The 133,890-nt window shown below is 42.4% G+C and overlaps 1 protein-coding gene across 1 annotated transcript; it reads left to right on the forward strand.

The window, feature by feature from the left end:
- Positions 1-41,863: 41,863 nt before the first annotated feature.
- Positions 41,864-106,410, forward strand: LOC145337415 (NACHT, LRR and PYD domains-containing protein 3-like). Its single transcript, XM_080182189.1, has 10 exons — positions 41,864-42,132; positions 49,655-49,750; positions 62,738-62,904; positions 71,334-71,505; positions 71,609-71,674; positions 76,859-78,596; positions 88,524-88,694; positions 98,137-98,307; positions 103,886-104,053; positions 105,341-106,410. The coding sequence occupies exons 2-10, from the start codon at positions 49,687-49,689 to the stop codon at positions 105,426-105,428; spliced, it is 2,805 nt and encodes a 934-aa protein (XP_080038315.1). The 5' UTR covers positions 41,864-42,132; positions 49,655-49,686; the 3' UTR covers positions 105,429-106,410.
- The last annotated feature ends 27,480 nt before the right edge of the window (positions 106,411-133,890 follow it).

Genomic DNA, 133,890 nt, shown 5'->3' on the forward strand with positions numbered 1-133,890 from the left:
CTGGATGATTCTAGTCTGAATAGATACAGCATTATAACACTGGGTATATCTGGGTGATTCTACACAGAATACACAAAGCATTATAACACTGGGTATATCTGGGTGATTCCAGTCTGAATACACACAGCATTATAACACTGGGTATATCTGGGTGATTCTACACTGAATACACACAGCATTATAACACTGAGTATATCTGGGTGATTCTTGTCTGAATACACACAGCATTATAACACTGAGTATATCTGGGTGATTCTGGTCTGAATACACACAGTATTATAACACTGAGTATATCTGGGTGATTCTGGTCTGAATACACACAGTATTATAACACTGAGTATATCTGGGTGATTCTAGTCTGAATAGACAGAGCATTATAACACTGAGTATATCTGGGTGATTCTAGTCTGAATAGACAGAGCATTATGACACTGAGTATATCTGGGTGATTCTACACACAGCATTATAACACTGATTATATCTGGGTGATTCTAGTCTGAATAGACACAGCATTATAACACTGAGGATATCTGGGTGATTCTAGTCTGAATAGACACAGCATTATAACACTGAGTATTTCTGGATGATTCTAGTCTGAATAGACACAGCATTATAACACTGAGTATATCTGCGTGATTCTAGTCTGAATAGACACAGCATTATAACACTGGGTATATCTGGGTGATTCTAGTCTGAATAGACACAGCATTATAACACTGAGTATATCTGGGTGATTCTTGTCTGAATAGACACAGCATTATAACACTGAGTATATCTGGGTGATTCTAGTCTGAATAGACACAGCATTATAACACTAAGTATATCTGGGTGATTCTAGTCTGAATACACACAGCATTATAACACTGAGTATATCTGGGTGATTCTAGTCTGAATAGACACAGCATTATAACACTGAGTATATCTGGGTGATTCTACACACAGCATTATAACACTGAGTATATCTGTGTGATTCTACACTGAATAGACACAGCATTATAACACTGAGTATATCTGGGTGATTCTACACTGAATAGACACAGCATTATAACACTGAGTATATCTGGGTGAATCCAGTCTGAATACACACAGCATTATAACACTGAGCATATCTGGGTGATTCTAGTCTGAATAGACACAGCATTGTAACACTGAGTATATCTGGGTGATTCTAGTCTGAATAGACACAGCATTATAACACTGAGTATATCTGGGTGATTCTAGTCTGAATACACACAGCATTATAACACTGAGTATATCTGGGTGATTCTACACTGAATAGACACAGCATTATAACACTGAGTATATCTGGGTGATTCTAGTCTGAATAGACACAGCATTATAACACTGAGTATATCTGGGTGATTCTAGTCTGAATAGACACAGCATTATAACACTGAGTATATCTGGGTGATTCTACACACAGCATTATAACACTGAGTATATCTGGGTGATTCTAGTCTGAATAGACACAGCATTATAACACTGAGGATATCTGGGTGATTCTAGTCTGAATAGACACAGCATTATAACACTGGGTATATCTGGGTGGTTCTACACACAGCATTATAACACTGAGTATATCTGGGCGATTCTAGTCTGAATACACACTGCATTATAACACTGAGTATTTCTGGATGATTCTAGTCTGAATAGACACAGCATTATAACACTGGGTATATCTGGGTGATTCTACACAAAGCGTTATAACACTGAGTATATCAGGGTGATTCTAGTCTGAATACACACAGCATTATAACACTGAGTATATCTGGGTGATTCTAGTCTGAATTGACACAGCATTATAACACTGAGTATATCTTGGTGATTCTACACACAGCATTATAACGCTGAGTATATCTGGGTGATTCTGGTCTGAATAGACACAGCATTATAACACTGAGTATATCTGGGTGATTCTAGTCTGAATAGACACAGCATTATAACACTGAGTATATCTGGGTGATTCTAGTCAGAATAGACACAGCATTAGAAACACTGGGGATATCTGGGTGATTCTACACACAGCATTATAACACTGAGTACATCTGGGCGATTCTACACTGAATAGACACTGCATTATAACACTGGGTATATCTGGGTGAATCCAGTCTGAATACACACAGCATTATAACACTGGGTACATCTGGGTGATTCTAGTCTGAATACACACAGCATTATAACACTGAGTATATCTGGGTGATTCAAGTCTGAATACACACAGCATTTATAACACTGAGTATATCTGGGTGATTCTACACTGAATAGACACAGCATTACAACACTGAGTGTATCTGGGTGATTCTAGTCTGAATAGACACAGCATTATAACACTGAGTAAATCTGGGTGATTCTAGTCTGAATAGACACAGCATTATAACACTGGGTATATCTGGGTGATTCTACACTGAATAGACACAGCATTATAACACTGAGTATATCTGGGTGATTCTTGTCTGAATATACACAGCATTATAACACTGAGTATATCTGGGTGATTCTGGTCTGAATACACACAGTATTATAACACTGAGTATATCTGGGTGATTCTAGTCTGAATAGACAGAGCATTATGACACTGAGTATATCTGGGTGATTCTAGTCTGAATAGACACAGCATTATAACACTGAGTATATCTGGGTGATTCTACACACAGCATTATAACACTGATTATATCTGGGTGATTCTCGTCTGAATAGACACAGCATTATAACACTGAGGATATCTGGGTGATTCTAGTCTGAATAGACACAGCATTATAACACTGGGTATATCTGGGTGGTTCTACACACAGCATTATAACACTGAGTATATCTGGGTGATTCTAGTCTGAATACACACTGCATTATAACACTGAGTATTTCTGGATGATTCTAGTCTGAATAGACACAGCATTATAACACTGAGTATATCTGGGTGATTCTAGTCTGAATAGACACAGCATTATAACACTGGGTATATCTGGGTGATTCTAGTCTGAATAGACACAGCATTATAACACTGAGTATATCTGGGTGATTCTTGTCTGAATAGACACAGCATTATAACACTGAGTATATCTGGGTGATTCTAGTCTGAATAGACACAGCATTATAACACTAAGTATATCTGGGTGATTCTAGTCTGAATACACACAGCATTATAACACTGAGTATATCTGGGTGATTCTAGTCTGAATAGACACAGCATTATAACACTGAGTATATCTGGGTGATTCTACACACAGCATTATAACACTGAGTATATCTGTGTGATTCTACACTGAATAGACACAGCATTATAACAATGAGTATATCTGGGTGATTCTACACTGAATAGACACAGCATTATAACACTGAGTATATCTGGGTGAATCCAGTCTGAATACACACAGCATTATAACACTGAGTATATCTGGGTGATTCTAGTCTGAATAGACACAGCATTGTAACACTGAGTATATCTGGGTGATTCTAGTCTGAATAGACACAGCATTATAACACTGAGTATATCTGGGTGATTCTAGTCTGAATACACACAGCATTATAACACTGAGTATATCTGGGTGATTCTAGTCTGAATAAACACAGCATTATAACACTGAGTATATCTGGGTGATTCCAGTCTGAATAGACACAGCATTATAACACTGAGTACATCTGGGTGATTCTAGTCTGAATACACACAGCATTATAACACTGGGTATATCTGGGTGATTCTAGTCTGAATACACACAGCATTATAACACTGAGTATTTCTGGATGATTCTAGTCAGAATAGACACAGCATTATAACACTGAGTATATCTGGGTGATTCTAGTCTGAATAGACACAGCATTATAACACTGGGTATATCTGGGTGATTCTACACACAGCATTATAACACTGAGTATATCTGGGTGATTCTCGTCTGAATACACACTGCATTATAACACTGAGTATTTCTGGATGATTCTAGTCTGAATAGACACAGCATTATAACACTGAGTATATCTGGGTGATTCTAGTCTGAATAGACACAGCATTATAACACTGGGTATATCTGGGTGATTCTAGTCTGAATAGACACAGCATTATAACACTGGGTTTATCTGGGTGATTCTAGTCTGAATAGACACAGCATTATAACACTGAGTATATCTGGGTGATTCTTGTCTGAATAGACACAGCATTATAACACTGAGTATTTCTGGATGATTCTAGTCTGAATAGACACAGCATTATATCACTGAGTATATCTGGGTGATTCTAGTCTGAATAGACACAGCATTATAACACTGAGTATATCTGCGTGATTCTAGTCTGAATAGACACAGCATTATAACACTGGGTATATCTGGGTGATTCTAGTCTGAATAGACACAGCATTGTAACACTGAGTATATCTGGATGATTCTAGTCTGAATAGATACAGCATTATAACACTGGGTATATCTGGGTGATTCTACACAGAATACACAAAGCATTATAACACTGGGTATATCTGGGTGATTCCAGTCTGAATGCACACAGCATTATAACACTGGGTATATCTGGGTGATTCTACACTGAATACAAACAGCATTATAACACTGAGTATATCTGGGTGATCCTTGTCTGAATACACACAGCATTATAACACTGAGTATATCTGGGTGATTCTGGTCTGAATACACACAGTATTATAACACTGAGTATATCTGGGTGATTCTAGTCTGAATAGACACAGCATTATAACAGTGAGTATATCTGGGTGATTCTACACACAGCATTATAACACTGAGTATATCTGGGTGATTCTAGTCTGAATAGACACAGCATTATAACACTGTGGATATCTGGGTGATTCTAGTCTGAATAGACACAGCATTATAACACTGGGTATATCTGGGTGTTTCTACACACAGCATTATAACACTGAGTATATCTGGGTGATTCTAGTCTGAATACATAGTGCATTATAACACTGAGTATTTCTGGATGATTCTAGTCTGAATAGACACAGCATTATAACACAGTATATCTGGGTGATTCTAGTCTGAATAGACACAGCATTATATCACTGGGTATATCTGGGTGATTCTAGTCTGAATAGACACAGCATTATAACACTGAGTATATCTGGGTGATTCTTGTCTGAATAGACACAGCATTATAACACTGAGTATTTCTGGATGATTCTAGTCTGAATAGACACAGCATTATAACACTGAGTATATCTGGGTGATTCTAGTCTGAATAGACACAGCATTATAACACTGAGTATATCTGCGTGATTCTAGTCTGAATCGACACAGCATTATAACACTGGGTATATCTGGGTGATTCTCGTCTGAATAGACACAGCATTGTAACACTGAGTATATCTGGATGATTCTAGTCTGAATAGATACAGCATTATAACACTGGGTATATCTGGGTGATTCTACACTGAATACACAAAGCATTATAACACTGGGTATATCTGGGTGATTCCAGTCTGAATACACACAGCATTATAACACTGGGTATATCTGGGTGATTCTACACTGAATACACACAGCATTATAACACTGAGTATATCTGGGTGATTCTTGTCTGAATACACACAGCATTATAACACTGAGTATATCTGGGTGATTCTGGTCTGAATACACACAGTATTATAACACTGAGTATATCTGGGTGATTCTAGTCTGAATAGACACAGCATTATAACACTGAGTATATCTGGGTGATTCTAGTCTGAATAGACACAGCATTATAACACTGAGTATATCTGGGTGATTCTACACACAGCATTATAACACTGAGTATATCTGGGTGATTCTAGTCTGAATAGACACAGCATTATAACACTGAGTATATCTGGGTGATTCTAGTCTGAATAGACACAGCATTATAACACTGGGTATATCTGGGTGATTCTACACACAGCATTATAACACTGAGTATATCTGGGTGATTCTACACTGAATAGACACAGCATTATAACATTGAGTATATCTGGGTGATTCTAGTCTGAATACACACAGCATTATAACACTGGGTATATCTGGGTGATTCTACACACAGCATTATAACACTGAGTATATCTGGGTGATTCTACACTGAATAGACACAGCATTATAACACTGGGTATATCTGGGTGAATCCAGTCTGAATACACACAGCATTATAACACTGGGTATATCTGGGTGATTCTAGTCTGAATAGACACAGCATTATAACACTGAGTATATCTGGGTGATTCTAGTCTGAATAGACACAGCATTATAACACTGAGTATATCTGGGTGATTCTAGTCTGAATACACACAGCATTTATAACACTGAGTATATCTGGGTGATTCTACACTGAATAGACACAGCATTACAACACTGAGTGTATCTGGGTGATTCTAGTCTGAATAGACACAGCATTATAACACTGAGTAAATCTGGGTGATTCTAGTCTGAATAGACACAGCATTATAACACCGGGTGTATCTGGGTGATTCTAGTCTGAATAGACACAGCATTATAACACTGAGTATATCTGGGTGATTCTAGTCTGAATACACACAGCATTTATAACACTGAGTATATCTGGGTGATTCTACACTGAATAGACACAGCATTACAACACTGAGTGCATCTGGGTGATTCTAGTCTGAATAGACACAGCATTATATCACTGAGTAAATCTTGGTGATTCTAGTCTGAATAGACACAGCATTATAACACTGGGTATATCTGGGTGATTCTACACTGAATAGACACAGCATTATAACACTGAGTATATCTGGGTGATTCTAGTCTGAATAGACACAGCATTATAACACTGAGTATATCTGGGTGATTCTACACTGAATAGACACAGCATTATCACACTGAGTATATCTGGGTGATTCTAGTCTGAATACACACAGCATTTATAACACTGAGTATATCTGGGTGATTCTTGTCTGAATAGACACAGCATTATAACACTAAGTATATCTGGGTGATTCTAGTCTGAATACACACAGCATTATAACACTAAGTATATCTGGGTGATTCTAGTCCGAATAGACACAGCATTATAACACTGGGTATATCTGGGTGATTCTACGCACAGCTTTATAACAATGAGTATATCAGGGTGATTCTAGTCTGAATACACACAGCATTATAACACTGAGTATATCTGGGTGATTCTAGTCTGAATAGACACAGCATTATTACACTGAGTATATCTGGGTGATTCTACACACAGCATTATAACACTGAGTATATCTGGGTGATTCTAGTCTGAATAGACACAGCATTATAACACTGAGTATATCTGGGTGATTCTAGTCTGAATAGACACAGCATTATAACACTGGGTATATCTGGGTGATTCTAAACAAAGCATTATAACACTGAGTATATCAGGGTGATTCTAGTCTGAATACACACAGCATTATAACACTGAGTATATCTGGGTGATTCTAGTCTGAATAGACACAGCATTATAACACTGAGTATATCTGGGTGATTCTACACACAGCATTATAACGCTGAGTATATCTGGGTGATTCTTGTCTGAATAGACACAGCATTATAACACTGGGTATATCTGGGTGATTCTACACACAGCATTATAACACTGAGTATATCTGGGTGATTCTACACTGAATAGACACAGCATTATAACACTGAGTATATCTGGGTGATTCTAGTCTGAATAGACACAGCATTAGAAACACTGGGGATATCTGGGTGATTCTACACACAGCATTATAACACTGAGTACATCTGGGCGATTCTACACTGAATAGACACTGCATTATAACACTGGGTATATCTGGGTGAATCCAGTCTGAATACACACAGCATTATAACACTGGGTATATCTGGGTGATTCTATTCTGAATACACACAGCATTATAACACTGAGTATATTTGGGTGATTCTAGTCTGAATACACACAGCATTTATAACACTGAGTATATCTGGGTGATTCTACACTGAATAGACACAGCATTACAACACTGAGTGTATCTGGGTGATTCTAGTCTGAATAGACACAGCATTATAACACTGAGTAAATCTGGGTGATTCTAGTCTGAATAGACACAGCATTATAACACTGGGTATATCTGGGTGATTATACACTGAATAGACACAGCATTATAACACTGAGTATATCTGGGTGACTCTAGTCTGAATACACACAGCATTATAACACTGAGTATATCTGGGTGATTCTTGTCTGAATATACACAGCATTATAACACTAAGTATATCTGGGTGACTCTAGTCTGAATACACACAGCATTATAACACTAAGTATATCTGGGTGATTCTAGTCTGAATACACACAGCATTATAACACTGAGTATATCTGAGTGATTCTAGTCTGAATAGACACAGCATTATAACACTGAGTATATCTGGGTGATTCTACACACAGCATTATAACACTGAGTATATCTGTGTGATTCTACACTGAATAGACACAGCATTATAACACTGATTATATCTGGGTGATTCTACACTGAACAGACACAGCATTATAACACTGAGTATATCTGGGTGAATCCAGTCTGAATACACACAGCATTATAACACTGAGTATATCTGGGTGATTCTAGTCTGAATAGACACAGCATTGTAACACTGAGTATATCTGGGTGATTCTAGTCTGAATAGACACAGCATTATAACACTGAGTATATCTGGGTGATTCTAGTCTGAATACACACAGCATTATAACACTGAGTATATCTGGGTGATTCTAGTCTGAATAGACACAGCATTATAACACTGGGTATATCTGGGTGATTCTAGTCTGAATAGACACAGCATTATAACACTGCGTATATCTGGGTGATTCTTGTCTGAATAGACACAGCATTATAACACTGAGTATTTCTGGATGATTCTAGTCTGAATAGACACAGCATTATAACACTGAGTATATCTGGGTGATTCTAGTCTGAATAGACACAGCATTATAACACTGAGTATATCTGCGTGATTCTAGTCTGAATAGACACAGCATTATAACACTCGGTATATCTGGGTGATTCTAGTCTGAATAGACACAGCATTGTAACACTGAGTATATCTGGATGATTCTAGTCTGAATAGATACAGCATTATAACACTGGGTATATCTGGGTGATTCTACACTGAATACACAAAGCATTATAACACTGGGTATATCTGGGTGATTCCAGTCTGAATACACACAGCATTATAACACTGGGTATATCTGGGTGATTCTACACTGAATACACACAGCATTATAACACTGAGTATATCTGGGTGATTCTGGTCTGAATACACACAGTATTATAACACTGAGTATATCTGGGTGATTCTAGTCTGAATAGACAAAGCATTATAACACTGAGTATATCTGGGTGATTCTCGTCTGAATAGACACAGCATTATAACACTGAGTATATCTGAGTGATTCTAGTCTGAATAGACACAGCATTATAACACTGAGTATATCTGGGTGATTCTACACACAGCATTATAACACTGAGTATATCTGTGTGATTCTACACTGAATAGACACAGCATTATAACACTGATTATATCTGGGTGATTCTACACTGAACAGACACAGCATTATAACACTGAGTATATCTGGGTGAATCCAGTCTGAATACACACAGCATTATAACACTGAGTATATCTGGGTGATTCTAGTCTGAATAGACACAGCATTATAACACTGAGTATATCTGGGTGATTCTAGTCTGAATAGACACAGCATTATAACACTGAGTATATCTGGGTGATTCTAGTCTGAATAGACACAGCATTATAACACTGAGTATTTCTGGATGATTCTAGTCTGAATAGACACAGCATTATAACACTGAGTATATCTGCGTGATTCTAGTCTGAATAGACACAGCATTATAACACTGGGTATATCTGGGTGATTCTAGTCTGAATAGACACAGCATTGTAACACTGAGTATATCTGGATGATTCTAGTCTGAATAGATACAGCATTATAACACTGGGTATATCTGGGTGATTCTACACTGAATACACAAAGCATTATAACACTGGGTATATCTGGGTGATTCCAGTCTGAATACACACAGCATTATAACACTGGGTATATCTGGGTGATTCTACACTGAATACACACAGCATTATAACACTGAGTATATCTGGGTGATTCTGGTCTGAATACACACAGTATTATAACACTGAGTATATCTGGGTGATTCTAGTCTGAATAGACAGAGCATTATAACACTGAGTATATCTGGGTGATTCTCGTCTGAATAGACACAGCATTATAACACTGAGTATATCTGGGTGATTCTACACACAGCATTATAACACTGAGTATATCTGGGTGATTCTAGTCTGAATAGACACAACATTATAACACTGAGTATATCTGGGTGATTCTAGTCTGAATACACACAGCATTATAACACTGGGTAAATCTGGGTGATTCTACACAAAGCATTATAACACTGAGTATATCTGGGTGATTCCAAACTGAATAGACACAGCATTGTAACACTGAATATATCTGGATGATTCTAGTCTGAATAGATACAGCATTATAACACTGGGTATATCTGGGTGATTCTACACTGAATACACAAAGCATTATAACACTGGGTATATCTGGGTGATTTTAGTCTGAATAGACACAGCATTATAACACTGGGTATATCTGGGTGATTCTACACTGAATACACACAGCATTATATCACTGAGTATATCTGGGTGATTCTTGTCTGAATACACACAGCATTATAACACTGAGTATGTCTGGGTGATTCTGGTCTGAATACACACAGTATTATAACACTGAGTATATCTGGGTGATTCTAGTCTGAATAGATAGAGCATTATAACACTGAGTATATCTGGGTGATTCTAGTCTGAATAGACACAGCATTATAACACTGAGTATATCTGTGTGATTCTACACACAGCATTATAACACTGAGTATATCTGGGTGATTCTAGTCTGAATAGACACAGCATTATAACACTGAGTATATCTGGGTGATTCTAGTCTGAATAGACACAGCATTATAACACTGGGTATATCTGGGTGATTCTACACACAGCATTATAACACTGAGTATATCTGGGTGATTCTAGTCTGAATACACACTGCATTATAACACTGAGTATTTCTGGATGATTCTAGTCTGAATAGACACAGCATTATAACACTGAGTATATCTGGGTGATTCTAGTCTGAATAGACACAGCATTATAAAACTGGGTATATCTGGGTGATTCTAGTCTGAATAGACACAGCATTATAACACTGAGTATATCTGGGTGATTCTTGTCTGAATAGACACAGCATTACAACACTGAGTATTTCTGGATGATTGTAGTCTGAATAGACACAGCATTATAACACTGAGTATATCTGGGTGATTCTAGTCTGAATAGACACAGCATTATAACACTGGGTATATCTGGGTGATTCTAGTCTGAATAGACAGAGCATTGTAACACTGAGTATATCTGGATGATTCTAGTCTGTATAGATGCAGCATTATAACACTGGGTATATCTGGGTGATTCTACACTGAATACACAAAGCATTATAACACTGGGTATATCTGGGTGATTCCAGTCTGAATACACACAGCATTATAACACTGGGTATATCTGGGTGATTCTACACTGAATACACACAGCATTATAACACTGAGTATATCTGGGTGATTCTTGTCTGAATACACACAGCATTATAACACTGAGTATATCTGGGTGATTCTGGTCTGAATACACACAGTATTATAACACTGAGTATATCTGGGTGAGTCTAGTCTGAATAGACAGAGCATTATATCACTGAGTATATCTGGGTGATTCTAGTCTGAATAGACACAGCATTATAACACTGAGTATATCTGGGTGATTCTACACACAGCATTATAACACTGAGTATATCTGGGTGGTTCTAGTCTGAATAGACACAGCATTATAACACTGAGTATATCTGGGTGATTCTAGTCTGAATACCCACAGCATTATAACACTGGGTATATCTGGGTGATTCTACACACAGCATTATAGCACTGAGTATATCTGGGTGATTCTACACTGAATAGACACAGCATTATAACATTGAGTATATCTGGGTGATTCTAGTCTGAATACACACAGCATCATAACACTGGGTATATCTGGGTGATTCTACACACAGCATTATAACACTGAGTTTATCTGGGTGATTCTAGTCTGAATAGACACAGCATTATAACACTGGGTATATCTGGGTGATTCTACACTGAATAGACACAGCATTATAACATTGAGTATATCTGGGTGATTCTAGTCTGAATACACACAGCATCATAACACTGGGTATATCTGGGTGATTCTACACACAGCATTATAACACTGAGTATATCTGGGTGATTCTACACTGAATAGACACAGCATTATAACACTGGGTATATCTGGGTGATTCTAGTCTGAATAGACACAGCATTATAACACTGAGTATATCTGGGTGATTCTAGTCTGAATAGACACAGCATTATAACACTGAGTATATCTGGGTGATTCTAGTCTGAATACACACAGCATTTATAACACTGAGTATATCTGGGTGATTCTACACTGAATAGACACAGCATTACAACACTGAGTGTATCTGGGTGATTCTAGTCTGAATAGACGCAGCATTATAACACTGAGGAAATCTGGGTGATTCTAGTCTGAATAGACACAGCATTATAACACTGGGTATATCTGGGTGATTCTAGTCTGAATAGACACAGCATTATAACACTGAGTATATCTGGGTGATTCTAGTCTGAATACACACAGCATTTATAACACTGAGTATATCTGGGTGATTCTACACTGAATAGACACAGCATTACAACACTGAGTGTATCTGGGTGATTCTAGTCTGAATAGACACAGCATTATAACACTGAGTAAATCTGGGTGATTCTAGTCTGAATAGACACAGCATTATAACACTGGGTATATCTGGGTGATTCTAGTCTGAATAGACGCAGCATTATAACACTGAGTATATCTGGGTGATTCTAGTCTGAATACACACAGCATTTACAACACTGAGTATATCTGGTTGATTCTACACTGAATAGACACAGCATTACAACACTGAGTGTATCTGGGTGATTCTAGTCTGAATAGACACAGCATTATAACACTGAGTAAATCTGGGTGATTCTAGTCTGAATAGACACAGCATTATAACACTGGGTTTATCTGGGTGATTCTACACTGAATAGACACAGCATTATAACACTGAGTATATCTGGGTGATTCTCGTCTGAATAGACACAGCATTATAACACTGAGTATATCTGGGTGATTCTACACTGAATAGACACAGCATTATAACACTGAGTATATCTGGGTGATTCTAGTCTGAATACACACAGCATTTATAACACTGAGTATATCTGGGTGATTCTTGTCTGAATAGACACAGCATTATAACACTAAGTATATCTGGGTGATTCTAGTCTGAATACACACAGCATTATAACACTAAGTATATCTGGGTGATTCTAGTCTGAATAGACACAGCATTATAACACTGGGTATATCTGGGTGATTCTACACACAGCATTATAACACTGAGTATATCAGGGTGATTCTAGTCTGAATACACACAGCATTATAACACTGAGTATATCTGGGTGATTCTAGTCTGAATAGACACAGCATTATATCACTGAGTATATCTGGGTGATTCTACACACAGCATTATAACACTGAGTATATCTGGGTGATTCTAGTCTGAATAGACACAGCATTATAACACTGAGTATATCTGGGTGATTCTAGTCTGAATACACACAGCATTATAACACTGGGTATATCTGGGTGATTTTACACACAGCATTATAACACTGAGTATATCTGGGTGATTCTACACTGAATAGACACAGCATTATAACACTGAGTATATCTGGGTGATTCTAGTCTGAATAGACACAGCATTATAACACTGGGGATATCAGGGTGATTCTACACACAGCATTATAACACTGAGTACATCTGGGCGATTCTACACTGAATAGACACAGCATTATAACACTGGGTATATCTGGGTGAATACAGTCTGAATTCACACAGCATTATAACACTGGGTATATCTGGGTGATTCTAGTCTGAATACACACAGCATTATAACACTGAGTATATCTGGGTGATTCTAGTCTGAATACACACAGCATTTATAACACTGAGTATATCTTGGTGATTCTACACTGAATAGACACAGCATTACAACACTGAGTGTATCTGGGTGATTCTAGTCTCAATAGACACAGCATTATAACACTGAGTAAATCTGGGTGATTCTAGTCTGAATAGACACAGCATTATAACACTGGGTATATCTGGGTGATTCTACACTGAATAGACACAGCATTATAACACTGAGTATATCTGGGTGATTCTACACACAGCATTATAACACTGAGTATATCTGGGTGATTCTTGTCTGAATAGACACAGCATTATAACACTAAGTATATCTGGGTGATTCTAGTCTGAATACACACAGCATTATAACACTAAGTATATCTGGGTGATTCTAGTCTGAATACACACAGCATTATAACACTGGGTATATCTGGGTGATTCTAGTCTGAATAGACACAGCATTATAACACTGAGTATATCTGGGTGATTCTACACACAGCATTATAACACTGAGTATATCTGTGTGATTCTACACTGAATAGACACAGCATTATAACACTGAGTATATCTGGGTGATTCTACACTGAATAGACACAGCATTATAACACTGAGTATATCTGGGTGAATCCAGTCTGAATACACACAGCATTATAACACTGAGTATATCTGGGTGATTCTCGTCTGAATAGACACAGCCTTGTAACACTGAGTATATCTGGGTGATTCTAGTCTGAATAGACACAGCATTATAATACTGAGTATATCTGGGTGATTCTAGTCTGAATACACACAGCATTATAACACTGAGTATGTCTGGGTGATTCTAGTCTGAATAAACACAGCATTATAACACTGAGTATATCTGGGTGATTCCAGTCTGAATAGACACAGCATTATAACACTGGGTATATCTGGGTGATTCTAGTCTGAATACACACAGCATTATAACACTGAGTATTTCTGGATGATTCTAGTCTGAATAGACACAGCATTATAACACTGAGTTTATCTGGGTGATTCTAGTCTGAATAGACACAGCATTATAACACTGGGGAAATCTGGGTGATTCTACACACAGCATTATAACACTGAGTATATCTGGGTGTTTCTAGTCTGAATACACATTGCATTATAACACTGAGTATTTCTGGATGATTCTAGTCTGAATAGACACAGCATTATAACACTGAGTATATTTGGGTGATTCTCGTCCGAATAGACACAGCATTATAACATTGGGTATATCTGGGTGATTCGAGTCTGAATAGACACAGCATTATAACACTGAGTATATCTGGGTGATTCTTGTCTGAATAGACACAGCATTATAACACTGAGTATTTCTGGATGATTCTAGTCTGAATAGACACAGCATTATATAACTGAGTATGTCTGGGTGATTCTAGTCTGAATAGACACAGCATTATAACACTGAGTATATCTGCGTGATTCTAGTCTGAATAGACACAGCATTATAACACTGGGTATATCTGGGTGATTCTAGTCTGAATAGACACAGCATTGTAACACTGAGTATATCTGGATGATTGTAGTCTGAATAGATACAGCATTATAACACTGGGTATATCTGGGTGATTCTAGTCTGAATACACACAGCATTATAACACTGAGTATATCTGGGTGATTCGAGGCTGAATAGACACAGCATTATAACACTGAGTATATCTGGGTGATTCTTGTCTGAATCGACACAGCATTATAACACTGAGTATTTCTGGATGATTCTAGTCTGAATAGACACAGCATTATATAACTGAGTATGTCTGGGTGATTCTAGTCTGAATAGACACAGCATTATAACACTGAGTATATCTGCGTGATTCTAGTCTGAATAGACACAGCATTATAACACTGGGTATATCTGGGTGATTCTAGTCTGAATAGACACAGCATTGTAACACTGAGTATATCTGGATGATTGTAGTCTGAATAGATACAGCATTATAACACTGAGTATATCTGGGTGATTCTAGTCTGAATACACACAGCATTATAACACTGAGTATATCTGGGTGATTCTAGTCTGAATACACACAGCATTTATAACACTGAGTATATCTGGGTGATTCTACACTGAATAGACACAGCATTACAACACTGAGTGTATCTGGGTGATTCTAGTCTCAATAGACACAGCATTATAACACTGAGTAAATCTGGGTGATTCTCGTCTGAATAGACACAGCATTATAACACTGGGTATATCTGGGTGATTCTACACTGAATAGACACAGCATTATAACACTGAGTATATCTGGGTGATTCTACACACAGCATTATAACACTAAGTATATCTGGGTGATTCTTGTCTGAATAGACACAGCATTATAACACTAAGTATATCTGGGTGATTCTACACTGAATAGACACAGCATTACAACACTGAGTGTATCTGGGTGATTCTAGTCTCAATAGACACAGCATTATAACACTGAGTAAATCTGGGTGATTCTAGTCTGAATAGACACAGCATTATAACACTGGGTATATCTGGGTGATTCTACACTGAATAGACACAGCATTATAACACTGAGTATATCTGGGTGATTCTACACACAGCATTATAACACTAAGTATATCTGGGTGATTCTTGTCTGAATAGACACAGCATTATAACACTAAGTATATCTGGGTGATTCTAGTCTGAATACACACAGCATTATAACACTAAGTATATCTGGGTGATTCTAGTCTGAATACACACAGCATTATAACACTGAGTATATCTGGGTGATTCTAGTCTGAATAGACACAGCATTATAACACTGAGTATATCTGGGTGATTCTACACACAGCATTATAACACTGAGTATATCTGTGTGATTCTACACTGAATAGACACAGCATTATAACACTGAGTATATCTGGGTGATTCTACACTGAATAGACACAGCATTATAACACTGAGTATATCTGGGTGAATCCAGTCTGAATACACACAGCATTATAACACTGAGTATATCTGGGTGATTCTAGTCTGAATAGACACAGCATTGTAACACTGTGTATATCTGGGTGATTCTCGTCTGAATAGACACAGCATTATAATACTGAGTATATCTGGGTGATTCTAGTCTGAATACAAACAGCATTATAACACTGAGTATATCTGGGTGATTCTAGTCTGAATAAACACAGCATTATAACACTGAGTATATCTGGGTGATTCCAGTCTGAATAGACACAGCATTATAACACTGGGTATATCTGGGTGATTCTAGTCTGAATACACACAGCATTATAACACTGAGTATTTCTGGATGATTCTAGTCTGAATAGACACAGCATTATAACACTGAGTTTATCTGGGTGATTCTAGTCTGAATAGACACAGCATTATAACACTGGGTATATCTGGGTGATTCTACACACAGCATTATAACACTGAGTATATCTGGGTGTTTCTAGTCTGAATACACATTGCATTATAACACTGAGTATTTCTGGATGATTCTAGTCTGAATAGACACAGCATTATAACACTGAGTATATCTGGGTGATTCTCGTCTGAATAGACACAGCATTATAACATTGGGTATATCTGGGTGATTCGAGTCTGAATAGACACAGCATTATAACACTGAGTATATCTGGGTGATTCTTGTCTGAATAGACACAGCATTATAACACTGAGTATTTCTGGATGATTCTAGTCTGAATAGACACAGCATTATAACACTGTGTATGTCTGGGTGATTCTAGTCTGAATAGACACAGCATTATAACACTGAGTATATCTGCGTGATTCTAGTCTGAATAGACACAGCATTATAACACTGGGTATATCTGGGTGATTCTAGTCTGAATAGACACAGCATTGTAACACTGAGTATATCTGGATGATTGTAGTCTGAATAGATACAGCATTATAACACTGGGTATATCTGGGTGATTCTACACTGATTACACAAAGCATTATAACACTGGGTATATCTGGGTGATTCTACACTGATTACACAAAGCATTGTAACACTGGGTATATCTGGGTTATTCCAGTCTGAATACACACAGCATTATAACACTGGGTATATCTGGGCGAATCCAGTCTGAATACACACAGCATTATAACACTGAGTATATCTGGGTGATTCTTGTCTGAATACACACAGCATTATAACACTGAGTATATCTGGGTGATTCTGGTCTGAATACACACAGTATTATAACACTGAGTATAACTGGGTGATTCTAGTCTGAATAGACAGAGCATTATAACACTGAGTATATCTGGGTGATTCTAGTCTGAATAGACACAGCATTATAACACTGAGTATATCTGGGTGATTCTACACACAGCATTATAACACTGAGTATATCTGGGTGATTCTAGTCTGAATAGACACAGCATGATAACACTGAGTATATCTGGGTGATTCTAGTCTGAATAGACACAGCATTATAACTCTGGGTACATCTGGGTGATTCTACACACAGCATTATAACACTGAGTATATCTGGGTGATTCTACACTGAATAGACACAGCATTATAACACTGAGTATATCTGGGTGATTCTACACTGAATAGACACAGCATTATAACACTGGGTATATCTGGGTGAATCCAGTCTGAATACACACAGCATTATAACACTGGGTATATCTGGGTGATTCTAGTCTGAATAGACACAGCATTATAACACTGAGTATATCTGGGTGATTCTAGTCTGAATAGACACAGCATTATAACACTGAGTATATCTGGGTGATTCTAGTCTGAATACACACAGCATTTATAACACTGAGTATATCTGGGTGATTCTACACTGAATAGACACAGCATTACAACACTGAGTGTATCTGGGTGATTCTAGTCTGAATAGACACAGCATTATAACACTGAGTAAATCTGGGTGATTATAGTCTGAATAGACACAGCATTATAACACTGGGTATATCTGGGTGATTCTAGTCTGAATAGACACAGCATTATAACACTGAGTATATCTGGGTGATTCTAGTCTGAATACACACAGCATTTATAACACTGAGTATATCTGGTTGATTCTACACTGAATAGACACAGCATTACAACACTGAGTGTATCTGGGTGATTCTAGTCTGAATAGACACAGCATTATAACACTGAGTAAATCTGGGTGATTCTAGTCTGAATAGACACAGCATTATAACACTGGGTATATCTGGGTGATTCTACACTGAATAGACACAGCCTTATAACACTGAGTATATCTGTGTGATTCTAGTCTGAATAGACACAGCATTATAACACTGAGTATATCTGGGTGATTCTACACTGAATAGACACAGCATTATAACACTGAGTATATCTGGGTGATTCTAGTCTGAATAGACACAGTAGTATAACACTGAGTATATCTGGGTGATTCTAGTCTGAATACACACAGCATTTATAACACTGAGTATATCTGGGTGATTCTTGTCTGAATAGACACAGCATTATAACACTAAGTATATCTGGGTGATTCTAGTCTGAATACACACAGCATTATAACACTAAGTATATCTGGGTGATTCTAGTCTGAATAGACACAGCATTATAACACTGGGTATATCTGGGCGATTCTACACACAGCATTATAACACTGAGTATATCAGGGTGATTCTAGTCTGAATACACACAGCATTATAACACTGAGTATATCTCGGTGATTCTAGTCTGAATAGACACAGCATAATAACACTGGGTATATCTGGGTGATTCTACACACAGCATTATAACACTGAGTACATCTGGGCGATTCTACACTGAATAGACACAGCATTATAACACTGGGTATATCTGGGTGAATCCAGTCTGAATACACACAGCATTATAACACTGGGTATATCTGCGTGATTCTAGTCTGAATACACACAGCGTTATAACACTGAGTATATCTGGGTGATTCTAGTCTGAATAGACACAGCATTATAACACTGAGTAAATCTGGGTGATTCTAGTCTGAATAGACACAGCATTATAACACTGGGTATATCTGGGTGATTCTACACTGAATAGACACAGCATTATAACACTGAGTATATCTGGGTGATTCTAGTCTGAATAGTCACAGCATTATAACACTGAGTATATCTGGGTGATTCTTGTCTGAATAGACACAGCATTATAACACTGAGTATATCTGGGTGATTCTAGTCTGAATACACACAGCATTATAACACTGAGTATATCTGGGTGATTCTAGTCTGAATAGACACAGCATTATAACACTGAGTATATCTGGGTGATTCTACACACAGCATTATAACACTGAGTATATCTGTGTGATTCTACACTGAATAGACACAGCATTCTAACACTGAGTATATCTGGGTGATTCTACACTGAATAGACACAGAATTATAACACTGAGTATATCTGGGTGAATCCAGTCTGAATACACACAGCATTGTAACACTGAGTATATCTGGGTGATTCTAGTCTGAATAGACACAGCATTATAACACTGAGTATATCTGGGTGATTCTAGTCTGAATACACACAGCATTATAACACTGAGTATATCTGGGTGATTCCAGTCTGAATAGACACAGCATTATAACACTGAGTACATCTGGGTGATTCTAGTCTGAATACACACAGCATTATAACACTGGGTATATCTGGGTGATTCTAGTCTGAATAGACACAGCATTATAACACTGAGTATATCTGGGTGATTCTAGTCTGAATAGATACAGCATTATAACACTGAGTATATCTGGGTGATTCTAGTCTGAATAGACACAGCATCATAACACTGAGTGTATCTGGGTGATTCTAGTCTGAATAGACACAGCGTTAATACACTGAGTATATCTGGGTGATTCTTGTCTGAATAGGCACAGCATTATAACAGTGAGTATTTCTGGATGATTCTAGTCTGAATAGACACAGCATTATAACACTGAGTGTATCTGGGTGATTCTAGTCTGAATAGACACAGCATTATAACACTGGGTATATCTGGGTGATTCTAGTCTGAATAGACACAGCATTATAACACTGAGTATATCTGGGTGATTCTTGTCTGAATAGACACAGCATTATAACACTGAGTACTTCTGGATGATTCTAGCCTGAATAGACACAGCATCATAACACTGAGTATATCTGGGTGATTCTAGTCTGAATAGACACAGCATTATAACACTGAGTATATCTGCGTGATTCTAGTCTGAATAGACACAGCATTATAACACTGGGTATATCTGGGTGATTCTAGTCTGAATAGACACAGCATTGTAACACTGAGTATATCTGGATGATTCTCGTCTGAATAGATACAGCATTATAACACTGGGTATATCTGGGTGATTCTACACTGAATACACAAAGCATTATAACACTGGGTATACCTGGGTGATTCCAGTCTGAATACACACAGCATTATAACACTGGGTATATCTGGGTGATTCTACACTGAATACACACAGCATTATAACACTGAGTATATCTGGGTGATTCTTGTCTGAATACACACAGCATTATAACACTGAGTATATCTGGGTGATTCTGGTCTGAATACACACAGTATTATAACACTGAGTATATCTGGGTGATTCTAGTCTGAATAGACACAGCATTATAACACTGAGTATATCTGGGTGATTCTAGTCTGAATAGACACAGCATTATAACACTGAGTATATCTGGGTGATTCTACACACAGCATTTTAAACTGAGTATATCTGGGTGATTCTAGTCTGAATAGACACAGCATTATAACACTGAGTATATCTGGGTGATTCTAGTCTGAATAGACACAGCATTATAACACTGGGTATATCTGGGTGATTCTACACTGAATAGACACAGCCTTATAACACTGAGTATATCTGTGTGATTCTAGTCTGAATAGACACAGCATTATAACACTGAGTATATCTGGGTGATTCTACACTGAATAGACACAGCATTATAACACTGAGTATATCTGGGTGATTCTAGTCTGAATAGACACAGTAGTATAACACTGAGTATATCTGGGTGATTCTAGTCTGAATACACACAGCATTTATAACACTGAGTATATCTGGGTGATTCTTGTCTGAATAGACACAGCATTATAACACTAAGTATATCTGGGTGATTCTAGTCTGAATACACACAGCATTATAACACTAAGTATATCTGGGTGATTCTAGTCTGAATAGACACAGCATTATAACGCTGGGTATATCTGGGCGATTCTACACACAGCATTATAACACTGAGTATATCAGGGTGATTCTAGTCTGAATACACACAGCATTATAACACTGAGTATATCTGGGTGATTCTAGTCTGAATAGACGCAGCATTATAACACTGGGTATATCTGGGTGATTCTACACACAGCATTATAACACTGAGTATGTCTGGGTGATTCTACACTGAATAGACACAGCATTATAACACTGAGTATATCTGGGTGATTCTAGTCTGAATAGACACAGCATAATAACACTGGGTATATCTGGGTGATTCTACACACAGCATTATAACACTGAGTACATCTGGGCGATTCTACACTGAATAGACACAGCATTATAACACTGGGTATATCTGGGTGAATCCAGTCTGAATACACACAGCATTATAACACTGGGTATATCTGGGTGATTCTAGTCTGAATACACACAGCGTTATAACACTGAGTATATCTGGGTGATTCTAGTCTGAATAGACACAGCATTATAACACTGAGTAAATCTGGGTGATTCTAGTCTGAATAGACACAGCATTATAACACTGGGTATATCTGGGTGTTTCTACACTGAATAGACACAGCATTATAACACTGAGTATATCTGGGTGATTCTAGTCTGAATAGACACAGCATTATAACACTGAGTATATCTGGGTGATTCTTGTCTGAATAGACACAGCATTATAACACTGAGTATATCTGGGTGATTCTAGTCTGAATACACACAGCATTATAACACTGAGTATATCTGGGTGATTCTAGTCTGAATAGACACAGCATTATAACACTGAGTATATCTGGGTGATTCTACACACAGCATTATAACACTGAGTATATCTGTGTGATTCTACACTGAATAGACACAGCATTCTAACACTGAGTATATCTGGGTGATTCTACACTGAATAGACACAGAATTATAACACTGAGTATATCTGGGTGAATCCAGTCTGAATACACACAGCATTGTAACACTGAGTATATCTGGGTGATTCTAGTCTGAATAGACACAGCATTATAACACTGAGTATATCTGGGTGATTCTAGTCTGAATACACACAGCATTATAACACTGAGTATATCTGGGTGATTCCAGTCTGAATAGACACAGCATTATAACACTGAGTACATCTGGGTGATTCTAGTCTGAATACACACAGCATTATAACACTGGGTATATCTGGGTGATTCTAGTCTGAATAGACACAGCATTATAACACTGAGTATATCTGGGTGATTCTAGTCTGAATAGATACAGCATTATAACACTGAGTATATCTGGGTGATTCTAGTCTGAATAGACACAGCATTATAACACTGAGTGTATCTGGGTGATTCTAGTCTGAATAGACACAGCGTTAATACACTGAGTATATCTGGGTGATTCTTGTCTGAATAGGCACAGCATTATAACAGTGAGTATTTCTGGATGATTCTAGTCTGAATAGACACAGCATTATAACACTGAGTGTATCTGGGTGATTCTAGTCTGAATAGACACAGCATTATAACACTGGGTATATCTGGGTGATTCTAGTCTGAATAGACACAGCATTATAACACTGAGTATATCTGGGTGATTCTTGTCTGAATAGACACAGCATTATAACACTGAGTACTTCTGGATGATTCTAGCCTGAATAGACACAGCATTATAACACTGAGTATATCTGGGTGATTCTAGTCTGAATAGACACAGCATTATAACACTGAGTATATCTGCGTGATTCTAGTCTGAATAGACACAGCATTATAACACTGGGTATATCTGGGTGATTCTAGTCTGAATAGACACAGCATTGTAACACTGAGTATATCTGGATGATTCTCGTCTGAATAGATACAGCATTATAACACTGGGTATATCTGGGTGATTCTACACTGAATACACAAAGCATTATAACACTGGGTATATCTGGGTGATTCCAGTCTGAATACACACAGCATTATAACACTGGGTATATCTGGGTGATTCTACACTGAATACACACAGCATTATAACACTGAGTATATCTGGGTGATTCTTGTCTGAATACACACAGCATTATAACACTGAGTATATCTGGGTGATTCTGGTCTGAATACACACAGTATTATAACACTGAGTATATCTGGGTGATTCTAGTCTGAATAGACACAGCATTATAACACTGAGTATATCTGGGTGATTCTAGTCTGAATAGACACAGCATTATAACACTGAGTATATCTGGGTGATTCTACACACAGCATTTTAAACTGAGTATATCTGGGTGATTCTAGTCTGAATAGACACAGCATTATAACACTGAGTATATCTGGGTGATTCTAGTCTGAATAGACACAGCATTATAACACTGGGTATATCTGGGTGATTCTAGTCTGAATAGACACAGCATTGTAACACTGAGTATATCTGGATGATTCTCGTCTGAATAGATACAGCATTATAACACTGGGTATATCTGGGTGATTCTACACTGAATACACAAAGCATTATAACACTGGGTATATCTGGGTGATTCGAGTCTGAATAGACACAGCATTGTAACACTGAGTATATCTGGATGATTGTAGTCTGAATAGATACAGCATTATAACACTGGGTATATCTGGGTGATTCTAGTCTGAATACACAGAGCATTATAACACTGAGTATATCTGGGTGATTCTAGTCTGAATACACACAGCATTTATAACACTGAGTATATCTGGGTGATTCTACACTGAATAGACACAGCATTACAACACTGAGTGTATCTGGGTGATTCTAGTCTCAATAGACACAGCATTATAACACTGAGTAAATCTGGGTGATTCTAGTCTGAATAGACACAGCATTATAACACTGGGTATATCTGGGTGATTCTACACTGAATAGACACAGCATTATAACACTGAGTATATCTGGGTGATTCTACACACAGCATTATAACACTGAGTATATCTGGGTGATTCTTGTCTGAATAGACACAGCATTATAACACTAAGTATATCTGGGTGATTCTAGTCTGAATACACACAGCATTATAACACTAAGTATATCTGGGTGATTCTAGTCTGAATACACACAGCATTATAACACTGAGTATATCTGGGTGATTCTAGTCTGAATAAACACAGCATTATAACACTGAGTATATCTGGGTGATTCTACACACAGCATTATAACACTGAGTATATCTGTGTGATTCTACACTGAATAGACACAGCATTATAACACTGAGTATATCTGGGTGATTCTACACTGAATAGACACAGCATTATAACACTGAGTATATCTGGGTGAATCCAGTCTGAATACACACAGCATTATAACACTGAGTATATCTGGGTGATTCTAGTCTGAATAGACACAGCATTGTAACACTGAGTATATCTGGGTGATTCTCGTCTGAATAGACACAGCATTATAATACTGAGTATATCTGGGTGATTCTAGTCTGAATACAAACAGCATTATAACACTGAGTATATCTGGGTGATTCTAGTCTGAATAAACACAGCATTATAACACTGAGTATATCTGGGTGATTCCAGTCTGAATAGACACAGCATTATAACACTGGGTATATCTGGGTGATTCTAGTCTGAATACACACAGCATTATAACACTGAGTATTTCTGGATGATTCTAGTCTGAATAGACACAGCATTATAACACTGAGTTTATCTGGGTGATTCTAGTCTGAATAGACACAGCATTATAACACTGGGTATATCTGGGTGATTCTACACACAGCATTATAACACTGAGTATATCTGGGTGTTTCTAGTCTGAATACACATTGCATTATAACACTGAGTATTTCTGGATGATTCTAGTCTGAATAGACACAGCATTATAACACTGAGTATATCTGGGTGATTCTCGTCTGAATAGACACAGCATTATAACATTGGGTATATCTGGGTGATTCGAGTCTGAATAGACACAGCATTATAACACTGAGTATATCTGGGTGATTCTTGTCTGAATAGACACAGCATTATAACACTGAGTATTTCTGGATGATTCTAGTCTGAATAGACACAGCATTATAACACTGAGTATGTCTGGGTGATTCTAGTCTGAATAGACACAGCATTATAACACTGAGTATATCTGCGTGATTCTAGTCTGAATAGACACAGCATTATAACACTGGGTATATCTGGGTGATTCTAGTCTGAATAGACACAGCATTGTAACACTGAGTATATCTGGATGATTGTAGTCTGAATAGATACAGCATTATAACACTGGGTATATCTGGGTGATTCTACACTGATTACACAAAGCATTATAACACTGGGTATATCTGGGTGATTCTACACTGATTACACAAAGCATTGTAACACTGGGTATATCTGGGTGATTCCAGTCTGAATACACACAGCATTATAACACTGGGTATATCTGGGCGAATCCAGTCTGAATACACACAGCATTATAACACTGAGTATATCTGGGTGATTCTTGTCTGAATACACACAGCATTATAACACTGAGTATATCTGGGTGATTCTGGTCTGAATACACACAGTATTATAACACTGAGTATAACTGGGTGATTCTAGTCTGAATAGACAGAGCATTATAACACTGAGTATATCTGGGTGATTCTAGTCTGAATAGACAGAGCATTATAACACTGAGTATATCTGGGTGATTCTACACACAGCATTATAACACTGAGTATATCTGGGTGATTCTAGTCTGAATAGACACAGCATGATAACACTGAGTATATCTGGGTGATTCTAGTCTGAATAGACACAGCATTATAACTCTGGGTACATCTGGGTGATTCTACACACAGCATTATAACACTGAGTATATCTGGGTGATTCTACACTGAATAGACACAGCATTATAACATTGAGTATATCTGGGTGATTCTAGTCTGAATACACACAGCATTATAACACTGGGTATATCTGGGTGATTCTACACACAGCATTATAACACTGAGTATATCTGGGTGATTCTACACTGAATAGACACAGCATTATAACACTGGGTATATCTGGGTGAATCCAGTCTGAATACACACAGCATTATAACAGTGGGTATATCTGGGTGATTCTAGTCTGAATAGACACAGCATTATAACACTGAGTATATCTGGGTGATTCTAGTCTGAATAGACACAGCATTATAACACTGAGTATATCTGGGTGATTCTAGTCTGAATACACACAGCATTTATAACACTGAGTATATCTGGGTGATTCTACACTGAATAGACACAGCATTACAACACTGAGTGTATCTGGGTGATTCTAGTCTGAATAGACACAGCATTATAACACTGAGTAAATCTGGGTGATTCTAGTCTGAATAGACACAGCATTATAACACTGGGTATATCTGGGTGATTCTAGTCTGAATAGACACAGCATTATAACACTAAGTATATCTGGGTGATTCTAGTCTGAATACACACAGCATTATAACACTAAGTATATCTGGGTGATTCTAGTCTGAATAGACACAGCATTATAACACTGGGTATATCTGGGCGATTCTACACACAGCATTATAACACTGAGTATATCAGGGTGATTCTAGTCTGAATACACACAGCATTATAACACTGAGTATATCTGGGTGATTCTAGTCTGAATAGACGCAGCATTATAACACTGGGTATATCTGGGTGATTCTACACACAGCATTATAACAGTGAGTATATCTGGGTGATTCTACACTGAATAGACACAGCATTATAACACTGAGTATATCTGGGTGATTCTAGTCTGAATAGACACAGCATAATAACACTGGGTATATCTGGGTGATTCTACACACAGCATTATAACACTGAGTACATCTGGGCGATTCTACACTGAATAGACACAGCATTATAACACTGGGTATATCTGGGTGAATCCAGTCTGAATACACACAGCATTATAACACTGGGTATATCTGCGTGATTCTAGTCTGAATACACACAGCGTTATAACACTGAGTATATCTGGGTGATTCTAGTCTGAATAGACACAGCATTATAACACTGAGTAAATCTGGGTGATTCTAGTCTGAATAGACACAGCATTATAACACTGGGTATATCTGGGTGATTCTACACTGAATAGACACAGCATTATAACACTGAGTATATCTGGGTGATTCTAGTCTGAATAGTCACAGCATTATAACACTGAGTATATCTGGGTGATTCTTGTCTGAATAGACACAGCATTATAACACTGAGTATATCTGGGTGATTCTAGTCTGAATACACACAGCATTATAACACTGAGTATATCTGGGTGATTCTAGTCTGAATAGACACAGCATTATAACACTGAGTATATCTGGGTGATTCTACACACAGCATTATAACACTGAGTATATCTGTGTGATTCTACACTGAATAGACACAGCATTCTAACACTGAGTATATCTGGGTGATTCTACACTGAATAGACACAGAATTATAACACTGAGTATATCTGGGTGAATCCAGTCTGAATACACACAGCATTGTAACACTGAGTATATCTGGGTGATTCTAGTCTGAATAGACACAGCATTATAACACTGAGTATATCTGGGTGATTCTAGTCTGAATACACACAGCATTATAACACTGAGTATATCTGGGTGATTCCAGTCTGAATAGACACAGCATTATAACACTGAGTACATCTGGGTGATTCTAGTCTGAATACACACAGCATTATAACACTGGGTATATCTGGGTGATTCTAGTCTGAATAGACACAGCATTATAACACTGAGTATATCTGGGTGATTCTAGTCTGAATAGATACAGCATTATAACACTGAGTATATCTGGGTGATTCTAGTCTGAATAGACACAGCATTATAACACTGAGTGTATCTGGGTGATTCTAGTCTGAATAGACACAGCGTTAATACACTGAGTATATCTGGGTGATTCTTGTCTGAATAGGCACAGCATTATAACAGTGAGTATTTCTGGATGATTCTAGTCTGAATAGACACAGCATTATAACACTGAGTGTATCTGGGTGATTCTAGTCTGAATAGACACAGCATTATAACACTGGGTATATCTGGGTGATTCTAGTCTGAATAGACACAGCATTATAACACTGAGTATATCTGGGTGATTCTTGTCTGAATAGACACTGCATTATAACACTGAGTACTTCTGGATGATTCTAGCCTGAATAGACACAGCATCATAACACTGAGTATATCTGGGTGATTCTAGTCTGAATAGACACAGCATTATAACACTGAGTATATCTGCGTGATTCTAGTCTGAATAGACACAGCATTATAACACTGGGTATATCTGGGTGATTCTAGTCTGAATAGACACAGCATTGTAACACTGAGTATATCTGGATGATTCTCGTCTGAATAGATACAGCATTATAACACTGGGTATATCTGGGTGATTCTACACTGAATACACAAAGCATTATAACACTGGGTATACCTGGGTGATTCCAGTCTGAATACACACAGCATTATAACACTGGGTATATCTGGGTGATTCTACACTGAATACACACAGCATTATAACACTGAGTATATCTGGGTGATTCTTGTCTGAATACACACAGCATTATAACACTGAGTATATCTGGGTGATTCTGGTCTGAATACACACAGTATTATAACACTGAGTATATCTGGGTGATTCTAGTCTGAATAGACACAGCATTATAACACTGAGTATATCTGGGTGATTCTAGTCTGAATAGACACAGCATTATAACACTGAGTATATCTGGGTGATTCTACACACAGCATTTTAAACTGAGTATATCTGGGTGATTCTAGTCTGAATAGACACAGCATTATAACACTGAGTATATCTGGGTGATTCTAGTCTGAATAGACACAGCATTATAACACTGGGTATATCTGGGTGATTCTACACTGAATAGACACAGCCTTATAACACTGAGTATATCTGTGTGATTCTAGTCTGAATAGACACAGCATTATAACACTGAGTATATCTGGGTGATTCTACACTGAATAGACACAGCATTATAACACTGAGTATATCTGGGTGATTCTAGTCTGAATAGACACAGTAGTATAACACTGAGTATATCTGGGTGATTCTAGTCTGAATACACACAGCATTTATAACACTGAGTATATCTGGGTGATTCTTGTCTGAATAGACACAGCATTATAACAATAAGTATATCTGGGTGATTCTAGTCTGAATACACACAGCATTATAACACTAAGTATATCTGGGTGATTCTAGTCTGAATAGACACAGCATTATAACACTGGGTATATCTGGGCGATTCTACACACAGCATTATAACACTGAGTATATCAGGGTGATTCTAGTCTGAATACACACAGCATTATAACACTGAGTATATCTGGGTGATTCTAGTCTGAATAGACGCAGCATTATAACACTGGGTATATCTGGGTGATTCTACACACAGCATTATAACACTGAGTATGTCTGGGTGATTCTACACTGAATAGACACAGCATTATAACACTGAGTATATCTGGGTGATTCTAGTCTGAATAGACACAGCATAATAACACTGGGTATATCTGGGTGATTCTACACACAGCATTATAACACTGAGTACATCTGGGCGATTCTACACTGAATAGACACAGCATTATAACACTGGGTATATCTGGGTGAATCCAGTCTGAATACACACAGCATTATAACACTGGGTATATCTGGGTGATTCTAGTCTGAATACACACAGCGTTATAACACTGAGTATATCTGGGTGATTCTAGTCTGAATAGACACAGCATTATAACACTGAGTAAATCTGGGTGATTCTAGTCTGAATAGACACAGCATTATAACACTGGGTATATCTGGGTGATTCTACACTGAATAGACACAGCATTATAACACTGAGTATATCTGGGTGATTCTAGTCTGAATAGACACAGCATTATAACACTGAGTATATCTGGGTGATTCTTGTCTGAATAGACACAGCATTATAACACTGAGTATATCTGGGTGATTCTAGTCTGAATACACACAGCATTATAACACTGAGTATATCTGGGTGATTCTAGTCTGAATAGACACAGCATTATAACACTGAGTATATCTGGGTGATTCTACACACAGCATTATAACACTGAGTATATCTGTGTGATTCTACACTGAATAGACACAGCATTCTAACACTGAGTATATCTGGGTGATTCTACACTGAATAGACACAGAATTATAACACTGAGTATATCTGGGTGAATCCAGTCTGAATACACACAGCATTGTAACACTGAGTATATCTGGGTGATTCTAGTCTGAATAGACACAGCATTATAACACTGAGTATATCTGGGTGATTCTAGTCTGAATACACACAGCATTATAACACTGAGTATATCTGGGTGATTCCAGTCTGAATAGACACAGCATTATAACACTGAGTACATCTGGGTGATTCTAGTCTGAATACACACAGCATTATAACACTGGGTATATCTGGGTGATTCTAGTCTGAATAGACACAGCATTATAACACTGAGTATATCTGGGTGATTCTAGTCTGAATAGATACAGCATTATAACACTGAGTATATCTGGGTGATTCTAGTCTGAATAGACACAGCATTATAACACTGAGTGTATCTGGGTGATTCTAGTCTGAATAGACACAGCGTTAATACACTGAGTATATCTGGGTGATTCTTGTCTGAATAGGCACAGCATTATAACAGTGAGTATTTCTGGATGATTCTAGTCTGAATAGACACAGCATTATAACACTGAGTGTATCTGGGTGATTCTAGTCTGAATAGACACAGCATTATAACACTGGGTATATCTGGGTGATTCTAGTCTGAATAGACACAGCATTATAACACTGAGTATATCTGGGTGATTCTTGTCTGAATAGACACAGCATTATAACACTGAGTACTTCTGGATGATTCTAGCCTGAATAGAAACAGCATTATAACACTGAGTATATCTGGGTGATTCTAGTCTGAATAGACACAGCATTATAACACTGAGTATATCTGCGTGATTCTAGTCTGAATAGACACAGCATTATAACACTGGGTATATCTGGGTGATTCTAGTCTGAATAGACACAGCATTGTAACACTGAGTATATCTGGATGATTCTCGTCTGAATAGATACAGCATTATAACACTGGGTATATCTGGGTGATTCTACACTGAATACACAAAGCATTATAACACTGGGTATATCTGGGTGATTCCAGTCTGAATACACACAGCATTATAACACTGGGTATATCTGGGTGATTCTACACTGAATACACACAGCATTATAACACTGAGTATATCTGGGTGATTCTTGTCTGAATACACACAGCATTATAACACTGAGTATATCTGGGTGATTCTGGTCTGAATACACACAGTATTATAACACTGAGTATATCTGGGTGATTCTAGTCTGAATAGACACAGCATTATAACACTGAGTATATCTGGGTGATTCTAGTCTGAATAGACACAGCATTATAACACTGAGTATATCTGGGTGATTCTACACACAGCATTTTAAACTGAGTATATCTGGGTGATTCTAGTCTGAATAGACACAGCATTATAACACTGAGTATATCTGGGTGATTCTAGTCTGAATAGACACAGCATTATAACACTGGGTATATCTGGGTGATTCTAGTCTGAATAGACACAGCATTGTAACACTGAGTATATCTGGATGATTCTCGTCTGAATAGATACAGCATTATAACACTGGGTATATCTGGGTGATTCTACACTGAATACACAAAGCATTATAACACTGGGTATATCTGGGTGATTCTAGTCTGAATAGACACAGCATTGTAACACTGAGTATATCTGGATGATTGTAGTCTGAATAGATACAGCATTATAACACTGGGTATATCTGGGTGATTCTAGTCTGAATACACACAGCATTATAACACTGAGTATATCTGGGTGATTCTAGTCTGAATACACACAGCATTTATAACACTGAGTATATCTGGGTGATTCTACACTGAATAGACACAGCATTACAACACTGAGTGTATCTGGGTGATTCTAGTCTCAATAGACACAGCATTATAACACTGAGTAAATCTGGGTGATTCTAGTCTGAATAGACACAGCATTATAACACTGGGTATATCTGGGTGATTCTACACTGAATAGACACAGCATTATAACACTGAGTATATCTGGGTGATTCTACACACAGCATTATAACACTGAGTATATCTGGGTGATTCTTGTCTGAATAGACACAGCATTATAACACTAAGTATATCTGGGTGATTCTAGTCTGAATACACACAGCATTATAACACTAAGTATATCTGGGTGATTCTAGTCTGAATACACACAGCATTATAACACTGAGTATATCTGGGTGATTCTAGTCTGAATAGACACAGCATTATAACACTGAGTATATCTGGGTGATTCTACACACAGCATTATAACACTGAGTATATCTGTGTGATTCTACACTGAATAGACACAGCATTATAACACTGAGTATATCTGGGTGATTCTACACTGAATAGACACAGCATTATAACACTGAGTATATCTGGGTGAATCCAGTCTGAATACACACAGCATTATAACACTGAGTATATCTGGGTGATTCTAGTCTGAATAGACACAGCATTGTAACACTGAGTATATCTGGGTAATTCTCGTCTGAATAGACACAGCATTATAATACTGAGTATATCTGGGTGATTCTAGTCTGAATACAAACAGCATTATAACACTGAGTATATCTGGGTGATTCTAGTCTGAATAAACACAGCATTATAACACTGAGTATATCTGGGTGATTCCAGTCTGAATAGACACAGCATTATAACACTGGGTATATCTGGGTGATTCTAGTCTGAATACACACAGCATTATAACACTGAGTATTTCTGGATGATTCTAGTCTGAATAGACACAGCATTATAACACTGAGTTTATCTGGGTGATTCTAGTCTGAATAGACACAGCATTATAACACTGGGTATATCTGGGTGATTCTACACACAGCATTATAACACTGAGTATATCTGGGTGTTTCTAGTCTGAATACACATTGCATTATAACACTGAGTATTTCTGGATGATTCTAGTCTGAATAGACACAGCATTATAACACTGAGTATATCTGGGTGATTCTCGTCTGAATAGACACAGCATTATAACATTGGGTATATCTGGGTGATTCGAGTCTGAATAGACACAGCATTATAACACTGAGTATATCTGGGTGATTCTTGTCTGAATAGACACAGCATTATAACACTGAGTATTTCTGGATGATTCTAGTCTGAATAGACACAGCATTATAACACTGAGTATGTCTGGGTGATTCTAGTCTGAATAGACACAGCATTATAACACTGAGTATATCTGCGTGATTCTAGTCTGAATAGACACAGCATTATAACACTGGGTATATCTGGGTGATTCTAGTCTGAATAGACACAGCATTGTAACACTGAGTATATCTGGATGATTGTAGTCTGAATAGATACAGCATTATAACACTGGGTATATCTGGGTGATTCTACACTGATTACACAAAGCATTATAACACTGGGTATATCTGGGTGATTCTACACTGATTACACAAAGCATTGTAACACTGGGTATATCTGGGTGATTCCAGTCTGAATACACACAGCATTATAACACTGGGTATATCTGGGCGAATCCAGTCTGAATACACACAGCATTATAACACTGAGTATATCTGGGTGATTCTTGTCTGAATACACACAGCATTATAACACTGAGTATATCTGGGTGATTCTGGTCTGAATACACACAGTATTATAACACTGAGTATAACTGGGTGATTCTAGTCTGAATAGACAGAGCATTATAACACTGAGTATATCTGGGTGATTCTAGTCTGAATAGACACAGCATTATAACACTGAGTATATCTGGGTGATTCTACACACAGCATTATAACACTGAGTATATCTGGGTGATTCTAGTCTGAATAGACACAGCATGATAACACTGAGTATATCTGGGTGATTCTAGTCTGAATAGACACAGCATTATAACTCTGGGTACATCTGGGTGATTCTACACACAGCATTATAACACTGAGTATATCTGGGTGATTCTACACTGAATAGACACAGCATTATAACATTGAGTATATCTGGGTGATTCTAGTCTGAATACACACAGCATTATAACACTGGGTATATCTGGGTGATTCTACACACAGCATTATAACACTGAGTATATCTGGGTGATTCTACACTGAATAGACACAGCATTATAACACTGGGTATATCTGGGTGAATCCAGTCTGAATACACACAGCATTATAACAGTGGGTATATCTGGGTGATTCTACACTGAATAGACACAGCATTACAACACTGAGTGTATCTGGGTGATTCTAGTCTGAATAGACACAGCATTATAACACTGAGTAAATCTGGGTGATTCTAGTCTGAATAGACACAGCATTATAACACTGGGTATATCTGGGTGATTCTAGTCTGAATAGACACAGCATTATAACACTAAGTATATCTGGGTGATTCTAGTCTGAATACACACAGCATTATAACACTAAGTATATCTGGGTGATTCTAGTCTGAATAGACACAGCATTATAACACTGGGTATATCTGGGCGATTCTACACACAGCATTATAACACTGAGTATATCAGGGTGATTCTAGTCTGAATACACACAGCATTATAACACTGAGTATATCTGGGTGATTCTAGTCTGAATAGACGCAGCATTATAACACTGGGTATATCTGGGTGATTCTACACACAGCATTATAACACTGAGTATATCTGGGTGATTCTACACTGAATAGACACAGCATTATAACACTGAGTATATCTGGGTGATTCTAGTCTGAATAGACACAGCATAATAACACTGGGTATATCTGGGTGATTCTACACACAGCATTATAACACTGAGTACATCTGGGCGATTCTACACTGAATAGACACAGCATTATAACACTGGGTATATCTGGGTGAATCCAGTCTGAATACACACAGCATTATAACACTGGGTATATCTGGGTGATTCTAGTCTGAATACACACAGCGTTATAACACTGAGTATATCTGGGTGATTCTAGTCTGAATAGACACAGCATTATAACACTGAGTAAATCTGGGTGATTCTAGTCTGAATAGACACAGCATTATAACACTGGGTATATCTGGGTGATTCTACACTGAATAGACACAGCATTATAACACTGAGTATATCTGGGTGATTCTAGTCTGAATAGACACAGCATTATAACACTGAGTATATCTGGGTGATTCTTGTCTGAATAGACACAGCATTATAACACTGAGTATATCTGGGTGATTCTAGTCTGAATACACACAGCATTATAACACTGAGTATATCTGGGTGATTCTAGTCTGAATAGACACAGCATTATAACACTGAGTATATCTGGGTGATTCTACACACAGCATTATAACACTGAGTATATCTGTGTGATTCTACACTGAATAGACACAGCATTCTAACACTGAGTATATCTGGGTGATTCTACACTGAATAGACACAGAATTATAACACTGAGTATATCTGGGTGAATCCAGTCTGAATACACACAGCATTGTAACACTGAGTATATCTGGGTGATTCTAGTCTGAATAGACACAGCATTATAACACTGAGTATATCTGGGTGATTCTAGTCTGAATACACACAGCATTATAACACTGAGTATATCTGGGTGATTCCAGTCTGAATAGACACAGCATTATAACACTGAGTACATCTGGGTGATTCTAGTCTGAATACACACAGCATTATAACACTGGGTATATCTGGGTGATTCTAGTCTGAATAGACACAGCATTATAACACTGAGTATATCTGGGTGATTCTAGTCTGAATAGATACAGCATTATAACACTGAGTATATCTGGGTGATTCTAGTCTGAATAGACACAGCATTATAACACTGAGTGTATCTGGGTGATTCTAGTCTGAATAGACACAGCGTTAATACACTGAGTATATCTGGGTGATTCTTGTCTGAATAGGCACAGCATTATAACAGTGAGTATTTCTGGATGATTCTAGTCTGAATAGACACAGCATTATAACACTGAGTGTATCTGGGTGATTCTAGTCTGAATAGACACAGCATTATAACACTGGGTATGTCTGGGTGATTCTAGTCTGAATAGACACAGCATTATAACACTGAGTATATCTGGGTGATTCTTGTCTGAATAGACACAGCATTATAACACTGAGTACTTCTGGATGATTCTAGCCTGAATAGACACAGCATTATAACACTGAGTATATCTGGGTGATTCTAGTCTGAATAGACACAGCATTATAACACTGAGTATATCTGCGTGATTCTAGTCTGAATAGACACAGCATTATAACACTGGGTATATCTGGGTGATTCTAGTCTGAATAGACACAGCATTGTAACACTGAGTATATCTGGATGATTCTCGTCTGAATAGATACAGCATTATAACACTGGGTATATCTGGGTGATTCTACACTGAATACACAAAGCATTATAACACTGGGTATATCTGGGTGATTCCAGTCTGAATACACACAGCATTATAACACTGGGTATATCTGGGTGATTCTACACTGAATACACACAGCATTATAACACTGAGTATATCTGGGTGATTCTTGTCTGAATACACACAGCATTATAACACTGAGTATATCTGGGTGATTCTGGTCTGAATACACACAGTATTATAACACTGAGTATATCTGGGTGATTCTAGTCTGAATAGACACAGCATTATAACACTGAGTATATCTGGGTGATTCTAGTCTGAATAGACACAGCATTATAACACTGAGTATATCTGGGTGATTCTACACACAGCATTTTAAACTGAGTATATCTGGGTGATTCTAGTCTGAATAGACACAGCATTATAACACTGAGTATATCTGGGTGATTCTAGTCTGAATAGACACAGCATTATAACACTGGGTATATCTGGGTGATTCTAGTCTGAATAGACACAGCATTGTAACACTGAGTATATCTGGATGATTCTCGTCTGAATAGATACAGCATTATAACACTGGGTATATCTGGGTGATTCTACACTGAATACACAAAGCATTATAACACTGGGTATATCTGGGTGATTCCAGTCTGAATACACACAGCATTATAACACTGGGTATATCTGGGTGACTGCACTGAATACACACAGCATTATAACACTAAGTATATCTGGGTGATTCTTGTCTGAATACACCCAGCATTATAACACTGAGTATATCTGGGTGATTCTGGTCTGAATACACACAGTATTATAACACTGAATATATCTGGGTGATTCTAGTCTGAATAGACACAGCATTATAACACTGAGTATATCTGGGTGATTCTACACTGAATAGACACAGCATTATAACACTGAGTATATCTGGGTGATTCTTGTCTGAATAGACACAGCATTATAACACTGGGTATATCTGGGTGATTCTACACACAGCATTATAACACTGAGTATATCTGGGTGATTCTACACTGAATAGACACAGCATTATAACACTAGGTATATCTGGGTGAATCCAGTCTGAATACACACAGCATTATAACACTGGGTATATCTGGGTGATTCTAGTCTGAATAGACACAGCATTATAACACTGAGTATATCTGGGTGATTTTAGTCTGAATAGACACAGCATTATAACACTGGGTATATCTGGGTGATTCTAGTCTGAATAGACACAGCATTATAACACTGAGTATATCTGGGTGATTTTAGTCTGAATAGACACAGCATTATAACACTGAGTATATCTGGGTGATTCTAGTCTGAATACACACAGCATTTATAACACTGAGTATATCTGGATGATTCTACACTGAATAGACACAGCATTACAACACTGAGTGTATCTGGGTGATTCTAGTCTGAATAGACACAGCATTATAACACTGAGTAAATCTGGGTGATTCTAGTCTGAATAGACACAGCATTATAACACTGGATATATCTGGATGATTCTACACTGAATAGACACAGCATTATAACACTGAGTATATCTGGGTGATTCTTGTCTGAATAGACACAGCATTATAACACTAAGTATATCTGGGTGATTCTAGTCTGAATACACACAGCATTATAACACTAAGTATATCTGGGTGATTCTAGTCTGAATACACACAGCATTATAACACTGAGTATATCTGGGTGATTCTAGTCTGAATAGACACAGCATTATAACACTGAGTATATCTGGGTGAATCCAGTCTGAATAGACACAGCATTATAACACTGAGTGTATCTGGGTGATTCTACACCGAATACACACAGCATTATAACACTGAGTGTATCTTCGTGATTCTACACTGAATAGACACAGCATTATAACACTGAGTATATCTGGGTGAATCCAGTCTGAATACACACAGCATTATAACACTGGGTATATCTGGGTGATTCTAGTCTGAATACACACAGCATTATAACACTGAGTATATCTGGGTGATTCTTGTCTTAATAGACACAGCATTATAACACTAAGTATATCTGGGTGATTCTAGTCTGAATAGACACAGCATTGTAACACTGAGTATATCTGGGTGAATCTAGTCTGAATAGACACAGCATTATAACACTGAGTATACCTGGGTGATTCTACACTGAATAGACACAGCATTTCAACACTGAGTATATCTGGGTGATTATAGTCTGAATAGACACAGCATTATTACACTGAGTATATCTGGGTGATTCTACACTGAATACACACAGCATTATAACACTGAGTATTTCTGGGTGATTCTAGTCTGAATAGACACAGCATTATAACACTGGGTATACCTGGGTGATTCTAGTCTGAATACACACAGCATTATAACACTGAGTATATCTGGGTGATTCTACACACAGCATTATAACACTGAGTATATCTGGGTGATTATAGTCTGAATAGATACAGCATTATAACACTGAGTACATCTGGGTGATTCTAGTCTGAATAGACACAGCTTTATAACACTGGGTATACCTGGGTGATTCTAGTCTGAATACACACAGCATTATAACACGGAGTATATCTGGGTGATTCTACACACAGCATTATAACACTGAGTATATCAGGGTGATTCTAATCTGAATACACATAGCATTATTACACTGAGTATATCTGGGTGATTCTACACACAGCATTATAACCCAGATATACTCAGTGTGATTCGACACACAGCATTATAACACTGAGTATATCTGGGTGGTTCTAATCAGAATACACACAGCATTATAACACTGAGTATATCTGGGTGATTCTAGTCCGAATACACACAGCATTATAACACTGAGTATACCTGGGTGATTCTAGTCTGAATACACACAGCATTATAACACGAAGTATATCTGAGTGATTCTATATTGAATAGACACAGTATTATAATACTGAGTACATCTGAGTGATTCTAGGCTGAATACAGACCATTAGTACGGAACATATCGTTGAATCATAGAATTCCTACATTGCAGAAGGAGACCATTCGGCCCATTGAGTCTGCACAAAGCACAATTCCATCCAGGCCCTATTACCCGTAACCTCACATATTAACCTTGCTAATCTCCCTAACACTTGGGTCAATTTAGCATGATCAATCAATCTAACCCACACATCTTTGGACTGTGTAAGAATATCGGAGCCTGAAAGAAACCCACGAAGACACGGGAAGAATATACAAACTCGAAACAGTCAGTGACCCCAGCTGGTCATTGAACCTGGGTCCCTGGCACTGTGAGGTAGCAGTGCTATCCGTTGTGCCACTGTGCCGCCCATAGATCTGGGTGATGAAGCCTGAATGCAGAGACAGCATTATAACATTGAGTGTTTCTGGGTGATTCTAGGCTGAATAGAGAGAATTAACCACTTCATAACACTGAGTACATCTCTAGGTATTGTGACACTTTTCAAACACAAACACTTTCTGCACATTCATCTTTATCTTGTGGAGAAAATGACGATTTTTCTACTTTTCACTTAAAAACCCATATGGGTGGCACAGTGGTTAGCACTGGTGTTTCACAGTGCCAGGGACCCAGGTTCAGTTCCAGCTTGGGGTCACTGTCTACGTGGGATTTGCACATTCTCCCCTCGTCTGTAAACGAATTAAGCAGGCAGGTCAGTGGAGCTGAGTCCATGAAAAGATCAGCCATGATCTTATTGAAGGCAGAGCAGCCTCGAGGGTCCGGATGGCCTACTCCTGCTCCCAGTTCTTATGTCTGCCTGGATTTCCCTTGGCTGCTCCGGTCTCCTCCCACAGTCCAAAGATGTGTGGGTTAAGTTGATTGGCCATGCTAAATTGACCCAAGTGTCAGGGGATTAGCAGAGGAAATATGTGGGGTTACCGGAAAAGGTTCTGGGTGGGATTGTCATCGGCTCAGACTCGATGGGCCAAATGAGCCCCTTCTTCACTCTCGGGATTCTATGAAACCCCAGACTGAAAATTGGGATAGTCTGCTGAGACATTTTGTAATCTTCGTTAATGTGTCCAATGAAAATGCAGTAATTCAAACATTTCCAACACTCCTATTGAAATTCCCTGTTAGTTTCACTAGATGGACTGTCCCAGGATTGAGGAAATTGTCATTCTAATTGAAACATTTCCAACAGTCTTATTGAATCCTTCTGTCGGGTCTGGTTTATGGGCTGCACTGGGAGAGAGAGAATTTTGTTCTCGTTCACCTCGCACTATTTGTTAGTTTTTTTCACTCCTGCTTTAATCAGATCTCCGGTGAATGCTGGAATAGTTGAGAAAATCCGCAGCTGGAAGTAAGCAAGGAGTGTGGACTGCGGGACTGTAAGAGGTGAACCAGCACAGGATTGTGAGAGTGCCAACCAGAGAGAGACCTTGAGATTGAAAGAACTTCCATATATTTTCTGGAGAGGAAGGTGAGAGAAAATTGCATTTACTCTGGTCTTGTAGACAGTGCGCAAAGTTTACAAGATGAGATCAGAAATGCTGAGTGAGAGATATGGAGGGTCTGAGCACTGAGTCCAATTATCTAGGATAAAGTGTTATTTACTGTCAAGTGGATTAGTTTTTATCTCCTTAAACTTCAATTTAATAAAACTGTAGTGTTTGTTCTTGTTATATCAGTTGTGCAATATTAGAATCGCAGCTTCAGTATTAATTTAAAACAAACTGTTTGACTGTTTTGGGTTAGTCTTTGTCTTAACTGCACTGAGGGCGTGTGAAGCTGGTTTTGTTATTTCCGTTTTCAGTTATTTTTGCTGATGGATTTCCTCTGTTGCCAGGGTAACAATCTGACTGATCTCAGTATGAGAGGCAGAGGTACGGATACCAATTAGTGGAGAGGAAACGGATGGGTGGGGGCCAGGCGAGGGGATCAGCATGTGAGAGGCGGGATTCTGGAGATAGACAAAAGCAATCAGATATGCAAGGCAGAGGGAGAGGGAGACATAAGAACATAAGAAATAGGAGCAGGAGTAGGCCATCTAGCCCTTCGAGCCTGCCCCGCCATTCAATAAGATCATGGCTGATCTGAAGTGGATCAGTTCCACTTTCCCACTTTCTCCCTATAACCCTTAATTCCCTTGTCTGTCAGAAACCTATCTACCCATGACTTAAATATATTCAGCGAGGTAGCCTCCACCACTTCAACGGACAGAGAATTCTAGAGATTCGCCACCCTGAAGTTCATCCTCAACTCCGGTCTAAACGGCACCCCCCTTATTTTGAGGCTGTGCCCTCTAGTCCTGCTATCCTTTCTAAGCGGGAAGAATCTCTCTACCTCTCCCCTATCCACCCCCTTCATTATCTTATACGTCTCTATAAGATCCCTCCTCATACTTCTAAATTCCAATGAGTACAGACCCTGTCTATTCAGTCTCTCCTCATAGGCTAACCCCCTCTTCTCCAGTATCAGCCTAGTGAACCTTCTCTGCACTCCCTCCAAGGCCAATATATCCTTCCTCATGTGCAGCGACCAAAACTGCAAGGCCAGGGCAAACAGACACAGAGACAGACAGGAGTGAAGGAGAAAAGGAAAAGCAGAGAAGTGGAGAGACACTAATGCAGACAGGCAGGGAAGTTCAAAACTGAGATGGCAAGTGACAAATCAGCAAGGCTAAACATGGAAGCAGGTGGTGGGGCAATAATGTTAATTAAAGAGGGCATTAGTCGTGTAGTCAGAGATGACCTCCTTTAGTTCTTGAAGATCGAAGTATAAAATTGGTTGGGTGACGCTAAGAAATAGCCAGGAGCAAAAACCATTGGTTTGAAGTGTTTGTAGGGCCAAGCAGCAGATGGAATGTGAATCTCAGATCCATCAGGAAGTTTGAGGTATGTTTAAGAAGGGTAATGCAGTTAATCAAACCACATGGAGACTCAGTGAAACCTAATTAGTACTAATGTTGTGGGGAATGAATTCTTTGAAAGCATACTGAGCCATTTTGTAGAATAGTATATTGAAGAACCAACTAGGGAATTGAAAAACAGTAGATTGAATGTGTTAATGAATAATCTTGTAAATGAGTCTTTTGGAGAGTGTTATCACAACAATGAACAATGAAAAGTAAGTACAGAATGGTACAGGGCCCTTTGGCTCTCTGAGCCTGTGCCCCGATGCCCGAACAAAACAAAAAAACCCTTCAGCCTTTCCTCGATCTGCCGGCTTCCACCAGTGCATTCCAGGTACCCTCCACTCTCTGTGTGAAAAGCTTTGCCTGCACATCTCACTTAAACTTTCCCCCTCTCACCTTGGACCTGTGCCCTCTTGTAATTGACACTTCCACCTTTGGAAAAGGCCTCTGTCTATCCATCTGTCTATGCCCCTCATAACTTTGTAAGCCTCTACCTGGACTCTGCTCAGCCTCCACCTTTCCAGTGTAAACAATCCTAGTTCATTCAATCTCTCCTCATAATCAACACCCTTGTGCTGGTGAACCTTCTTTGCACTCTCTCAGAATTCCAGGTCCAGATGGGAGTGTGGTGACCAGAACTGCATAAAATACTCCAAATGCAGCCTAGCCAATGTTTTATATAGCTGCAGTATGATTTCCCAGCTCTTGTACTCAGTGCCCGGGCTGATGAAGGCAAGCATGTCATATGCTTTCTTAATCACCGTGTATCACCACTTCTAAGGAACTGCAGACCGGCACGCCTAGATCCTTAATGTTCCCAAGGTTTCCGCCATTCACAGGATAATTCATGAAAGAATTTTACATTTAAGTTTGAAAGTGATTTAAGTTGCATTAGAAACTAGGGCATTAAATTAAACAAAAACTCTGAAGGTGTGAGGATCAAATTGGCTTTGGTGGACTGGAAAACTACGTTTAAAGATGTGACAGCTGTCAGACAATGGCTAACATTTATAGAATTAATACATAGTTTACTTTAGCAATACAATCTGAAACCCAGAAAGGAATGTGTTCCAATAATAGCGAATGGAAACAAAGCAAGGATTGTGTCGGAGCTAAGGAAGCAGCATATAAAGATGATCTGGATTTCTGGGTGTAGGAGTAGGTTGAGTATCCAAACAGAAATGTCTATCATCCACTCCACTGGCATTCCTTGCCACAGCAGCATTTTCTTCCTGTGGTCGGCACATTGGTAAAGGAAGAATCCATGTGTCTGTGTCTGCATTGCCCTTCCCTGCAAGCCTTATGCACAATGTTATACTGGTTAGGTGACAGTGTGAGAGCCCAGGGCTGTATTCTCACTGAGGCCACGGGGGGGAATGCACTTGGATTCACTGAAAAGACTCATCAATGGCTTATGGTCTGTGCATATGGTGAATGAATGACCATAAAGATACTGAAAATGTTTCACAGCGAAATCAACGGTTACACCTTCCTTTTCCAACTGAGAATATCCCTTCTCAGTTTCTGTCAGCATATAAGATGTAAAACCAATGGATTGCTCTGACCTGTCCACCAGATGAGGGAGTACTGCCCCAACACCGCAGGATGAGGTATTGCAATGATAGAACGAGTTCCTGTCTTGTTCAGCGATTGAGCAGATTAGCTAATTGCAGCAGAGCCTTCACACCCTTAAAACTTTATTTTATGTTGACCCCCCATGTTCATGTGGTTTCTTTGTGAAGTAGTATATACAGTGATCCCAACACGGCTGTAAGGCCTGGCAAAAACTTCCCGTAATAGTGAACCAAACCCAAAAACGACCTGAGCTCGGACACATTTTTGGAGCTTTTTTCCTCCGTGAGTAATGAACGCTGCACTATGATTTTGTGACTGAGATATTCCACACTTTGTTCCTGGAAAATTCCCATGCTGTGCTGTAGATGCAGTGCTGCCTCTGAAGACTCTAACACTTGATTCAGGGTTGCTGAGGTGCTCCTCCTCAGTTTTCCCTGTAATTAGATGTAATAAAAATGAACAGCTACAGGAGGAAAACCTTGTCACAGATTATCCATTGTTCCCAGCACGGTTTGAAAACAGAAACTCCAGGTAATCACGTACACACAGTACCATCATTTTTAATAACAGGGATATTTGATGCTCCCCAACTGAATGGACTCATCGAGTGGCTGCAAAGAATCAAACTCCTCCTCCTCCACTTTACCTTTCATGGTGAAGGACACTGTCCAGTACTTGAAAAAAGTGAGGAGGATAATCTGTGGATCAACAAACAACTTCACTATGGTGCCACGCAATGTGCCCAGTTCATCTGAATGTTTCTGAATGGTATCCTCTGTCACCTTTGTGTGCTTTATTTCATCCCAGTTCTACAGAACTTCACTGAGCCAGCCATGCCCTATGGATAAGGCTCCTTCCCTTTTACCACAAGGACATGTGTTCTTCCTTTCTGTTGTGTGTAATGTCCATTTCTAACTCTGGAAGCAATGATATGGGCTTTCCGGTGTACATCTGAAGTTTGATCGCTGACTGAATAAGGGCTGGCGCCATGTCAGAATCCCAAGTTGTCTTGCTGGTCCTTTCACTGATTACAGACGCAGAGGCTCCCGTGTTCACCACCACCTTGGTTTGTTTTCCACCGACCTCCACTATTTCATAGATAGGTTTCGCACACCCTGACTCACATTAAACATGTTGTAAGAGTGCTCCTAGAGCAAAGGAAAGTACAACACAAGAACCACCGCCCCCCCAAGCCTGTGGTGATCTGCACTTACTCAGTCTGTATCCCTCTATTCTATCCCTATTCATGTACCCATCCAGATGCCCTTAAATGTTGCGAATGTGCCTGTGTCAACCACCACCTCTGGCAGCATGTTCCAGGCTCCAACCATTCTTTGCGTGAAAAACTTCCCCTGCACATTTGTCTCAAACTTGCCCCCTCTCACCTTGAACCCTTTTACTGACACTTACACCCTGGGGAAAAAGCTTCTGAATCTGCACCGTGTCTGTGCATCTCATAAGTTTCTAAACCTCTATCAGGTCTCCACTCAGCCTCTGGCTGTCCAGTGAAAACAATCCTTGTTTATTCAACCTCTCACCATAGCTAACACCCTTCAGACCAGGCAACATCCTGGTGAACCTTATTTGTGTTCTGCAAAGCTTCCACATCCTTCTGGTAGTGTGGTGACCAGAACTGCATGCAATACTCCAAATGTGGCCGAACCAACGTTATATATAGGTGCAACATGATTTGCCAAAGCTTGTGCTCAATGCCCTGGCCATATGTCTTCTTAATAACTATGGCCACCTATGTTGCCATGTTTAGGGAACTGTGGACCTGCACACCCAGATCCCTCTGTGTCTTAATGTTCCAAAGGCTTCTGCCGTTTACTGTACAATTCACACACAAACTTGATCCTCCAAAATGCACCACCTCACATTTATCCAGATTACATTTCATTTGCCATTTCTGTGCCCAAGTTTCCAATCTATCTACATCCTGTTGTAAACTGAACACTATTGCCCTCTCCACCAATCTTCGTGTCACCCGCAAACTTACTAATCAGCCCATCCAGTTTTCTCCAAATGAAATAGGTCCCAGCACTAATTCCTGCAGAACACTACTATCTATAGATCACCATTCTGAAAAAAAATCCCTTGCCCTGCTCCTTTCTGGGGCGAATTTTCCTCTTCTGCCCACCATGGGAATCGGAAAGCCGAGGTAAGGTTTGTTGACCTCGGGTTGGCTTTTACGGTTTTGGGACGAGCACAGCCGTAACATCCTGCCCTCTGTCTGCTATCACCAAGCCAGTTCTGCTTCCGTCTAGCCAGCCCACCCGATTCCTTGTGATTTCAGTTGTTGTACAAGTCTGCCATGTGGCATCCTGTCAAACGCCTTACTACAGTCCATATAAACTACATCCACAGACCTTCCCTCATCAGATATCTTTATCACCTCTTCGAAAACCTCAATCAAGTTGGTGAGACATGACTTTCCCTTATAAAAACCACGCTGCCTGACACAAGCTTGTCAATTTCTTCCAAATGTGCACATATCCTCACCAGAAGCTTCTCCACCACAGACGTTAGGCTCACTAACCCTTGATTTCCTGGATTATGCCTGCTTTCTTTCTGAAACAAGGGATCAACAATGGCTATTCTCCAGTCACCTGGAACCTCACCTGTGGTTAAAGAGGATGTGACGATATCTTTTTTACTCCCCTATTTCTTTCCTCCCGCAGTAAACTGGGGTCAATCCCATCTGGCCCCAAGGACTTGCCTACCTTAATTTAATTTAGACACCTATCACTTTCTCCTTCGATGTATTGACATTCTCTCGAGTGTTCACACACCTATCCTTTGCCTCAACATCCTTCACACCCATCTCCTTGGCCTCAACATCCTTCACACCCATCTCCTTGATGAATACAGATACAAACTACTCATTAAGGATCTCACCAACTTCCTGTGACTCCACACGTAACTTCCCTCCATTGGCCATGAGTGGGCCTATTCTTTCTTGGGCTACCCTCTTGCTCCGAATACAGGCATAAAAGACCTGGGATTCTCCTTCGCCCTGTTTGCTGAAAACATTTCAGCCTTCATAATTTGACAATTAAATTCCTTCCTATTTTCTCTATACTCCTCAGGGGCTTTGTCAGTTTTTTAGTTGCCGAGACCTATTTTATGTTTTCTTTATGACTAAGCTTACAATTTTCCTTGTCATCCATGGTTCCTGAATTCTGCCATTTCTATCCTTCATTTTTCCGGGTCAGGCATTTCCTGCATTTCAGTCACTTGGCCTTTAAAAGCTTCCCACATGCCAGGCGTGGATCTGTCCTCAAAGAGCTGCTCCCAATCCACATTCCCCTGTTCCTGTCTAATTTGGATGTATTTGGCCCTTGTCCAATTGAACCGAGAGTCACTCTTGTCCTTATCCATTACTATCCAAAGTCTTTTGGAATGATATGGATTCCTTTGCTCCTGTATCTGCTCTGAGCTTTCCAGATGATGTGTAGCTGACTGATACTTTTTCAGATTTGAATTCCCTTGCTCCGCCATAGAATCGTGGAACTATAGAACGCTACAGCACAGAAACAGGCCTTTTGGCCCTTCTTGGCTTTGCTGATCCATTGTTCTGCCTAGTCCCACTCACCTGCACTTGGACCATATCACTCCACTCCCATCTCATCTATGTACCTGAAGAAGGTTTTCTTAAATGTTGAAAGTGAGCCCCCTCTCACCACTTCATCTGGCAGCTCATTCCACACTCCCACCACTCAATATTTTCCTGAACTTCTTCACTCAAAGGGTGTGAATCTCTGGAATTCTCTGCCCGTTGAAGTGGTGGAGGCTGCCTCGCTAAATATATTTAAGACGCGGGTAGATAGATTTTTGATAGGCAAGGGGATTAAGGGTTGTGGGGAGAGGGCGGGAAAGTGGAACTGAGACACGACAGATCAGCCATGATCTTATTGAATGGCGGGGCAGGCTCGAGGGGCTAGATGGCCTACTCCTGCTCCTATTTCTTATGTTCTTATGGTAACCTCCTCGAAAAACTTTAACAGGTTGCTTAAACATGATGTACCATGCACATAGCCATGTTGACTCTCTCTAATAAGCCCCTGTCCATCCAAATATTTGTAGATCCTATCGCTTAGTACTCCTTCCAGTAACTTACCTACTACTCCATTCCCTTTAAACTTTTCCCCTTTCAGAGTTGGATAGGATAGTATTTGTGATTTTAAAAGCAGTGACAGGGTACAAACTTGACTGTATGGAGCTTCTGCAAAAATGGTCCCGGATTTGGGAGGTAACAACATGTTCAGTGACTTTGGAGAGGGAAATGGAAACTGGGAATGGGGCAGAGGATTGCAAGGGTGAAGGGTGGATTTTTCAAGGGACCTGATGAGGGTGACTGGTATTTTGTGAAACAGCTGCCACTAATATTGCGGTAACATGTGTAATTGTAATATTCTGAAATATATCTTACATCACAGTGAAGATCTTAACGCTCTGCTTCTGATTTTCATATTTACATCTGACCCTGACACTGATATTATCCTTATTACAGAGTCTCAGAATCAGGGAACGTCTGTCAATATCATGGCTGAAGGTTCAAACAGGGGAGAATGTTCAACATCTCCAACAAGAATGAGATTGGACACAGGTAGGATCACAAAAAAATACAGATATAATTTCTGTCTTGTCTGCTGCTCACACAGGAAGAGGGAACAGGACAGGGACTGAGTAGAAAGTGGGAGTGAGGCACCATCTAGAGCGGGTTTATCCAAAGTTCAGCCCAGGGGCCGGGTGTGATTTGTGAATCTCCTCTATGTGTCCCCGGAGGCAGTTTTCAAATTGTTGTCAAACAGCTGAGTTCAAATTTAAGATTGTACTTGGAGCTGTTCCTCTAATCAGAGGTTGTTTGTCTCTGCCGTTGGTGCTGATTGACTGACTAGTGAGTGTGAATGGGAGAAACTATCCATGATTGGTGACACAGTGAACAGCATGCTGAAGGCTGGTGTGAAAAAGAAGCAAAGGTATCTCTGGGTGGGGAAACTGCAGTGAGGCTGGAGCCTGGTGGGAGGGAACAGGCCTGGCAGGGCCAGGGTGGGTGAAGTCTTGGCAGGTCAGTAGGGTAAAATCAAATCGGGGTCAAAGACAGAATGTTTGTCATTCTCATGAAACCAGTGACTGAAGGGATGTGTGAATGAATGAGGGTGTGTGGGAGGGGATGTTAGGAGAAAGAGTGACTGTAGATCTGTGTGGGGTGGTGAGAGTGAGAGAGAAAATTTAGACTGAGTGTATGTATCTCACTCGTTCCCACCCACTCCACATCACTGTTGAGGGCACTGTCTCAGAGGGGAGGAGAGTGTGTGCCATGACACTTCCATGTCTATAAGTGAGTTCCATGTATGTAAAAGGGAGAAAATCTGTGTGAGGGGTGGCATCCATGTCTCAGTTGCATTAGTGGGGGATGGTAGTTTGCTCTGTGTCACTGGGGTGGGGGTAGCTCTGCCTCTCAGTGAAGGGGTGGTTCGCTGTCTTAATGGGGGGAATGGGGTCTCAGTGTGGGGAGGGCTCTCTGTGTCTCAGTGGGGTGGGGGTCTGTGGGGTCTTTTTCTTCTGTTTTTTACATTGGGATGCCAGTATTTTGAGAGCTGGTTCTCTGGGAGCCGTCTCCTGTTTTGCTTTGTTAATTGTTCAAAAAAATCTGACATGAAAATCTGCCAATGCTGCTGGCATCTACATCCCACTTTTCCAACTGAGTTAACAGACCAAAAAATCAGGACATTTCACCCATTATCTCTCCAAGATTCGGCCTCTTGAGTGATTAAAAATGCATATCTGATCCTCAAGTTGTAATGGCGAACAAGCCTGATCCAGAATGAGATCACATTTACAGGTAGAGGGAGTCCCGACACCCTCAAACTGTCCACTCGACAGCTGGGCATTGTAAGGTTGACAAAGGGTGACTCAAGCAGAGTGTTCCTGAGTAACAGTGTGAGACGTGGGCCACAGAAATAGGAGGGATAGTGGTTAGAGATTCTGTTGTCAGGGGAATAGACAGATTCTTCTACAGCCCTGGCACATCACAAATGGTAAGTTACCCCCTCGTACCAGAGGAAAGAATATCCTGGAACTGGTGGGATCGTCTTTGAGAAGGAGGAAAGACCAAAAAGATCCATGTTTTGAAGTAGTGACACAGATGGAAAGATGTTCATAGAGGAGCTGTTAAAACTGAAGCACTGGAATGAAAAACAAAGCATGAGTTAGTGATATCGGGATTATTCTGTGCTGGGTCAGGTCAGGAGGGAAATAAGAGGCTGGGTCAATGTGAAACTGCAAGGCTGGAACAGGAGTGGGGTTTCTCATTCTCGGCTTCAGAAGGAAGGGCCCCAGCGTCTGTACCATGAACCCATCAAGGACAATGGAAAGATAAGTGGAAAAGGGAGAACAAACAGTTCATACGAACATCTGAAATAGGAGCAGAAGGAGGCCATTCGGCCCCTTCATCACTTCTGCTGTTCAATAGGATCATCACTGATCTATTTGTGTTTCAAAATCAACAGCCCTCTGAAAGGAACAACAATCTCACCATCTCTGACCTAAAAAGACAACTTTGTTTTAAATAGTGTCCTGGACGTACCCACAAGGGGAAACATCCTTTCCATGTCCTCAGTGTCAATACCAGATTTTAGAGGCTTCAATCAAGTCACTGCTCACTTTTCTGGAATCTGAAGGAAACAAGCCCAGTCTTTCTCGTGTTTCCTCATAAGATAACCCACTTCTTCTGGGTATCAATCCAGTTAACTTCCTTTCAATAGCATCTAATGCATGAATTGTTAAATAATGAGTTTATTAACTGGGCACAATATTCATAAAGTCATTTAGTCAGAGGTTTACAGCATGGAAACAGGCCCTTCGGCCCAGCTTGTCCATGCCAGCCTTTTTTTAACCAGTAAGCTGGTCCCAATTACCTGCATTTGGTCCATATCCCTCTGTACCCATCTTACCCATGTAACTTCTAAATGCTTTTTAAAAGACAACATTGTATCTGACTCTATTAACACCTCTGGCAGCTTGTTCCAGACACTCACCCTGTGGAAAAAAGTTGTCCCCCTGGTCTGTTTTGTGTAAACACAGTAAAAAGTCTGACAACACCAGGTTTTAGTCCAACCTATTTATTTGATAATAAACTCACAAGCTTTCGGGTTAGTCCCTTTGTCAGGTGAATGGAGAGTTCTGGCCTCAGACAGAGCATATAAAGCACAGACAGTTCAGAGATTACTGATTAGAATGCGAATCCTTACACCTAACCTGCTGTTCAAGACCTGAAGTGGCTGACAATGTGAGTGGAAGGAGCACTGATCACAGTTTAAAGAGATGTGTATTGTCTCCAGACAGTACAGTAAGTGAGGTTTTGCAAACCCAGGCAAGTCACGGGGGTTACAGATAGTGCGACATGAACCCAAGATCCCTGTTGAGACCGTCCTCGTGTGTGCGAAACTTGGCTATCAGTCTCTGTTCAGCGACTCTGCGCTGTCGTGTGTCGTGAAGGCCGCCTTGGAGAATGCTTACCCGAAGGTCAGAGGCTGAATGCCCATGACCACTGAAGTGTTCGCCAACAGGAAGGGAACAGTCTTGCCTGGTGACTGTCGAGCGATGTTCATTCATCTGTTGTCGTAGCGTTTGCATGGTCTCCCCAATGTACCATGCTTCGGGACATCCTTTCTTGCAACGTATCAGGTAGACAATGTTGGCCGAGTTGCAAGAGTATTTACCATGTACCTGGTGGATGGTATTCTCACATGTGATGATGGTATCCATGTCGATGATCTGGCATGTCTTGCAGAGGTTGCTGTGGCAGGGTTGTGTGGTATTGTGGTCACTGTTCTCCTGAAGGCTCGGTAGTTTGCTGCGAACAATGGTCTGTTTGAGGTTGTGTGGTTGTCTGAAAGCAAGAAGTGGGGCTGTGGGGATAGCCCTGGCGAGATGTTTGTCTTCATCAATGATATGTTGAAGATTCCGGAGAAGATGTCGTAGCTTCTCCGCTCCGGGGAAGTACTGGACGACGAAGTGTACCCCCCCCTCTCTCATGAAGCCTATGACCTGTAATTTTCCCCCTTACATTTGGGAAAAGTTGTTGACTGTCTACCTTTATCTATACCCCTCATTAATTTACAGACCTCTGAAATAAACCCTAAGCGTCCTACACCCCAGGGAAGAAAAGTCCCAGTCTATCCAGCCTCACCTTTTCATTCAAACCATCAAGTCCCAGTAACATCCTAGTAAATCTTTTCTGCACTCTTTCTAGTTCAGTAATATCTTTCCAATAATAGGGTGACCAGAACTGTACCCAGTATTCCAAGTGCGGCCTCACAAATGTCTTATACAACTTCAACAAGACATCCCAACTTCTGTATTCAATGTTCTGACTAATGAAACCAAACATGTGGTAAAAGAGGTGGAGTAGCATTGTTAATCAAGGATAGTTTAACGGCTGAAGAAAGGCAGTTTGAAGGGGATCTGCCTACTGAGGTAATATGGGCTGAAGTTAGAAATAGGAAAGGAGCGGTCACGTTGTTAGGAGTTTTCTATAGGCTCCCAAATAGTCATAGAAATGTGGAGGTAGAAATTGCAAAGCAGATTATGGATAGTTGTCATGGGTCACTTTTAACTTTCAGAATATTGATCGGAGCCTTTAGTAGTTTGGATGGGACACTTTTTGTACAGTGTGTGCCGGAGAGTTTCCTGACACAATATGTGGATAGGCTGACAAGAGGTGGTGCTACATTGGATTTGGTACTGGGTAATGAACTGGGCCAAGTGTTAGATTTGTTTGTGAGAGAGCACTTCAGAGATACTGACCACAATTCAGTGTCTTTCACTATTGCAATGGAGAGGGATAGGGCCACACAGCAGGTCAAGGTTTATAATTGGGGGAGAGGTAATTATGATGCACTTAGGTAAGAATTAGGGAGCGTAAGATGGGAACAGAAACTGTCAGGGAAAGGCACAAATGAAAAGTGGAGCTTGCTCAAGGAACAAATACTGTGTGTCCTTGATAGGTATGTCCCTGTCCGAGTGAGGGAACCATGGTTCACTAAATAGGTTGAATGTCTTGTCAAGAGGAAAAAAGAAGTGTAAGGATGAGGCAACAAGGTTCAGTTGGGTCGCTTGAGGGTTACAAGGTAGCAAGGAATGAGTTTAAAAAGGGGTTTAGGAGAGCTAGGAGGGGGCATGAGAAGTCCTTGTGGGTCGGATCAAGGAAAACCCCAAGGCTTCTTACTCTAATGTGGGAATAAAAGAATGACCAGGATGAGGTTAGGGCCTTTCAAGGACAGTAGTGGGAACTTGTGCATGGAGTAGAGAGGCGATGAATGAAGGAGAGGAGCAATGTTTTTGAGGATGAGTGTGTGATACAGGCTGATAGGCTGGAGGGGGTCAATGTTCTGAGGGAAGATGTATTAGCAATTTTGAAAAACCTGAGGGTGGATAAGTCCCCTGGGCCAGATGGGATATACCCTCGGATTCTTTGGGAGGGAAGGGAGGCGATTGCAGAGCCTTTGGCTTTGATCTTTGAGTCCTCACTGTCCACAGGGATTGTGCCAAAAGACTGGAGAGTGGTGAATGCTGTTCCTCTGTTCAAGAAAGGAAATAGGAATGACCCTGGTAATTATAGGCCGGTCAGTCTTACTTCAGTGGTCGGTAAGGTAATGGAAAAGGTCCTGAGGGATAGGATTTACGACTATTTGGAAAGATGCATATTAATTTGGGAGCGTCAACATGGTAATTCGTGAAGGGTAAGTCTTGCGCCTCAAATTTGATTGAATTCTTTGAGGAGGTAATTAAGTGTGTAGATGAAGATAGAGCAGTTGATGTTGCATACATGGATTTTAGTAAAGTGTTTGATAAGGTTCCCCATGGTTGGTTCTTGGCTGATTGGATAAGTAACTGGCTATTTCATAGAAGACAAAGGGTGGTGGTGGAAGGGAAATTTTCAGATTGGAGACTCGTTACCAGCGGTGTCCCACAGGGATCAGTGCTGGGTCCTCTGCTATTTGTGATTTTTATCAATGACTTGGAGGAGGGGACTGAACGGTGGATCAGTAAATTTGCTGATGACACCAAGGTTGGAGGAGTAGTGGATGAGGTGGATGGCTGCAAAGAGACATTGATAGGATGCAGAGCTGGGCCGGAAAAATGGCAGGTGGAGTTCAATCCTGATAAGTGTGAGGGGATTCATTTTGGTAGGATAAATTTGAATGTGTTTTACAGGGTCAACAGCACGGTTCAGAGGAATGTGGAGGAACAGAGAGATCTTGGGGTTCATATCCACAGATCTCTGAAGGTTGTCACTCAAGTGGATAGAGCTGTGAAGAAGGCCTGTAGTGTGTTAGCGTTTATTAACAGGGGGTTTGATTTTAAGAGCCGTGGGATTATGCTGCAACTGCACAGAACCTTAGTCAGATCACTTTTGGAATATTGTGTGCAGTCCTGGTCACCTCACTGTAAAAAGACGTGGAAGCATTGGAAAGAGTGCAAAGAAGATTTACCAGGATGGTTTGGAGGGTAGGTATTATGAGGAAAGGTTGAGGGAACAGAGGCTTTTCTCTTTAGAGCGGAGGAGGATGAGAGGCGACGTAATAGAGGTTCATACGATGATGAGGGGGATGGATACAATGGACGTTCAGAGATTATTTTCTCAGGTGGGTGTAGCTGTTACTTGGGGGCATAACTGTAAGGTTCATGGTGGGAGATACAGGAGGGATGTCCGAGGTAGGTTCTTTACTCAGAGAATGGTTGGGGTGTGGAATGGACTGCCTGCTGTGATAGTGGAGTCGGACACTTAAGGAACTTTCAAGTGGTCATTGGATAGGCACATGGAGCACACCAGAATGATAGGGAGTGGGATAGCTTGATCTTGGTTTCGGACAAAGCTCGGCACAACATTGAGGGCCGAAGGGCCTGTACTGTGCTCTACTGTTCTATGTCTATGTTGAATGCTTTCTTCAACCACTCTGTCCATCTGTGACTCCACTTCCAAGGAGCTATGAGCCTGTTCCCCAAGATCTCTTTGTTCTGTAACTCTCACTAACACCCTATCATTAACTGAGTAAGTCCTGCCCTGGTTCAATCTACCAAAATGCACCACTTCGCATTTATCTAAATTAAACTCCATCTGCTGTTCAGCAGTTTGAGATGTGTTCTTCCCAATTCCCCGTAAAACTGAAGCATAATATCCTTTTATCTTCAAGTCCCCTCAAAATAAAGGACGATATTCCATTAACCTTCTTAATTACTTGCTGTACCTGCAAATTATTTTTTTCTGACTCATGCACGAGAACATCCAAATCCAAATGCATCAGAATTCTGCAGCCATTCTCCTGTTTTGTAATTCTGCTTATTTTATTCTCCCTGCCGAAGCAAACAGATTCACATTCTCCCACATAGTCCATCTGTCAGTTTTACTCACCCATGCACAACCTCCTTGTATCGTCTTCACAAGAACTTTTACTGATGTTTGTATCAGCTGTAAATTTAACCTCGATGCTTTCGCTTCTCTCATCTATTTCATTCATAAAAGTTGTAACAAGTTGATGCCGCAGCATAGATGCTCGCAGCATTCCGCTCGTCCCAATCCCACAATTGGATAAAGCATCCATTTGTAAATACTCTGTTTTCTACCAGTCAGCCAATCTTCTATCAGTACTATTATGTTAATCCCTATATCTGTTCTAGGACCCTTGCTGTTTGTCATTTTCATAAATGACCTGGATGAGGAAGTGGAGGGATGGGTTAGTAAGTTTGCTGACGATACGAAGGTTGGTTGTGTTGTGGATAGTCTGGAGGGATGTCAGAAGTTGCAGCGTGACATAGATAGGATGCAAGACTGGGTGGAGAAGTGGCAGATGGACTTCAATGCGGATAAATGTGTAGTGGTCCATTTTGGCAGGACTAACGGGATGCAGGAGTACAATATCAAGGGTAGGAGTCTTAGCTGTGTTGAAGAGCAGAAGGATCTTGGGGTCTGGGTCCATAGGACTCTTAAATCAGCCTCGCAAGTGGAGGATGTGATCACAATGATAGGCCTTCATTAATTGAGGGATTGAGTTTAGGAGTCGGGAGGTAATGCTGCAACTTTATAGGACACTTGTCAGACCCTACTTGGAGTATTGTGCGCAGTTCTGGTCGCCTGACTACAAGAAGGATGTGGAAGCTATTGAAAGGGTGCAGAGGAGATTTACAAGGATGTTGCCTGGATTGGGAGGCATGCCTTATGAAGATAGGTTGAGGGAGCTAGGTCACTTCTCCCTGGAGAGACGGAGGTTGAGAGGCAACCTGATAGAGGTTTATAAAATGTTGAGAGGAATAGATAGGGTGGATTCTCAGAGGCTATTTCCCAGGGCTAAAATGGTGGCTACGAGAGGACACAGATTTAAGGTGCAGGGAAGCAAGTACAGAGGAGATGTCAGGGGAAAGTTTTTCACTCAGAGGGTGGTGAGCGAGTGGAATTGGCTGCTGTCGGTGGTGGTGGAGGCGAACTCGCTGGGGTCTTTTAAAAGACTTCTGGATGAGTAGATGGGATCTAATGGGATTGGAAGTTACAGATAGTTCTATGGCTTGGAAGGTATAGATGTGATCGGCACAACTTGTAGGCCGAAGGGCCTGTTTGTGCTGTAGTGTTCTATGTTCTATATCGTGATCTTTCATTTTCCACAAAGTTTAATGTAACACCCCATCAAATGGCCTCTGGAATCCAATTGCAGCATGTCTACAGGCTCCTCTTTATCCACAGTGTCACTGATCCTTCAAAGAACAGTAAGAAGTCTCACAACACCAGGTTAAAGTCCAACAGATTTATTTGGTAGCAAAAGCCACTAAGTTTCGGAGCACCGCTCCTTCATCAGGCAAGTGGGATTTCAGTTCACAAACAGGGCATATAAAGACACAAACTCAATTTACAAAATAATGGCTGGAATGTGAGTCTCCACAGGCAATCAAGTCTCAAAGCTACGGACAGTGTGAGTGGAGAGAGGGTTAAGCACGGATTAAAGAGATATGTATTGTCTCCAGCCAGGACAGTTAGTGAGATTTTGCAAGCACAGGCAAGTCGTGGGGATTACAGATAGTGTGACATGAACCCAAGATCCCGGCTGAGGCCATCCTTGTGTGCGGAACTTGGCTATCAGTCTCTGCTTAATGGCTCTGCGCTGTCGTGTGTCGTGAAGGCTGCCATGGAGAACGCTTACCCAAAGATCAGAGGCCGAATGCCCGTGACCGCTGAAATGTTCCCCAACAGGAAGAGAACAGTCATACCTGGTGATTGTCCAGTGGTGTTCATTCATCCGTTGTCTGCATGGTCTCCCCAGTGTACCATGCCTCGGGACATCCTTTCCTGCAGAGTATCAGGTAGACAACGTTGGCCGAGTTGCACGTGTATGTACCTTGTACCGGGTGGATGGTGTTCTCACGTGAGATGATCCGGCACGTCTTGCAGAGGTTGCTGTGGCAGGGTTGTGTGATGTTGTAGCCACTGTTCTCCTGAAGGCTGGGTAGTTTGCTGAGGACAATAGTATGTTTGAGGTTCTGCGGTTGTTTGAAGGCAAGAAGTGAGGGTGTGGGGATATGGCTACCTTCAAAGAACACCAGTAAATTAGTTAGGCACGATTTCCCTTTCCATGCTGACTCTCCCAGATTTCCTTGAGTTTCTCTGTGTCCAGGTATAACCTTCTTAATGATTGATTTGAATGTTTTATCTGTGACTGAAGTCAAAGTAACTAGCCTAGAGTATCTTTTTTTAACCTCCATCCCTTATTGAATACACGGGTTAAATTTATCAGGTTTTCAGCCTGATGGAACCGTTTCACAAACTAGGGAATTCTAGAAAATTAACACCAATGCATCCAGTACCTCATTACCCATCTCTTTGTGATCCAAGGATGAATGCCATCTCGATCTGGAGATCTGTCAGCCTCAGCTCTAGCAGTTTGCTCAGTACCAATCCTCCTTCATCAAGTTCCCCTCCTAATCGCTGTCCTACAACTATTACTGAATGCTTCTGTATCCTCTAGAATGTAGACAGCAGCAAATTGTGTTCACTTCATCCGCTAGTTCATTATTATCTACTAGTCTGTCCCCATTGTCACTCTCCACAGGGCCAGCACCAACTGTACTGACTCCCTCTTCCTGTTTGAATACTTGTAAAAACTCCTACTATCAACTTTTACCATTTTTACCTGCTACCTGTTTATTTAAGTGGAGAACACAAGTCTTAGACCCATTCTTCAGCCTCAACCTGGTTCTTGTCAGGCAACATTTTTTGCACTCTTGCTCTTTACTGCAGTGAACAGTGTCATTCCTCCTCACTATATTCTTTTGGAACAAAGTGCCCGACTATTTCTCTCTCTGCCTGATGTTGCAGTGTCTTCAGTTCAGCTTCCAGATCAGTAATCCTGATATGGATTTCCTCCAGCTGCTTGTACTTTCTGCAGATGTATTTGTCAGGAATCACCTTGGTGTCCAAAAGCTCCCACATTTCCACAGCTGCAACATAGCACCAATGTTGATTTGGTATTTATGTTATTTACTTAAATTGATTGCTCATTTAATTAACTTAGAATAATTCCTATATATACCACACCTCTCTCCCATACACTGAAGTCCCACTTGAAGCTAATTTGCTGATCTCGGTCACCGTCTTACTCCGGTGTAGTTATGTATCCCTTACACCCCTTTTACACAATACAAAATGAATATAGATACTGTTACCTGGAAAGAACAGCAACGAGTGAAAAAAACATATTTCAAGAGTGTGAAATGAAACTTGCAAGTGATATTAAATCAACGCAGTCATTTTTTTGTTTGGTTACATTTGGGAACAGACGGTCAGTAATAACGTAGATCCTGTGAAAACTGATAATAGTGATATTGTCAGTGAAAATATGGAAATGAGGATGTATTAAATTTGCATCAGAATTTACAGTAAATTAGAGGACAACATGCCAGACATCGCCAGGAATCTAATGTTGAATCAGAGATAAGGTTCATTCCAGTGTTTTAAACAAAGTCGGTGAGGCATTTTTCTCCAATTCATTATAGAGGTTTGAGCCTTGTTGGTGAAGCCAGTATTTATTACCCATCTTATCTTTCCTTGAAAGGTGGTGATGAGCTGCTGCTGACTTGAACCTCTGCAGTCCATGAGGTGCAGGTAGACCCACAGTATATTAGGAAGGGAGTCCTGGGATTTTGACGGAAGAAGTGGGATATAATTCCAAGACAGGGTAGGGAGGAGGGGAACTTTCATGTGATCATGTTCCCATACCTATGCCACCCTGCTGGGGGTAAAGGTCATGGGCTTGGAAGGTGCTTTAGTGGTTGCCAATCAAACATGTTGTTTTGTCATTAATAATGTTGAGCTTATTGCATGTGAATGGAGCTGGTTTCTTCTGGGCAGGAGATGAATATTCCATCACTTTACTGATTGTGCATTTTAAACAGTGAACAGGCTTTGGGGAATTGGGAAATGAGAAATATCTGCTGCAGAATTCCCAGCCTCTTACCTGCCCTTATAGCCACAGAATTTATATTGTTTGTCAAGTTCAGTTTTGTCTCAATGGTAACCCAGGGAATATGGTCAGTGGAAGATTCAGTGATGGTAATTTTGTTGAATGCCATGGGGAGATGATTAGATTCTCTGTTGGCAGTGCTCGTTGTGTGGCAGTTGTCTGGTGTTAATGCTACCTGCCACATAACTGTCCATGCCTGGATACAGTCTTGTTCCTGTTGTATAGGAACAGATAGTCCAATTGTACAGCACCTCACTCCCCTAGCCACCAATGCATAAGAACATAAGAAATAGGAGCAGGAGTAGGCCATCTAGCCGTTCGAGCCTGCCCCGCCATTCAATAAGATCATGGCTGATCTGAAGTGAATCAGTTCCACTTTCCTGCTTTCTCCCCATAACCCTTAAGACCCTTGTCTATCAAAAACCTATCTACTCGTGACTTAAACATATTCAATGAGGTAGCCTCCACCACTTCAATGGGCAGAGAATTCCAGAGATTCACCATCCTCTGAGAGAAGTTGTTCCTCCTCAACTCTGTTCTAAACTGAACACCCCACCCCCCTCCTTATTTTGAGGCTGTGCCCTCTTGTTCTGGTTTCCTTTTTAAGTGGAAAGTATCTCTCTACCTCTATCCTATCTAGCCCCTTCATATTCTTATATGTCTATATAGATCACCCCTCAGCCTTCTAAACTCCAACGAGTACAGGCCCAATCTACTCAATCTCTCTTCATAAGCGAACCCCCTCATTTCCGATATCAACCTGGTGAACCTTCTCAGTACTCCCACCAAGGCCAAAATATCCTTTTGCAAATACGGGGACGAAAACTACACACAGTACTCCAGTTGCGGCCCCACCAGTGCCCTGTACAGTCGCAGCAAGACATCCCTGCTTTTATATTCTATCCCCCTCGCTATAAAGGCAAACATCCCATTCGCTTTCTTGATCACCTGCAGACTGAGTTTTTGCGATTCGTACACAAGGACCCCCAGGTCCCTCTGCACAGTAGCATGTTGTAATTTTTCACCATTTAAATAATAATCCATTTTAATACTATTTCTTCCAAAGTGGATAACCTCACACTTGCCAACGTTATACTCCATCTGCCAGGCCCTCGCCCACTCACTTAGCCTATCCAAACCTCTCTGCAGACTCTGTGTCCGCCACACAATTTGCTTTTCCACTCATCTTTGTGTCTTCAGCAAACTTTGTTACCCTACACTCAGCCCCCTCCTCCAGATCGTCTGTGTATATGATAAATAGTTGAGGTCCCAGCACCGATCCCTGCGGCACTCCACGAGTCACCAACCACCAACCAGAAAAAACACCCATTTATTCCAACTCTCTGCTTCCTATTAGACAACCAATCCTCTATCCACGCTAACACCTTACCCCCAACTCCATGCACCATAATCTTCTGCAGCAGCGTTTTGTGAGGCACCTTATCAAACGTCTTCTGGAAATCTAAAAACACCACATCCACCTGTTCCCCTCTGTCTACAGCACTAGTCACATACTCATAAAAAATCCAGTGAATTCGTCAAACACGACTTCCCCTTCATGAATCCGTGCTGTGTCTGCTTGATCGAACTATTCCCTTCCAGTGCAATATATCCAATATATGCACAGTGATAGTAATATGCATCATTTACAGGAGGAACTACGGCAACCCACCAAAGCTCCTTCAACATTTCCCAATCCATGATCTCTGTGACCCTTGAGGGTGAAGGGCAGCAGATGTATGGGAACGCCACTATCTGCAAGTTTCCCTCCAATGGCAGTTCAGGAAACAAAACAAATTCAGGCCTTACCAGCAACCCCCACATCCAGTGAACAATTAAACAAAAATGTTGGTTTTATATTTGGAATTGATAGCCTCTTTTAACAACGGATCTTCATGGATTTGGGGCAAAGTTTGTTACGGGGTATGGTCAGATATACTTTCACTGAATGTTTCTGTGTTCCCAGAAGGTGTTTGATAAAACGGTTCACAGGGGGCTTCAGTTGCTTCTTGTAAAGTGAAGTGTAACAACATGGATAGAAACTCATTGACAAGTTTATTTTTCTCCATTTGTGTTCACAGATCCAAACTCCACAATCCCTGAGTTCCTGACAAACTGTGATGAATATCAACTGTTCAAATTGACAAAATTCTACCGGGACAGACTACAGCAGGCGATGGAAGGAGGAGTGGATGGAGTCAGCTTATCGTTAACATACGAGAGGATTTTCACTGGACAAGAACATCGGGTAAGTGGGAGGGACACAGAATGCATTATTTCAATCAGTGCAGAACTTTCAGGATATATTGACAAATGATGGTAAAAGAGCAGGTTCTATCCAGATAATCTTCGAGTATACAAGGAATCATATGCTGCACTGATAATGGAGTTATTGACAAATAATATTCCTGTCTTTAAGTCTACACCAGACCCAGGTATGAGGAGAGGGAAACCTCAGAGGCTGGGAATTTGGGGATCTGGAGACCCTTTTGGATACTCAGCAGCTCGGCTGCGCTCGCCCCGCCCGGGGGCAGCGGCTCGGCCGCGCTCGCCCTGCAGCTTATTGGGAGATTACTGGATATACAAACTGGAAATCTGGTCTCAAAATCCAGAAATTCACTCCCCTGTAAGCATTTTAACTCTTACAACCCCAAATAACTAAGTAGTAGGAAAAATCCTGCCATCTGTTGTAAAGTCATTGACACTCTCCAGAGCCCTTAGCTTTCCAGAAAAAAATTAGCTCCCAACATATTAGCATTTACATACATTGAACTAAACAAACTTTACATGTGAACACTAGGATTACCACAGATAACATTTACTCAGTAAAAGTCACAAAACAAACATATTACTTGTAAAATCTCACATTCAAATGCTTATATCATAAATTGTGAATATGTTTCAATGCATCCCTCTTTGAAACACAAGATCCATACAGACTTTTTCCATTATCTTTATTTGTCAAAATTAAACTTATTTACCTCTTTAGAATTTAAGCAACTTCCCATTTACAAGTTGGTTATTTTGTGCACTCAATTTATTCTATCAATTAAATGTCAGAAACTGTAACACTTAAGCGTAACTAATGGCTTTAACTTGAAAGTTAATCGTGAGAAAATCTGAATGAGCCGAACGCTTCAAGTCTCAGTTATCACCTAGGTTGTGATAAATAACCTTGCTGGTCTTGAAGCTGCTGAGTTTGTTATTCAAGAGCCATCTATTTAAAACAAAAGATAGATTTGGCTTGGAGCCAAATGAATTAATTTGGTCTCAAAAACTCTCACATTAAAAACAAAAAGTAAATTTTACAACTTCCAATGTATATAATTTTGAATTGCCAAATTAGGAACAGAAGATGGTGAAATCTCTGCCAATTAAAAATACATAAGAAATAAAACACATTCCGATGTGGTGATGTCACAATTTCTTCAAGACAAAGGAAAGAGCACATGGTTCCCTCCAAGGTTTAAATCCTTTCTTAACAAAATTCAAACTCAGGATTATTCAAAATTCAAATTGGTTATTTCAAACTTAAATTTATGTTCTTTGATTTTGAAATTTCAATTTACTTTCTAAAAACTGTGTTCAAAGTAACATCCCACATATATACATATCGTTATGTATTTATATTCTATACCCTTTAAGCACAATCGTGGCCATTGATTATACTCAAAAGGCCACGAATATTCCAGAAATTTATTTCAATTTAATCCAACCCAATTTCCAATTTGTATTTAAACTCTATCAAACCCACTGTTGTAAAATCACAATTAGGGAGAACATTAAAACATTAAACAAACAACAAAACAAAAGCATCAAAACAACCACTTTACCAAACACAGACACACGCACGGAAGCTTCCAACATGCATTCCACATTATCTTTCATTCAAATTCAACATTTTAAATTAGGATGAAAATAAAACATTGAAAGAAAATAAAGAAAATAGATTAAGACAGTCATCTTCATTCTTCTTTCTTCCAAACTGTAATTAAACTCAAAAAACAGAAGTAAATTCAAGAAATCTCGCACTTAAATTTTAACGGTTGTAACACTTACTCAGCCCCTTTGAAGTTAAATCAAAGTGTAAAGCATTGCATTTATTGCCAAACTAAATACTCCACAAAACAACAGACTTTTCACAAAACCTGCTCTTAGCAACAACAATCACTTACATTTGACAAGCAACCAGACCACATAAACACACTGAACTACCAAACTACTCAAATTATTAGCTTAACCTTAGATTTTCCCCAATCAATTTCCCATCTTGCCAATCAATTTATAACATTTCCCTCGTCAGCTTCGCGAACATAATTCCTTTCTCTCAAAATTCTGTTACCCACACTGCACACTCCCTGCTCAAAATAAAGGACCACTTGGGATTCTTTGTGATGTTAGTGAGGTGTAAGCTCCTTACCCCACATGGTCTGTTTTAATGGGGTTCATAGGCATAACATTTTCTAATAACGCAAGACTATCCATTGATGGGGATGGTTAAGTCTGCATTCAGAACTATATACAGTGCTGAGATTCTTTAAAACATTCATTCCCTCCCAGTCAACAACATCTCCTGGTAATTTCATGCCTTCCTTGCAACTAATAGTCACAGAATTCATCAGACCAGGGGCAAATTCTAAACTTGCTGTGGGATCAAGTGCCTCTGGAAAAAGTGGGGGGTCCCCAGTCAATGCCACAACCCAATCCATAAACACCATCTCCCTCACACAACTGTCCCAAACACAGACTACATCCTTATCTGCATTGACAACTGAGACTTTAATTCATTAATCTCCTGCTGGATCTTGGAGTAATCAGAACTTGGATTCTTTCCACTAACTTGATATACTTTAAACTGACTCAGACAATATATTTACCTCTGTTTTGTTCCTGCTTGTCTAATTTTAATGATGTGGAGATGCCAGCATTGGACTGGGGTAAACACAGTAAAAAGTCTGACAACACCAGGTTTAAGTCCAATCGATTTATTTGATAGTAAACTCACTAGCTTTCGAGGTTTCCCTCTTCTTCAGGTAAATGGAGAGTTCTGGCCTCAGACAGAGATTCGCATTCTAATCAGTAATCTGTAAACTGTCTGTCCTTTATATGCTCTGTCTGAGGCCAGAACTCTCCATTCACCTGAAGAAGAGGGAAACCTCAAAAGCTAGTGAGTTTACTATCAAATAAATCGACTGGACTTAAACCTGGTGTTGTCAGACTTTTTACTGTATCTAATTCTCCGCAAAAGTACTTATTTTCTTCTCTTAACTTCTCAATTAACTCAATTTCTGACTCCTCTTTCAACTTAATTTTCTGACTTCTCACTCTGTAACGCTCCTAAACTCATAATCACAAAAACTTTACTCAGTTTCAACAAACATTTTCCTTTATCTCTGTTTTTCTCATTAAAACATCTGACTCATGGATCCCAGATCCAAAAACTCACTGTGGTATTCCACCCATTTCTCTAGGCATAGTCCCAGGAGAACAAGAAGTGACTAAAGGGTGTAGTGCCTGCTAATTTACCAATCGGTCCCTCTAAGTCAGTTGGTGTCATGGGTATGAACACTCCTCTCTACTCCAGAGTTAGGTTTGAACCCTGCCTCATGGTTGACAATAGAGTACACTCTTCCCCTTGACTGGCCTTACTTCAAAATCCACCCTAGGGATCTCAGTCCCATCTCAGTATTGGCACAAGATTCTGCCCATAGGGGCCACTTTTTCTTCTTAATATATTCCCTAATTCATTTTTCCCCATATGGGACACTTCTCAGTCTCTGTACTATTTCCTGCCATTCTATATTTAACATAAGAACATAAGAAATAGGAGCAGGAGTAGGCCATCTAGCCCCTCGAGCCTGCCCCGCCATTCAATAAGATCATGGCTGATCTGTCGTGGCTCAGTTCCACAGTCCCGCCCTCTCCCCATAACCCTGAATCCCCTCACCTATCAAAAACCTATCAACCCGCGTCTTAAAAATATTTAGCGAGGCAGCCTCCACCACCTCAACGGGCAGAGAATTCCAGAGATTCACCACCCTTTGAGTGAAGAAGTTCCTCCTCAACTCCGTTCTAAACCACCCCCCCTTTATCTTGAGGCTGTGCCCCCTAGTCCTACTGTCCTTTCTGAGCGGGAAGAGTCTCTCCACCTCTATCCTATCCATCCCATTCATTATCTTATATGTCTCAATGAGATCTCCCCTCATTCTTCTAAACTCTAACGAGTACAAGCCTAGTTTATTCAGCCTCTCCTCATAGCTCAACCCCCTCAACTCCGGTATCAGCCTAGTAAACCTCCTCTGCACTCCCTCCAAGGCCAAAATATCCTTGCGTCAGTGCGGCGTCTAAAACTGCACACAGTACTCCAGCTGCGGCCTCACCAAAGCCCTATACAGCTGCAGCAAGACCTCCCTACTTTTATATTCAATCCCCCTTGCTATGAAGGCCAGCATCCCATTCGCCTTCCTGACCACCTGCTGCACCTGCAAGCTGGGTTTTTGCGACTCATGCACAAGGACCCCGAGGTCCCTCTGCACTGTCGCCTGCTGCAGTTTTTTGCCACGTAAGTAATAGTCCTTCCTACCATTATTGAGACGTATAAGATGATGAATGGGATGGATAGGATAGAGGTGGAAAGACTCTTCCCGCTCAAAAAAGACAGCAGGACTAGGTGGCACAGCCTCAAGATAAAAGGGGGGCGGTTTAGAACGGAGTTGAGGAGGAACTTCTTCACTCAAAGGGTGGTGAATCTCTGGAATTCTCTGCCCGTTGAAGTGGTGGAGGCTGCCTCGCTAAATATTTTTAAGACGCGGGTTGATGGGTTTTTGATAAGAGAGGGGATTAAGGGTTATGGGGAGAGGGCAGGAAAGTGGAACTGAGCAGCGACAGATCAGCCATGATCTTATTGAATGGCGGGGCAGGCTGAAAGGGCTAGATGGCCTACTCCTGCTCCTATTTCTTATGTTCTTATGTTCTTATATTATTCCTACCAAAGTGGACCACCTCGCACTTGCCAACATTAAATTCCATTTGCCAGTTCCTGGCCCATTCGCCCAGCCTATCTAGATCCTTCTGCAGACTCTCCACACCCTCCGCGCGATTTGCCGTTCCACCAATCTTGGTGTCATCAGCAAATTTCGACACCATACACTCGGTTCCCTCCTTCAGATCATTTGTATAAATGGTAAATAGCTGAGGCCCCAGCACCGACCCCTGGGGCACTCCACTAGACACCAACCGCCAATCCGAATAGCACCCATTAACCCCCACTCTTTGCCTCCTATTTGACAACCAATCCTCTATCCACACTAACACCCTACCCCCAACTCCATGCCCCCTTACCTTCTGCAATAACCTCTTGTGAGGTACCTTGTCAAACGCCTTCTGAAAATCCAGAAAGACCACATCCACCAGCTCTCCTCTATCCACCGCCCTAGACACATCCTCATAGAACTCCAATAAATTTGTCAGACACGACTTCCCCTTAACAAAACCGTGCTGCGTCTGCTCTATCAAGCAATTCCTCTCAAGATGCCTCGCTATTTCCTCCTTGATGATGGATTCTAACATTTTACCTACAACAGACGTTAAACTAACCGGCCTCTCATTCCCTGCCTTTTGCCTGCCACCCTTCTTAAACAACGGTGTAATATTAGCCGTTTTCCAATCTTCCGGCACTTCCCCGGAATCCAGCGACATTTGGAAAATAACCACCAAGGCATCCACTATCACCTCCGCCATTTCTTTCAGAACCCTCGGATGCATTCCATCCGGTCCTGGGGACTTGTCTGCAATCAGTCCCTCCAGTCTGTCGAGCACCGCCTCTCTAGTAACAATAATGTCATTGAGACCCTCCAGTCCTACCACCTTTCCATCACTAATACCCGGCAAATTATTCACGTCCCCCTCCGTGAAGACCGAAACAAAAAAGTTATTCAAGGCCTCAGCCATTTCCCCATCCCCTACCACTAGGTCCCCTTTCTCATCCTCTAAAGGACCAACGTTCACCCTAGCCAGCCTCTTCCTTTTTATATATTTATAAAAACTCTTGCTATCCTTTTTTATATTAAGCGCTAGCCCAGCTTCATAGTCCACATTAGCCTCTCCAGATAAAGAAGGCACGGACTCGCAGATGAAAGCTGAGGAAGTGGGTGTCCAGGCTACAACAAAACCAAAGGAGGAAACCACATGAGTGAACCTACATTGCTCCCTGGAAACAGAGGACCCTATTCACTTCACTGCCTGACCCAGGCCCACCTTCAATACACCACAGACCAAACACTAAGTGATAGGAAGTATCTCCTCACGGTGGGAGTGTTGGGGGAGAAACAGACTCAAGGTGGGGGGAGGGGTGGGCTGAGTGTTATGGAGGACACGGGGGATTTTTGCTAAATTTGTCCATGGGCTTTGTGGAGTACAAAGTCACTTATTAAGCAAAAGGAGACTTGCCCAATGGGAAGATAGCAATGGGAGTTTAAAACCTTTTGCTTTAAGCCTCACTGTTGTTGTAGGTCCCAAGTTTACAGACGTGTTTACTGTAACGGATGCAACTCATCTTGTTAGTTCCACTAAAGGGTTTCAGGAGAGAGGAATTTGTCTCTTTCTGAATTACTACAGAGAGCATTGCAGGAACAGCAGCAAGGATAGATAAAAACAATGTGCCAATCTGATGAATCTACAACCCCTCACCCTACTATAGATAGGCAAGTTGAGCCACAACTGACACAGCATAAAGCTTTTCTACCCTGCCATACCAAGGCATATGATGTTGGACAATTAAACAGCAAACGTGTGGAGGGGATTTCTCAAAGTTTCACATCCAGCTCATGAGTGCAAAAGACCAGGCTGAAGCATTCACAATAATATTCAGTCAGACATGTTACTGAGTTATTCATTTCAGCCTCTTCATGGGATCCCCGTCATCACAGAAAAACATATTCAATTCCCTCCACATGATCTAAAGCGGCTGACAGAGACCTGGACAGATTATCTGTGACTTCAGTGTTTAGAATCAAGCTGAACTCCCATTTCCTGTATAATTATCAGTGCAGAAATATCCTTATTCCCTGAATGTAACACTACACATTTCTACTCCCACCTCAGCACAGCTCCTGCTGAATCTGAATCTATATTTGTGTTACCCCCTGATTCATCTGTTCCAATGTTCTCCTGTTGGGCCTCCCACATTGTCCTTTATCTTCAGCTCCTCAGATTCTGCTGCCTTTACTGTGTTCCCCGTCAGACTGCAGATATCACTTTGTGCTCACGATGGCACCCAGTCCTCAGGTGTCTTCGATTTAAAATTCCCATTCTTCTAGTTTACGAGCCAATGAGTTTGAACCATTCCTGTAAACTTCAGTCTGAAATTCTCTATTAAATGACCCTGACATCTTGCCCAGCCCCCCCTTCACACCCCACTTGTAATTGTGTTACTATCTCTCAAATCCTATCTAACTCCCCTCTCCTCTTTACCGAGATTTCATACCAGTAATTTGTAAATGAAAAGTGTTTTGTTCCTGGAATTTGAGTTACTGAGTGGTAAAGATTACATTAGATTTTTCACCATTGTCAATGGCTCATTATCCTGACCTAAATTAGCAGTCGGTATTTGAATTAGTCAGTCAAATTTCATTTTAACATTGCTTCCATTTCAATAACTGAAGGATAACTCATTATTTCCCTCCGTCTGAGTTCTGATTTGCTGCTGTTTAGTTTACTTACACATGGGGAACAGGAATCCCTACAGTCCATAAGGAGGCCCATCATTCTGCACCAACTCTTTGAAAGAGCAGCTTACCCAGGCCCATCTTTAGACAATGGAAACAGGAGCACCTGCAGGAAACCCAGACTTACCAAGACACCATCCACCTCTCCGTTCCTACCACCGTTTCAGGAAGAGCGTTTCAAAGACGCACCACCCTTTCAGAGAGAAAAAAAAACATAGCCACATCTCATCAGGGTTTCCTGGAAAATCAGAGCGTGATTTAAGTGTGTGAAAAACGTGGATCATGTTGTCAATCAGTAATCGAATGTCATAGAAACCCGACAGGCCAGATGGCCTCTTTCTGCACTATCAATTCCGCACTGACCACAATCCCACCCAGGCCCTATCCCCTTATCACTATGTATGTACCCGCTAATCCCTCTAACCTGCACATCTCAGCACACTAAGGGGCAATTTTAGCATGGCCAATCAACCTATCCTGACATCTTTGTGGGAGGAAACTGGAGCACCCGGAGGAAACCCACGCAGACAGAGGAGAATGTGCAAACTCCACACTGACAGTGACCCGAGCCGGGAATCAAACCCAGGTCCCTGGAGCTGTGAAGCAGCAGTGCTAACAACTGTGCTACCGTGCCACCCCATCGCGTTGGACACTGAGGGACGGACAACTATCACATGAACATATTACAGATTCTCAGTGATTCCACACGAGCTGAAATGTGTTTTTGATTTCTAGTTCAGTTGATTCACATTTGTTTATTGTTAATGATTGGAATGAGATTTTAAGAGAATTTTCAGCCCGTGTTTATTATGGATCAGGACCTGGCCCAGTGACTGATTTCTGAGCTGAAAACAACTGGGAAATCCCATCACTGAGCAGATCCTTTCCTTCTAATTCTCAGTGTTTATCTTTCATTCTGTGTCTCATTATTCTTCATTATTATTCTTCATAGAAAGTCACTGATCTCGTGGAGAAGGGAAACCGGGCAGACAGTTCCAAACTTCTCCTCAGTCTGGTGATGGAAAAAGGATCTCGGGCTCGAAGGGTGATGTGGGAATCCTTTGTGAGAATGCGTCACGGAGTCCCAAAGCTGGATAAAATACTGAAAGAAATACAGGAGCTTGGTACGGTAAAATCACAGTGAATTCAATTTCCCATTTAAACACTGTCGATATCACTGTAATATTACACAGAGCTGTTTTCATGGAAGTTCATTTATTTAAACAGGTGCTGATTCGTTTGATTATATGGACATCGCACATGGTTTATCTGAATTACCCAGTAACCTGAAAGGTAAGAGAGGAAATGGAGATTATAAACTATTTCACTTCTGAGAATCTGAATGATTGGAGCTTTTTTTAAAGAAATTGTGAAAATCTGGGATAGTGAAAATTAAAGACTGGAAATTGGGTAGAGCATGATTCGGTTTTGTCATTAATACTCAACCATACACTGCTTCAAATTACAATTTGTTTGACCTGTTGTGTTTTTTTTCAAACATGTGTGACCATTGCATCTTTTCATTTAACCCAGCTGTTAATTGCTACTAATTCTGAAGTCTTGTACACACCTGGCTGAAACCCAGTACTGTGTGAATCTCAGTACAGAGCTCCTGTGTGCCTGGGTTTTCTGACTAACAGAAAGCAAAGGAGGGTGGGGGGGGTAAATGGGTGTTTTTCTTAATGGCGATCAGTGACTAGTGGTGTGCCTCAGGGATCAGTGTTGGAACTGTAATTGCTTACAATTTACATGGATGATTTGGAGTTGGGGACCAAGTGCAGTGTGCCAAAATTCGCAGATGACACTAAGATGAGTGGCAAAGTGTGCAGAGGACACTGAAAGTCTACAAAGAGATACAGATAATGTAAGTGACTGGGCGAGGGTCTGGCAGATGGAGTACAATGTCAGTAAATGTGAGGTTATCCATTTTGGTAGGATTAACAGCAAAGTGGGCTATTATTTAAATGGTAAACAATTGCAGCTTGCTGCTGGGCAGAGGGACCTGAGTGTCCTTGTGCAAGAATTACAAGTTTGTTTGTTTGCAGGTGCAGCAGGGAATTAAGAAGGCAAATGAAAGATAGACGGATGGAGTTGAAAAACAGCGAGGTTATGTTGCAGCTGTATGGGATGCTGGTGAGGCCACACCTGGAGTACTGTGTACAGTTTTGGTCTCCTTACTTGAGAAAGGATATACTGGCACTAGAGGGGGTGCAGAGGAGATTCACTAGGTTGATTCCGGAGTTGAGAGGGTTGGCTTTAGAGGAGAGACTGAGTAGACCGTGAAGATACTCCTTGGAATTCAGAAGAATGAGGGGAGACCTTTTAGAAACATATAAGATTATGAAGGGAATTGATAAGATAGAAGCAGGGAAGTTGTTTTCACTGGCAGGTGAAACTAGAACTAGGGGGCATGGCCTCAAAATAAGAGGGAGCAGATTTAGGACTGAGTTGAGGAGGAACCTCTTCACACAAAGGATTGTGAATCTGTGGAATATCGCTAGTCCCAGACTCCCATTCAGAAAAGCACCCCTCTACTGCTATCCCGTCTTCTATGGCCAAGCCAGTTCTCTATCCATCTAGCCAGCTCTCCTCTGACCTTAAACCCATCATTGTCTCTGGATCAAAATCCTGGAACTCTCTCTGTATCAGTATTGTGGGTGTAACTACACCATGTGGACTGCAGCGGGTCCAGAAGGCAGCTGACGAGCACCTTTTCACGGGAATTAGGGATGGACAATAAATGCTGGCTGAATGGAATGACTCAGGAAACCAGATCGGAAAGGAACATACTTCATTACAGAATGCAAAGCAGAACAACTGCCCGATGTGTATATACACATTAGTCCATGGCAATCAACCTAACCTGCATATCTTTGGACTGTGGGAGGAAACCAAAGTATCCGGAGGAAACCCACGTAGATACGGGGAGAACGTGCAGTCTCCACAAAGAGTCACCCGAACACTGGAATTGAACCCGGGTCCCCGGCACTTTGCTGCCCCCTGTAACTCCAAGCTCACCCCCCCCTCCTCTCACTCTGTCTCTATTATTCCTGATAAATGATGCCCCTATTCAACACTGCATCAACAACTACATTTGAGGCACATTTATCTTAATCTTTATCTTAAACCTGTTTGTCCATGTGTTTTCTCACTGCACTCAGTCAGATGCATATTTTTTCATACAATTGTTTTCTACAATGTTAATCACCCTATTAATATTTCCATTGGCAAATTTACTGTAAACCTCATAGTGCTGCTTCGAGCTTGTTCAATCTTGTTCACCTCATGAACGGGACTGGTAAGAGTAATGTGTGTCGGACTAATTCTCAGGGAAGGCCATTCCAAATCCAGACTTTCTCATTTCCACTGAAACAATAACACTGTCTCACAGTGACCTTGTGTGAGGAATCTTATCAGTCCAGAATGACAATGGCCACCGGATTCCCAAATCCACTGGTAGACTCAATTTCACAGTAAACTCCAGCACAATCTATTTATTGTAGAATGTGTATTGTGAATATCTCCCTTTTCCCAGTGATCAAAAATAATATCTTATATTTTCCCTTGCATCATCCACCAGACAATATACATCAGACTGATAAGTGTGTGAGTTGCTGGCTCTGATTTACCCCACATTGGGCTAAACGCTTGGGTGGGCCAGGAAGGAATACTGAACTTTACCATTTCATGCAACAGAATTTAACGTCAGAAAAATATTTGATAAATAACAAATAAAGAACAATACAGCACAGGAACAGGCCCTTCGGCCCTCCAAGTCTGCACAGATCATGTGTTCCTAACTAGACCATTTCTTTGCATCCCCCTATTCCCAGTCTGCTCATGTGGCTATCTAGATAAGTCTTAAATGATCCAAACAAGTCTGCCTCACCCACCTTGCTTGGTGGTGCATTCCAGACCCCCACCATCCTCTGTGTAAAATACATCCCACCCATATCTGTATTGAACCTCACCCCCCACCCCCCCTTACCTTGAACTTGTGACCTCTTGTGTTTGTCATTTCCAACCTGGGTAAAAGCTTCCAACTGTTCACCCTATGTTTGCCCTTCATAATTTTATAAACTTCTATTAGATCACCCCTTAACCTCTGTCTTTCCAACCATAGTTTACTCAATATCACCTCATAGCTGTGACCCTCCATAGCAGGCAACATCCTGGTAAACCTTTTCTGCACTCTCTCCACAGACTCCACGTCCTTCTGCTGGTGTGGGGACCAGAATTGTCAATATTCTAAATGTGGCCTAACCTATATAGCTGCAACATCATATTTTTTTTACTCTATGCCCTGTCCAATAAAGGCAAGCATGCTTTATGCCTTCTTTGCCATTTTTCCACCTGTGTTGCCACCTTTAAGGATCTGTGAACTTGCACACCCAGATCCCTCTGTGTGTCTATACTCCTGATGGTTCTGCCATTTATTGTGTAGCTCCCTCCTGCACTCGATCTACCAAAATGCATCACTTGACATTTATCTGGATTAAATCCCATCTCTGCCCAATTTTCCAGCCTATCTATATCCTGCTGTATTCTCTGACCAGAATGGTAGGGAGTGGGATAGCTTGATGTTGGGTTCGGACATAGCTTGGCACAACATGAAGGGCCTGTACTGTGCTGTACTGTTCTATGTTTGAATGTTCATCACTATCCACAACTCCAGCAATCTTTGTGTCGTCGCAAACTTACTAATCAGACCAGCTACATCATCTTCCACATCATTTATATGGTCTCAGTACAGAGCCCTGCGGAACACCACTAGTCTCCAACCTCCAATCAGAAAAAGACCCCTCCACTGTTACCCTCTGTCTTCTATGGCCAAGTCAGTTCTGTATCCATCTAGCTAGTTCACCTTTGATCCCGTGAGATTTAATCTTTTGCACCAGCCTGCCATGAGGGACCTTATCAAATGCTTTACTAAAATGCATTTAAACGACATCCACGGCCCTTCCTTCCTCAATCACTTTTGTCACCTCCTTTTCTAAGACTAACTGCTGATGTTCACACAACTGAACATTGATCTGAAGCAGTAATCTGAGGGAAAAAAGAATATCTGAGCTTGATGCAAAACTAGCGATTGTTTATAAATGGCAGTGAAAGTTGAAGTTTACACACAGTAACAGTGAGACTCCTGAACAGTTACAGTCTCTCCCGCTCCCACACAGTCTCTAATATCCCACTTACCATTCCTGCAGCAGATTGGGAGCTCTGACTAGTTCACAAACTATGTTGACTGCTATATAATCAAGATCTACCAATGAGATGTCTATAATAAGGGCAGGGAGGAAAGTATTAACCATCAGAGTTAAAACATCACCTTTGTAAAATCAATGCGGGTGATTCTCCCAGCTCGCTGTGCTGTTTTTATAGTGCAGGAGACCGGTGCAGAGCCGTTTCACAGGCTCCCCGCTGGGGGCCATCGCCTGCATGTGTCTCCCGCAGCTGGATTTCAGGCACCGTCAGCTCTGTGCCAGAGAGATCGGCGTGGAGCTGTATAAATTATTACAATGAGCATTTGAATCTGCTTAAAAGTCATTAGAGGGCCCAGCACTGAAATTTCCAGGCCCTCTAGCCTCTCGCCCTGCCACCCCCTCACATCAAAAGGGGTTTTGTAGAACTTCCCATTTGCAGGGAGCTGGAGACCAGACCCCACTGGAGTGAAGGGGATGACATTGAGGTCTCCAGGAGGTTGGAGGTGGATGGGGTACCCTGGGCATTGCCAGCCTGGGCCCCCGGCACTGCCAAAGGGGCAAAATGCTAATGTCCAGGACACCTTGGCACTGCCTAGTGGGTATTGAAGAGTGCCAAGGGTTCGGGGCCTAATGAGGATCGGGCCTGTGGGAGTGAGGGTGGGGAGTCCCGCTTTAACTCTGCATTCAGGCTGAGTGATGGAGGGAGGGAGGACAGCGACTGGGGCTGGCCATCAGGGTGGGGAGGGGGGATCAGCCTTCTGGGGGGTGTCAAGTTTACAGCGGGGTAAGTCTGCTGGGGTGGCGGGGGGTGGGGAGGGTGTCAGGACGTGTCGGAGGAGGAGAAATGTTGGCCGCCGCCATGGTGGGGCCACTACCCATGCGCCGATCTCTGCGCTGACAGATCATCGCACGCACAGTGGCCACTCAGCGCGATGCTGCCGGTCTCTCCAACCGGAATAAGCTCCGTCCACTCTGCTGTGCACAGATTGTGGGAGATTCATTCTGAAACTCCCGCTGAAAAGTCCAGCATGATTTACTCCAGTTTTTATACACATTCGACATTTAGATGTTCGCCCCCAACATGTTATAGAAATATTGGAATTAAGTGATGATCTGAAACTTTAAATGGAAATTAATCATTGTCAAATGAGGTTTCCAATAACTCAATTTTATATCCTACTCAAACCTTGACTGACAGTGTAAAATGAATCCCTCAAATCAGCAAAGACAGTGTCTTAATGTAACTAACATTTTATCTCTGTTCTGATTGAAGATCTCCAACAGAAACACAAGGAGACACTCCGGGTACAAACTGAAACACTGAGAGTGAACACTATCCTCATAAAGGAGAAGGTTAAGATTTTCCAGCTGGTTGATCGATATATTGAGCTAACGGTTATTTCCGCTGTTCGAGATCGGAGACTTGTCGAACATGAACTGCTGGCAAGAGGCCGAGACCATGAAGAATGGAGAGAGAAACATCTCCGGAGAGAACTGGAAAAAATCCGAACTGATCAATTGTTTCAGAGCAGCTTTTCCCTGAGAAAATCCAAATGTGGGAATTCAGCAGCAGTGAGCGGAGTCCCGGGAATTGGAAAAACAACAATGGTACAAAAGATTGTTTATGACTGGGCCACTGGGGAAATATACCCGCACTTTCAATTTGTCTTCAGTTTTAAATTCCGGGATTTGAACACTATTAACTATAGAATAAACCTGAGGAATCTGATATTGGATCAGTATCCTTACTTTGGGAATATCCTGGGAGAGCTCTGGAAGAACCCAGAGGGATTGCTGTTTATATTCGATGGTTTGGATGAATTCAAGGACACGATTGATTTTGCTGACAATCGGAGAAATACAGAACCTCAGTTCATGTGCACAGATCCTGAATGCTGGTGTGAAGTGTCTGACATTGTGTACAGTTTAATACAGCACAAGCTGCTCCCAGGATGTTCAGTGCTAGTGACCAGCCGCCCCACTGCATTACAGTTATTAGAAAAGGCTGAGATCAGTGTCTGGGCTGAAATCCTGGGATTTGTTGGTGATGAACGGAAGGAATATTTCAACAAGTTTTTTGAAGACCAGACGGTGGCAGCAGCTGTTTTCAAACACGTGAAAGAGAACGAGATCCTGTACACCATGTGTTACAACCCTTCCTACTGCTGGATCCTCGCTCTGTCACTGGGTCCCTTCTTTACACAAAGAGACAGGAAACAGCAGCAAGTTCCCAAGACCATCACCCAACTATATTCCTACTATATTTACAACACTCTGAAAAACCATGGCCGAGAGATTGAAAACCCCCGTGATGTGTTACTGAAGCTTGGTGAGATGGCCTACACAGGAGTCTCCAAGAAGAAGATTGTGTTTGGAAATGGAGATTTGATTGAGTACGATCTACAACCTTCCCAGTTCCTGTCTGGGTTCCTGATGGAACTTTTGGAGAGAGATGATTCTGCTCAGAGTGTGGTTTATACATTCCCACATCTCACCATCCAAGAGTTTGTATCTGCACTCACACAATTCCTGACTCCAGATCCCGGGGAGATCGGGAAACTCCTCAGTGAAGCCCACAGAGAGAAAGATGGGCGATTTGAGATATTTCTCCGTTTTGTTGCTGGTCTGTCCTCCCCACAGTCAGCTCGACCCCTGGAGGAGTTTCTGGGTCCATTTCTTCATCAAGCAACCTGCCGAGTGATTGACTGGGTGAAGGAGAAGGTTGAAGGGCAGATTGGAGACACAGAGACTGAAACTGGGAAAAGGAAGCTCCTGAACACATTCCACTACCTGTTTGAGTCTCAGAATAAAGCACTGGCTGAGAACACAGTGGGATCTGTGAAAACACTTTCATTTAGTGGATTGCGACTGACCCCGATTGACTGTACAGTCCTGTCTCATGTCATTGGACTCTGTGGTACAATAAAACACCTCGATCTGGAGGAATGCTACATTCAGTGTGAAGGGCTCCAGCGGCTGGGACCCGTTCTGCACAAGTGTCAGGAGTTGAGGTAACTGTTTGATTCATCTCGTCCCTGATATTTTCATTGAGAAACCATTTCCTTTGTTCTAATAAAACAGAGACATGTTCAGTTGAGGAAGTCGAGAGGGAAACAATGTCCAATGGTCACAGAGAAAGTGTGGGAGAATGGTGCAGAGTAATAATGCTCATTTCAGAGCAGCTGCAGACATGATGGGCCGATTGGCCTCATTCTGAACCTGTAATAAATCTATGATTCTCTGATAAAACTACATCATTTCAAGAAGGCAGATTCTCGTGGGTAAATGGGCATGGGCAGTAAATGTTGGCAACACCAGCGATGATCACATTCCTTGAGTGAATGAAAGCATTATTGGGATACATTTTAAATAATTAGAGGTGTAAAGGCCTCCCTACAAAATTTAAAAATAAATATTTCACTCTCCCAACAAAAACCATCTGATTATGTACGATGCTAGAAAAAAAATTGTTTCTGTGTTCAGTACAGATTACAGTTTGTAGCTAATTATTATCAGGATTATTTTCCTATACGCTGCCTCTCTTATGTATTATAGTTGGTGTGTGTTATATCGGACAGTGTCCCTTTATAATTCATGTGATCACCGGTGACATCAGTCAGGGCTGAAGTGGAAGTTCAGTCTTGTATTAAACTTTACAGTGGGCAGTTATGTAAAATAAACCTCCCTGTTAGGTTACAGCAGCCCACCAGTTTTCTCTCTCACTGCAGCCTCATAAAACCTGAACCACTGTGTTTAAAAAAAAAGTTTTTTTCACACTGTATTTGTATCTTTTGCAAATCAATTTAAATCATGTTGATCCTTGTCCAAACAGCAAATTTTGATTTGCTACCTGCTCTGTCCAGCACCATCACTATTTTGAATATTTCAAATCTCCTCTTAGCATTCTTCCAAGGAGAACAACCTCTCCAATCGATCCTCGTGACTTAAGTTTCACATCCTTGTAGCCAATCTTGTAAACATCTTCAGCACTCTCTCCAATGTGTTCTAAGCCTTCCTAAAGTATGACACGGTGCAGTGAGATCTTTTTTCAGATTTGGCACAGCCTCCTTGCTCTTGTATTCTATGCCCCTATTGACAATGTTATGATCCCAGCTGATGCCTGGACAGTCAGGTCTAAGAGCAGAACACCGGCTTAGTAAATCGTGACTTTTATTTATTATTTAGAAATGTAGATGAACAGAATAACAAGGCAGTCGATTAACTTTTAACAAAAGACTAAAACCTTTGTTAAGAAAAAACTACAATGCCCCACTACTTCACCCATCTAACTTCACAGGTGTCTGCAGATCTGTAGGGATGACACGAGTTACAGAATAGATCTTATGCTTTAATGTTCTCAGCAAGTACACAGTCAGTGTAAACCAACAAGCCACCCATGGTCAGCTACCCCATCTCTGAAACCAAGTGACAGATGCCGCCCAAAGTAACTGCAGTGGATTCCTCATCAAATCCCCCCAAATGTTTGTAACAATGTGAGAAAACTCGTCTCACTGGGACTCTTCCTTCTGCTCCAGAAACTCCACTCCAGGGGAAAAACAGCCTTTGGAATCCTTTCCCAAACAACACTTTCTCTCAGATGCCTTCACCAAGGATCCCCCTCCAATATTTCAATGTTTCCTTTCAGTATTCCTCCATACTCAGCCAGGCCAACAGTATACAGCTCCTCTTGACTGTATGAAGGTGTCACCAACTTTAGGATGATATCAGATGTCTGGATTCTCGTGAGCAAACTTTACCATGTCCGCATTTAGCAGCTCTGTAACTGGGAGCCTCTCTCTGCTCCTCTCTTTAACTTCAGGAGCAGTAGCTTGTTCAGGTTCAGGTTTTATTGTCACTTTGATTTCTATCTTCCTGACACTCCTCTTTCCCTTCTTGGTTTCTGACGGTGATTTATCTTTTGGGTTCTGCTTTCTGAATCCCTGCATTGCCCTGCCTCTACTGGCAGCCTCTGTGAACACCGTCTTGCTTCTTGGGTTAACTGGTTACAACTGAAACTCAGTGTTTCTATCATTCATTGTGGGCCTCTGAATATAAGCAACCTTTTTTTTAACCTCTATAACTCTTACAGTATTGTAACCCTTCAATTAAAATGCAGGGACAGTTTAAAGTGAAACCAGACAGGCAGCTTTGTTTAACATGAAGGGAAATTAAAGTTTTGGCCCTTTCTGAGCTCACAAGCACAGAAACACAAACTAAACTTAAACTCAGGTATTATTGTCCAATGCCCACAAACATAAAACTATTTCATAACAGTGAAGCCCAAGATTCTGTATTCTTTATTAGCTGCTACCTACACTTACCCTTCTAAACTCTAACAAGTACAAGCCTAGTTTATTCAGCCTCTCCTCATAGCTCAACCCCCTCAACTCCGGCATCAGCCTAGTAAACCTCCTCTGCACTCCCTCCAAGGCCAAAATATCCTTGCGTAAGTACGGCGCCCAAAACTGCACACAGTACTCCAGCTGCGGCCTCACCAGTGCCCTATACAGCTGCAGCAAGACCTCCCTACTTTTATATTCAATCCCCCTTGCTATGAAGGCCAGCATCCCATGTGCCTTCCTGACCACCTGCTGCACCTGCAAGCTGGGTTTTTGCGACTCATGCACAAGGACCCCCAGGTCCCTCTGCACTGTCGCCTGCTGCAGTTTTTCTCCACGTAAGTAATAATCCATAGTCTGAATCATGTCCCTATTAATATTGGACATTGTTTTTCATAACATAAATAGTGATACTAAATATACCATTGCTATCAGTATTTGTGTTATTAAAAACACTATCCACTATTGGTAGACATATAATCAGCTTAGGAGCAAAGTTGGAGACCATGAAATAAAAGAGACAAAGGCAGGCTGGACATGAAGTTATCTGAGTGTCACTGAGCAGAGACTGATAGCCAAGTTCTGCACACATGAGGACGATCTCAACAGGGATCTTGGGTTCATGTCGCACTATCTGTAACCCCTGTGACTTGCCTCGGTTTGCAAAACCTCACTTACTGTACTGTCTGGAGACAATACACATCTCTTTAACCTGCGCTCAATGCTCCTTCCACTCACATTGTCAGCCACTTTAGGATTTGAACAGCAGGTTAGGTGTAAAGATTCGCATTCTAATCAGTAATCTGTAAACTGTCTGTGCTTTATACACTCTGTCTGAGGCCAGAACTCTCCATTCACCTGACGAAGGGGCTAACCCGAAAGCTTGTGAGTTTACTATCAAATAAATCGGTTGGACTGAAACCTGGTGTTGTCAGACTTTTTACTGTGTTTACCCCAGGCCAACGCCGGCATCTCCACATCCTGACAGGAAACAGGCAGGAGAGGTGAACTGTACCTTTTCATTTACAGGAAGCTGACAGTGGGCTTTCCCCAGCAACCAGTACTCTGTTACTATGATTCATTCTCTTTACATATATCACCAAATGAGAATTGGCTTTATCTAAAAATGAGATGTGAAGCTCCAGCACACGGCCACCAGACCACGGAGCGGATGTAGCATATGATAGACCGAGCTCCATCATACCAAAACCAATGGATCAAATTAGAGGTTTACTGTCTTACCATATCCAGTCAGAAATAGCGTTAGACATGCCACAAATGTTGGACATGTCGTTTACATTAGGCAACCTGGTGGCACAGTGGTTAACGCTGCTGCCTCACAACGCCAGGGACCAGGGTTCAATTCCAGCCTTGGGTGACATCATGTGTAGAGTTTGCACGTTCTCCCAGTGTCTGTGCGGGTTCCCTCTGGGTGCTCCAATTTTCTCCCACAGTCCAGAGATCTGCAAGTTCGGTTGATTGGCTATGCTAAATTGTCCCTAAGTGTCTCAGGGTGTGTAGTTTCGGGGGATTAATGAGTCCGATATGTGGAGCTCCAGAGATAGGGCCTGGATATGATATTCTTTCAAAGAATTGGTGAAGACTCGATGGGCCAAAGGGCCTCCTTCTACACTGTGGGAATTGTATGATTCTGTAAACATACCACAAGAATTCCATCATTATTGATGAGGGAACCCAGAGCATCAGTGCCATCTTCAGCCAGAAGTGCTGAGTAGAATGATTAATCTCAGCCTCCTCCTGAGGTTCCCAGCATTACAGATATCAGTTTGATTCACTATGTGAGGTAAAGAAATGACTGAAGGCACTGCGTACTGCAAAATCTGTCAGCCTGGCAGTACCCCAGCAATGGTACTGAAGAATTGTGCTCCATAACTAACCATTCTCCGAGCCAAGCTGTTCCAGTACAGTTACAACACTGGATCTACCGGACAATGGGGAAAAAAGCAGGACAAATCCAATCTGGTGAATTACTACTCCATCAGTCTGCTCTTGATCATCAGAAAATGTGGAATCCTTCCAATGCCTCATGATCATCACTGCAGGAGTTCCTCAGGGTGATGTCCGAAGCCCAACCACCTTCAATTGCTTTATCAATGTCCTTCCTTCCATTATAAGGTCAGAGTGAGGATGCTCACTAATGATTGTACAATGCTCAGTACTGATCACAATTCCTCAGATACTGAAGCAGTCCATGTCCATAAACAGCAAGACCTGAACAAAACAGAAAATGCTGGAAAATCCCAGCATCCTGACAGCTTCTGTGGAGAGGGAACAGCGAACCCTTCGAATCTGGGTGACTCTTCGACAGAGCTAGAGTCTTAAGGTCTGAAGAACGTTCAGACTTAACCTGAGAAATGGCAAATAATGTTTCACCACACAAATGCCAGGGAAGGACCATCTCCAACAGAAGGGAATCAAAACCATATTCCCTTTACACTGAATGGCAGCACCATCACTGAATCCTCGACCGTCAACATCCTGAGTGGTGGGGGGTGCACTGGGACCATTGAACAGACGCTGAACTGTAAACACTGTGACTCCAAGGGTAGATCACAGTCTGGGAATTCGGAGATGAGGAACTTGCCTCCTGTCTCCCAAATTGTTGCCAAAGGCACAAGTCAGCAGTGTGATGGAATCCACTCATCTTGTTGGACTGATACAGGTTCAGAAACACTGAAGAAGCTCATCCAGGGAAAAGGAGCCACTGGATCAGCTGGCCATTCACCAAATTAAACATTGACTGTCTCTACCACTGACACACAGTGGCAGGATTTTACCACATACAAGGTGGAATGGAGCAGCTCACCAAGGTTCCTGAGACAGCATCATCCAAACAGGCACTATCCATAACTGAGATGGGCAAGGATATCAGAAGGATGGAACACCAACCAGCTACAGATTTCTTTCCAAACCACACACCATTCTGACTTGGAATATATTGCTTTTCCATCACTAATGTGGGATCAGAATCCAGGATATCCCTTCCTAACGGTTTTACAAAGAACAACACAGCACGGGAAACAGGCCCTTCGGCCCAACGAGCCCGCGCCGCCATCTTAACAATGTATTTTTCCTACACCTCCCTTGACCCGTGTCTATGCTTATGGTACCCCCATTGGAAACCAGATTCAGGGGAGAATAATTTAGGGACAATTTGTTACACCAATCAGCCTAAGAGCACATCTTTGGGATGTGGGAGGAAACCGGAGCACCCGGAGGAAACCCATGCAACCACAGGGAGAATGCGCAAACTCCCACAGACACAGGCCCAAATCCATGTGTCTGCACAACAAACGGTGATAGTCACTGAGCTGTTGTGGTGCCCATCTGCTGGTCCAGTTTTAAGCATACACAAATGACGTGAAGTACTAGGCCACTCTCGAAACATCCAAGAGCAGCCCACGCACGACCCACCGTGTGCATGCCCCTCGGTAGACAACAAGGTGGACCGACACACCTGCGGAGTAAAAGAGACAAAACATCAACTCATGTAGCATTAGATTTCCAGGAACATCCCGAGGCTCTGATCCTTATTTAAAACCATTTCCTACAACCCTCCATCCCTGTTTCGCTCATGTGCCTATTTAAGTAAACCTTAAACAACTCCAGCGTGCCTGCCTCCACCACCTTACTTGGCAGTGCATTCCATACCCCCACGACCCTCTGTGTGAAAAACCTCCCTCTAGCATCCAAATTATACTTCTCCCCCCTCACCCTAAGCTCATGGCCCCTCGTGATATTTGTCTCCAATCTAGGAAAAAGCCTGCCAGATTTTGTACCAGATGCTGTGCAGAATTTAAGATGGCGGCTCACCACCTCCTTCTCAAGGGCAATTGGGGATGGGCTGCAAGTGTTTACATTGCCCGTGATACCATCATCCCCTGAAATAATTAATAAAGACCAGCGCTACCCACTGAAGGGATGGGTAATTGTGCCTGTGTGTAACCCAAACACCGTCACAGAGGAGAGAGAAAACAGCTGCTACAGAACAAATTGTGTGACCATTGCACAGGCCAGAGGAATTCTAAAGATAGATCTGGTGGAACTATTCAATATACCCAGCGAGGGTCTCAATGTCCTGGTGTTATGCTGTGTTCTCTACAACCTGGAGTTAGAGTGGAGAAGCTTTGAACAAAGTGTGATGCAATACAGTGTTGACCAGATGCTTCATGATGAGGAACCCCATGGACCACAGGCCAGGGACATGGGATATGTGTCAGGGAGGATGGAGATTCAGTAATACAGACATGTTCTCCATGGACCTTAACTCACACAGCCATTCAGTGTAATAAATCTTCCACCATCTCCAGCACTGTTACTGTTTCTGTGAATGTTTTATAATTTCCCTGGAGCCGTCACTACATGAAACAAAGACATTGGAATTGTATTGAGCTCATTCAGTGCTGTATTTCCCATCTCACATTCCCAGTGAACTGTTAAAGACCCAGTAATATGGTGAAGGATTTATTTAGTGGTGTTCCATCTCTGAATTTACTGAAAATACAAAATAACAAAGTGACCGGTAACAACAAAGTATAACACTGTGAAACCCAAGGAAGCAACCCCACCATGACATCCATCCTCATCCCCACACTTTCTACTGAGCTACAGGCAGGATCTTTATCTCTCTCCTCGGGGAATTTCGATGACAGTGGCCTTTGTCCTCGGATTTCCTGAGTCCTGGAAGGATCCAGCCGACTGTGAATCCTCTGCACAGATGCTGGAGTTGTCTCCATCATCATAGCTTCATGAGGTGTTTCTGTTACAGTCGGAACAGAAGAGGACCCACTGCCCACACCAGGGCCATCCTGAGAGGAGCTCCCAAATGCTGCAGGCAGCCGCTCTTCTATCCATTCAGGCCAAACTGGACACTCCTTGTTCAGCTGGGAAGTCCTGACAGTGACTCCAGGCACATTTTCCCACCCCTCCCACAGCCCGTGTTCCACAGAGCTCCTGGAGGTGGTGAGAACATGCAGCTCATGTGTATTTGCTGTGGGTGATAGGCTGGATGTGACTCTCCATGAAGGTCACCAATCTCTCTGTGGAGGATGTTATTTGTGCTCATACCTGAGACATGGTAACACTGCTGGTCTGGATTGACTCCTCCATCCTTTGTGTATGGATACATACAGCCTTTGGAAACTCCACCGGGTGTTAAAATACCTTACACTGCAGCTCCAGTATCTGCTGCATTGTTAAAGATTCCAGTCACATTTCACCTTCCACAAGCTGGCTCTGCCCTCTCCCCTCAAGAGTGTGAGTGAACTCAGCTATTGCTGCCTCCATCAGCTGCTCGGGTTTGTGTGTGCTGTCCTGTGCTGCCAGATTGTAACCCCTTTGCTACTCGTGTGAGACAGTATCTGCTCTGGCGGATGTTCTGGGGAATAATATGACAATCCATCCTCTGACAACCCCTCCTCATCTTCAGAGCTGCACACCCGTCTCCCGCTCACCACAACTGTTGATTTGAGAGACTGAAGAATGTTAGAGGGTAATGCACATTCCAACATGTCCTGGAGACTGTTCCTAACCCAGAGCTCCATCTGACCAATGGTGAACACACAAGCACCAGGTTTTGGACTCAGCAGCAGAGCCTCTCCTGTGCCCATCACTCACTCCCTCACTCTCTCTGGATCCACAACCCATCTCACCATCAGCGATTCCCCACCTAGCCTCCAGGTCTCCCAGTTCCAGCACTTCATCCTCCATTGGCATAAGGATAACACAATCCAGACACACTCACTCTTGGCTCCTTCTCTGACGCTCTGTGCCCTCTTCTACAAGCACATAAATTTCCATTGTTACTCACCCATCAAAGACACACACAAGCCTATGGTGCTGCCAGACTGCCCATCATGGGCCCACCAGGATGGTCACTCAGTGTGGGCAGTACAGCAGTCATCTCTGACTGACCGGAACCCTTCACAGAGAGGCTGACATGTTCCTGAAGATTGATGCTGCTGTTTGGACATTGCCAGTGTCTGTGGAAAGAACATCTCCAACCAATTTCTCTTCCATCCTTATTCACAGATCAGCCTGTAAGTTTAACGCTCACCTTGTCAGAACATATCAGGTTATTGATCCTTTTGCCTCACTGCAGCCACGTGCTGGCTCAGCAGTTTCTATCCAGACTTGCTTGGGTTGATGTGACAGGTCTCCTCCTCCAGTCCTGAGGGAACAGAACCTCCCTCCAAACCGATATAGCCTTGAGAATTTCCAGGGAAGTGTCAGTGAATTGGGTTTAATCTGCCTTCTGCCATTTCAGCCCTTTGTTCATTAACCAGGGCTCCCTCACTGCTCCCTTCAGAGTCTTTAAAAGTGCTGCTGGCTGCCTTTAAATCTGGTGCCAGCTTTGCCTGAATGGGATCTTCCCCTGCAGCCAGTGGTGAAGCTCTGGAATACACAGGGTTTTGGGGGAATGACACTTAGTTGCTCATTCGGAGAGTCAGTGCAGACACAATGGGCCGAGTGGCCTCCTTCTGCTCTATAACAATTCTGTGATTCTGCCTGTGCTGCCTGAGTGGACGGATTCCCCTAACCTGTCAGATATTAATGCGCCCGTTCTGGTTATGTGTGGGGTTGGTTAGTTCAGTTGGTTTGGTGTCTGGAGTGTGATGTGGAATGATGCTAATGTTGAGGGTTTGGTCCTCGTACCGGCTGTGGGGTTCATGGAGTCCCACCTCCTCCCAGTGCCCCACGTTTACTAAGTTGTGTCCCTGAAGCTACATGGAACAAATTGTCTCTCTCTCTATTGGGGAGAAATATTAATATTTCATTGAGGACTATGGATACGAACACTGTCCACACGGCAACATCACCAACTTCCAGCTGAAATATCGATACATTTCCAACCATTATCTTCACAGAATTGTTACGGTTCACAATGAGGCCATTTGGCCCATCGTGTCTATACCAGCTCACCAAATTAGCATTAGGAATGTGTGTCATTCTCCAGCCTTTTTCTCGTATCCTTGCTCAATGTTTCTATTCAAATAATCATCTAATTCCTTTCTGACAGCTTCGATACAGCCGACCTCCACCACAGTTCCCGGCTGTAATTCCAGAACCGAACCACTGGCAGTGTGAAAAAGGTTTCTCTCTCATCATCTTCAACCCCACCACACACTCCATTCCTGAGCCACTGACCATCCCATGTCCCTCCCTGTGACTCAGGGTACGGACATGGGAATCCTGTGCTCTTCCCTTTCACCATCATCCTTTTTGTCATTTAATCACTCCGGCACTTCCATTTTGTTCTTTCCTTGTCACCCGCCCATCCCCAGCTCCCTGTCACTTAAAACAATTTAATTCACTGCTACTTCCAATTTCTAATTTTAGCTAATTGAACTGAAACTAAATCTGTTTGTCTTCACAGATATTGCCTGATCTGATGAGAGTTTCCAACATATTTATTCATATTTCAGATTTACAGCATTAATATAATTTTGCCTTTTGTGTGAACTGATGTTGTGTTTCTTGAATGTCCTGCACTGTACATTATTATTGTTAATGATCTTATTCTTAAAAACACTGGGGATTTACCCTGATTCCTGTTATTTTTCTCTCTCCGATCTCCAGTCTGAATCGTAATGATCTCACCGATTCTTGTGCCAAGGACCTGGCCTCTGCTCTCAGTACAAACCGCTCACTGATAGATCTGAATCTGGGTGACAATAAACTGGGAGATTCAGGAGTGAAATGGCTGTCTGTGGCTCTGTGGAATCCAGACTGTAAAATACAGAAACTGAAGTAAGTAGTAGCCTGTATGAGATTGTGTTTATAATAACTGAATATTCAACAATATAATTTCACCACTGGTATTTGTATAAAAACACTGCCCATTACTATTGGCGTCAGTTATGAATAAGGAAAACTGCTTTTCCTCTGAATAAAGAACAAAAGAACAAAAACAGCCCGGGAAACAGGCCCTTCGGCCCAACGAGCCCGCACTGCCATCCCAACACCACCAGTCCCCCTCTCCACCCACGACCCCTGTCAATGTTTTATGGCCATCCACATTGAGGGAATCTGATTTAGGGACAATTTATTCCTGCCAATCAGCCTAACAGCACATCTTTGGGGTGTGGGAGGAAACCGGAGCACCCGGAGAAAACCCACGCAAGCATGGGGAGAATGCGCAAACTCCCACAGACACCGGCCCAAATCCATGTGTCTGCACAGCAATCAGCGATAGTCACTGAGCTGTCGTCTTGCCCAGTATCTTGTCCAGTTTAGGCACACACTAACGACATGAAGCACTAGACCAATCTCGAACAACCAAGAGCAGTCCCAGTATGACCCATCGCGTGTATGCCCCTCGTTGGACACGAGGTGGACCGACTAAAACCAGTGAATGAAAAGAGAAAAAACATCATTATCATACCAGATCCATTTATATTACCAGGGACGCCCCAATGCTAATGACCCTTATTTAAAACAATCTCCGATATCCACCCATCTCCAACCCACTCATGTGCCTGTCTATGTTACTCTTAAAGGACTCTAGCGTGTTTGCCTACACCACCTTACTTGGAAGAGCATTCCATACCCCCACTACCCTCTGTGTGAAAAACCTCCCTCTAATATCTGCGTTGTACCGCTCCCCCCTCACCTTAAGTCCATGGCCCCTTGTCCTACGTGTCTCTATTATAGGAAATAGCTTACCTCTGTTTACTCTATCTATACCCTTCACAATCTTATATACCTCTATTAGATCCCCCCTCAGTTGGCGTCTTTCAAGGGAAAAGAGCCCCAATTTCTTCAATCTTTCCTTATACCCCAGTCCTTCCATACCAGGCAACATCCTGGTAAACCTCCTCTGCACTCTCTCCAGAGTCTCCATGTCCTTCCGGTAGTAAGGCAACCAGAACTGGACGCAGTACTCCAAATACGGCCTAACCAACGTTCTATGCAACTGCAACATTAGACTCCAGCTCTTATATTCTATACCCCTTCCTATAAAGGCTAACATACCATAGGCTTTCTTCACCACACTCTCCACTTGCACTGCCACCTTCAAAGACTTGTGCACTTGCACCCCCAGGTCTCGCTGCGTTTCTATACTCCTTACGGGCTTACCCTTTATCATATAACTCCCCCCTACATTATTCCGGCCAAAGTGCATCACCTCACATTTATCCGGATTAAACTCCATTTGCCACGTATCTGCCCAATCAACCAGCCTATCAATATCCCGTTGTATTGCCAGACACTGCTCCTCACTGCCTGCCAATCCAGCCATCTTGGTGTCATCAGCAAATCTGCTGATCACACCACCTACTCCCTCTTCCAAATCATTTATATACACTACAAAGAGAAGAGGTCCCAGTACCGAGCCCTGTGGCACACCACTAGTGACAGACCTCCAGCTAGAAAAAGACCCCTCCACTACTACTCTCTGACTCCTCTTTGCAAGCCAGTTCTCTACCCATCTAGATACGTGACCCTGTTGCTTCTCTGTCTGACTCCTGTTGCTTCTCTCTCTGATCCCTGAGCAATGGGATGTCAGTCCCACAGATCCTTATGTTGAGGGTGTGGGGGAATAATGTTATGGTGCACCCTCTGAGGTTCTCTCCTCCTCCTCGGATGTGCACAGCTCTCCCCGGACACAGCATCCATTGATTTGTGAAAGGGGGGAGAGTGAATAGATGACAGTAAATGGAGGACAGGACATGGTGGTGGAGTCTCGCTGTTAGTAACAGATGACAGTACAGCAGCGAGAGGTGAACTTAGTTCCAATGATCAAGATGCAGAATCAGTTTGGGTCGAGATAAAAATTAACAAAGTTAAAAGGTCACTTGTGGGAATCATTTAATCACCCCTAACCATATTCAGAATCTCTGACACAGGAAAAATAATGGGGTCTTGTAAAAACATCCTGCAATAATCACGGGTGATTTTAACATGCATATACAAAGATGAACAAAGAGCCATACAGCACAGTAACAGGCCCTTCGGCCCATCAAGCTTGTGGCAGTGACTCATTCTTATTCAGACCCAGTACTTGTTGCTCATTTGCAGTTTCTATTCCTCTGTTCATCTCCCGTTCATGTTTCTATCGAGATAAACCTTGAACATTGGTTTCATAGAACACAACAGCACAAACAGGCCCTTCGGCCCACAAGTTGCGCTGATCATATCCCTACCTACCAGCCCTATCTGTAACTCTCAATCCCATGAAATCCCATGTACTAGTCCAGAAGTCTTTTAGAAGAACCCAGTGAGTTCGCCTCTGCCACCACTGACGGCAGCCCATTCCGCTCACCCTCCACCCTCTGAGTGAAAAACTTACCCTTAACATCACCTCTGTACTTGCTCCCCAGCAACTTAAATCTGTGTCCTCTCGTAGCGACCATTTCAGCCCTGGGAAATAGCCTCTGAGAGTCCACCCTATCTATTCCTCTCAACATTTTATAAACCTCTATCAGGTCGCTTCTCAACCTTCGTCTCTCCAGGGAGAAGAGTCCCAGCTCCCTCAACCTATCTTCATAAGGCATGCCTCCCAATCCAGGCAACATCCTTGTAAATCTCCTCTGTACCCTTTCAATAGCTTCCACGTCCTTCCTATAGTGAGGCAACCAGAACTGCGCACAGTACTCCAAGTGGGGCCTGACAAGGGTCTTATAAAGTTGCAGCATTACCTCCCGACTCCTAAACTCAATCCCTCGATTAATGAAGGCTAGTACACCATACGCCTTCTTGACCACATCCTCCACCTGCAAGGCCGATTTAAGAGTACTGTGGACCTGGACCCCAAGATCCTTCTGCTCTTCAACACAGCTAAGACTCCTACCCTTGATATTGTACTCCTGCATCCCATTGGACCTGCCAAAATGGACCACCACAAATTTATCCATGTTGAAGTCCATCTGCCACTTCTCCGCCCAGTCTTGCATCCTATCTATGTCACGCTGCAACTTCTGACATCCTTCCAGACCATCCACAACACCACTGACCTTCGTGTCATCGGCGAACTTACTAACCCATCCCTCCACTTCCTCATCCAGGTCACTTATGAAAATGACAAACAGCAAGGGTCTAGAACAGATCCCTGGGGCACTCCACTGGTGACTGACCTCCATGCAGAAAAAGACCCATCCACAACCACTCTCTGCCTTCTGCAGGCAAGCCAGTTCTGGATCCACAAGGCCAAAGCCCCATGGATCCCATGCCCTCTCATCTTCTCAAGAAGTCTTGCATGGGGGACCTTATCAAACGCCTTGCTGAAGTCCATGTAAACCACGTCTACCGCCCTTCCTTCGTCAATGTGTTCAGTCACATTTTCAAAGAACTCAACCAGGCTCGTAAGGCACGACCTGCCCTTGACAAAGCCGGGCTGACTATTCCTGATCATTCTAAACCTCTCCAAATGCTCATAAATCTTGTCCCTCAGAATCCTCTCCATCAACTTACCAACCACTGAGGTCAGACTCACCAGTCGGTAATTTCCCGGGCTATCCCTGTTCCCTTTCTTGAAAATAGGAACCACACCCACAATCCTCCGGAACCTCTCCCGTCTCCATCGACAATGCAAAGATCATCACCAGGGGCTCTGCAATCACTTCCCTCACCTCCCACAGTAACCTGGGGTACATCCCATCCGGTCCCAGCGACTTGTCTATCTTGATAGAATTTAAAAGTTCCAATACATCCTCTTTCTCAATATCCACATACTCAATCTTTTCAGTCTGCCGCAAACCTGTAATACAACGACCCAGATTATTTTCCACAGTGAATACCGAGGTAAAGTATTTATTAAGCACCTCTGCCATTTCTACTGGTTCCGCACAAAATTTTCCCCCTTCACCTTTTATAGGTCCTATTCCTTCACATCTCATCCTTTTACTCTTTCGTGCCTGCTTCCGTCAACTTCACTGGCTGTGCATTCGAGGCACCCACCACCCTCTGTGAAAACTTTCCCTACACATCTCCTCGAAACTTCCCCTCTCTTGCCTTCAAACTATCCCGTCTTCTGGTTGACCTTTCCACCCTGGGGAAAAGACTCCAACTATCAACCATGTATTTGCCTCTATCAGGTCACCCCTCAGTCTCTGTCTTTCCAGTGAAAACAATCCGAGTTTATTCAACTTCTCTTCATACCTTAACCAGACCAGGCAACATCCTTGTAAACCTTCTTTGCACCTTCTCCGAAGCATCCACATCCTTCTGGTTATCTGGCGATCAGCACTGCACTCAATATTCCATATTGGGCCTAACTAAAGTTTAATACAGCTGTCACATAACTTGCCAACTTTTATACTCGATGCCCTGGCCAATGAAGCAAGCATGCTGCATGCCTTGTTGACCAAGTTATCCACCTGTGTTACCACTTTCAGGGATCAGTGGACAAGTACGCACAGATCCCTCTGTATGTCAATGCTCCTGGTGTTTTACTCAGACAGGGAAGGCTGGGGGACAACCATGTGGAGTTCTATCAAATTATAGAAAGAAATCTTTCTCTTTCGTTTTAGGGGGCAATAATCAGTTGTATTGATTTAATGCATTGAGCAGAAGTTCCAGAGGAGAATTGAAGATGGCTCAGTGGTTAGCATTGCTGCCTCACAACATCAGGGACCTTTGTTTAATTCCGGCCTCTGGTGACTGCCTGTGGAGTTTGCACGATCTCCCCGTGTGTGTGGGTTTCTGTCAGGTACTCTGGTTTCTCCCACAGTCCAAACTAGTGTAGGTTAGGTGGATCGACCATGCTAAATTATCCCTTAGTGTCCTAAGATGTGTAGTTTCAGTGGATTTGCCATGGTAAATGTCCAGTGATAAGCAGTTGTGTGGGCCTGGTTAAGATGCATCTTCGGAGAGTCAGTGTAGAGTGGATGGGGCGATTGGGAGCCTTCTGCACAGTGGGGATTCTCTGGTTCTGTGGAAATGTTTTTTCACCCAGAGGGTAGCGGGAATCTGGATCTCACTGTCTGAAAGGATGGTGGAGTCAGGAACACTCACAACATTTAAGAAGCATTCAGACAAGCACTTGAAATGCCGCAGCGTACAAGGCTATGGAGCAAGTGCTGGTAATGGATTAGAATAGATTGGTGCTTGATGGCTGACACAGACACGGTGGGCCGAAGGGCCTCTTTCTGTGCTGAAAACCTCTATAAAGGCCCAGGGATTGGAAGTTATGAACCAGAACCTGAATTTTCACTGATTCCTATTATTTCTCTCTCTGATCCCAATGCAATGAAGTGTCAATCACATTGATTTCTGTGCCCTGGGTATAGGGCACATGTGACGGTGATTCTGAGGACCCATTCACATGCTTTCAGGGGGACAGATGTCACCCCAGTCACACAACCCTTGATTTGTGAGGAAGAGGAAAGAGTGAATGGAGGCAATTGTGAAGACGCAGGCCAGAAACTCCAAGGTGTTTTGTGAAGTTAGCCTGGACCTTTGGTTTTATATTTGATTTTGGTATTGATGAGCATGAGGTGTTTCACTCCAGGTATGAATCAAGTGACCCACTAGGATGCTTTTATCAAACACAGTTTATTTAAGAATGCAGTTAGAATATAACAACAAGAATTAGCATAACCTTTACCAATTGCAAGGCTTAAACATGACACAGTATAACTCATAACAGCTAGCTATCTCTGTTGTTCCAATATAAAGCAATACCCACAGACATACACCCTTCTCCAACATTAGTTAGCACAAAAACAAGTATGCTCACGTGTTGCCAATTTCCAGCTTTTTAACACTTCCAGACAGCCAATCGACAGTTGTTTTCAGAGAAGGATTTAGCCTCCGAGCAGCCCAATTGCAGAGAGGTAACCCCAGTCTCTGACAGCTTCCAACACAGCAACACTTCAACAGCAAAAACTCCAACTTCAGAGAGGGAAACAGCACTGCTGTTTGTCTTAACTTCAAGCAGCTTCTGAAAGCAGAATAAAAACTAGAATGTTCTGTGAAAAATAGCTGTCCCTCAGTCACATGACATAACCTGTCAGTCACCCCCAATCAAGCTCTACTCTGCTATCCCAGGGGAACACTGAAACAACAGAACACTGCATTAGTTCAGATTAAAATCAACATGATGTCAATTATACTGCTTCAGTAACAATAAAGGAAACCGGTTACAGATAGCACGGTGCGGACAGCATAACCTGCATAGAAACATGATTAAAATAGAAACTAGAAGCAGGAGTCGGCCATTCAGCCCTTTGAGCCTGCTCCACCATTCATTTTGTTCATGGCTGGTCATCAAATTCAATATCCTTCAGTCCTCAATATATATCTTCAAGGAATAGTTATAATTCAGTGTACATTCCAACAAGTCCTTCAGCTGGTTCCATGTGACTGGTGATAGAACATAGAACATTCCAGCGCAGTACAGACCCTTCGGCCCTCGATGTTGCGCCGACCAGTGGAACCGATCTAATGACCCTCAAACCTAAACTATTCCAATGTTATCCATATGCCTATCCACTGACCATTTGAACACCCTTAAAGTTGGTGAGTCCACAACTGCTGCAGGCAGGGCATTCCACGCCCTTACTACCCTCTGAGTAAAAAGAACCTACCTCTGACATCCGTCCTATAATTACCACCCCTCGATTTAAAGCTATGTTCCCCTGTGTTAGCCATCACCATCCGAGGTAAAAGGTTCTCACTGTCCACCCTATCCAATCCTTTGATCATCTTGTGTGCCTCAATTAGGTCACCTTGTAACCTTCTTCTTTCCAACAAAACCAACCTTAAGTCCCTCAGCCTTTCCTCATAAGACCTTCCCACCATACCAGGCAACATCCCGGTAAACCTCCTCTGCACCCTTTCCAATGCCTCCACATCTTTCTTATAATGTGGCGACCAGAACTGTACGCAATACTCCCATGTGCTGCCGCACCAGAGTTTTGTACAGTTGTTACATGACCTCACGGCTCCGAAATTCAATCCCTCTACCAATAAAAGCTAACACACCGTACGCCTTCTTAACAACCTTATCAACCTAGGTGCCAACTTTCAGGGTGCTATGCACATGTACCCCGAGATCTTTCTGCTCGTCCACACTACTGAGAGTCCTTCCATTAGCCCTATATTCTGTACTCCTGTTATTCTTACCAAAGTGAATCGCCTCACACTTTTCCGTATTAAACTCCATCTGCCACCTCTCAGCCCAGCTCTGCAGCTTATCTATGTCCCTCTGCAAACTGTAACATCCATCCTCACTGTCTATAACTCCTCCAACTTTGGTGTCGTCCGCAAATTTACTAATCCATCTTTCTACACCCTCATCTAGGTCATTTATAAAAATGACAAACAGCAGTGGCCCCAAAACAGATGGGCACACACGCTCTGTGTTGTGGGTACAAGAGAATCTCCTGCACCCAACATTCAACCACTTCCGTCAGCTCCACAACAAATATCCTAAACAGTGACTTTCCACCCTGTCAGCTGTTCCCCCAGCTCCAGCACTTTGAATTCTAGGTGTAAGGATTACAAGATCTGGACGCTGTCACCATTTTCAGTTCATTTTTCTGGCGTTTTGTGCTCTCTTCTACAGACACATAAAGTTCCATTGTTACTCTTCCATCAAAGACACAAGCCTCTGCTGGCGACAACCTGACTGACCATCGTGTCTACACAGGGAAATGTCTCCTGCATGTGACCATCTCATTCTCACGGTGCAAGAGTTATCTGACTAACCAGACCGCTGCAGAGAGAGACTGACATGTCTCTGACAGTCGATGCTGCTGTCTGGGCATTTCCTGTGTCTGTGTGGGGATGGCCTTTCTACCATTTCACTTTCATCCTCATTTGACCTCATATCCCTCTGCTTACATGTTATAGGATGCTTCACCACCTTGTCAGAACATAGCAGGTTCTTCATCCTTTTGCCTCACTGCAACCATATAACCCACGCCTGCTCAGGTCTCCGGCAATCTCCATCCCGTTATACTTGGATTGATGTGGCAGATATTCTCCAATCCTGAGAGAACAGAAATTTGCTCCAAACTCACGTAGCCTTGGGGAACACGACCAAGTGTTGCCAAGTACATCATTGAATTGAGTTTAACCTTCCTCCTCCTATCTCAGCCCTGTGTTCAGTAACCAGGCCTTCCTCTCTGCTCTCTCCAGAGCTGCTGCCTATGAAATTACTGCTGGTGCCAGCATTGCCTGAACCGGGACATCCCCTGCAGCGAGTGGTTAATGGCTGGAATTCACTGTCTGAGAGTGTGGTGGAGACATGTTCAGTTGAAAATTTCCAAAGGGAATTGGATTATTATCTGAAAAGGAAGAATGTGCAGGGTTACGGGGAGAATTTGGGGGAATGACACTTGGTAAATTGCTGATTCAGAGAGTCAGTGTAGACAGTGTGGGCCGAATGGCCTCCTTCTGCTCTGTAACAATTCTGTGATTCTACCTGAGAGAGATACCAATGGCCCTTAGTGGACACTGGCTAAATTAGCTAACCCTGTTAACACTGCAACATCACCAGCTTCCAGTTAAAATATCGATACATTTCCAACCATTATCTTCACAGAATTATTGCCGAGCACCACGAGGTGAAATGTGTCTGCACCGGCTCACCAAACTAGTATTAGGAATTTGTCTCATTCTCCTGCCTTCTCCTCGTATCTTTACACATTGTTTCATTCGAATGTTCATCGACTGCCCTCTGTTATGCCTCGAATCAGCCTGCCTCCACCACACTTCCAGGTTGTACATTCCAGACTCGTACCACTGGCAGTGTGAAAAAGGTTTCTCTCTCATCATCTTCAACCCCACCACACACTCCATTCCTGAGCCACTGACCATCCCATGTCCCTCCCTGTGACTCAGGGTAAGGACATGGGAATCCTGAGCTCTTCCCTTTCACCATCATCCTTTTTGTCATTTAATCACTCCGACACTTCCATTTTGTTCTTTCCTTGTCACCCGCCCATCCCCAGCTCCCTGTCACTGAGAACAATTTAATTCACTGCTATTTCCAAGTTCTAATTTTAGCTAATTAAACTGAAACTAAATCTGTTTCTCTCTTCACAGATATTTCCTGACCCGATGAGAGTTTCCAACATATTCATATTTCAGATTTACAGCATTAATATAATTTTGCCTTCTGTATGAACTGAAGTTGTGTTTCTTGAATGTCCCGTGCTGTACATTATTATTGTTAATGATCTTATTCTTAAAAACACTGTGGATTTACCCTAATTCCTGTTATTTTTCTCTCTCTGATCTCCAGTCTCTGGGGTAATGATCTCACTGATTCTTGTGCCGAGGACCTGGCCTCTGCTCTCAGTACAAACCGCTCACTGATAGATCTGAATCTGGATAACAATAAACTGGGAGATTCAGGAGTGAAACGGCTGTCTGTGGCTCTGAGGAATCCGGACTGTAAAATACAGAAACTGGGGTAAGTAGCAGACTGTGTGAGATTGTGTTTATAATAACTGAATATTCAACAATATAATTTCACCACTGGTATTTGTATAAAAAACACTGCCCATTACTATTGGTGTCAGTTATGAATAAGGAAAATTGCTTTCCCTCTGACTCCTGTTGCTTCTCTCTCTGATCCCTGAGCAATGGGATGTCAGTCCCACAGATCCTTATGTTGAGGGTGTGGGGGAATAATGTTATGGTGCACCCTCTTGAGGTTCTCTCCTCCTCCTCAGATGTACACAGCTCTCCCCGGACACAGCATCCATTGATTTGTGAAAGTGGGGAGAATGAATAGATGACAGTAAATGGAGGACAGGACATGGTGGTGGAGTCTCGCTGTTAGTAACAGATGTCAGTACAGCAGCGAGAGGTGAACTTAGTTCCAATGGTCAAGATGCAGAATCAGTTTGGGTAGAGATAAGAATTAACAAAGTTAAAAGATCACTTGTGGGAATCATTTATAGGCCCCTAACAATATTCAGAATCTCTGACACAGTTTACAGGAAAAATAATGGGGTCTTGTAAAAACATACTGCAATAGTCACGGGTGATTTTAATCTTCATATACAAAGAAGAACAAAGAACCACACAACACTGTAACAGGCCCTTCGGCCCACCAAGCCTGCGGTGACTCTTAATCCTTATGCAAACTCAGTACTTACTGCCCAGTTTATATTCCTCTGTTTATCTCCTGTTCGTGTATCTATAAAGATACATGTTGGACATTGGTAACATGCCTGCTTCCATCACCTCCATTGGCAGTGCATTCAAGGCACCCACCACCCTCTGTTTGAAAAGTTTTCCATAATTGTGTATACCTCCATCAGGTCATCCCTCAGCCTCCCTTTTTGTAATGAAAACAATCCGTGTTTATCCAACCTCTCCTCAAAACTTAACCCCCCCCTTGACCAAGCAACATTCTGGTGAACCTTCTTTACATCTTCTCCAAAGCATCCCCATCCTTCTGGTATTGTGGCAAACAGAACTGCAACCAATATTCAAATGTGGCCAACCAAAGGTTCATACAACCATAACATAACTTGCCAACTTTTATACTCGATGCCCCAGTCGATGCTGTCTGCCTTCTTGACCACCTCATCCACCTGTGTTACCATTTTAGGGATCTGTAGACTTGTACACACAGATCTCTCTGTAGGTCAATGTTCCTATGGGTTCTTCGATTTACTGTATAAATCACTCAGATTGTCAAAAGTTGAATAGAATATTAGTTCACAGAATGTATTCAAGTAATTTCCTGGAGAAACACGTTCCAGTGTCAATCACAAAACAAGCTGTTTTAGACATGGTGATGTGTAAATGTGTGGCCTTTCCAACAAAAATAGATTCCTTTCATCTGAAAAACAGCAGCAGAAGTGTTCCAACTGCTACTAATTCAAGGATTGTATTAGATTAAGTGAAGATGTGGCACTGGGATTGGCACTGCTGCCTCACAGCGTCAGGGACCCAGATTCATTCCAGTCTGTGGACTTTTCACATTCTCCCCGTGTCTGTGTGGGTTCCACCGGCTGCTCCCACAGTCCAAAAAATGTGTCGGTTTGGTGGATTGGCCATGATAAATTGCCTGTTAGTGTCCAAGATGTGTAGGTGGGGGGATTAGCAATGTAAATATGTGGGGTTACAGGAAACCGGGCAACTGTAGATCTATTAGTCTGACAGTGAGAGTATGGAAGATCCTATAATAATCGATAATAAAGGAAGTGATAACAGAACACTTCAAAATTAATGGTCGGATTAGACAGGGCCAACATGGATTTATGAAAGGCTGGAACGGTGACACAGTGGTTAACGTTATTGTATCACAGCCAGGGGCCTGGGTTCAATTCCAGCCTTGGGTGTCTGTGTGGAGTTTCTCCATTCTCCCAGTGTCTGTGTGTGTTTCCTTTGGGTGCTCCGGTTTCCTCCCACACTCCAAAGATATGCATGGTAGATGGATTCAGCATGATAAAATTGCCCTTACTGTCCCAAGATGTGTAGGTTAGGTGGATTAGCCCCAGTAAATTGTGATGTTGTGGGGAGCGGATCTTGGTAAAATACTCCATCCGAGTGTATCCTACACTCGGGATTCTACAGTTGGATGATTCACACATAAGAGGTTATTAAAGAAAATTGGAGCACATGGGATTGGGTGAAATATACCAGCATGGATTGAGAACTGGTTAGTGAACAGAAACAAGGAGTTGGAATAAATGGGTTATTTTTGGATTGACAGCCTCTAACTAGTGGAGTACGGCAGGGATCAGTGTTTGGGTCTCAGCTATTCAGAATCTATATCAATGATGTTGATGTGGGGATCAAATATAATATTTCCAAATTTGCGATGAATAGAAAACCATGTGGAAATCTGAATTGTGAGGAGGATGCAGTGATGTTTGAAGGGGATGTGGAGAGGCTCAGGGAGTGGACAAATGTTTGCCAGCTGGATGACAAGGTGGAAAAATATGAGGTTATCTAATTTTGTTGAGGAAAAAAAAACAGACATTAAGACAACTCCAAAGATATCTTGATGTTCTTGTTCATGAGATACTGAAAGCTAAGGTGTGAGCTATTAAGATAACAAATGGTATGTTAGACATTATTGTAAGAGGATTTGAGTTGAGGAAAAAGATGTCTTTCTGTAATTATATGCAGCCTTGATGAGACCAACCTGGAGAATTGTGGACAGTTTTGGTCTCCTGACTGAAGCAAAGATGTACTTGGCATGTAAAGAATGTTCACTAAAATAGGTCCAGGGACAGATGGGTTGTCCTCTGAGGAAATAAAAACACTTTGTTCTCAGGCCTTTAGAAGAATGATAGCTGAACTTATTCAAACCTATACTATTTGACAGGGTTCAATAGACCAGATGCAGAAAGGATGTTTCTCCTTGCTGGAGGGTCTGAAACCTGGGACACAGTCTGAGAATAAGGGGCAGTTATTTAGGCTGAGATGAGGGGTATTTGTTTCCCATTAGAATGCTGGTGAATCAAGGAATGCAGGGATAATGTTGGAAATGGTGTTGAAGCAGAGGATCAGCCATGGTCACATTGAATGATGGAGTGGATTTGAAGGACAGAATGGATGATTCCTGCTCCTGTTTCTTAACGTTCTTATTGCAATAGGAATGGAAGGTAAGAGTAAGAAGGTTTTGCTGCAGCTTTACACGTCCTTCATTAGAACACAACTGGAGTAATGTATATAGTGTTGAGCTCTTTACTTAAAAATGATAGAATTGTATTAGAACCAGTTCAGAGAAAGTTCACACGGCTGATTCCTGGGATGGAGAGGTTTATTTTATGAGGAAAGTTTGAGCAGATTGGAGCAATATCTGTGAAAGTTCAGAAGATTAAAAGGTGATTGTATTGAGGGGATGAGAGAGGGTGGTTCCTGAGAGGCTGTTTCCTCTTGTAAGAGAGACCAGAACAAGGGGACAGATTTTCAAATGTAATTGTCAGTCCCTTAAGACTGAGAGGAGGAGAAATTTATTTTTTAAATGGTTCCTGGTCAGTGGAATTCTCTTCCCTGGAGACCAGTGGAGGCAGAGTCATTGAATATATTCAAGGCTGAGTTAAGAATGATTTTGGATTGAGAAGTGAATCAAGGGTTACAGAGGAGCGAGCGGGAAAATAATTGTGACTACAATGAGATCAGCCATGATGGAGTCTGCTCGAGGGGCTGAATGGCCTTCTGCTGTTCCCAGTTATTTTGCTCTTATCCCAATACCTCCTTCAGACTGCTCTCTGTGATCAGTGATGGATACACAAGCTCTATGTTTTGTCCTCACCAGACACTCTCCTGTGCCCATTCATTAGGCCACCCACTCAACCCATCTCACCAGCAGTAATGACCCACTCTGCCCCCAGGCCTTCCTGTTCCAGCACTTCATCTTCCATTGGTGTAAGGATGGCAAGATCTGGAAGTCTCCACTCTTCTTCACTCATTCCCTGATGATGTTTGCTCTCTTTCCAAACACACAAATTGTTCCTCACTCATCAAACACATGCTCTAACCCAGGGTTGTCCAATGTGTGGACCAAGGGGTGAATGTGACACTCAAAGCCCCTCAATGCGGCCCCGGAGCGAGTTTCCAGAATCTCAGTCACACAGTTCAGTTTGAATGGAAGAATCTGTATGGAGCTGCTCCTCCAATCACATGCCGTTTCTTTCCCATGTTTGCTGCTGATGGGTTTTTGAGCCAATCTGCAGCAAATGTGGGAGAGAAACAATTTGTGATTGATGAGGATTAAACTCTAATCATCATCTTTATTTATTCCTCATTATTGTGCTCAGCAAGTTGTTTCTTTTCATATCCCAGTTTAGTTTTCAATTGAAATTTCTGCTGTGCCAAACTTGATCATTCTGAAATTTACTCATCGGCCCCTTGAGTGAGAAAAACATTGCCATGTGTTTGCCCAGTGAATATGCTGGTGAACCCTGCTCCAGCCTATGCTGGTGCCAGCCTAACGGACATGTCTCTGACAGTCAATGCTGCTGCCTTTGCATTGCCAGTGTCTGGGTGGAGATGTTCTTTCTACAATTTCCCTCTCATCCTTATTCACATATCAGGCTGTGCTGCACTCACCGTGTCAGAACACATCAGGACATTGATCCTTTTCCACACTGTAACCACGTGTCTGAAACCTGCTCACCTCCCAGCAACCTCCATCCAGACTGGCTTGTAATGATGGGATAACCACCTCCCATCCTGAGGGAACAGGACCTCCCTCTGAGCCTGAGCAGCCAGGAGGAGCCCCTCCAGGGAGGAATTAGTGATTGGGGGACAACCCTTGCTCTGCTTTCTGACATTTCAGCCCCTCATTCAGTAAGCAGAGCTCCCTCGCTGCTCCCTCCAGAGCTGCTGTGTTTGAAAGTCCTGCTGGCTGCCTTTGGAGATGGTGCCAGCATTGCCTGAACCAGGACTGTCCCCTGCCCAGGCTGCCTCAGTGGGCAGCTCCCCCTGCCTGCCAGCCGTTAATTGTCCGCCTCTGACAATATCACCTTCATAACTCTGCCTATCCTGCCCACAGACACACCACCCATTTCCAATCCCCATGTTGGGAATTCACAGCTTCTGGTAAAATCACAGCCATTATCTTCACCCTCACCACAAACTGCATTCCCAAACCACTGACCATCCCATGTCCCTCCCGAGCCACTCCGAGTAAGGACATGGGGATCCTGTGATTATGGTCCTGTCCCATCATCACTTTTACCATTTAATCACTCCTGTAATTCCAGTTTGTCCTTTCTTTGTTTCATCCCCAGCCACCCACCGCTGTCCCTTCAAACCTGTCAATTCACTGCCAGTTCCCAGTTCCAATGGAAGCTCAAACTTTACCCCTGTTTCTCTCTCCACAAATATTTCCCTAACCTGCTGAACATTTCCAGTTTATTTATATTTCATTTTCAGCATTGAGTATTTCCTCATTCTACAGAAATGCAAGTTGTGTTTTTGGAATGTCTCCCACAATACATTATTATTGTTATTAACAGTATTATATAAAACCCTGGGGATTGAGCCTGATTCCTGTTATTTCTCTCTCTGTTCTCCAGCCTGTATAATAACGATCTCACAGATTCTTGTGCTGAGGATCTCGTCTCCCTTCTCTGTACAAACCAGACACTGAGGGTTCTGAACCTGGGATTAAACTCCTTCACAGATCAATCTGTCCCTGCTCTCCGCCGCCTCATACTGACCTGCAGGAGTCTGGAGGAGATAAAGTGAGTGTTTCTGTTAATCTTTATTGTAATAATTAAAATATAAATGGATTTAAAATATAAATGGGCCTGAATCTTCCAAGCAGCAGCAATGGTAAGCAGATTGCCGGAATGTGTGAAAATTCCCCCAACCTGAAACTGCTGCATATTTCTCCCAGAATCTTCAGCACTGCGACACCGGGAGCTCCATCAGAGCAGAGACGGGGAAGAGAGAGCACACACCTTATTTACAGCACAGTGACCCCGCGGAGCTCCGTCAGAGCAGAGTCGGGGAAGAGAGAGCACACACCCTATTTACAGCACAGTGACCCCAGGGAACTCCGTGTTAGTTGATGGGGGAGTGAATGGGTTGGTGTGTCGCTGGATGAATGGTTAGTCAGGGAGCTGGGGAGAGGTTGGAGGATTAGTTCTGGGTGTCGGGGGAGTGGATGAGTTGTATTGTGTTCGGTTGGAGGGTTAATCGGGAGTTTGGATGGTGGCTGGGAGTTGGTCATGTTGTTGGGGTCTAAACAGATGTGGTTGTGTGGTGGGGGGTTGGGGTTGGTTAATAGCTTTGAAGAGGGTAGTGGGGTGGGGTTGGTTCTGGGGAATGAGTTTAAGTCAGAGGTTTAGTCAAGAATGTATTCAGAAGGCAGCTGGATAGAGCACTTGGGGGTGAACGGGATCAAAGGTTATGGGGAGAAAGCAGGATGAGGCTATTGAGTTGGACGATCAGACATGATGGTGATGGATGGTGGAGCAGGTTCGAAGGGCCAAATGGCCTCCTCCTGCTCCGATCTTCTATGTTTCTAGGTCAGGTGAGGAGAGGTTGGCTCAGGATGAGGCCAAGTTGGGAGGGTTAGTCCGATGAGTTTAAGGGCTCATGGGAGGTCACCAGGCTGGAGGGGAGGTAGGGATGAGTGGGTCTAGTCAGATTGTGGGAGGTGTAGTATGGGGAATCAGTGGGAAGTGATTGGGGGACTCGGTTGTGCTATTCAGGTATTAGCCCAGGTGGTGAGCTGTCTAACATTACCTGAGTAACTATCCAGGTAAATTTTGTGGATCTGTCCTAAGTCTCTGACTCTAACTGCAGCAGGGGACTTCCCCAATAGTAGTTACTACCTCTGGGACAATTCCCAGGTAGATCAGTGTGTCAGGACATCCACAGGGTCCCAATGCTCATCTTCAGTTGTGTGTCTGGGTCTCTGGTAATCCAGAAACCAGAAGATTTGTCCCATTAACTCCAGTCTCCTGTTATTTACCCTGTTGTTCAATCTGTTTATTTCCTGTTTCATCTTTAATCTGCTTCAGGCTGGGGGGAAATTGGTTCAGTCCAAATGGAAAGACACAGCTGGAGTCACTGCGGGGAGTCAGACCGGGACTGACAGTGTACGTGTGAACATTTCAATCTGTGAACATTGCTGCTTCACCGGTTACAGTGAAATCCTGAATTGTGAAGATCTTCGACAGCTCCTTCCAAACCCTTCATTCCTGCCCCTCTCCCTCCCTATTCCATCAGCCCCTCTGGCCTGGCAGTGATTTCCCTGCTTACTTGGTTTCCCAGCTGGAAAACTGTTGTAGTTTTAGTCTCCACATTGAAGGAAAGATTGCTGCAAACCATTGTTTAAGCAGCAATGAGTTGTCAGTGTTCTCAGCAACAGAGTCTTCACCCTCCTTTCAAAATGGAGCAGCAGAGATCATTCTCCAGAGAGAGGGAACAGTGTGTGTGATTCTGACAGTACCCAGCAGAGGACAGATTGGTCAATCTTGTCAGAGTTTCCTCTCTGTCTCTGTGAATGAATTAAAGGCTCTACCAGCCCCTCCTCAAAACCTCTTTCACTATCTGGGGATTAAAGTCACACAATGCCACCATCTGCTGGTGGCTCACACCTACTGCAGGCGCTGCTCTTTTTGAGCCTCAGACAAGTTCAGTCAGTCCCATGTCTGCATCTGGGAACCGGTTACTGCAGTGTGAATATTGATCAATATTGACAGGGATTGGAGTTTACAGCAGGAACCTCGGCTGGTGAATTAACCCTTTTATCACCAGACACTGTACATGAACTCTGTTCCCTCATTGGGAACCATTGGAGTGCTGAAACTAATACGTACACAAGCTAATAAAGAGCGGGGGACGAGTGTAAATACTGTACATAACAGTGAGAGTGAAACTAAAAAGTTATGATACAGGAGCAGAATTTAAGGAATTCTGCTCATTCTGCACACAGTAAATTTTTAGGCAAGTATATAGTTTTGAAATTTAATGACTGTAATTTGTATATTACTGTAAAAATGTTTTTATTCTGCACTGTTTGCAATTTTTAGACATGTAGGTTTGCAATAGTTTGAGATTTTTATGAATAAAGTATATTTTTGAAATAAAAAAAATCTGCTCATTGAGTCCACTCCACCATTTAATCATGGCTGATAAGTTTCCAAACCCATTGTCCCATCGTTTCTCTATAACATTTGATCCCCTAACCAATCAGGAACGTATCTATCTCTGTCTTAAATACACTCAATGAACTGGCCATGCACAGCCTTCTATGGCAATGAATTCCACAGATTCACCACCCTCTGGCTGAAGAAAGTCGTCCTTTTATTCTGAGGCTGTGCCCTTGGCTCATAGTCTCTCCGACAAATGGAAGCATCTTCCTCAATTCCATTCTATCCAGGCCTTTCAGTATTCTGTAGGTTTCAATGAGGATCCCCTCATCTTTCCAAACTCCGAGTACAGACCCAGAGTCCGCAAACTTTTCATTCCTGGGATCATTCTTGTGAATCTCTTCCGGACCTTCTCCAGGGACAGCACATTCTTTCTTTGATTCAGGCCCAAATTTGCTCACAATACTCCAAATGTAATCTGACCAGAGCGTTTTAAAGTTTCAGCAGTACATCCCTGGTTTTGGTGGCACAAATTATTTTAATTTCTAAATGTGGCAAAGACCTTGAGGTTAACAACAAAACTCAGCTGATAAAGTCATTTCTTACATGTCAATGTCCCAGATTGATCTGTCATGGTTAACCTAACAACAGGAGATTCAGATGCAGCTTCCAGTCGCTTTCTCATCTGCTGGGATTTTAATTGATGATTTATCTTTTGATTTGATTTATTATTGTCACATGCATTAACATACAGTGTAAAGTGTTGTTTCTTGCGCGCTAGACAGTCAGAGCATAACGTTCACAGAGAAGGAGAGACTGCAAAATGTAGTGTTACAATCATATTTCGGGTGTAACAATGTACTATGGCGTAGTTTTGCAATATAGGTTCATTTCAAAAGCCTCAACAGAGCTGTTCCTGAATTGGTTGCAACGCGACCTCCGACGTAGAGCAGGAGCCTTACGGTGTAAAGTATCTGGGAGCAGAGTGGATTTGATAAAGGCTGGAATACAGACTGGGGGAATGAGCAGGAAGATGTTGTGCTGAGTGAATGGTTGTTCTTGTAGGAGAGGGATGGATGGAGAGAGGGAAGGAGGGTGAGATGAATCAAGGGGAGGAAGGTGAAGATTTTAGAGGGAGGGTGAGGTGGATGGATGTTGAATTTGAGAAGCTGCAGTTTACATTTGAAGAGGTTCCCAGTGTCTCTGAGCAGCTGAACTGGGGCAGCCTTTGGACAGAGACGGTGCTGCTGCAGTTTCCCCTCCCGGCCACCAGGGGTCGTCGTAACCCTTCCGGCTGATGCTGCAGCTGCTGCTCCTCCCAGTGTCACCACCTGCCGCCTCCGGCCCAGCCGCTGCTCGTTGGCGGAACATCCGGGGCCTGTGGAGGAGCGGGGCCTCCGCCATGTTGCCGTGACATCACGGTGAGGCCCCTCCCCCTCCATTTGTTTCTAAATAAAAAGGAAGAAGTGTGTGTTGAGCAATGGGGAAAGTGAGAGAAATTCCGAGCCGGAAACCCCGCCAGGAACCGAATCAAAATTAAATCAAATCCATATTTATATCCAGAGGCCGGGGCGGGACCGCGCCTGCGCGCTGTGTTCTCCCAGACTGCACCGCGCGGATCAGGATTAAAAAAAAATTAAAAAACAAGAAGCGACCTTCCCGAATCGAGCAGGAACAGAAATTCTTCTGGAAGCGGATTAGGAATAAAAATCATCAACATTTAAAAAAGATTAACATCTACCTGCCAGTGCGCATGTGCAGGAGGGGGATTCTCCCAGAGGGCCGCGCGCGGGCCGCCGCCGCACTGAAACCCCTGGCAACGGCAAGATGGCGGAGGGCCGTCTCCCCTGGCAACGGCAAGATGGCGGAGGGCCGTCTCCCCTGGCAACGGCAAGATGGCGGAGGGCCGTCTCCCCTGGCAACGGCAAGATGGCGGAGGGCCGTCTCCCCTGGCAACGGCAAGATGGCGGAGGGCCGTCTCCCCTGGCAACGGCAAGATGGCGGAGGGCCGTCTCCCCTGGCAACGGCAAGGTGGCAGAGGGCCGTCTCCCCTGGCAACGGCAAGATGGCAGAGGGCCGTCTCCCCTGGCAACGGCAAGGTGGCAGAGGGCCGTCTCCCCTGGCAACGGCAAGATGGCAGAGGGCCGTCTCCCCTGGCAACGGCAAGATGGCAGAGGGCCGTCTCCCCTGGCAAAGGCAAGATGGCAGAGGGCCGTCTCCCCTGGCAACGGCAAGATGGCAGAGGGCCATCTCCCCTGGCAACGGCAAGATGGCAGAGGGCCGTCTCCCCTGGCAATGGCAAGATGGCGGAGGGCCGTCTCCCCTGGCAACGGCAAGATGGCGGCCGGCCGTCTCCCTGGCAACACTTTTATAAATCCAAATGTTTATCCAATCCCATTAAACTGTCCATTTAACATTGACCCATCGCCAAATGTGAACAAACCAACAGAGACACAAACCAGAGGCAGAGACGCTGCAAATGTCCCAATGTTTATTTATAAAACAGTGGGACATTTACTGACATGTTCAGGTCAATCTCAGTGATGGTCAGTGACCAGGTCTACATTAAAACAACGGGTGCAGTCCAAGGTTAAACATCATTGGAACAAAGTTCTCCTGAAATTGGACATTGCCGGTGAGTCCCAATGTGATGGAGAGATCCAAACTCAGCCCCCACACCCTGATGTGGTGAAGGGGACACCAGGCCCAGCTACAGAGTTGGATGTAAAGAACAGCGGCGTGTGTTTGATTCTGGTGATGTACACACTCCGAGCCGAGTATTGAATCATTCTGAGGCAGAGAGACATCAGATTGAGACCATATGACACATTGGGGGCCTTTTCATCTCCCATAACAATCCCTCCCCCTCCCTCTGATATCAGAGAATCATCGAAACCCTACAGCACAGAAAGAGGCCATTCGGCCCATCGAGTCTGCACCGACCACAATCCCACCCAGGCCCTACCCCCTTATCCCTACACATTTACCCACTAATCCCTCTAACCTACACATCTCAGGACACTAAGGCGTGATTTTTAACATGGCCAATGAACCTAACCCACACATCTTTGGACTGCGGGAAGAAACCGGAGCAGGGCCCAGACTGAAATAATGGGGAAAAATCTGGTGCTGTGTTTATTCATACAAGTGCTTGATTGTAGTGACTGAGATGGTGCAGCACAGTGTTTACACAAACAAGGACTAGATTGTAATAACAGATCTTTCTATGAAATATCCAGTTCCTGCAGGGCAGGAGGAGGCCATTCAGTCCATCCAGACAGATCCTATCCCCCTGATCCTGCCCAGTCTCCCTATGCTGCTGATGTTTGGAGAGTGTGAGGAAAGGCTCCCCCCGCAGACACGGGGACAATGTACAGACTCCACACAGACACTGAGCCCAAGGCCGCCAATTGAAGCCGGGGCCTCCCTGACGCTGTGAGAGCGCAGCACCAACCACTGAGCCCCCACCGTGCCGCCTCACAGTGTAACTGACCATCCCCCCGGCTCTGTTAATATTATACAGAGACACGCTGTATTTACACAGTAAATCACCATTTTAATCCTGAAGCTGAATGTTGAACCTTTTTCTGGGCCGTTAATTCCTTACCGTTATTCACAAATCCGCGCGCTCCGCTCGACGCCGGTCAGTTCCCGCCGAAGAAGAAGATTCCCGCTTCTCCGCTCACGTGACACCAGTCCGCCCCGCCCCCGCCGCGCGCACAAACCGTTTAACGGCCGCTTCCCGACACGTCAGAGTGGGCGGGACCGCACGGCGTTCGCATTCTTCATTGGGCCATGGCACTGTCCATCAGATGGAGACAGCCAATAGGAGCCCGCTCCAGCAGAATGATTGACAGCTGGTCTGGGTGGACTCGGGCAGATTGTGATGAGTCAGTGTCCTGGCTGGAGATAACAGCACAGCCTCTGTAAGCTGCTGCTCAAACCCTCTCTCCACTCACACTGTCTGCACCTTTAACACTTGGAAAGACCCACATTCCAACCATTATCCTGGAAATGGAGTCTGTGCCTATATACACCCTGTTTGTGAACACATCTCCCGCTCACCTGAAGAAGGAGCCACACTCCGAAAGCTCGTGCTGCCAAATAAACCTGTTGGGCTGTAACCTGGTGTTGTGAGACATCTTACTGTGTCCACCCCAGTCCAACACCGGCATCTCCACATCAAGATTGTGATGAAGCAGCGACTCGCCGTGGATTCGCTGCCATTGGGGACAATCCCAGCCAGCGAGAGGCAGCACCTTCCGTCCCCAAGAGCAGCATTCGCACCGTCCCACTTTCTCCTCCATTTGGGCAGCACCACAAACAGCTTCTTGTTATTTCTTCCATTGGCAGCACCCACGGGTGCTCTTGGTGCTCCTGTTCCAGCACCGTCCCTCTTAATGATGGGGGAATGAGGCTCCCATCGCCCAGAATAAACATTCAGCAACGCCGACAACTCCCAGCTTCCACACACTTATCGCCGTAACTCCGGGTGCTTTCTACTCATCCTCCCTCTCTGGACAAGTTCCACTCCCTGCCTCATAACCGGATCATTCTGGGTGACTTTCCGTACCTGGTTAGCGGTTACCAGAACTTTATCTTCTTGTGTGAAATACATTATCTTCACATTCCAGCAGGAACATCTTTATCTCCAGGCAAAGGCAGCTTGGACAGAGCATCCACATTGCCGTGTTTCTCTGACTGACAGCACCAACACCCAACTCTACAATCAAACTGCTGCCATGGACGCTATCCCAGTGTATGGTCCAAGGATGGAAGATAAAACATAGGAATTATGAGTGGGAGATGGCAATTCAGCCCTTCGAGCTCGCTCCGTCACACAACATCATCATGGCAGAGCTTTTAATTTCTTGACATGAAGACGATGCCTAAGCCGCTTTCTTCCACCCGAGCAGACTTTTCCTCAGCTTTCGTCAACAATCTAGAAGTGAATACTCTGGATCTTCCTCTCCATTTGACATAACGTGAGACAAGATGACACCAATCCCATTGGGTGAGGAGTAACATGTAAGCTGCAGCAGTAACTTTTTTAAGTTAAACTAGTATTTCCAATCTCTTCAAAGCCTGCTTTACCGCTAGGGAAGCCTCCTTTTGTTTTGTTCACTTCCACGCTGTCCTTTCACCAGCAGCTGGAGCATCAGTTTCAACGCTGTCACCAGATCCAGAATGAGCTTGCCATATTAATTGATTAGACCCAAAAACCACCTTAATTGGGAAGCATTGTCTGGTCTTGGGGCCTTCATGATGACGCCTTGTGTAATCCATTGCCGTCAATTTCATGACCCAGGCATTCAATGGGGTCCCTGAAGAACTCATATTACTCTCTTGACTTGCTGGCACTGCTCCTGCAACCTCTTTAAGAGATTCTCCAAGTACTTAGAAAATAGTCGAATCCATGACCAAGATATCATCCAGGTAAGGCTGGACTCCTGTCATTCCACTCAGGATTTGGTCCATGGCCCTCTAATCGAGATAAGGGCACACATAATCAAGATGGGGGCTCTCCAACTCGAAATGGGGGGCATTCCAACTCAAAATAGGGGGCACTCCAACTCGAAATAGGGAGCATTCCTAATTGACGGGGCACTTGTAATTAACAGGGGGCACTCCTAATTCACCTGGGCACTCCTAATTGACAGGAGCACTGCTGGCAGATGTGCAGGCACTCATAATTGAAACTGTCGTTGCCCTAAATCTGAATGGAAGCACATCTAATCCAGATAGAAGTCTCTTATTCAAGACAGGGGGTGCTCCCAGTCAAGACAGGGAGAGCTCCCAATTGAATTTGGGGTGCTCCGAATGGCGACGGGGGGACACTCCTAATTGAATTAGTTGCTGCTCCAAATCTAAATACCCCAAACTGATATAGAAGGCTTCATTATTCGAGATGCAGGGCACTCCTAATCCAGGGAGATGCAGACCTAATCGAGGTAGGCAGCATTCCTAATTGACCGGGGACACTCAGAAATGATGGTGGGGGGGGGACACCCTAACTGAAATAGCCACTGGTCCAAATCTAAACAGGGGGGCATTCCTAATTGACAGAGAGCACTCCTAACTGAAATAGTCACTGTTTCAAATCTAAACAGGGGGGCATTCCTAATCAAGAAAGAAGGCTCTCTTATTGCAGGTAGGGACACTCCAAAATCGAGATGGGGCACTCCTAATCGTTAGTGGGGCATTCACAATCAAGATAGGGGGCTCTCCAAATTGAGATAGTTGGGACTTCAAGGTAGAGGGCACTACTAATTGATACGTGCACTCCTATGAACCTGGCAGTGAACCCAGCCAGGCCTGTGACACTGAATCCCCAAAGGACAGAGTGAACCCAGCCAGGCCTGTGACACTGAATCTCAAAGGACAGAGTGAACCCAGCCAGGCCTGTGACACTGAATCTCAAAGGACAGAATGAACCCAGCCAGGCCTGTGATACTGTTTCTCAAGTTCCAGAGTGAACATAGGCCTGTGACAGTGAATCTCAAAGGACACAGTGAATTCAGCCAGACCTCTGATACTGAATCTCAAAGGACAGTCTGAGCCCAGCCAGGCCTGTGACACTGAAACCCAAAGGACAGAGTGAACACAGCCAGGCCTGTGACACTGAATCTCAAATTACGGAGTCCCCCAAAGATGTCCTCACCTGGGCTGGAAGTTCTCAGTTAACACCATATGTTAATTTCCTGAGATGTTCAATCTTGATTAATCCCATCCAGGTGTCTGCCACCACCTCTGGTCGATCTATCCTCTGGTGGGACAGACATTGTGTAATTTAATTCCAAAAAGTGTTAGCAGCAGAAAAGAGTAACAACACAATATTGAAGTTAAGTATGAGTCACATTGTTGTTTAGAATGACATCTCCATGACATTTCAATCATTACAGTTGTTTGAAAAATAAGCTATGAAGGAAACTGCACACATTCAAGGCTGTATAAACTGGTTAAAATGATAGATGCCTGGATACCAAAATTAATAGAGCAAAGATGCAAATATGTTACATTTACTGAGATAAAATTGTAGCAAAATAGAATGAAAAATCTAGTGATTGAAAGGAAAGGTTTTCTTCAACAGGAGAGCTCAGTGTTTCCTATCTTCTGCTGTCTGAACCCAAAAAGGGACAATGTTCTTTTCACTTTGCTCTCTCTGGATGTTTATAGTCAAAGAATAACGACATTATAGAGTGGGTAATAAAATGAGGAAAACATCAAATTGAACAACTTCAGACAGTTTTTCTGTGGGTCTGAAAGAGCCGGGGAAGGCAGTCACTGTAAACAGACACACAAAATGAATTATTTTGTCTAATTCGATCAGAGATTTTTCAGAATAAGTTAATATAAATAAGCGTGTGTGAGATTCAGACCCAGCAGTAAATGAGAGCAAAATATGGTGAGGGATTGTACTGATCAGGCTGAAGGTTGAGTTTGTGATTCTGGTGTGTAATTGTTCTTGATCCAGGGCCTGTTGAATAAACCAGGGATCGGTGCTGGGGCCTCAGCTATTGACCATTTATATAGATGATCTGGAGGAGGGAACCGAATGTATGGTGTCGAAATTTGCTGATGACACCAAGATTGGTGGAACGGCAAATTGCGCGGAGGGTGTGGAGAGTCTGCAGAAGGATCTAGATAGGCTGGGCGAATGGGCCAGGAACTGGCAAATGGAATTTAATGTTGGCAAGTGTGAGGTGGTCCACTTTGGTAGGAATAATGGTAGGAAGGACTATTACTTACGTGGCGAAAAACTGCAGCATGCGACGGTGCAGAGGGACCTCGGGGTCCTTGTGCATGAGTCACAAAAACCCAGCTTGCAGGTGCAGCAGGTGGTCAGGAAGGCGAATGGGATGCTGGCCTTCATAGCGAGGGGGATTGAATATAAAAGTAGGGAGGTCTTGCTGCAGCTGTATAGGGCATTGGTGAGGCCGCAGCTGGAGTACTGTGTGCAGTTTTGGTTGCCGCACTTACGCAAGGATATTTTGGCCTTGGAGAGAGTGCAGAGGAGGTTTACTAGGCTGATACCAGAGTTGAGGGGGTTGAGCTATGAGGAGAGGCTGAATAAACTAGGCTTGTACTCGTTAGAGTTTAGAAGAATGAGGGGAGATCTCATTGAGACGTACAAGATGATGAATGGGATGGATAGGATAGAGATGGAGAGACTCTTCCCGCTCAGAAAGAATAGTAGGACTAGAGGGCACAGCCTCAAGATAAAGGGGGGGCGGTTTAGAACGGAGTTGAGGAGGAACTTCTTCACTCAAAGGGTGGTGAGTCTCTGGAATTCTCTGCCCGTTGAAGTGGTGGAGGCTGCCTTGCTAAATATTTTTAAGACGCGGGTTGATGGGTTTTTGATAAGAGAGGGGATTAAGGGTTATGGGGAGAGGGCGGGAATGTGGAACTGAGCCACGACAGATCAGCCATGATCTTATTGAATGGCGGGGCAGGCTCGAGGGGCTAGATGGCCTACTCCTGCTCCTATTTCTTATGTTCTTATGTTAACTGTTGAATTCCCTACACTAATTTATCAAGAAGCAGGAATGATAACATTTGCACAAGGCAAGACCCCAGGATATCCTAACCATCACTATAATATTTAACATTGAGCACCAATGCCAAATCAACTTTTGATGAAGTTGTACAACAGATGCATTTAAAACTTAGGTCGCTGAAGGAGTTCAGTGGTTCATACTAGGTTTCCGTAAGAACAATCCAACCAATATCCCTACCCTGCCTTTTCCCCGTGACCCTTCTTCCTTTCCTTTAATACTTACTCATTTCCATTTGAAGACATTTATGAAAATGGGTTAGAAATCTGATGAATCCTTCCAACAATGGTAATAGTTTCTCTGTGGTCACTGTTCAATTTGTTTGTTGTTTTGAACATCATTTGCAAAATTCTATCAGTCTCTCTTCTTCCTGTCCAGATCCTGTCCATGCAACTGAGGTCCTTCAAATCTAGTATGATACTCATCAATCATTTATTCACCCTATTTAACATTATTACCTTTTTTCTCAAGTCAATGTTCTTTATTCTTTACATGACCTCGTTCTGCTTGAAACTGAACAAAAATTTCATGAAGTTTCATCATAACTTTCTGTGTCTGATCGATTAATATTGAAGCTGGGGTTGGTGGTGGGCAGGGAGGAGTGTCTTAACTGCAAATTCCTCCAAAGATTTGCCATAAGTGCAACCAGCAGAGAATCGTAATCACAAATTATTGAATATATTTGCTTTTGATTTTCCTGTTGAGAGCTAAGACTAAACATAAATATCGCAAATAACTGACTGGAGACATTTCCAGAGCAAACTAGTCACTGTTCTGTTGTTACTTGGAAATGGACCTGTGAAGGACATTGCACAAACTCAAGGCTGGAGTACTTGGCTAATAAGATAGAAGCCTGGATAGTGAGATTAATAGAATCACGATGCCAATGCATTATATTTACTGGGATAGAATCGTGACAAAAAATCTAGTGATTGAAAGCAAAGCAAATTCAGCATGAGAATTGGGTGTCTCCTATAATTTGGCCTCTGGAATCAATAAACAAAAATGTTATTTGAACCTGGTTCTCTCTGAATTTTACAGTTGAGTAAGATGTGAGTTATACTGTGGGAAATAAAATATAACCACTGCAGATGGCCTCTCTCTGGGTCTGAAATGCCCTGGGGATGATATTTACTGTTTTCAGGCAAACAGAGTGACTTGGGTATAAATTGATCAGTGATTTATTGAAACACTTCAGTAAAATGATACTGTTTAATTCAGGCCCAACTCTCAAAAAGAGAAGGGTGTGGTGAGGGATTGTACTGATGAGGCTGAAGGTCGTGTTTATGAGTCAGGTGTGTAACTGATCTTTGAGCAGGGTGTGTTATTAACGCCTGAATCAACCACACTAACTTATCTAGATTCTCTGGAACCAGGATCGGGAGTGGCTGCACAAGGTAAGAACCAGAATATTCTGATCATTATTATATCGCTTTAAAATAAATAATCTGAGCCAAGTTGACTTTTGGTGCAGTAATTCCACAGTTTCATAGTTTAGAAAGCTGAAGGAGGTCAGTATATCTGTCTTTGCTCTCTGTCAGAACAATCCAACCATTCCCTTTATCCAGTGTTTCTGTCGGGAGCTCTCTGCCTTCCGTTCAATGGTTCTTCCTTTCCGTTTGAATTTGCTCAAATGGGATAAAATGCATCTCAATCCTCCCAGCAATGATAACTGCTACTCTGCAGTTAATATTAAATTGCTGATTGTTGGAACATCACATAAAACCTTCTGTCAACCCCTCTTCGCCAAGTGCTGACAGTAATGATGCAACTGTGTTCTCCCAAGCCTGGTATGATTTTCGCCACATTTTTCTTCATCCTCTGTGAACCTGTTACATATTCTCTCAAGTGTGTGTGTTTTATTCAAGACAAAACTCCTGCTTGAAGGCCAACCAATGTTTCATAAGGTTTGACCATAACTTTCTGAGCCTGAGCAAGTCAGCTCTGACCTGGAGGGTGGGGGCGGGGGCATCCTAACTGTGGCATTACCCAAAGATGTTCCTATAACTGACCCAGGGTCCTTTAGTCAGGATTGCACGGCATTGCAAGTGATGTTCAATTTTTAGGGCTCCGAACAACTCCCTCATGACGACTCTATTTTCACACTTTGCAGAATTGCTAACATCTCCTCCTTATGAACCTCAATCCCATCTGTTCTAATAGCCTGTATCTCAGTATTCTCCTCAACAACATTGCCTTTTTCCTATGTGAATACCAATGAAAAACATTCATTTAGCATCTCTCCTGTCTTTTTGGACTCTACGCACAACTTCCCACTCCTGTCCTTGACTGGCCCTAACCTTACCCATGTCATTCTTTTATTCCTGACATACCTATAGAAAGCTTTAGGGTTTTCCTTGATCCTACCTGCCAAAGACTTCTCATGTTCCCTCCTGCCTCTTCTTTGCTCTCTCTTTAGCTCCTTCCTGGCTAACTTGTAATTGTTACCTAAATAAGCCTTCACGTCTCATCTTTACATAAGTCTTCTTCTTCCTCTTCACAAGCGATTCAATTTCTTTAATAAACCTCGCTCTACCACTTCCTCCCTGCCTGACGTGTATATACTTATCAAGGATACGCAGTAGCTGTTCCTTAAACAAGCTCCATATTTCAATTGTGCCCATCCCCTGCAGTTTCCTTCCACATTCTATGCATCCTAAATCTCGCCTGATTGCATCATAATTTCCTTTCCCCCAGCTATAACTCTTGCCCTGTGGTATATACCTAACCCTTTCCATCACTAATGTAAACGTAACCGAATTGTGGTCACTATCACCAAAGTGCTCACCTATCTCCAAATCTAACACCTGGCCTGGTTCATTACCCAGTACCAAATCCAATGTGGCCTTACCTCTTGTTGTCCTATCTATATACTGTGTCAGGAAAGCCTCCTGCACACATTGGCCAAAAACTGACCCATCTAAAGTACTCCAACTATAGTGTTTCCAGTCAGTATTTGTAAAGTTAAAGTCCCCCATAGCCACTACCCTGTTACTTTCGCTCTGATCCAGAGTCATCTTTGCAATCCTTTTCTCCTCATCTCTGGAACTTTTCGGAGGCCTGTAGAAAACTCCCAACAGGGTGGCCTCTCCTTTCCTGTTTCTAATCTCAGTCCATACTACCTCAGTAGAGGAGCCCTCATCAAACGTCCTTTCTGCCACCGTAGTACTGTCCTTGACTAACAATACCACGCCTCCCCCTCTTTTATCACCTTCCCTGATCTTACTGAAACATCTAAACCCTGGAACCTGCAACAGCCATTCCTGTCACTGCTCCATCCATGTCTCCAAAGTGGCCACCACATCGAAGTCCCAGGTACCAACCCATGCTGCAAGTTCACCCACCTTATTCTGGATGCTCTTCAAACCACCTTCCTGCCTACTGGTACACTCCTGTGACCTTGTAACCTTATTCATGACCTCACTACTCTCAACCTCCTGTATACCAGAGTGACAATTCAGATTCCCATCCCCCTGCTGAATTAGTTTAAAACCTCCCAAAGAACATTAGCAATTCCGCACCTCCCCCCCCCCCCGACTCCACCAGGATATTGATACCCCTTTGGTTCAGGTGTAGATCATTCCGTTTGTAGAGGTTCCACCTATCCCAGAATGAGCCCCAATTATCCAGGTATCTGAATCTGATTTATTGAATGGTCAACAGCACTGAAGAACGTTAGCAAGTCTGTGCGGGAGAGTGCAGCATCAATCCTTCTGGTCCAACTATCCTGCCTCCTTGTCACCCTGTTTCCATCAAATCTATTTGTTTTCTTTGGAAGATACTGGTGAAATTGAGTAAAAAGATTGTCAATTCTTCCAGCAACAGTTACAGTTTCTCTAAACCGCCAAGTACGCTGGGGAGTAGGTACAGAGGAGATGTCAGGGATAAGTGTTTCACACAGAGGGTGGTGGGTGCATGGAATCGGCTGCCAGTAGTGGTCATAGAGGTGGATTCGCTAGGGTCTTTTAAGAGACTTTTGGATAAGTACATGAAAATTAGTAAGATGGAGGGTTATAGATATGCCTAGTAGGTAGGGAGATGTTCGGCACAACTTGTGGGCTGAAGGGCCTGTTTGTGGTGTAGTTTTTCTATTTTTCTACTTTAAACATATCTTGAAACATTTCTCAGTCTCTGTTCTCCATGTCCCAATGCCTAATCATGTAACTGAAGATCTTCATTGTTGGAACCATTTTTATCAAGATTTCATTTGTTTCTCTGAACCAGTTATTTACTTTCTTAAGTTTTAGTCCAATATCCAACACATTATTCCTGCTTAAAGCTGAACTAATATTTTAAATTATCTGCATAACAGCTAGGGCTGGTACCTTTCAGGCTCTGAGGCATCCTAACTTGGAATTGTCACAAAAGATGTTGAGGGACAGCGCTGGCCACACTGCAGAACTTCCCACTAACACTTGCGTGACGGTTGCCCAAGTAGTTCAATTACCCATTGGTTCATTGCCCTGTAATGGGAATCACTAGATACTGTGATGCAAATCACAAACTTCCAATGGTTCAGACTGTCTGAAAATAGTCATCACTCTGAGAAAGTTAGATTAATTAAAACTACTTCAAACTTCAAACTAACTACAGTACTGAAATATCTGTCGACAACTTGGTGATTATCCTATCCACAGATCACCCACCAGTAGTGAATAGCGCTGAGCCCACGGGCCAGCCCCACTCACCACAGAAGAACTCTCGCCTGTCGTCTGAAACAACCCACGCTCACTATTTTACTAACCACTGGCAACCCATAGCACCATGTCTTAGCACCATAACGCTTGATGGCACTCCACATCTGACCTCGAAACCTCTCAGCTGCCGCCTTGATCACCTCTGGCCAAGCCAACAGAGCATCAGTTCCCTCCTCTTGTGTGAACTACTCCATCTCCAACCTTCCATGGAATCACACAAATAACCGCGTGATCTGCAGAGCGCTTCTGATTGTGATACCTGTGTGACCTTCACCGGTCCATGCCTGTCTACCCAGAGGCTCCCAAATGAGCTCTTATGAGCCCCTCGAATAACCCACTCCCCTTTCATCACAATTACAAACTTAGTTACCCCCGTCCAACTGTCCATTGCCTGAATCCCAGTGAGCACTATTCACGACTGAGCATTGTCTCCACTGATTATTCCCAGCACCTGAACGTCCCACTGCAAACTACCCCTGACTGACCACAGTTTTCCACAGAACACCAGAATTCCCCACTGACTACCCGAACTGAACTCTACCAAGAATGAGGCCATTGAAAATCTAACATCCACTTTATTCACCACCTGACAACCCACACCTGAACACCTCCCAAGCAAGTCTTCCAATGACCATGCCCGTGACTCATCCATCCGGCCACTCTCCTGACCACCAAAATGCCTAACATTCCCCACGGCCCCACTCTACACCCCATCCCCATTCTCAACATGTGACCTGTCTTCTACCCTCTTGGAGATCCATGGGACAAGATGACTCCACTCTGCCACAAGATTGCTCCATCCATCCAGGATAGGGAAACACAACTGCCCTCCCCAATTGATGAATACACTCACAGCCTCGTCTACAGCTCAGTGCACCCACTGACAACCATCCGATAAAATCCAACCCAGCTTCCACAGCCGGACCAACACCCCACTGATATTCTGAGATTCTAACTATAGAGGAGGCAACTGAGGGCTGCAGATTTGCAAACTTAGTTAAAAAGAGGGAAACGTCAAACAATTATCAGGCAGTTAGTCTTATATTGGCGATGGGCAAATTATTAGAATCAATCCTGAGAGATCGGATTTACTATCATGTAGAAAGGCATGGACTTGTCAGGGATGGTCAACGTGCATTTGTTGAAGGAAGATCTTGTCTCACGAATTTGATTGAATTATCTGAGGACTTGAAGAAGGGTTGATTGATAACGGTAGTGCAGTGAATGTATTCCACATGGAATTTAGCAAGACATTTGACAAGGTCCCACGTGGTAGACTGAACAAAAAAGTAAAAGCCCATGGATGCATTGTAATGTGGTAAACTGGATTGAAAAGTTGGTTTAGTAACAGGAAATAAAGGGTCATGTTCGATCAATACCCTTACAACTGGAAAGTTGTTTCAAGTGGTTTTCACAGTTTTGCAACCCCTTACTGTTTGTGTTACAAATTTATGATGTGGACATGAATGTGAGGGCATGTTTGGGGAGTTTGCAGATGGCAAAAAAATTGGCAGAATAGTGAATAGTGTAGAGGGCAGCTATAATTTTGAAATGTTATAACGGGTTGGTGAGTGGGAGGCAAAGATAGATTCCAATGCAGAGAAGTGTGAGGTCATGCAATTAGGGAGGTCAAGTAGTTACAAAGAGTACACAATAAATAGGAATATAATAAGAGGGGTAGATGAAGTGAAAGATCATGGTGTACTGATTCCTTAAGGTAACAGTTCAAGTAGACAAGATTGTTAAATGGCATAGTGAATGTTCTCCTTCATAAAGTAAAGTTTATGTATTAGTCACAAGTAAGGCTTACATTAACATTGCAATGAAGTTACTGTGAAATTCCCCAAATCGCCTCAGTCTGGTGCTTGTTTGGGTCAATGTATCTAACCAGCACGTCTTTCAGAATATGGAAGGAAACCAGAGCACCCGGAGGAAATCCACGCATACAAAGTACAAACTCCATGCAGACAGTGACCCAAGCTGGCAATCGAACCCGGGTCCCTGGCGCTGTGAAGTAGCAGAGCTCACCACTGTGCTGCTGTGTCACCCAGAGGTATGGGATAATAAAGTAAGAATATAATGTTGTAATTGGATAAAACACTGATGAGGCCACAACTGAAGTTAAGTGTGTAGTTCTTGGCATCTTTGTAGAGAAAGGACGTGATTGTTCTGGACAGAATGTAAAGGAGGTTTACAAGAATGTTGCCAGTGCTAGCAAGTTGTTGCTCTGAGGAGAGATTGAATGGCTTGTGGTTATTTTCCTTGGAGCAAAAGTACACAACATGATGAGGGGAAGAGATGGTGAGAATTCTAGAAACATGGGGTATAGATTCAAGATAAGTGTCAGAAGGTGTAGAGCAGACATGCGGATAATCTGTTAATCTGTTTTATTCAGAGGGTAATGCGTGCCTGGAGTTCACCGCCCAAGTTCCTGATGAAGGCAGAAACCCTAAACTGTTTTAAAAGGTACCTGGATCTGCATCTTAAGTGCGGGATTAGAAAGGATACCTGAATGTAATCGAGCTGGCATGGGCAATATGGGCTTCAAAGTTTCAATGACTCTACCCTGATGTATCCAACTATCTTCTGACTATTGCTGCAGCTCTATCCATCACTGACTCCCTCTGTACAAAACCCAGCAATGATCACTGAAAGCATGGCTCCCACTGTCTTCCCCCACTGACTACCCCATGGCTTAGCACCTGACTACCAGACCCTCACTAACCACTGCCGCTGCCCCCATTCTGATCCACCAATTGACCACCACCCCAGGGAATTGCACACTGATCTCCACCAATGCCGAAACACAAAGGTCAACCTCCCAAATTTTCTATGGAAGCTGTTGACTATAATATCAGACGTGATGCCGGATTGCTGTTAGAGCACATATCTTTTGGGGTATCTGGTATGTTCAACACTTTAAAAAAACGTTGACATGAAGATAATTATGTTTCCTGAAGACTGGTTTCTGTGACATGGGAAACCTCAGGGTGATGCCGCTATAGCTTTGCATCACGTGACTCAGCATCTTGTGAGTGAGGTTGACACCTCACTTTGGCAGAGACATGGTTCTACTCCTCCCATACCCTCCTGAATATTGCGTTATTCTGGGATTGGTTTCCTGGCTCAGTGGTAATATCAGAGTTGTGCTGTGAAGGGCTTTGATGTTACAATTTGTTGGTTGACACAATTCTATCGTTGATTATGAACAACAACATTTCATTGATCCCCAATCCTGAGTCTATTGATCTGTCCAAAACATATCGCGCTTCGTACGCTGTTAGTGCCACAAATGATGATATTGGCTATTGTAAACTTGTAGTTGAGCCCTGATTTCCACAAGGACTGAATGCTGGTCACTCCTGCAGGTACTATCATCAACAGATCTGTCAGAAACTGGTAGATTGGTGAGAAAGTTTTGAAGTAGCGTTTCCCTCTTGTTGATTATCTTGTCACCAGCTGCATTCCCAGACTAAAACTATGCCCTTTACACCTGAAAAGCAAGGTCAGATGTGTTACAACTGAGTCACTCTTCAACTTCAATGACATTGAGGTCCCCATCAGAAAGTAGATCATGAGAAAAACATGAATGTTAGGGAACTTGGGGAAATAAATAGTGGTGTCTTGAGGAGTGTATATATAACAGAGAAGGAGGTGCTGTGGAAGTCTTAAAGAACATCAAAGTAGATAAATTGCTGGGACCTGATGAGGTATATCCCAGGAAACTGTGGGAAGTTAGAGAGGAAATTGCGGGTCCCCTAGCAGAGATATTTGAGTCATCGCTAGTCACATGTGAGGGGCCTGGACATTGGAGGGTGGCAAATGTTTTGCCTTTGTTTAAGAAGAGCTGCAGGGAAAAGCCTGGGAACTACAGACCTGTGAGCCTCACATCTGTAGTGGGTAAGTTGTTAAAAGGTATTTTGAGAGACAGGATAGACAGACATTCAGAGAGACAAGGACTGATTAGGGACTGTCAGCATGGCTTTGTAAGTGGATAAGCATCTATCACAAATTTGATTGAGTCTTTTGAAGGGGTAAGCAAATAGGTAGATGAGGGTAGTGCAGTTGATGTTATCCACGTGGACTTTAGCAAGGCCTTTGACAAGGTGCTGCATGGTAGGTTGGTGCATAAGTTTAAATCTCACGGGATCCAGGGTGATGCAGCTAAATGGATATAAAATTAGTTTGACAGAAGACAGAGGGTGGGTGTAGAGGGTTGTTTCACAAATTTGAGGCCTGTGACCAGTGGTGCCCCTCAGGGATCGGTGCTGGATCCACTGTTATTTGTGATTTATATTAAAGATTTGGATGAGAATTTAGTAGGCATGGTTACAAGTTTGCAAATGACACCAAGATTGGTAGCATAGTGGACAATGAAGAAGACTATCTCGGGTGGCAACAGGATCTTGATCAATTGGGCCAGTGGAGATGTGAGGTGATTGATGCATTTTGGCAGATCGAACTAGGGCATGACTTACTCAGTTAATGGCAGGCCGTTAATGGGCGAACAAAGAGATCTTGGGGTTCAGGTTCATATCTCCTTGAAAGTGGGGTCACAGGTGGGCAGAGTGGTGAAGAAGGCATTCGGCACACTTGGTTTCATTGGTCAGAACATTGAATACTGGGACATCTTGTTGATGTTGTACAAAACAATGATAAGGTCACACTTGGAATACTGGTCACCCTATTATAGAAAGGATATTATTAAACTAGAAAGAGTGCAAAAAGAATTACTAGAATGCTACTTGGACTTGATGGTTTGAGTTATTAGGAGAGGCTTGATAGGCTGGGACTTTTTTCTCTGGAGTGTAGGAGGCTTAGGGATGATCTTCTGTAGGGCTATAAAGTAAAGAGAAGCATAGATCAGCTGGATAGTCAATATCATTTCCCAAAGGTAGGGGAGCCTAAAGCTAGAGGACATAGGTTAAGGTGAGAGGAGAGACATATGAAAGGGTCCATAGGGGCAATTTCTTCAAGGTGAGTGTCTGGAACAGGCTGCCAGAAGTAGTAGTAGTAGATATGGGTACAATTTTGTCTTTTAAAAAACGTTTAGACAGTTACATGGGTAAGATGGGTATAGAGGGCTATGGGCCAAACGTGGGCAATTGAGGCTAGCTCAGTCGTTAAAAAAGGGCAGCATGGAGAAGTTGGGCCATAGGGCCTGTTTTCACACTGTAAACCTCTATAACTCTATGACTATGTGCACTCAACATTCTCAGTGCTACTTTCAAGTAATAATTAACATGAAGGAGTACTGATTCACCGGCAGAGGTGGGTGTGTCAGGGATTAAGCAGCTGGATGTTTGTGACCCTTTGATTCAATGTCATAAGCGCTGTTGGGGCCTAGAGTCAATGTTAAGTATTACCAGTAACTTCCTCCCAACAGCTGTGCCATCACATCCCTTCTATCTGTCCTGTTAGTGGGACAGACATTTACTAAATCAGTTCCCAGAAGTGAAATGCTCACAGAAGCATAATCAAAAATTATTACTGGGAGGTGCCTATAACCTGCCTGAAGGCAGTTCAAAGACTGTTACTTACTAACTGGAGATTATAACCACAGGATATTACCTTGTTTCTGCTGTTAATGATTATCCAGTCTATCACAGAAACAGTACAAAGTCCGAGCAGAATAATCTGCTAAATTTTATAGAAGGCTGGATGCCGAGGTCAATAAATCTGAAATCCACATAAAATGACGTTTAACCATTAGAATCGGGACAGAAACAAGAGCCAATGATCAAATACAGATATGGTGTAATATGAAATTTCAGTGTGCTCTTCTCTCTTGTGTCTGAACCCAAAAACTGAACAAAGTTATTTGCATCTTGTTCTCTCTAGTCTTTTTTCATCAAATAACCCATAAGTTAAACAGTGAGCCATAAAATTAGAACAGCATCGCCTCTAACTACAGCATATGACTGTTTTTTGCGTTATTCATTAAACCTCACATGAGGGAGTCAGGGAAAGGCAGTCACTGTCAAGAGAGACAGCATTAATGGCATTCCCTAAATAAGCCGTGAAATTAAAACAATTAAATCCAAATGAGTTTGAGTGTAATTCAGATCCTGCTCTGTATGAGAAAATAATGTGGGTAGAGATTTCACTGGCCAGCCTGCAGGTTCGGGTTAATGTTTGTCGCTATATTGTATAACTGATGTTTACCCAAGGTTTGTTCAGCAAACTGCCGAACCCATTACACAAATATTCCCGGACTCTCTGGAAGCAGTATCGGGAATTGCAGCACAGGGTAAATCCCAGAATGCAGTAACCAGCCTTATATTTTAGTTTAGTCATTGTGACCCATCGTACATTTTGGTGCACTGGTTGAAAGCACAGGTAGAATGTTTGTCAGCACTGAGGGAGGTGAGCGAGTCTTCACCAAGCCCAGCAAGATAATTCCTTCCAGCTCCACTATCTCATTTTCATCGTAGTCCTGTTTTCTACAAATCTCTCTTTTCTCTATGCAATATGTTGGTGGAGTTTGGTACAAAAATTCACGACCCATTTAGAACATAGAACATAGAACATAGAACATTACAGCGCGGAACAGGCCCTTCGGCCCACAATGTTGCGCCGACCAGTCTTATTTTTAAAAAAAAAACATTGACCCACTAATCTAAACCACTCCTTTTTCGTCCATAAACCTATCCACCAATCTCTTAAACGCCCCCAAACTAGGCGCATTTACATTTACATTTAGCAGTGAAAACATTTTGTTTCTATTTACCCTGTCTAAACTGTTCATTGTGTTGCATAGCTTTCAAATCATCTCTCAATCTCGCTTCTCTAGGGACAAGCATTCCAAGCTTCTGAAATATATCCATGTCACTGAACATCCTCTTTCCTGCTGCATTCTCATCAACCTTTGCTGAATTGTGTTTGAAGCTGTTAGATTCTTCATTAGGTATTGCTTTTGAATTCACCACTATATCCCTATTCAAAACTGCATATTTAAGAAATAGATCGTTCTTGAGTTTGTACTCTATGCCTCAGTCTGCAAAGTCCAGTATCCCCCAAGCTTATGAATCATTTTTTTTTCAAGCTACTCCTCCATTGTTAACTATTTGTCTATATGTACCCCAAGTCTCTGCTCCCACTGCCCCTTTAGAATTATATGTTCAATTTTATATTGCCTCCTTTCTTCCAAAATGTATGACTTCTAAATTTTCTGTGGTGAATTTCATCTGCTTATGTTGGCCTGTTCCAGCAATCTGCCTGTGCAGTTGAAATATTACCACCATCCTCCACGCAACTTTCATGTTATCTAATGTTTGGATTATTCCTGTTCAACTAATTCAAAAGCACTTACAGATATTAAGACAACAGTTGTCCTAGTTCTGAACTGGCATAACCCAGCTGTTTACCCCCCTCCAATCCCAAAATTCGCTGTTCATCACTGCACTGCAATTCATGTTATTCCATCAACTTTGTATTTATGCGACCATTGGACCTTTTATTTTCAAGGACATGAAATTTGCTGACCAGATTGATATATGGAACTTTGCAAAATATAATTTCACAGATGTCAAATCAATTGCATTTTCCATCAAATTTACTCTGATCCATCCTCTAAAACATTAATGAATTTAATCAAATATGATTTTGTGGAACGCATCACACGGGCTTCTCTGAATTATTACGCAGCTTTATGATAACTTAATGATAACTTTTCTCTAGATCAGATAAATGCAATGTTCTCATCCTGTGCTTCAGCTATGGTCTCTGACTCATTGGTACATCTTTTTTGTCACTTGTCGCACTATTTCTCATCTTACTATTTATTTTGCATTTCATATAATTTTCCAGCACATGTGCATTATCTTTAATGTTAGCATCCAATATCTATTATGGTCAGTTTTAATCTTACATGGCATGTGACATAACTGGCAAGGCCATCATTTCTCACCCATGTCATAAGAGCTGACGGGGGCCACCATATTGAATCATTATCAAGATTTAATGAAGAATATGTTGTCTACTTGAAGGAAAATTAAACACCAGTGATCACACTGTAATTACAAAGAAAATCACAAAAGCAGAAATTTACTGTGTTCATAGAACTTAAATTGGTCACGGATAATCGATCCGATGCTGGAAACACCTCCTCCGTCTGATAGCTGCTATCCCGGGTACATAAAAACAAGAATGGCTGTGTAGGAATTTCAGAAGTGGTAGTCATAATCTTTCAAATCTGACTTGATTCAAAGTTCTGCTTTAAAAATGGAAATTTTCTCACTCTGTTATTTAAATGTGTGTGTGTGAGAGAGAGAGGAGCCAGGCACTTAACAGGCCTGTCACTTCAAACTATGCTGTGTGAAAACTTACCAGCACCAGTCAGTGAGGATTGAATGAATGAATGGAAGAACAAATCTGACCTGATCAGTGAAAGCCAAAAAGGGTTTATTAAATAAAATCCACGTCTGCATAACCCAGTTGATATGGCTGGGGGAATCGCTAAAAAGGTGGATGAATGGTATGTTCCATTGTTTACAAATAATATAATCTGTGTTGCTTTAAATAGATTTCAGCTGATAAAGAACTGATCAAGTTATCGTGTAACCATGTCAGGGATAAACTATTTCCTGTGATAGTGAATGAAAAACATGCTGATTTCATGTTAAATTAGAGCAAAATTATACTGGATGAAAATCAGGAAGTTCCTTTTGAAAAAGGATTGCAGAAATCTGTGGCGAACTGCTAAAAAGACCTGTGCAAGCTGATACAATTGGAGTTTCAAGGCTGATGTCGATAGTTTTGTATTCTCTATTTTTTAGCAATGCCACGTAAATGGTGGTGAGACATGGATCAACCATGATAACACTGATTTCTAGGATCTTAATGATCTCTTACCCCTCAGATATTCCACAAGTATTGTGATTTCCTGACCTGGAAGATTCCACATAACCCAATAATAATACAAAAAAAAATACTTCGAATAGATGGAAAAGAAAAACATTAATCAATGACAAACACAACAAAAATGTAATTTAGAATGAGAGCCATAATGGTAGAATATGGAAAAAACACAGCTTTTTTTTTAACAATGGCGACGTGTAATCAAACAAGAAAACCTAGCGAGGGGTATTTATTTGACTCATGATTGTCGGTTCCATTCGTGGAGCTTATACCGGTGATGATGACATTAGTTGGGCAGTATATGGAGTGTGATATACAGAATAACGTAATGATGTTTCCCTGTTGCTTGATGGGGAGTCGGACTTGCTTTAGTTTGGTAACTGGAAGTTTCCAAGAGACAGCTGATGATTTGTAGGGTTCAATCTCCATCTGGATAAACAGTGTTAGATTGCTCATTGAACTGAGTGGTATTGTATGTGCGGGATTCTACTCCTCTGTGTATAAAATGAAGAGACTGAAACAGTCTTACCAGCTTCCACGATATTTAGTTATGTAAATCTCCAGGACATTCCCTACTTAAATGGATCCCTGCATCTGCCTTGAATTTGCATCATCCTGGTTCACATTTCTAGTAAAACGGCAGCAATTTGAACTTCTAGCCATTCAATTAACTTTAACATGACATGCAACAATCTGTCTGTCTCCAGACATCCAGTACTTGAGGTTTTAGCGACACTTTAGATTTGGATGTTTAGCTGCAATCTGTGAGTTTGCTGAAGCTGAAATCCAGACTATCGGAATGAATGGCCATTCCATGATCAATCCCTGAGGGAAAAAATGGCAGCGTTGCAATCTGAGTGAATTAAAACTGTTGATCATTATCGATTGTTTTTGATAGTAACTAAATTGTTACTCACCAAAGCAATTTCAGTTTTGCTAATATGGATGTTACGTGGTATTTTATCAGACATTTGTTAAAGGTTCACATATATAAGCTAGGATTCTACCATCCTGCTGCACTAATCTATTTAGCGCAGTGGGCTGGTAAAGCGCGGGAGTTCCCGTGACAGTTCACCTGCTGTGGTTACTCCTCCCTGTCCCGGATTTCCAGCAGCATCTGCACAATGCCGGAAATCAGCTGGGAGGTGGGGTTAGCCTTTAAATAGTATTTGGAATAGCATTTAAATGTTATTAGTGGGCCCGGGACTATATTCTCTGGGCTCGCTAGCACTCCCCCCACCCCACCAGAGTGTTTGATTCCAGTGGTGATTACGGTAGTTCCTGACTTTTGGGGACAGTAAGAAGTCTCACAACACTAGGTTAAAGTCCAACAGGTTTATTCGGTGCTTCTGAAAGCACATGTTTTCAGAACGTTGCCCCTCATCAGGTGAGTGAAGAGTTTGGTTCACAAACAGGGCATTTATAGACACAAACTCAATTACATGATAATGGTTGGAATATGAGTCTTAACAGGTAATCAAGTCTTTTCAGGTGCAGAAAATGTGAGTGGAGATAGAGATAAGCACAGGTTAAAGAGGTGTGAATTGTCTCCAGCCAGGACATTTAGTGAGATTTTGCAAGCCCAGGTAAAGCTGTGAGGGTTACAGAGAGTGTGACACCAACCCAAGGTCCCGATTGATACCATACCCATGTGTGCGGAACTTGGCTATCAGTTTCTGCTCAGCAATTCTGTGTTGTCGTGTGTCCTGAGGCCATCTTGGAGAACGTTTACCCGAAGATCAGAGGTTGAATGCCCATGATTGCTGAAGTGTATCCCGATAGGAAGAGAACACTTCTGCCTTGTGATTGTCGAGCGGTGTCCATTGATTCGTTGTTGTCACGTCAGCATGGTCTCACCAATGTTGCATGCCTCGGGACATCCTTTCCTGCAGCGTATCAGGTACACAACGTTGGCCAAGTAATGAGAGTATGTAACATGTCCTTGGTGGATCAGGTGAGACGATGGCATCCGTGTTGATGATCCGGCATGTCTTGCATTAGTTGCTGTGGCAAGGTTGTGTGGTATCATGGTCACAGTTCCCCTGAAGGTTGGGTAGATTGCTGCGAACAATGGTCTGTTTTAGGTTGTGCGGTTGTTTGAAGGCAGGTAGTGGAATTCTGGGGATGGCCTTGGTGAGATGGTCATCTTCATCGATGACATGTTGAAGGCTCTAGGGAAGATGCCATAGCTTCTCCATTCTGGGGAAGTACTGGACAGTGAAGGGCACTCTGTCTGCCGTGCCCTGTGTTTGCTTTTGAGGAGGTCTGTGCGGTTTTTCGCCATGGTGCATTGGAGCTGTCGATCGACGAGTTGAGCGCCATATCCTGTTCTTACAAGGGTGTCTTTCATCGTCTGTAGATGACTGTTGCGATCCTCCTCATCTGAACAAATCCCGTGTATACGGAGGGCTTGTCCGTAGGGGCTGGTTTCTTTTGATTGGGGTGGAAGCTAGATAAGTGGAGCATCGTGAGATTATGCTGAGGTGACCGTCCTTGATGGAGATGCGTGTGTCCATGAATGCAATCGATTCTAGAGAGCAGTCCATGGTCAGTGTGATGGTGGGATGGAACTAGCTGATGCCAACATGTATTTGTTTCAGTGATTGTTCACCCTGAGTCCAAAGGAAGAAAATGTAATCAGTGTATCTAATGTGTAGTATCGGTTGATGGTCCTGTGTGGTAAAGAAGTTGTGTTCGAACCTGTGCATGAAGATATTGGTATATTGAGGTGCGAATTTCGTTCCCTGACTGTTCCATGTGTCTGGATGAAGAACTGGTTGTTGAATGTGAAGATATTGTAGTCCAGGATGAAGCAAATGAGTTTTAGAATTGCGTCTGGAGATTTTCGTGTTGAGTATTGAGGCAGATGCATCAATGCCGTTGTTGTGGTGGATGCTGGTGTAGAGTGCTGAGATATCCATTGTGAAGAGGAGTGTTCCTGGTTCAACTGCTCCATGGGAGCTGAATTTCTGTAAGTCTGTAGTGTCTCGACAAAAGCTGGGGGTTCTTTGTACAATGGGTTTCAGGATGCTTTCGATGTAACCAGAGAGGCTCTTACACAGGGTATCATTGCCTGATATGATAGGATGGCTGGGTGTGATAGCCTTTTGTATCTTCGGGAGGCCAAGGCCATCTCCATACCTCCACTACTTGCCTTCAAACAACCGTGCAATCTCAAACAGACCATTGTACCAGCAAACTACCCAGCCTTCAGGAGAACTGTGACAAGGACATCACACAGCACTGCCAGAGCAACCTCTAAGACGTGCCGGATCATCAACACGGATGCCCTCGTCTCACCTGAGAACACCAGGTACACGATAAATACTTGTGTGACTTGGCCCACATTGTTTACCTGATACACTGCAGAAAAGGATGTCCCGAGACATGGTACATTGGGGAGACCGTGCAGATGCTACGACAATGAGTGAATGGACACCGCTCAACAATCACCAGGCAGGAGTGTTCCCTTCTTTTCTGGGGACACTTCAGCAGTCAGGGGCATTCAGCCTCTGATCTTCGGGTAAGCGTTCTCCAAGGCAGCCTTCACAACACATGATAACGCAGAATCGCTGAACAGAAATTGATAGCCAAGTTCTGCACACATGACGATGGCTTCAATCGGATCTTGGATTCCTGTCACACTATCTGTAAACCCCGGAATTTCTCTGGGCTTGTAAAACCTCAATAACTGTCCTGGCTGGAGACCATTCACACCCCTTTCACTTCAGGTGTGATTCAATGAACCCACGAGGAGCTTTTATCAAAAACAATGTTTAATTAAGAATATTCTCAACATGTATAGTAAGAATCTTAGCAAGAATGTTTAACAATTATGAACAACAAACACATCAACCATGATAATATATAACTCTAAAGGGAATATTTCTAATGTCTTCCAACCAAAGACAACGTCCAACACACAAAACCCAACAAACAAACACGTTACAGCAGAGGTTAATGCCCACTCATTACAGGAATCCCACCTGCTGGTTTGAATGCTGAAAATCCTTTGTGAAGAAACTCAGAAGAGGTTGTAGAAAAAAAAGTTTCCCCTAAACTCAGCTTCTTTCAGGCAGACCCAAAAAAAAACAGGGAGAGAAAGAGATTGTTTCTTATCTTCCTGCTAAACTGCTTCCCAAAACAAACCTGAAAGCCCCAAGAATAAACAAACCTATCACCTGACTGCCACGGTTTAGCTCCACCCCGAATGACATCGCTGAGTCTTTAAACTACAGGATTTTAAAAAAAGCTTCCTTAAGGGTATACTCACATGACAGTATAGACAAGCTGCTGGAGTGGACATATAGTTGGCAACTATAATTCTTTGTGTTGAGGTGTAAATTGGTGCATTTTCGCTGGAGGAGAATGGACAGATGATAAAAAAAGTGTACAATTCTCAATGAGGGCAGAAAGAGGGGAACGTGTGCACATGCACATCGATCATTCAACATGACAGGAATAGGTTAGCTTTGCTAGGGGTACGATTGTGCCAAGCCCTACCATAATTTACTTCAAGGTGAAAGTATATGGAAAATTTTGGTTTGAGGATATAAACCTACAGGAGGATGGAGTCAGTGAGGTCAGGCTGTGTGTAACCTGGGGAGGATGGGGTAAGTGAGGTCAGGCTGAGTGTGACCTGGGGAGGATGGAGCCTGTGAGCTGAGGCTGTGTGTAACCTGGGGAGGATGGAGTCAGTGAGGTCAGGTTGAGTGTAACCTGGGGAGGATGGAGCCTGTGAGCTGAGACTGTACGTATCCTGGGGAGGATGGAGTCAGTGAAATCGGACTGTGTGTGACAAAGGGAGGAGGGTTTATGATCCAGTTAATACATTAGTATCAGTTCTCAGCTGTGTCACAGAGCAGACTGTTATCAAGGAGTTCAATTATATTTTTGCATCTGTCACGAGCCATGCTCATGAATCTGGTTTGATGCTGCAGTGAAATGGACCTGTGATGAGTTACCATTGTTCAGTGTAACAGTGACAAGACAGCTCTTATTTCCATTGTGTTCTCCAGCCTGGGGAGATTAAAGGTCAGAATCAATCCCTGCTTCAGCTCAAGATTACGTGTCCTCGATTGGAGGGTGTGAATGTAGGGTATGGAACGTGAAATAGATAATTGTGCAACAGAACATTTTGCTAATCTGAGAATTAGAATCTATCCAACACAAAGGTGTTTACACCTGGAGGCGTGCAGTGTCTGTAATAATCACCCAGCTCTTCTCCAGATAACACAATGGATAGATTTCATAGAGAGGGAATTGAACCCGGACTGTTAGTTTACCAGACAAAGAGGTCCTTAGGAAACTGAAACCTGTTATTAATAACAAAGTAAAAATATGCTTGTTTCTAGGAAAGATGCTG

The sequence above is a fragment of the Carcharhinus amblyrhynchos genome, unplaced genomic scaffold, assembly GCF_965287045.1.
Source record: "Carcharhinus amblyrhynchos unplaced genomic scaffold, sCarAmb.v2.hapA scaffold_48, whole genome shotgun sequence".
In the NCBI taxonomy this organism is placed as follows: Eukaryota; Metazoa; Chordata; class Chondrichthyes; order Carcharhiniformes; family Carcharhinidae; genus Carcharhinus; species Carcharhinus amblyrhynchos.

Excerpts from the sequence above, each read along its gene's own strand:
- LOC145337415 (XM_080182189.1), top strand. The coding sequence starts at position 49,687 with ATGGCTGAAGGTTCAAACAGGGGAGAATGTTCAACATCTCCAACAAGA. Across the intron at positions 71,506-71,608 it reads GAAAGAAATACAGGAGCTTG|GTGCTGATTCGTTTGATTAT; the intron begins GTACGGTAAAAT and ends TTATTTAAACAG. Across the intron at positions 78,597-88,523 it reads CACAAGTGTCAGGAGTTGAG|TCTGAATCGTAATGATCTCA; the intron begins GTAACTGTTTGA and ends TCCGATCTCCAG.